The 115040-nt window shown below is 39.8% G+C and overlaps 1 protein-coding gene and 1 long non-coding RNA gene across 2 annotated transcripts; one reads left to right on the top strand and one right to left on the bottom strand.

Annotated features, from left to right (window-relative positions):
* Positions 1 to 8823: 8823 nt before the first annotated feature.
* lgr6 (leucine-rich repeat containing G protein-coupled receptor 6) lies at positions 8824 to 112569 on the top strand. The gene is made up of 18 exons (XM_077204736.1): positions 8824 to 9308; positions 49441 to 49512; positions 77832 to 77903; positions 83281 to 83352; positions 87549 to 87764; positions 89631 to 89702; positions 93748 to 93816; positions 94547 to 94618; positions 97114 to 97185; positions 97747 to 97815; positions 98705 to 98776; positions 100481 to 100546; positions 100908 to 100979; positions 102224 to 102295; positions 104940 to 105065; positions 105896 to 106050; positions 107191 to 107271; positions 109562 to 112569. The coding sequence occupies exons 1-18, from the start codon at positions 9115 to 9117 to the stop codon at positions 110821 to 110823; spliced, it is 2886 nt and encodes a 961-aa protein (XP_077060851.1). The 5' UTR covers positions 8824 to 9114; the 3' UTR covers positions 110824 to 112569.
* Positions 18730 to 112985, bottom strand: LOC143712749 (uncharacterized). Its single transcript, XR_013195064.1, has 3 exons — positions 112836 to 112985; positions 93840 to 93950; positions 18730 to 18878 (listed from the first exon to the last, which is right to left on the bottom strand). It is a non-coding gene; the product is annotated as an uncharacterized LOC143712749 (long non-coding RNA).
* Positions 112986 to 115040: the final 2055 nt, after the last annotated feature.

The raw sequence follows: 115040 nt of genomic DNA, 5'->3' as shown, positions 1-115040 counted from the left end.
AACAGTCTCTGGGTCGGCAGAAGGGACGTGAACAGTCTCTGGGTCGGCAGACGTGACGTGAACAGTCTCTGGGTCGGCAGATGTGACGTGAACAGTCTCTGGGTCGGCAGACGTGACGTGAACAGTCTCTGGGTCGGCAGATGTGACGTGAACAGTCTCTGGTTCGGCAGACGTGACGTGAACAGTCTCTGGGTCGGCAGACGTGACGTGAACAGTCTCTGGGTCGGCAGACGTGACGTGAACAGTCTCTGGGTCGACAGACGTGACGTGAACAATCTCTGGATCGGCAGACGTGACGTGAACATCAGACTGAAGATATACTGTGGGCTTGTGGGGCTCCTCCTCTGCCAAACCCACAGAAAGAGGTGAACCGGCCAGCAAAAGAGCCTGGACAATATATTCTTCAAGACTCCAGCTAGGGTGATGGAGTGACATAAGGGAGCTGAGCGGCTCGGATAGCCCTCCCCGGAAAAATATCATCAGGCACACCTCATCAAAAGGTGATAAAGGTGCCAGTTCAATGAAGTCTGTGATATACTCCCCAATGGGCCTGTCTCCCTGACGGAGACGCATGATCTGTGCTGCTCGATTCATCGTTGGTCGGTCGTTCTGTTACGATGCAGCAAGGAAGAAGAGAGAGAGAATCCAAATGCAAGCACTTTAATAAAACAAACAGGTAATCCAATGGACTCAGGACAGGAACACGGAACAGCTACCAGCAACATCAAAACAACGACCGACAAACAACAACTGAAGCACAGGGGTTTAAATACACAGGCAAACAAGCTAAACAAGATAACAAGGGGGCGGGGCTAATTAGAAACACCTGGAGAGACTAATAAACAAGAAAAACTACAAAGGATTACAAAACATGGCACAGAACAGGAACAAACAAAAGTCCACAAAAGACAAGGAAAACATAAGACAGGAATCGTGACAGCAGGCTAGCAGAGGTAAAGCTTTGCTCTTCGTTTACATCATCATAGATATCAGCAACTAGAAATTGGACCTGTTAATACAAAACACAACTACAAATAATAAGACATATATACAAGTTGGGATACATAAACAAAAGATTGTCCCGACAAAATGAAAATGTGAATGTCTACGTCTTTCAGGAGAAGCTTTTGTGCGTATTGCCTGCATTGTACTCTCTTCTGGAAGCTGTTATTCATAAAATGTGCAGTGCACAGACAAACGTTGAGGTTATAATGTTCAGGAACAGCAGCCCAACATGGCCTCACCCCCTTTTGTTGCGTATTACCGAGGGCAGGGTTTATGTAAATGTTAGAGTTTGTGATGTCACCAACCCGGGAAGAAGCTCGTTGTAGTCCCCACCAGCCGTTTGTTGTAGTCCTCAAAGAGCAACATTACAGACTAACTAAAGTTAAAAAAATGAAATCATAATCAAGGACCCCTTTAAAATATGCCAAACGATAGCAGCCATGAATTTTAGCAGTTCACTCGTCATATTGGAAATGGTCAAGTTGAGTCCATACTACAGAAATAGCATCGAGTACTACAGTAACTATTTTTAATATTTAGTTCCACACTTTGAATGTGATGCAGAGACGTTGGAAGAGTTTAGATTCTAAACCTATAACCAGTCTGACTTGTCCCAAAGTAACACGTGCAACAAGTCTTTGCCTGGAAATAATTGAAGCAATCAAATTTGAGGCGATCGATAATTTATCGTCCTTATTTATTGCCATTTAAATCATGGCTGACTCCCCCCCCTTCTGTTCACCCTGGCAGGCTCTGACTCGTGTGTGTGTTATCATGTATACTAGCTGACTGTATTTTATACTGTCAAATGTGATTCTCACGAGTGAGCCAACATGAATTCAGCTTGCTGTCTTTGGGGGTAGACATTCTGGGACGTGAACCCTTGTACAGGATCACAGGTTAATGTCTGCACCAGCATTCCAAGTCTAATAGAGATGTCTAATAAATGTGTGTCTAATAAAAACTAAACTAAAACCCAAAACATTTTCAACTTTATATTTTATACTCTTCAAATCCTGTGGCTTGTTTGTTTCACTTTTCAGTGGTGGACAAAATGAAAAACGTGTGATAATCCAAAAACTCTTGCAAAAAAATGTATAAACTTTTACATTGAAGGAATGACTAGAATGACCAAATCTACAAACTGGAATGTTGGCTATCCACTTTTGTTTTTCAATGCGGAAGTAAGCTATTTCCTAGGTGCCTAGATTCATAGATTCCTAGATTCATTAGGTGCTATAGGAAAAAGAAAAACTGCAGTAAACAGTAAAACTATTTGCTCGACAAACAAGTGTGTTTATGATTATGATAATGAATTAAAATGTTAAGAAATACCAGCTACCACCATCAAGTAGCGTAACAGAGAGATAAAATACTGTCCTAAAATACTGCAGATTCATTTCGGTGTTGTGTGTTGCCTTGAAAACGCATAAATTCGAGTCACAAACCAATCCAAGTATAACCTCATGGGTTTCCATCTCTTCCTAATTACAGTAGTTATGGCATGAAAACAGCATAAGCTCATAGTTTAGGTTCAGCAGGAACTGTAAAAGGCAGCTGATGAAACGCACTAATGACATGTGATGTCGGCGCGAGAAAGTGTGCGGAGGTATAGAAATACATAAGTTGACAGGCTGAAAAGACATTCGGACCGAATGCAATGATTGGACAAGCATTTTATGGTGTGTATATATGTAAGGGATAATGTAGAGAGAGGCGGTTGACCCCAACAGGCTGATTTAGCGCCGGGGTCTTGAATCAGCCTGAAGGGGTTGTATTCACTATGTATTCACTGTTTGTCGGTCCTTGTTTGATGTTGTGATGTTCCTAGTTCCTTGTTCTGTGTACTGAGTACCTTGTTCTGAGTTTACCCTGGATTACTTGTTTGTTGGATTATTAAAGTGCTTGCGATTGGATTCACTCTCTGCTTCGTCCTTGCCGCATGGTAACAGTACGACCGACCACAAATGAATCCAGCAGCACGGATCTCGTCTGATCTCCCCAGCATGAGCCGGGAGTTCGCTGGACAGATCGCGGCCTTGGCCCTGGATTGCCAAGATTTGTTCAGGTACACCTGGGGATTTGCTTCACTTGCTGCCTCCTGCTCCCTGGGGGACGAGGCGATCAAATTATGTTACCGGCTGGGGGCTAAGGAGGTCAATCCGAGGGAGCTCCCCGATTTATCCGGTCTGAACTGGAGAGAGACACTTTCCGTTTGTGAAGAAAGCTTCATCCCAGAGACCGTCCATCCAGAGCTTCACGTCAGCCACGTCCAGCCAGAGCTTCACGTCAGCCACATCCATCCAGAGCTTCAGGTCAGACGCGTCCAGCCAGAGCTTCACGTCAGCCATGTCCAGCCAGAGCTTCACGTCAGCCACGTCCAGCCAGAGCTTAACGTCAGCCACGTCCAGCCAGAGCTTCACGTCAGCCACGTTCAGCCAGAGCTTCACATCAGCCATGTCCAGCCAGAGCTTCACGTCAGCCATGTCCAGCCAGAGCTTCACGTCAGCCACGTCCAGCCAGAGCTTAACGTCAGCCACGTCCAGCCAGAGCTTCACGTCAGCCACGTCCAGCCAGAGCTTCACGTCAGCCATGTCCAGCTAGAGCTTCACCACGACATGTGTGAGCTTCATGCCGAGCCAGAGACGCTTCACGTCACTTCTGCCGAGCCAGAGATGGTTCACGTCACTTCTGCCGAACCAGAGACGCTTCACGTCACTTCTGCCGAGCCAGAGACGCTTCACGTCACTTCTGCCGAGCCAGAGACGCTTCACATCACTTCCTCCGAGCCAGTGTCTACGGACAAGATGGCACAGAGTGGGTTTTGTTCCATGTTCTTGTCTGTCATGTGTTTCCCTGTCTTTTCATGTTCAGCTGTTCCCCGTTTTGTTGATTATGGCTCCCCATGTGTTTCTGATTAGCCACGCCCCCTCGTTATCTTGTTTAGCTTGTTTGCCTGTGTATTTATACCCATGTTCTTCAGTTGGTGTTTGTCGGTCGTTGTTTGATGTTGTGATGTTCCTAGTTCCTTGTTCTGTGTATTTAGTACCTTGTTCTGAGTTTACCCTGGATTACTTGTTTGTTGGATTATTAAAGTGCTTGTGATTGGATTCACTCTCTGCTTCGTCCTTGCCGCATCGTAACAATAACAACCGCCTGGCTCTACATTATCCCGCTTATTGCATGGCTACCTACCAAATAAATCAATAATTTGACACAAAATATTGATTTAAAAAGGAGGTTATTGATTTAAAAATGATTGTATTGCTTCCGCTAAAGAAAATATTCCGTTCCGTCTCTACGGTTAGAATCCATGGCAACGCTCTGTTTTCCATGGCAACGGTGTGTTATACTTGATCCTATGAAGACATAACAGACCGCATTCTACATTAGAATTCAACCAAGCCATGTAATAAATATATAGTTATATATATATATATATATACATTTAGACCACTTAACTTAGTTATTGCTATCGGGATGTGAAGAGACTTTCAACCTGCATAACCAAAAATGTTTCTGGAACAAATTGCCTACCCTGCTTTTAACTGTTAAAACGGTTGTATAAATGCATCACACTCACATTCGTGCTGTTGCTATTCGGAACAAAATACAGCACTTTGCTCGTGAAGATATTTCTTATATGCAATTGAAACATTTTGTATAAGTAAAAAAAACTAAATTCAAATAATTACTGCCATGAACCGTTTAGGCTGTTTTCCTTTGATATAGGCTTTATCCAGTTTCTGGTTATCATCTAGCTCCCAGGAATGACCTGGCAACATCTCAGAACTCTTTAGAAACCCCCTAGCAACCACCCACAACACCTTTGCAATATCACAAAGAACACTCTGAACTCCGTAGCAAAGGAATGGCAGACACTATTGGAAAATATTGTTCAGGAACAGGGAGCATTTTCAATCTGGGAAGGAAGCCCATTAAAAGCCCTTTTATACTTTAAAATGATATATTGTAACAGTTTGATCGATATTGCAGCATTTTAACCAGAATGTTGCACAACAAGGTCAAGGCTTAGAAGTATTGAGAGTTTTTTTGCTAGCCGAGTGCTTTAATTCTGAGACGTTCCCTCAAGTGAACCGAGCAGGTGGTCATAGCAGCCAGATATGACTGCGTTCACCCGTAATTGTCTGTTCCCAGCCTCTGTAAGTGGGTAGAACCAGGTCTCCAGTTTCTCCCTCTCATCAGGCAGCCACTGAATGGACTTCCGTGCTTGACGGGGCTCGAATAACCTGTGGCAGATTCAGACAGGTGAGAGCCAGGTAACTGCTTCCCTTTTGTGCCTTAAAAGATTGCCGATGCTTGGATAGAGTGTGTGTGGGTGGATATGAGATTGAGAGGGGAGTGTAGGCCTTTGATCTTCAGGGGCAGGGAATGGGGCAAATCTTCCAGCGGTCCCTGTATCTCCAGCCATATAGGTAACCCAACCCTGTTTTGGCCTCCGACTCAGCGAGCAGGTGCCCAGAGGTGGGAATTGTTTGCAGAGCTGTGTTTGGTGACAGCACGTCTAACTTTCAACTTCTCCTTTACTGCCGCCACATTGTTCACAAATCCCTGCTTTTCAGCGTCTGAGCTTTTCAGGATCGCTTGTTCTTTCTGTTTTACTGTTTAGCAGATTTCATTCATGCTGTACGGAAAAAAAAAACACAAGCCTCAGTCTTGCATCACAGCAAAAAAATATTTTCTTAGTATGTTTTTTTTAGTAAGTAAAAATATCCGGTTTTCCAACATTTACTTGACAAGTAAAATGCATAGGCCTAAATAAAAACTTGTTTTTAGAAAACATTTTTTTTTTTTTTGCATAAATGTTACAACATTTTGCACAGTTTATGCTATCGTTAAGAAAAAAATAACATATATAAATGATCATTTTAATATAATTTTAAAATACAATTTCATAAGAAAGATATTTATGCAAGTATAAATATATTGTGCCATTTTATGCATATTGTCTAAAGGATGTTTAGATATTTTTAGTAAAAAAACAAAACAAAATAAAGATTAATACAATTATTTTTGCAGTGAAAAATTAAACTTGGATTTTTACAGATATTGCTCAAATAAAAAATGAGATCTTTAATATTTCAATTGTTTCTTCTAGAGAGCAATGAGATTAAATAAATGAAGACATATACTTAAAGTCCCCCTGTGTTGAAAATCAAGCTTTTAATAATAATATGTCTATGTGGTGTTTTTAATATGCTTTATGACAAACCATGTGCAAATTCATAAGTCAACACCATTGAGTATTTTCTCCTCAAAACTGCAGTGAATCAAAGACAGTTTCAAAAACACGGTTTGAAATTGCTGGTGTTTCTAAGGTCACAAACTACCTTGTAACCAATCAGGTCAACGTGTGATTGTCAACAAGTGCATCTCTGAGCTGGTGTGAGTGAGTGGAGGCGGGGCGAATTTGCATAATCATAGAAACATGTATACTAAATGAGGCAAGGGTGTAGAGTTACATTCAACCTATTTTAAGGCATGAAGAAACTTTTTCAAGGAAAAAACATTCAAATATGTAATTTTGGTGATCAAATATCAAAATAAAAATAAATCAAATATCAAATATATATTTTAAGGGATACAATTATTGACTTCAGGGGGAATTTAAAACTTGCGAAAAAGACCTTTATAATCTCACATTCATCAAATCTAAAGTTTCCAAAGTGATTTCAGTAATCTCACACAAAATACAGTTTGCTTATCAATTAACCCCTTTTTTTTCAATATCTAAACTTGCACATTTCTCATCTGTGTCCTCCATGGCCAAATTATTTGACCTCACATAAATTATACAGCTCATTCATTACTATTTTTATTGATATTAAGAAATGTTAGAGAGAAAACCAGAAACAAAAGCTATGTTACGTCTTCTGAACTACAGAGCATGAGCGATTAAACTTTCCTTAGGGTACAGGCAATCATCATGTTTTATTTATTTTATATTTCGATTGCACTTTATTTTACAGTACGTGCACTTGCAGTGTACTTACCTAAGAAAATACTGGATAATAAAAGGTTACATGGTTTAAGGTTAGGTTTAGGGGTAGGTTTAGAGTTATTACCTAGTTATTACCCAGTAATTGTAATTACATAGTATGTAAATAGGGAATAGGACTGTAAAATAAAGTGCTACCAGTATTTTTTTATTCAGCATCTCTTACATTTCATCACTTCTTGCATGACAAGACTGGCAACTGAACTGACATAAATTAAACCGAGAGAGAGGGGAGTATTGCATGATTGTGGATCTATATTGAGGCTGTCCTCAGGCAAAGCAATTACTGCAATGAATGTTTGCATGAGAATTGGGCTCTTGAAGGTGTTTTGGTGTGTGAGAGTTTTGCTGGTGTGTATGTGTGTGTGTATATAATACAGACATAATGTGCATCAGTGACTACAGTTCTTTCTTTTTTTGAGGGCATGTAACAAAGGCTCCACAGAAAATGGGTTCAGCTGAGGAATTTTAATGAATTAGTGGAATTTATTTGAGCCCATTGTGAATGACTCTAAAACAGATGAATGAGCAGCGCTGGAGATCCTCATGCTGGACTGTAAAGCTGAAAGCATAAAATGCATAGACTCTTAGAAAGAAAGATTTTGAAACAGATGTGATGACTAAGATTAATGTAAAACAACTGAAGCACTCAAACTAATGTTATTTGATTCTCTGAAACTGGCCAGAGTTTCACAAAAAGAAAATGTGTCACGCTAACAATCGAGACCCCCCATGGACATAACAAAAACAAGCTAAAAAAATAATAGAATGAAGCACAACAAGAGAGGACAGTGCTTTGGGCTCTACTAAGCAAGATTTCTACTGGGAACTTTTCCAGAAACCAATGCCAACTTAGCATTGTAGAAGATGATCCAAATTACATAAATATTACAAACAATTCACAACATAAAACATCATGTGCATGATAATACGGCCACAGTGACAGTACTTAAGGAGTTTTGCAGATGTTTAGAGTCACATCTTGAAGGAAGCCTTACACAGCTTCTGGAAATATCCTGGACATTTCCTGGAAACGTGTATGTTGTGGTACATCTTTCTAGTGTTTTTCTGAGATGTTTAGGTAAAATTGAGCTGTTGCCACTCCTAGGACCCTTGATGACAATCGATCAGGAGTTCCCATGATCCTTCGAGACCTAAACAGATAGTATTTATCACCTAGCGATCTGGAAAATTCCATTGTCCACTTTTCCAATTGAATAAACAGCACTATTTATCATCGTTCCTTCCACTAGTTAAAGTGAGACCCACCAAGCAAGCAATGCAAATGTCTCTCGCTCTGTATAGGATATTAATGCCTCTTGCGGTGAAAAGACACCCCGCTGTACAAGCTGAGACAGTGGAGTAGTAAATCTGTAGTTTGTTTGGCTGAGGGGAGCCTGCAGCTTAACTCAATTATTGTTGTTCGGGTTATAAAATACCATGTAAGTGTTGCTCCAAGAGTGTTGCTCCTTGTGATTTATACGAGGAGCAACAGCAGGAGAAGTGGTCAGTGTTTGACGAAAGGTTAAATTTACGCTGCAGGATCTAGAGCAACTCTGGATTTCAGCAGCTGTAGAAAAGTGATTATGAGGGAAGGATTGTGCTACATCTAAAGGTGTGATGAGAAGGCATAGTGAAATTGAGACCTCCGTTCTGTCCGTCAGTTCTCCCCCTCTCAGAGATCGGCTCCCCTGCTTTCTTCCAACCATCCACTCCAGCTGCCCGAGGCAGAAAGAGCACGCTAGAGAAAGTAGGAGGAGTGCTGTGCCGGACGGCTCCGCCCTTCAAAAGCTCCAGCCAATCAGAGGAGGGCTGCAAGCTTCCACTACAATAGGTGAATGTCTCCTAAGTGAGATGAGACGAGAGAGAGAGAGAGAAGACCTGCGTAAGCCCCGACTGACTCATTCACCCATGGGAGTTTGAAGTGACAGAATAAATCTACAGAAACGAGGCTTAGGTTAACTTTTCAGAGAGCTGAGAGAGGACAGACACATACACACAGACAAATAGAGCTACAGCTGAGTGAGACTGCAGAGAGACAGACAGACATACAGCCCATCCACAGAAAGACAAAAGTTGGAGTCATTGTCATGTTGGTGGTGTTACTGATCCTGCATGCCGTCTCGTGTGCCCATTCTCACGGGGCGCCGGGTGCCGCGGTGCCTGTTAAGCAGTGCCCGTCTGCGTGCCAGTGTGAGGAGGATGGCATCCTACTGCTCGTGGACTGCTCCGAACAGGGACTATCCAGTGTGCCAACTGATCTGAGTCCTTTGACATCTTATCTGTGAGTACACCCTCCCTCTTCCTTCACCTGCTTTTGCTGAGACAGTGAGGTGTTGCGAATAGATCTTGAAAGCTCTTTGGTTTGATTACTTTAAATATCTTCAAAAGGAAACTGTCAGATTATTGTTTGATGCCGGGTTTAGGAGATATGAAAGGCTTAATGTTAATAACAGACTCTGACAGCTGGTTTTGCGTCAGGACATCAAGTGGAAACCCAACACAGTACCAATATTATTGGTCATAAGAAGTCAACAAGAGATCATTGATCATACAGATCAACAAGAGTCACATTTTGGTCTTCCATTTATGCTTATTCTAAGTGCACCTGCATTTAATGTCTGTAGAATGTTTTATTTTATCTTAAGTAGTTTTGTTCATGGTTTACGAGGATAAGCTCATGCCTGACATCTGATTTGGCTGCTTCTTCTAAGTGACAGATGAATGTGCACTTAAATTCCATGGTTAAAGTGAAGGCATGACAAAAAACAACATGACTTCTATTTTATAAATAATAAACCGTTTAGATAAACCATTAAATAATGGTTGCACCTTGACATGTACTTACCTAAGAAAGTACTGGGTAATATAAGGTTACTACATGGGTTAAGGTTAGGTTTAGGGGTAGGTTCAGGGTTATTACCTAGTTATTACCCAGTTCTTTTTTATTTATTTTTATTTATTTTATTTATTTAACCTTTATTTATCCAGGTAAACTGTTTGAGAACCACTTCTCATTTACAAACATGACCTGGCCAAGAGGCTACAGGAATAAATAAGAACATACTGTACAGCTGTACATAGTTCTAATAGGTACATAGTATGTACATGGGGAACAGGACTGTAAAATAAAGTGCTTCCTATATAATCATTATAATTTAATTTATTTATGCTATCTTTATTATTATGTGATTAGATGTGGTATATTATTGAAATATATGTTGAAGCACTGTTTTTGTTTTTTCCCTGTGACCTGCAACCAATTTCTGGATCGCGACCCACCAGTTAAGGACGTATGACATACATGTGATCCGTCTTGAGTGATTGGTGCTGACGTGCACCTTCAATCAGAGGGTTAATACAAACTCCGCTCACATTAGCAAAGCTATTTTGCCCCAAACGGGACACTTTCAGCACGAGCGGAACCGCATAGAGCGTGCAATTCGTTACCAAACGGGAAAAGCAATGCTCGTTTCCCATGTGTCCTGTGACAGTTCTCAGTGCAGCGGTATCTGATGGGAACGTGTGTGGAGAGTGATGCAGTGGGGCGCTCCATACAGTATTGGGTTTCTCCATGTCAGCTGGAAGCCTGTTGGGTTTAAGTCCATGCTAATCGCTAAGGCATGCCATATGTCCCCTGATTGTGAATGATGACGCAAAGGAGGACTCAAATGTTCACTCATAAAACGTTGTGCAGCTCACGTGAATCAATAACTGGAGAGAGTTGTGTTTCAGGCTTTGGAGGAAGCATAGCTAATGGTTGGGAATTGGATTGCAAACACATGTACCGCAACCTTTCAAACATATTGAAACGTCTTGAGCGGTGTCTCTAGACATTTGCAAGTGCATGGGATTGTATCTCTTTTAATCCTGCCAAAGTTGTAGGGAATTTTATTGCGTTGTGCAATACATCGCATGACTTCATTTTCATATTTGATATTTGATGTCCATTTCCTACTTGTATTAAACACTGCAGATAATTTGTGTGCTAATCTTATAAATATAATGATCATGAACTAACAATTTTTTTATACAATCTCACTAGCGAATCTTTGTGTTCATTGAATATCGTGGAAATTTTATTGGTCAGATTGAGGTATTTCATACAAATTTTCATAAAGACTTTAGTTTCATTATGAGTCTGTGTAGATCAGACCAGCAGAAGTCTTTCAAATGCAATTCTTTCTTTCGTCACCGGAGGAGAGGAGATTGATGTAAATATTGACTGAGCTTTGATGTGCGTGTCATTGTTGAGATGTCAAAGTGTGTGTTTAAGTACGACGGGGACCGTTCTGCAAGAAAGCTCTGTTATTCTGACGCCGTTTACTGAAAGTGCTCATTCATCTATCGTCTTTTTTCATGTCAAACTTTTAGACAAACCAAGAAAAAGTGTTTGCTTTAGAAAATGCAACTGCTTTCCGGCCTGATATCTTTTGCACTGGCCTGTCATTATGATTTCAATTTGAACAGCTTTAACTTTTAATCCCTTTTCTGAAAACTCGCCAAAATATAAATGCATGAAGGGTCTGTGGCCAATTTGTTGCATTTTTAAAAAAAAAAAAATAGGATATATAGTTGCCTAGCAACCAGTACTTAAATCTTCAATATGTCATCCCAGCTGCCCCGTTTGAGCTTGAGATTTCACATTCGATTTTTGATTTATTTTATTTTCATCCAGTGGATCTGAGATATTATACAATAGCCAGACAATCAAACCTTCATAAACTATCTTGTTAAGAAAATGACATGCAATGAGCAATGTTATCATTTCATTGCTTCTTGTACTCACTAGGTTAATTTAATTTTACTGTATGCTTGTATTGCTTATTTTTCTTTGCACATAACAATCAGATACTCGCCATCATTTTATACATGGCAGGTCTCGCTTAACATTAAATTGATATAAAACAGTTCATAGAGCGAAAAGAAAATCACAAGTAAGAGCTGTGTGAACGCGCTCCTGAGAAAGCAGGCAGCAGCGCTGGACGTTTTGCAAGTATTAAATGCCTGTCCTGTCTCGCTCTGCAGCGATCGCCCATATGGGACAACAGGTGCCCTGGGGCGCGGAAAAAGTCTGTCACAGAGACAGTCTGTTTTTGCACTGGTTTGTGTTTGTTTCTGTTGGTTTTCAACAGGAGTGGACATTGAGGTACATCAGACAAAGAAAAGTTAGAGACTGCTGTTATGTACATTATCATGAAAAACACTTGTATGAACATTCCTAAACATACACACACTAACTGTTGATTGGTTCATATTTTTTGATGTACAATTGTCTAAAAAGCCTACTGTGTTGATGCATTAAGATGCAGCACATCAGATATATTTTGAGTGCATATTATCACAGTAGATCAATGCACTGATATATACAATCATGGCAGAGAGTTTGTGAATATCATACATTTTGACCTAGCTGAGGCTGTTTTGAACCTGTTGTGTATTGTGTATAGCTACATTGTTAATTTTTTTTAACTCACATGTCTTTTTCAAACCGTTTTGACTTACTTTTTTTCTGTAAAACAACATTGGGCCCCATTGACGTTCATTGAATAAACAAAAATGGTTGAAACATTTTTCAAAATATCTTGTTTGTGTTTTATGAGGTTAAGTAAATGATTACAAAGTTTCCATTTTTTTCAGTGACGACGGGCCATTGAATTTTTTCTAATTATCTGATAATTTGATGGACCGGAGTCAATTATTACACTAATACTATATGGTTAACACACCTCAAGACATTGTTCAGATGTCGTAATCCAAACATTTAGGTTTTTATCCCTAATTACTCTTGTATGTGGGACTAATTTCATTCGCATCTAATCCCAAGCCTCCATTGCTAATTCCAAAACGTCATATTAGACCTTGTAACAGAGGCTTGAGCCATTAATAGCAGACTAATGCTGTTATTAATGCAGTTATTAGAGGACAGAGAGAGAGAGAGAGAGAGAGAGAGAGGGGGAGAGAGAGAGAGAGAGAGAGAGAGAGAGAGAGAGAGAGAGAGAGAGAGAGAGAGAGAGAGAGAGAGAGAGAGAGAGAGAGAGTGAGAGTTAACAAGTGTGTGTGAATTACCTGAGTCTGTACGTCTCTCAACAGTGTTCGGCAGCAGTAACTAATAGCGACACTCTAAGTTTATCTGCTTCAAGAACAATGCCGTTATTACCTCGCTAGTGAGAAATGTCATGTAGCTTTTAAGTTGTTAAAATATTTTACTGATAAAATCTTCAGAGCAGCGCTGACAACACGTTTCTGTGTGAGTGTGTGTCCGTACGGTATGTGTGTGCGTTTGAGTGGGAGCGAGAGAGAGAGTATATGCTTTCCTTACATAATAAAACTTGATTTTGTGGCAAAAAACATAGAAATGTTTTTTTTTTTACTATATTTATTTACTTGGTCAGTGTCATTGTGGGTTTTGGTTCTTTTGCTGTTGTCGGCCGTAAAAATAACTGAAATAACTGACCTTTGAAATAACTGAAATCATTTGGCGAAGTGATATGGAACTGTTATGCGGTCAATACCTGCCTGGAACTACTTTAGCCGTGCGTTTCCCTGAAAATAATTGCACACCTTAACGTTTGTCAACCGATCAGATTCAACCATTCAACAGCCCTGTAGTATAACAATAATTAGTATATTTATTTTTAAATATTTAGTTTTGATTAAAATACTTACAAATAATTAATGACATATTTTTAAGCAGAATGTTTGAACTAATAAATCACATTATTAATACTATACTATAAACTATAAATCACATTATTTATGACAGTTGGTTCATGTAAATTTGAAAAGTAGGGGTAATGAACTGTACTCCAAGGCATTATTTGGCAAATCCAGTGTTTTAATAACTAGAGATAAAGATAAAAACATTTCCATTCAAAGAAAACACTGAAAATGTCAACTCTACTGAAATCAGGTTATCTCAGCAGAAGATGAGTACAAGCATCAACCAGCTAAAACATCATCATACAACCAGCTCAAACCTCAAAGCTGTCAACCCATTCCCAGCAGCAAAGGGCCATATATTTTCAGCTCTCTCAGGGCAATTTTATACACAAACACAAATTAATATTAAGTTCGAGCTGAGGGCTACAGACATGTTTTCGCTTACTGGCCCACCTCAACTTCCAGTGCTTTGGCCTTGAAACCTTTTAGTCAGAAACAAGAACAGAGTGAGTGTGTAAAAGATGCCTTCAAGCTCTGAAGTGTGTTGTGTTATCTGATTTTAGGGCCATAAATCTATTTGCAGACCTTTTGACCAGTGATTTATATGTTAAGGGTCATACAGGAAGAGTTAACACCTAAATCATGATGTCAGATATTACATACAGCTGGAACAAATTTAATATACATCTATCAATTATGTCACACAACCATGAAACACATGTGAGTTTAGATCATTCGACATAAAATGCTGTTCGGAACCCATTTTACTTCCATAATTGTATGTGTTTATAAATAAATATTGGTATTCAATGAGGAAAATTATGGAAATTCATTCATTCATTCATTCATTCATTATTTATCCATTTATTCATTTATTTGGTTGGTTGGTTGGTTGGTTGGGACAGGGCAGTAGAGAATTTAAAGGAAGCAAAGTGGGAGACTTTTGGAGCCATGACCTAGTAGTTACTACATGGTGCTCATATTGAGAAGATAAGTAAGGATAGGGCTCACATAGCCTATACTGTTATTTTCCGATCTCTTTCAAGACACTTTGTTGCATCATGTCCTGTCCCTTCTCTGTGCTGTCAATAAAACTGGTAAAAATATTAGTGAAAAGTGAGCACAGAGTTTAGAAGAAGGCCTTTTCAAGATCGTGCCTCAGACCTTAAGGGTTGTTTATGCACTTTTTAATCTGAGCAAGTTCAACTCTGGCAGCTTGCATCATTAAACTGCTCCAAGGGCTCTAATGTTCTCTCAGTTTAACCACCTAAGCTCTACAATGAAACAGGGCGATAATGGTCTTTTCATCCTGGCAGTGGTGAACACTTTGAGCTTTATAATGTGGTAAGTTTTCAGGCTGATCCCTCAGGGGGTGCTAGTAGACAAACTGCACAGACAATCACTCACAGCTTTGATGCTTACGGTACCGCTCCAAAGCAACGCAGCAAGGCACGCGTAGAGCAAAGTGCTGAGGAATAACATCACAGCTGAGGTGCTCCGGTGGATTTATATTGCTGTATGTAAAACCCCAATCAACAGTCCATTGCCAAAACCCATAGTCTCCAATAAGAAATACTCGAAAGTTAACAAATATATGAAACACATGGACAAATTTGGCGTACTCGCAGACTGTTCCTCAGAGAAAGAGAATAAAAAACTTTCTTCAAATGAGGCTCCAAATGTCAACGGGGTATCTGGAATGGTGAGTTTTAATAAAAAACTCCAGCTGACGAAGTCCAGTTTACAGAGACATACGTGTTTGCTGGGGTGAAATTTCGGTATGGGTTCATGACCGAAGCAAGACACAGGTGAAAGTAATGTATTATGTCTGGTAGAAGCGGGAAGAAGGCTTAGACTCTGACCGTAGATCTCAACTCACGGTACCCCAGTGGCCTGTTTACCTGCTTTGTGTGTCAGGACAGGTCATGGGCAAGGCAATAGGGAGGGAGTCTGATCTTTTCAGAGCATTGGACAATTCAAACAGACTTAGGAATCTACCACACTGATGTGCAATGTAGTGAGTGAGTGAGAGGGGTCAGGGTGTACAACATACCCTCCAGGCTGTAAGAGAGACAGAGGTATGTTTACACCTGAGAGTGTTATGACCCTACTTGCCAAACCAAATCACATTAATTAAACATGACAACAAACTTTTTTTCAATGTCTTAAATTTTTAAACTTCACTAGATAATGGTCATTTAAAGTGCATTTAAGCAAGTCATGGAGGAAAAACAACACATTCTTTCATACATTCCTCAGTTCCTCAATTCAAATTCCGGATAGAAAGGCTGAATGGAAAGAAAAACAAATAAACAAAAAACAGGCTGCATTTTTTTTTCTCCACGTAGAATGTCTTGTCATTAACAAACGAATCCATTTGTGTACAAGCTAGTACACATGCGGAGTCACAGACTCAACTTCACCCTCAAACAAACATGGGAGTGATTGTTCATTTCCTTCTCTTCCCGTTACCTAACAGTGAAACGAGAGCAATTAGTGCCCTGTGAAGTCAGCCCGAAAATAGTCAGAGCCCATGCAGGATAAATAAACCCAGTGGACCTACCGCAGACTGCCTCATCTCCAGAACATCTTTAAATAGATCCAGAGCTGGAGGAGAAGACCCGAATTCTTATATTTAGCGCATTGAATAACCAAGCATGAAGAACAAACTCCTTGTGGGACCCCCAAAAATATTGTGTAGGATTGCAGAGATGTAGACCTTGTTCACATCATCAACTACTGTATATATCATAGATTGTACTATCAACAATGTTGGAGACTAACTTCCCTTCTGGAACTTTAAATGATCCATATTTAAATTTAAGACGTGGCATTTCTCCTTCTCTTTTTTTTCTGTAGAAAAGAAGAAATGAAATAAAAGGATTCTCCTAGTTTTAAACTTCAATTTTTATTTTTATTTTTTTTTTTCTGCAATGTATGCATGCACACAAAATTTCAGAAGAGTTTCAAACTATTCACAAATATGATGGGATATTTTGGTATTTTGCCATAAGTACGACATTTCAATATACTCAAACATTCTAATTTTACTGTTTCATGTGACTTTAAACAATGGCCTCATTTGTCTCTAGGGGTACTTTAAGAAGAATACCTGTGAAAAAGTTGATTCTTAAGTGAACCTAAGTGAGAATTCTCCTGAACTATGAAAAAATATTTTTTCCCCCCCTGTGGGTTCTGTTGAGGTAATAACTATCGAATGAGTGGTTAAGTGTGGATTCTGTCCTTTTCAGTGGTAAAGGTTCATAAATCAGCCCCTGGGCAAACTTGACAATCCATCGTAGACCTCTATAGGGGTCTGTGTGGGGGTCTCTTAACCTGTGGTTAAGTCCTTAGCAACATTTCACCATCGGCTCTTTGGATCTGACAGAAGCTATAAACTTTGCTTTTGAGGTGACATGTTCTCACCCCCTCAACACCACTGGAAACCTTAAGGGAGGACAAAGGCTGGGAAAGAAGAGACCCAGAATACTGATCATTAAGTGGAAATGGTTTATACAGAAGTTTAGATTTCAGATTCATGATCTTAACCATAAAGGAGAAACTTCCCATCCAGAGATGCTTGGGATCCACATATGGGAGAAGCTGTCTACTCAAATGAAGGGGCAAATGAAACCTTCTGACTTTCCAAATAGATTACTTTACATGCATACAGCTTACAGCTTACATATCCCCCCTAATGCTTTTTTAATGAGTTTGCTTACATTTGCTGCATTGAGAATATACAACTCATCCCAGATTGCAATACGTGGACCAGGAAGGATCTCTATAGCCAGACAGAGGCAGGCTCAAATCAGGAATTTTAAACTGAGATGTTTCCTTATCTGAACTATTTAGGGCTGTGCCTTGCATCAGAAAAGATTACTGGCTGAATCCTGGTTACTATCTATGTATCAGGCTTATATGAGAAGGTTTCCTCACTAAACTAGGAAAGGGGAATCACGTGACCTGCTTACCTCTCAATATCGGAGAAAGATTTGCGCAGTATGTGGAAACATTTTGTAATGAGACAAAAATGCAAGTTGGAATGACACTTTTTTTAGTGCTTTTTGGAGCGTTAGGACATTTCTAAAGGACGATCTAGTTTTATTCAGGGCATTGTGTCGAGCAGTAAAAGATGGCCGAATCCATGCTTAAAAAGGGAGCTGTGAGGTGTGAATGACGTGCAGGAGTGGCATCACTTCTCTGAAAGAAGCACTGCTACAGTCCAAACAAATCTATTAGAGCCCAAACTAGCCAACTACACTCATACCTCACAGGCAAGTGTCGAAATGCAGGTGGCGTCCTTAACTATGAAAAATCTACACATCAGCAACCTTGTAAATAAGATCTTTGAAAATCACAACTTTGTTTGATGCTACGTTGGGTTGTGCCAAAGAAAACATAGATTGCATTTTAAGAGTAACTAGAAAAACATAATTGAAATCAAAGTCATTATTTTGTAATAAACTTAAAATTACAGCTCAGAATTCCTACCCAGATGAATGGAAGAGGCCTGCTTGGATTTGTGCCGAAAAGTTAAACAAGATTGAGTGCTAGTGTACTATCTGGTTGAAGGTAGCATCTACAAACTGACTAACCAGTAAAGCTGATAAATGAATGCGATCATTTTCCAATAATGCCAATAAGAAACTCTATTCCAGCCAATAACCTTGTGGTCTGTGCAGGTACAATCCTTCATGACAAAAACAACTGCATGTTCTCACTTGCCAAAATGCTGGCGAACATCAAAGGTATAGGCGAAGAGGCATTACAGATGATTTGCCACTTTGAATGTGGACAGTTATTCTGCTTTGAGATTTAAGAAAAGCAAAAGCATTCCCAGCATATCTGATGAAAATTAATGAAAAGAATAAGAGCTGATGTTGAGGTCACCATCTGAAATTTATATTTCAATGTCTTCCATTGGCTTTGACATGCAGATTAGGTTTCCCAGCTCATGCACAGCAGGGAAACAAAAGCAAATGTCAATGGAAAAAAACTTTGAACAATCTTTATCTGTAAGCAGCATGTCAATGTCTTGCAAAGACCAGCAAACCATCTTGTGCATCTTTCTTGGAGGTTGCGGTCTGGACTGGGAGCTCCAGGGACAGGGTGAACTCCAGCCAGTGAAGAGGATAGACAGAGAGGGCGTTTCCTCCACCCGACCTGCAGCTGCCTCAGCTGCTCGCCACTGGGGACAACACGAAATTTATTGCAATAATCATCTCTCTAGGCAACACATTAAATAGCGCACTTCTGCTTTGAAAAGTTTTTGAAAGACGTTCTCTTTGATACTTGATTAGAGAGTGAAGTTTTCAGGAGGTGGCAAATAGTCTTAACATGTAGAGAGATGTTGGATGTTTTGCCTCCTTTGGTGTTAACGCGGTTGATTGATTATTTTACTACATAAAAAGGGAGTAATTGTTTAGTTTGCATATTATTGTTTAAATGAGATGCAATCACTTTTTTTAAACAATTTTACAAGTAGTAATGTTGAAGTACCCAAGACTGTATTATAGATTGGCTTTTACGTGTATGTCGGCATCATGATTCCTTTAGATTCGACCTCCACCTCTCTGTCTCTCTCCCAGAAGCTGGTCAGGGTGGTTTAGTGTAAACTTGTGAGTCAAAATAAAGATTTTTTGTTGGTAAAAGACTGAACAAAACTACAGATTCGGCCTTGTAATGATTTATCAGGCATTCCAGATGAATGGTGAGTGGAACATGTTGAATGCATTGTAAAAATGAAAACGTTTGATTTACTAACCTCTATTTGCAGCACAAAAGTCATATGTAGACTGAAATAAGTTATAGACTATATCTGAAACATGACTTTAAAAGTTATGAACATACATTTGAAGAATTAGGCTTGAGATATTCTAAAGTCCAGGATAGAAATCCATGAAAATTTTGATATTATTGATTACATAGAGTGTCTAAAAAAAAGGGATGTAAAGATGCTGATTGTGTCCCTATAGCACACCTATCTAGCCATGGCATTAATGTGGCTTGAATTCGGCTTTCAGTCCCCCTCTCCACCGTGTTCTCCCTCTCTCTACGTGTAAAAGATCAGAAAAAAGGTCACGTGCATTTACAAACATTCAAAAAAATTTGTTTAAGAAGATATATCTCAAACAGTGACATTGACATTCCCAGTGAGAATCTAGAGCAGGGGTGGACAACTCTAAACTTGGAGGTCCACCGTCCTGAAGAATTTAGCTTCAACCCAAACCAAACACACCTGAACAAGCTAATCAGGGTCTTTAGGACTACTAGACAACAACAGGTAGGTGAGTTTGATCTGGGTTGGACCTAGGCCCTACAGGACAGTGGACTCAAGGGCCCTATTCTAGAGACTAAATGGATTAGAATGAATTTTGCTGTGTGAAAATACCTGCAACATATCAGTTTCAAGTCTTCTCAGAAAGTTATGATGTGGACCAGCATGTTCTGAGACATTTGAGGCCTGATTGAGCTGAACGTCATAAAATGATGCTAAGTTATAGAAAACTATAAATTGTGTGGCTAGTAGCCTCATCTCAGATAGCAGTTTTAAATCATACTGTTCTCTGTGACAGTTTTTGTCAGAATGTGAATCCACACATCGGTCCTGATTTGCAATCTCATGGATATATTTTAATGTCATGTGCAAACGGTGAAACACAGCCACAGATCAGGGGTCTGTCTGTCCTTCCACATATTTTTTTTTACTCTACTCCTCATCCACTTGATTGACTCATGCCTTTACTCTCAGATATTAGTGGCTCTATCTTCCACAAAGGGAGTAAGAAGCTCATGTCTTTCTGTCTTCTTTTCTCGTTTTCTCCCTTTGCGACCGCAAATTGCTGTCATTATGTGACGCATTGCAGTGGTGATGGCTAACCAGAGTCTGGCCTGTGGAGAAAACCACGACAAGCGAATTAAGAGCTGAGGGAAATTGAGGGCCTTTGTGTGTGTGTGTGTGTGTGGACCACCCAGACTCTCGTAACCAGAGGGTGAGACCACATGCAGGAGCGACTCTGTTCTGCCGCCCGCATCTTGTTCCCTCACTTTCTGTCTATATTTAGATCTATTTGTTTCTCCTTTGTCTCCTTCTCAACCACTCTTTCTGCTTCATTCTCTCGGTCTCACTCTCTTATCTTTGCGGCTGTATACATTGAAGCCAAACCCTGAAATCTGAAATCAACATATTGACTGAAACCAACATATTGGGTCTCATACCCAATATGTTAATTTCAGTTGGCACTTCACTGGTATGCTATACCTTTTTATGTGCTGAATCCTTGAAATTACTAAACAGGGCAAATAAGCATCTATTTTAAGACATGCTTTTTTGGGGCATTAAATAATGGTGCAAATACAAATTAATTGACTAGTGCAAACTTTTTTAAATCGCAGAGATTCATTTAAATGCTCTCCTCCTATAAATGTTGCATCTGAAAGGGAAACTCCTACGAATGCATATTCAACAAGGTCAGCCTCAAAAATAATGTCCATGCCTTTTCAGCGCTAATTTCTCACTGCATGTCTTCAGTAAATCCTGACAGTAGTTTTGTAATGCCAAAAGCGCTGGCGCAAACTGTTTGTAAATCTGGCCCGTGGTAGGGTTCTCAGCTGCGTTTCTTCTTCATCTCAGATGTTTCTTCTAAAATAAATAAAAACAGAAATAAATATTTGACACAAATGAGACAATTATTGACATAAAGCAAGTGTATAGTCCCTGAGAGCATAGCAAATCAGTGCTATTGCAAACGCATTCAAATCAAGTGGCAAAGTCGGAAATGTTTGTGTGTGTCTTGGCCCAACACAGTCTCACTACTCTCAAAGACTTCCTCGAAACTTTAATCTCTTCCTCTTAGCTTCCCCCTTATCCGTATTGCATTCCTCTCCATAAGACAAAAATGGTTTCCATGCGGATTGCCCATTATGTCAGTGGAGCGATGGTTATCGGTCCTGACCCAGGTCAAGCCGCACTGTAAACAGGAGTGTGTTCAGATGTGGGCAGCTGAGGAGAGAGGAGCCACGCTGAAGCCAGACGACGGGACAAGTCCACTATCAGCCCCAGCATCAGGCTGCTGGCTCCAGACTGCTCCCTCTCAAACTCCTCGCAGACCTGGAGCCCCCTGCCCCCCATCTTACCAGGGAGGGGTGGGTGTTGGTTTGAGTGTTTGCTTGAGGCTGTAGAATCCACAATGCATGATGGATAAAAAGTAAACATGTAGATGCAAAGACTAACATGTTAATTAGCCCTTTGAAGATAACACTCACCTATGAAAAACAATGCTAATGTTAGTTGTTTTGCATGTTACGTCCTGGTTCTCTACAAGTTAAGCTCTATATAGAGCTAACACAAGCTCAAGACATTTTCACATTTTATTCTGTGACATAAAATGTATTAGTAATACCCCCTTGTGATTTTTAAAGCTTTTACGTTTAAAAGGCTGTTGATAACAAGTGTCTAAATGGAACCACAGAGGTTGTGTGGGACATTACACGTCATCATACTGAACAGGTAAACTCATCTCACTAGCCCACTTTTACAGTCTTTATAATCAAACTCAAACTTTCAAACTTGTAGAATTTAAATAAAGATTGAAAGAGCTGCCAGAAACTTGACGGAAATTTCCGGCTTTCCGTGTTTTCACTGATGGACGGTAGGGGGTGGTATTACACACCTTCTGAAAGAATAAAGAATCTCCTGATCAAAACACTTGCGAAGAAGATGCAGAAACAAACGATAGCATATGTAAGCAGATGCATATATATAATAACGCGGTCATCAACATTTAACAGCATATAAATCAAAACTGCCTAATGTTACTGAATGAAATGTCGACCCAGGACGAGCTACAGGACTGTGAAGCTTTGGGGTGTTGATGGACTCGATCTTTTGTAAAGATTCATTTGTAAATATTATCTTAATGAACAAAATGACATAACATTTTGTTGACCACAGAGTTTAGTTTCTGCAATAATCTTAAAGCAAATGGAAAAATCCTATTGTTTTTTTTTGTTGAATGAACCAGAGTGATGCTAGCTTCCAAGTTGGCCTCTAAAATTATGTCATCCCCTAATACTGTTGACATCTTCTGTGGCTTTTTTCTTCATTATGATATCAGGACAGTTTTTTATTGTATGCCCCTCAAAAAAAATATCTACCCTAAATAAATTTTAATTCAGAGATTAAAAACATACTGATTGTAGAAGAGGCGTATTCAAGTCCTTGTGTGTTATGGTCAATATGGTCATTTCATTGACGCGCATATTGCATAAAATATATTGTTTTTATTTGCTTTATATTGTAATGACAGTTGAAAGATTGGATATAACTTTGACTAGAGCAAGTTTAACACACTAGTCTCAAGTAAACACGTAACAATCATTTTGAGTGTACATTTTAGCATTTATCCCAGTCTTGTCCCATATAATCCATTTTAAGTGCATTCCTTTAAACGTAATGTTTCAGTTGACAAGGTTTAATGATTTTATGTGGACTCTTCATTTTTATTCCACTTTCTTTGTTTTTGAATATCTGTGCATGAGTAAAGTCTTTAGTTTCAAAACACTGAATGGACATAGTGCACTACTGTGCGGTGAGAAGCAGGTACATTCAGAAAGTCACCGATTCTCTCTTTGAAGACTCAAAGGAAATGTGTTGACAGGGAGTCTGTTGAGGAGGACAGGGCGCGGTTTGATGTTGCTCACATTGCTGCCGGCTCAGTGTGTGTTTGGCTGTAGGCCAGGACACAGTTGTTAGAGAACAGCACTGGGTGAAAGATAGATGTCTGTAATTACTCAAGGGCCAGTACATCGAGGAGCCCGCAGAGTTCAGATGACCAGAAAGTCTTTATTAGAACTTATTTTGGTGCCACTAGATGTTATAGTATCCACTGAGCACTATGAGATTTTATTATTTATTTTTTCATTGTTTTACAGAAATTGATATGTTTATTCAGCAAGGATGCATTAAATTGAAAGTAAATATATTCATAATGCTACATTTTAAATGAATGCTGTTCTTTCTACATTTCTGTTTATTAAAGAGTACTGAAAAACAATCCATATTTCATTTCACACTAAATTAAGCTGCAAACAGCCATTTTCAACAATGATAATAATAGGAAATGTTTTATATCAAATCAGCATATTACAATGATTTCTGAAGGATCGTGTGATATTGAAGACTGGAGTAATGATGCTGAAAATTCAGCTTTGATCACTGGAATACATCACATTTTAAAATATATTAAAATCTTACAGATCCAAAACTTTTGAACAGTAGTGTATCCAAATCTAAAACATCCCAGCAACACTATTATAAGAATCCTCTGGAAAACTGTCTTTGATCACAGCTCTCTCTACAAGCCTTCTCAACACAACACGTTTCTCGTTATGCATGATTTATCTCAGCACAACTTTCGCCAAACGGCACCAAAATCACAAGAGAATCTGCCTCTGTCTGTGTGCTGCTGCCTATGAATTTCATTACTCAATTAGGAATGACAACATTAGTGTTGGTTCATAACCTCTGGATTAGTAGATGGCCCTCATCCCAGGACGTTATGGTGACTGCACAGTTCATCAGTGGCTTCTTCCACGTTTCTTAGGCGGATAGGAAAACATGGTTTTGACAGCAACAATGGAGTAGAGAATTTAATAACTTCCTTCTGAATTCTTATTGGGTGCAACAATCCACATTCCTTTCTGATAAATGAAATGGCCAAATAACTGTGGAGGGTTGTACAGATGGCCAAAACCAATAATTTAATATAAATAATAGAGGACAGAATAATGATCATGTGCCAATACTGACAATAAAACAGACGTTTTCCTGGTAATTGCCTAATTTTTAGACATGCCACTTGTTTTGTTCTAGGACAAAATACGTGTATTAACCTGGGACCAGTTGCATAAACTTAGCCACTATGTTACAACTGTTTTAAGATCTCGTTTGACCAATTAGTAGTTAACCAAAATGTTATCAGTCTTACTCATTTTATTTAACTGACTCATTTTATGTTGGGGCCATTCATGATGAAAAGACTGAGATGACTAGCATTTAAGACTAGTCTAAGCTGTATTTTGATGAAAACGTAATGTGATACACTTACTGCCTCAGATGCGGCCGTTCTAATGACGAACAAATATTTGACAATATATAAATCCACAATATCAACTTTGACAACACAGTGTTTAATTTCTTTAAAAAATCAGGTTTTGGAGATACAGGGTTTCTGCCTGACAGGGACAATTCGTTGGTTGATTTCACCAAAAAGTGTTACACTGTAGCTTTGTGGCATTATCAGAACACTGCTGTTTGTTTGAGCATCCCAACCAGGGGTTGGTTTCCCATACACCGACGTAACTCGCTGCTTAACTACCATAGTATGATACATTGTTGAAGAAATCAACTAGTCATGACTGTTTCCTGCAACCATATTGCCGCAAATTGGTCGTTCAACCACGTTGGTTAAGGATGTCACACAGGTGGTGGAGTAGTAACTTCTTTAAGTGAATCTGTTTGAGATTGAATTAATACTAGATGTTTTGCTATAAATTGCGTACATGGCATCTGAGGATTCTGTCAAATTGTTTTCAGTTATTTTGCTTTATCAATCAAAGGCTCGTTCTTACGTACTAGAGCACGTTCGCACATGCGCACTCTTCAAAAACGACGCCTAAAATGTCTCGACAAACTAAAAGATGTAAATGACATTTGTATGTATTCTAAATAAAAGAAATGTCAACTTGCTTATTTTTCTCAAAATAAGGATTTATTAAGTCCACATGTCATGCAAACAAGATACTATGGTTCAAACCACAGGTCGAGAGCTGTCATTCAGACCACACAACTTTGCAATGTTGTTTGCGAATGTATGTTGGAACGATGGTTTCGGGAAACACAGACTCGTTGAACTATAATGATAACGACAGATCTTGCGACATAGTTGGCTAACGATGCTTTTGGGAAATGCACCCCTGACTGACACAACAACAGCTCAACCAATGGTGTGAGTTTGGGGCAGGGCTAGCTGTCTGACTGACCAGTGGTAGATTTGGGGGTGGGGGTAATGTTTGTAAACAGGCATTTAAAAAAAATGGTGCTGCTAGTGCCAAAGAAATTACACTGTTTTCCCAATCTGAACCTTAAAATGACTTTTGTTAGTGTAACAAAATCTTGCGTTGTCATGTTGATTGATTTGAAAACAGCTGAATCTAAACAATTCGATGAAACACATTTGAACGTTACCCAACGCATTATTTACAGGGAGTTTGTAGAGTGACCCTAGGTGCAGTCACTCAATGAAAGCCCCTCAGGAGCTAAACATGCAGTGGCGTTGTGAACAAACAATGTAGCTTCCGCTGAAGACAAAGGCACAGTTATATTCCTGAGGAAGGAGGTGGCAGGCATGAGGTTTCATTCGCCCCACCTTTAAGATGTACATTGCCCTGGGACAGATGCTAGATGTCAGGGTTATTACACCTACAATAGCTGTAGTAAGGGCGGGGGAGAGAGACATAGAAGAGAGTAAGCTGCTCAGTCACAGCGATATTTCCTGTTCCTGTCAAAGGAATAAAGAAAGCTAAGGTGTCAGTGTCAATGTTTGCGCTCACGGTTTGAGCTTGTGGAGTTGATACAAGGTGATGATGGGAAGGAAGGAAGTCGTCCGGTCTGTACTTGCAGGGGTCGCTTTAGAAACAGCCTATTTATCGAAGTTTGTCTGTATATGTTTAAACAAAAACATTCAGTTTTCTCATGTGATTTGCACACTCTATGTGGATTTCAAGTTCATCCAAGTAGCACCGCACAATTGCATGCATGTTTTGCGATCCCTCCCACAGGGTAGGATGTGCACGCTCACATTGCAGAGATTCCTCCTGCGCCATGGAAATCTGCCGGACCCCTGTCCTGTCATCAACCCCCATTCTCTCCTGCCTCAAAGGGTGCATTGTGTTCAGTCCCAGACCCGGGCAGACTGTCCTCAAACCAATCATGTTTGGCAAAGTGAACCTCGTTAGAACTGAAGGATTAACAGGAAGATGAGAGCTAGAGTTGCTGAAAGGATGATGTGTACAGGAACTCCTTTAAAACCTTCAATGAGAAGCGGCCTGATATGCATGTAATATGGACATTATAATATAAAGCATCTCAAAACTTCTTCTCTTTAAATTGGTACTTCTTCCAGAAATTAACATTTTATTATAATCTACTCCCCACCATGGTGCTTCAAACACATAACCTTTTACAAAGGAGACCTTTTGAAGAATGTTCATTCTTCATTCAAATTCTACTTTTGTGTTTCATTAAAAAACAACAGCATACGAGTTTGAGATGACATGAGAGTGAATATAAATAATGTTTAAGGAGAACAACTACTTCAAAGTTTCACAAGACTTGATATTGTAGAACTTCCACCAACAATTCAGCCGCACACATTTTCATTTGTGGTTGAATTTGAATTATCCAGCCTGGTTATAACAGCTACACTACCCGTCAAAAGTTTTAGATCGGTAAGATTTTTAATGTTTTTAAAAGAAGTCTCTTCTACTCACCAAGGCTGCATTTATTTGATTAAAATACAAAAAACAACAACAACAACAAAACAGTTATATAGTGTAATATTATTACAATTTAAAACAGCTGTTTTCTATGTCAATATATAGTAAAGTGTAATTTATTCCTGTGATCAAAGCTGAATTTTCAGCATCATTACTCCAGTCTTCAGTGTCACATGATGCACAAGAAACATTTCTCATTAGTATCAATGTTGAAAACAGTTGTTTTTATTTTTATTTCAAGATTCTTTGATTAATAGAAAGTTATAAAGAACAGATGAAATAAAAAGCTTTTGTAACATTAAACACTACCGTTTAAAGGATTGTGGTCAGTAAGAGTTTTTTATTTTATTTTGGGGGGGAAATAAATAAAATAAATCAATTCTTTTATTCATCATTTCATTCATACATTTATTCATGAGTTAAATTGATCAAAAGTTACAGTAACGACATGTATAATGTTACAAAAAATTCAATTTCAAATAAATGCTGTTTTTTTTAATCATCAAAGAATCCTGAAAAAAAAAACACTGTTACAATATTGATAATAATAATGAATGTGTTTCTGCATATTATAGTAATTTGTAATTTGTAAAGTAATTTTAATAGAGTAATGATGCTAAAAATGCAGCTTTGATCGCAGGAATAAATTACATTTGAAATTATATTAAAATAGGAAAACAGTAATTTTAAATTGTCATAATATTTAACAATATTACTGTTTTTTGCGGGGTACTTTTAATCAAATAAATGCATCCTTGGTGAGCAGAAGAGACTTGTTTTAAAAATATTAAAAATCTAACTGATCCAAAACTTTTGACTGGTAGTGTATACTAACATCACACCATTTCCTAGCTCTCAATGTATTTCCTCAACTCTCTAAGATCAATTGTCTGAACACGGTACATCTCAAACCCAAAAGAAGACTTCGTCAGCGTGCTTTAGCATGACGTGGCAAGCCACAGTCAGCACGTACCGCAGGCCCAGCTCTCCGTAAACTCCCCTCCCACCCATCCAGGGCTCTGATCTTTGGCCAAGTGTGGTGAGTAAAGCCTACTCAAAGCTCTCATCCAGCAGCAGCCAGATCCGCTGGCAGGCAGGTGATAAATAGTCCCAGCGTTAATGACACTTAATGCTTGCCCAAATCCCTGCAGTAGCATCAAAGACGATAAGAGTCCCTGTGCTAATGCCACTCTATGGAAGGAAGGATTACAAGGCAGAGAAAAGGAGAGCGCTGTGACGAGACAACGGAGAGCGGGAAGAAAAGTGCGAGATCACAGCGACACTTAGAGCCAACAAAGGCGGTGGGAGACGTGGAGGAATGCTTTTTTGGTGGAGGACGGGGAGGAGCTGGGTCCAGGGGTCCTGGGATGGAGCACATTGATGGGAATAAGACACTCGAAATGTCTTTATTAAAGGGTTTGTCCACCCGAAAATACTCGCTCATACAGTGTGTCATTCCAAATCTGTATGACTTTCTTTCATGGAAGCATGAAGACTGTGCTAGTTGAGCTTTTTTATGCAATCACTAGGGGCACCGCAATATGCTGATATTGACGATAACCGTGATATTAAACAAAAAGGTAAACAAAATTTTGAGATCACAGGTCAAAGCAATACACACTATACCCACGCTTGAAAAAAGTTCTCACCAGTGTGGGATTTTTTTGGATTGCGTAAAAAAGACGCGATGTTTGACGCAGCAAGTGTCGGTCAACAGTAAATTATTTCTGTACACTTTTGTTAATTTATGGTAGCTCTCCCCGTTTCCCGGCTCTTTTATTTTGAGCGTGATTCATTGGTTAAAAGTATAATGATTCATAAAATTATCATAGAAGTGGTTCAAACAGCTTGTACATTTATTTCAAGGCTTCTGGTTTACATAGAACAACTTTGTGTGAAATTCATTATTTACTGAAATTATTTCCCTCCTGTGGCTCGAGAATCTCATCAGTTTGATTTATGAATGAATCATTGCAACCAGTTTTGTGAATTAAATCAACTAATGTTTTGAGAAGCTCAAAGAAGGATTAATTCATAAATCTGACATCGCCATTCGCTAATAAACGTACCATGTGTGTATGTGTGTTTGTGTGTGTAAATAACAACTTAAGTACATTGTCTGTTCTCACATAAATACAACAGATATGAGGTCAGAAGACTTGAAATATAATGCACAATTTTTTTTTGTATGATACTTTTAAGGTTCTTTTGCATATCCAATTTTTTTTATTTTTTTTATTCAGTTATACTGTAATGAAGAAAAAGGTGGCACTAAAGGTGGTGATGGAGCAGTGGATAAGACACATGCCTTTGGTGTGAGAGACCCGGGTTCGAATCCACTGTGAGACACCAATGTGTCCCTGAGCAAGACACTTAACCCCTAGTTGCTCCAGAGGCGTGCGACCTCTGAAATATAGCAATTGTAAGTCGCTTTGGATAAAAGCGTCAGCTAAATGAATAAATGTAAATGTTAAAAAAAAAAACTGTATTGTGTTCTGCAGACAAAAATAAGTTATATAAGGGTGAGTAATGAACAGTTTGTACATTTTTAAATGAACTATTCCCTTAAAAGAGGCAGTGTCATCCCCATGCTCTTGTAGACGGAAGAAAAATGAGGGAGAGTAACTGATATGGAGATTGTTTGAAAGACATGGGCACTTTAAATAGAGACCTCATGGAGAACACTGGCGGAGGCTTAGGTGTCACACACATTGTCTCCTTTCAGGGAGCCGCAATAAGGCAACAGTGCAACTGGCAAGCGGTTCAGACAGAGTCCAGAAGTTCTTTCTTACCGAATTACAAATCAGTTAGAATCGCACATTAAATAGCAGATGAGATGCTTAAACTGTCATCTTAGATTCCAAAGACTTTGTTTTGTGGGTAAGATGATCTTTAAGAGTTCTTGAAAGAATCAGTGATGGAATTCTGCTAGTAATCCAGGTATTTTCATTCGTTTCTGAGAACAATTGCGAACCTTCCCTCCAACTATATGATTCCAATGACTTTGCATTTACCAGCCTTCAACAGCGGTGGACGCAAAGGACTTCAATAAAAGTACATATAAAATCTGATTTTCAATTTTACTTGAGTAAAAGTACAGAAGTACTTGATTTTTAATTAACTTAAAGAGTTAGTTCACCCAAAAAATGAAAATGAAGTCATCATTTACCCACCCTGGTGTTATCCTAGTGCAGTATGCCCTTCTTTCTTTTTCGGACCACAAAAGGATAATTAAAAAAAAAAAAATTTGTCTCACTCACGCTCGGTCATATAATGGCAATGAATTGCGACCTGCGTCAAGCTTTAAAAAAGACACAAAAGTATCCATGATCCTAGGAACAGGCAAAAACTTTCAATTGGATCATATTAAAGTCTTGGGTTATTCGAATAGAAAGCCTACACCCTAAATCAGACTCTCAACTGATGGGTTGTGAGACAATAAATGCTTATAACAAAATGCAGTTAGACACAATATCGACATGATAATGGGTGCACTTGTGGCTGGACACTAACAAAAGCTACAAAGCCACTGCCATGTATGTGGGTCAAAGGCTGCTGGATATTGTATAGCGTGAACAGGCTTTTTTTGTGACTGTTTCTGTGGCTGTATAGAGGAAGTAGGTCTATCAGTCCACTTCCTACGAGTATTATCCAGAGGTGTGACCTTTGACTCATGCCCCTAGTCCAAACCACATCATCTTTTGTCTATATGCAAAAAGAGGCAGACGGAACAGAACAATGTCTGTTCTGCCTGTGTCCGTGTGGGAGGTAGAGGGAATTCTGGGATAAAGAGAGCCTTCTGTGCAAAAACGCATGTTGTGTAGGCTTACCCTCTGATGCTGGTGTTTGTATCACATTTGAATTTCTCTGAATTAAATTTTCTGTTGGTGCTTTATAGAAGTGCACATAAACGTTCTCTTGGAGCCTAATTCTTCAAGAGATCCGCAAAGCCAAGGCAGATTTTCACAAACTTTGTGCACAACTAAGTGCATTACAGGAAATTCGACAAAGTGATGTAGAACATTTATTAATCTCAGGTGGACTTAAAAAAGGATCAAACTAGATCTCATGATAGGCAGCAAGGCATCAATGAAGATTATGAGCCCTATCAGTGTGTGTGTGTGTGTGTGTGTGTGTGTGTGTGTGTGTGTGTGTGTGTGTGTGTGTGTGTGTGTGTGTGTGTGTGTGTGTGTGTGTGTGTGTGTGTGTGTGTGTGTGTTGTGTGTGTGTGTGTGTGTGTGTGTGTGTGTGTGTGTGTGTGTGTGTGTGCCCTGAGGGAAAGAGAAGTATAAAGCGCAGCTCCCATGATGCATCCACAGACTAAACATCCAATTTAGCCACCCAGACATCTGACTCTCCTTCTCTCTCTCTCTCTCTCTCTGCTTCTTTTTAAACCATTAAGCATTTGTGGTATACAGAAAATAAAGGACATCCAATGAGAATGCGTCTTTCCCTCCTTCATTCTTTCTGTCCTCATTTTCTTCCTCCCTGTTTAGCGCTCGACTTGTGTTTTTTGCTCAGGTAAAAGAGTGTCCTCTTGTTCATTGTGCATGAGTGAAAGGGAGGCCGCTCAGAGCAACAAAAGACAGAATATGGAGCTCAGGAAGCTTGACAGTATGTAAAAGAAAAACATGTCTCTAGGAAAACAGAAGGAGGGGAAGTGAGTATTGTTTCCTCCTTCCTGTGTCATTGTGAATCTGTGTGAGGAGAATGCTAAGCCAGACTGCCTTTTCATGGCTTGACGAAGGGCAAATATTGTTGTTCTTTTCTTTACACCAAATTTCTCTCTCAGTTTTCCGCAGTTTTTTGTCCATTCAAGTTGGGGTATCATATCCCCTTTCATTCTTGAGTTCACCTCAGTCGATTGCATAAGTGACATTTCTAGAGTTTTTCTTTTTGATCACTCTTCAAACATTTTATTTTCAAATCCATCTTGCCACCTATTTCAAAATGCACCTTTAAATGTTCAAAGCAATTTAAGCAAGCTCTCAAAATCTTTCCTGTTCACATTAATATTTTCTTGTATATATTAGCTGTTATTGACGAGAGTGAGTCAAGACTTGTGTGAGAACATTGACTTTTGAATGGAGGGACGTTTAAAGATTTAAAAGAATAGTTCAGACAAAACTGAAAATTGTGTAATTTACTACAGCTCATGTCATTCCCAATCCATATGGTGGTATTTGTTGAAGAAAAAAGGAGAATGTCTTTTGAAGAAATTTTATGTAGCTCTTTTTAATCATTCATAGTTACCACATCGGTTAAGCTCCAAAATTAAAAAAAACAAGCACCATAAAGGTAGTTCACACATCTTCTGCGCTAAATACAAAATCTTAAATTGAAGAACACATCCCACTTCATTTGTCATCCATCAACCAATAAAACGATTTAATACCCACCTCTGGTTCTACTTTCTTGCATCTGAATATACAAGTACACAAGTGAGTTTTGCAACAGGAAAATCACGCTAAGACTTGAAATTGCACTGCAAGATATGAGAGGTTGTAAGTGAAACTGAAGTGCAAAAGTAAATATATAATAAATATCACATTATCTGTCTTTTTTTAATTTTAATGTCATTTTGCATCTTTAATTATTTTTCTGATACGTCTGATTGTCTGTGTGTATACAAATCAAAACATTCAGCTATTCACATTAAAGCTGTGAGAGTAAATTGAACTTACAAATACAAATATTAATGGTACAAGTTCTCAAATTCAATTCAATAAGCTCTTGAGTTTTGATACTCTTTTACCCTGATACTGAAGCCACACAAACCATTTTTTTCTGAGCAACAAACTGAAATTTAAGAGCTGCCGATTGAATCATTGAGTCAGTTGTACTAATTTGTTCACTAATTTTAGTTAAATTGTGGCCATGTTTTATTAATTTCCTCCCCTTTTTTAGTTAAATCGTGGCCACGAGTCAATGAGTTGAGTCACTGAGTTGAGTCTCTGAGTTGAGTTGAGCCACTACATTGAGTCACTGAGTTGAGATGAGCCACTGAGTTGAGTTGTGACACTGAGTTCAGTTGAGCCACTGAGTTGAGCCACTGAGTTGATTTGAGTCACTGAGTTGATTCACTGAGTTGAGCCATTGAGTAAATTCGTGTCACTGAGTTGAGTCACTGAGTTGAGCCACTGAGTTGAGCCACTGAGTTGAGCCACTGAGTTTAGTTGAGCCACTGAGTTGAGCCACTGAGTTGAGCCACTGAGTTGAGTTGAGCCACTGAGTTGAGTTGAGCCACTGAACTGAGCCACTGAGTTGAGTTGAGCCAATGAGTTGAGTTGAGCCAATGAGTTGAGCCACTGAGTTGAGTTGAGTCAATGAGTTGAGTTGAGCCACTGAGTTGATCCACTGAGTTGAGTTGAGTCACTGAGTTGAGTCACGGAGTTGAGCCACTGAGTTGAGCCACTGAGTTGAGCCACTGAGTTGAGCCACTGAGTTGATTTGAGCCACTGAGTTGAGTTGAGTCAATGAGTTGAGTTGAGCCACTGAGTTGATCCACTGAGTTGAGTTGAGTCACTGAGTTGAGTCACTGAGTTGAGTCACTGAGTTGAGCCATTGAGTTGAGTTGAGCCACTTAGTTGAGCCATTGAGTTGAGTTGAGCCACTGAGTTGAGTTGAGCCACTGAGTTGAGCCACTGAGTTGAGCCACTGAGTTGAGTTGAGCCACTGAGTTGAGTTGAGCCACTGAGTTGAGTCACTGAGTTGAGTCACTGTGTTGAGCCATTGAGTTCAGTTGAGCCACTGAGTTGAGTTGAGCCACTGAGTTGAGTTGAGCCACTGAACTGAGCCACTGAGTTGAGTTGAGCCACTGAGTTGAGTTGAGCCACTGAACTGAGCCACTGAGTTGAGTTGAGCCAATGAGTTGAGTTGAGCCAATGAGTTGAGCCACTGAGTTGAGTTGAGTCAATGAGTTGAGTTGAGCCACTGAGTTGATCCACTGAGTTGAGTTGAGTCACTGAGTTGAGCCACTGAGATGAGCCACTGAGTTGAGCCACTGAGTTGATTTGAGCCACTGAGTTGAGTTGAGCCACTGAGTTGAGTTGAGCCACTGAACTGAGCCACTGAGTTGAGTTGAGCCAATGAGTTGAGTTGAGCCAATGAGTTGAGCCACTGAGTTGAGTTGAGTCAATGAGTTGAGTTGAGCCACTGAGTTGATCCACTGAGTTGAGTTGAGTCACTGAGTTGAGCCACTGAGTTGAGTTGAGCCATTGAGTTGAGTAATTGAGTTGAGCCACTGAGTTGAGCCACTGAGTTGAGTTGATCCACTGAGTTGAGTTGAGCCACTGAGTTGAGTTGAGCCACTGAGTTGAGTTGAGCCACTGAGTTGAGTCACTGAGTTGAGTCACTGTGTTGAGCCATTGAGTTGAGTTGAGCCACTGAGTTGAGCCACTGAGTTGAGTTGAGCCACTGAACTGAGCCACTGAGATGAGTTGAGCCACTGAGTTGAGTTGAGCCACTGAACTGAGCCACTGAGTTGAGTTGAGCCAATGAGTTCAGTTGAGCCAATGAGTTGAGCCACTGAGTTGAGTTGAGTCAATGAGTTGAGTTGAGCCACTGAGTTGATCCACTGAGTTGAGTTGAGTCACTGAGTTGAGCCACTGAGTTGAGCCACTGAGTTGAGCCACTGAGTTGAGCCACTGAGTTGATTTGAGCCACTGAGTTGAGTTGAGCCACTGAGTTGAGTTGAGCCACTGAACTGAGCCACTGAGTTGAGTTGAGCCAATGAGTTGAGTTGAGCCAATGAGTTGAGCCACTGAGTTGAGTTGAGTCAATGAGTTGAGTTGAGCCACTGAGTTGATCCACTGAGTTGAGTTGAGCCACTGAGTTGATCCACGAGTTGAGCCATTGAGTTGAGTTGAGTCACTGAGTTGAGTCACTGAGTTGAGCCACTGAGTTGAGTTGAGCCACTGAGTTGAGCCATTGAGTTGAGTTGAGCCATTAAGTTGAGTTGAGCCACTGAGTTGAGTTATTGAGTTGAGCTGAGTTGAGTCATTGAGTAACTTGTGAAGCTAATTATTTTCAATGAACCATACATTGGAACTAATAGTTCATATTTGGATTACTTGTATGGTGCTTTGGTGTTTTTTTGTTTGTTTATTTTTTTCTTAACATTATACAGAGCCCTGCACATGACATGTGGAAGAAAGAATAGATATTGTGTTTATTGAGAATTTGTTCCCATGATTTATTAAATCATGGCTAGGTTTTACAAATTTTGTTCAGTCATTTTAGTTAAATTGTGGCCATGTTTAATTAATTTGTTCCCTTTTTTCTGTCAAATCGTGGCCACGTTGTACTAATTAATTCCCTCATTTTAATTTATGTTATAAATAACAGCCAGCTCCTTACAACAGTCACGATCACTAACTGTTGCTTTTTGGAAAATACCTTTTTTTTCCCACATAATAAAGTAAGTCATACAAGTATGGCTTGACATGGGGTTGAGTAAATGATTTTTGTTTTAGAATAGTTTAGGAAGAAAAAGAAGAAGAATAAATTACATGAGAAGATAAAGCAACAACCAGGAGAAAAAGCGAGAGAGCATGAGAGAGAGAAGGATATGTCTGGAGGGCCTACTTTTCTCTTTCTGGGTGCATGTGTGGGTTTAACCGAAGAACAGCAGGACTAGAGCAGCAGTGTTAATGACAGAGAGCTGTTGAATGAGATCCAGAGCTTTGAAGAGGACAGCAGCACCTGAGGACGGCCTGTTTGTCTTGTGGCTTTCCACCACTGGCTCAGGATTCACAGGACTGTGTAATGTTTACCCAAACATGTCAGCATTTAATGTTGGAGGGTGATGAAGGGGAGGATTAGGTCTGCCAGTCTAACGGAGGACGAGAGTATGAATGGAACAGAAAATGCTGTAAGACAGAGAGAAAGACAGATATTGAGGAGTTGTAGTAGCTTAGTGGGTGGGACTGGATGCAAGTAGTTAGGAAGAGAAAGAGGTCAACCAGTCTGGAGTTGACAGGGACCACCAGACAAAGATCATTTATATCCTCTGTTTGAGTGAAGAGAATGCATATCACATATAGTGGTAAATGTAACTTCTCTCACCAGCAAATGCCTACTCTTCATTTAGCTTTGCGAATAAATCTCAGATTTGAAGGTGCGCACCATTTCGCATGCTTCTGCTCTATTCTACGGCATTTTATAGTATAAAAAGTGCCTTCTCAAAATTCACTGTTGAATTATTATTATTAACTATATAGCAGAATGGTACACTGATACACAGGCAAGTTATCAAATATTAGTGCTGCAGTGCTTTTGCGGGAACACAAGCCTAAGGGTACATTCGCACGTCAACTAAAAGCGGTAAATAAAATTTTTCCTTTGCGTTTTTCACGTACAGACGACAACACGTACAAAACGATACCCATTCACACAGATCAGCGAAAATGAATAAAAAGGCTGTTATTCATGCCAGGCCAGTAGTTGGCGATGTCACTTTGTAAAGAAACATTACACACCTATAGACTGAACACGTAATACACGTGCATGACGTCACCGTTTTCACAAATTAACGTTTTTATAGTTTACACAGAGACTTTCCGTTTTCAAAAATTCACATTTTCAGGCTACCAAAATGCATAAAAAGTTTTCTGTATTTAGTTGAAAATGCTGTCGTGTTAACGACCCCTCAGTCTAGCTTGTATCATGATCCCATTCAAATAAAATTAAATAAAGTAATAAAATAACATTAAAAAATGTCTCAGGTTCCAACTATAACCATTGTTCCGGGATTGAGACTCCCAAAGCATTATCGATGCAGCACGAACTCCCTCAAAAGGGAACCTTGGTCATTGGTTGAGAAAAGTAAAAAAAAATATATATATATATCTTTTTTTTTTATTAAGTAAAACAATAAAATAAAATAACCATTGGTTGTGATGTGATAGAAGTTTAATAAAATAAAATAAAAATAAAATAGTAGACCTTGGTTATCAAGTAAAAAAAAGTTTTTAAAAGCTAATAAAAATAAAATAAAATCTTTAAATACACCTTGGTCATGAAGTATTAGAAGTTAAAAAAGCAAATAAACTGAAATAAAATGAATGTGATAGAAATTGAATAAAAAGATGTCATAAATTGATGTAATAAATATGAATTAAATTAAATAAACCTTGGCCATGAAGTGAGAGAAGCAAACAAGTAATACAATAAAAGATACAATAAAAATAAATAAATACATACTACTATAATTACATTTGTCATGTAGTCAGAGGAGTTAACAAAATAAAATAAATGTGATAAAAATGTAATAATATAATGTAATAAAACTGACTAAATAAAAAAAAGAATCTTGGTCATTAGTTGAGAGAAGATAAAAAAAAGAAACTAAAATGTATTTAAAAAAAAAAAATAACTCTAGGTCATGAAGTTTAACTTTAATCTTGTTCATGATTTGATAGAAATTTGCTCAAATAAAAAGTAATGTAAAGCAATCAAATTCAAACCCCTTTGCCATGAAGCAAGAGCGATGTGCTGTACTGAAAGCTCATTGTGCACTCAGGCGTCTCTATGGCCTGCTGTTCCATTGAACAAAGAGGAACCCCGATCCTCATTCTATCTTTTAAAGGGCAACTATGATTTTTCCCTTATCGCATGTTATTTTGTTAAGCTTAACTTCAATCCCTCCTTCCTCTCCAGGGTGGTCTCCTCTGAAGCTAGTGTAAAGACACTTTGAGAAGCTTTGGCCCCTGACCTACAGAAAAGAGTTGGTGAGTTAGTGAGCGTCCATGCAAGGGAGACAAAAAACAGGAAACGTGCCAAACAATGCTCAGATTGTTCCAGTAGTGCTGATAAATGGGTCGCTGTCATCAAGGGGGTGAGAAAGACATAGAATATCTCTAATGAACACTCAAATAACACTCGCATTGGCCTTATCAACAAACAAAGTGGCACAAACTAGAGCGTTAGCTTATCACTTTACTGTCCTTTGTGTGTGAGGTGGGAACTGTTCGCAGAAAACAATTTCTGAGCCGAGTTTAAGACTGTTGTTTTGGGTCCCTGGGTCTCTCTGATATGCCATTACGTCAACTTGCACGGAGTGAATGATGAATTGAAGCATGGCTCCGACCTCCACACTTAGTTTCACCCGAAAAGGGCTTGAGGTTTCTCACCATGGAGACTGTATCAACTTGTCCCAAACAGCCTCTTAATCTATGCATTCGTCTCACCCAATTTTCCCCTTTTCCTTTCGTCCTTAAAAATATTCTTATGCTCCTCGGCAGGAATTTTTGCATTTGTCAAATAAAATTCACAGAAGTTTCCTTGCTGTTCACAGTGAACTCGCCCCAAAGGTTTCTTACTAATGCGGTATGTCTGACTCAGAGATTGAAGTCATCATCATCATCATCATCATCCAATTCATCTTCATCATCATCATCATTGTCAACTTCTGACACACCTTAACGTTTTTTTCGAAACTGGAAAGTGCTGAGTGCACTTGTGACTTAGGTTTCCATGTAACGTTTTAGCTTCTGCAGTGGAGATGGTGTTTTCTCAAATTAGTTCTAGGCAGACTGTATACAGTAAATGCAGTTATTGTAATGGGTGATGAGGTGGCGTGAGGCAGTAGAGATTAAAGCATACCTTTGCCAGGGTTTGGCGGAAGGAGCAAGCCCTTGAGAGCCACTTCAAAGATGGCTATTACATCTCCTCTCTGTAGCTGTGCCTCGACACGACCGGCAGAGCAGTCCAGTCATGTCTCCAGTGCTGGATTCCTGCAGCTCCTGCTTTGGTCTTTGTCCACCTCCTATATGCACTTGATGTGAATGATGTGAAATCTATTTGTGTAGGCCTAGATTAAATAAGGTCACCTTGATTTTGCCTGATTTAGACATGTTCCTGGATCAACTTATTTTGTTGATCCTGGAACAACATTCTTGTCTGAAAAAGTAATTCTCGCCCTATCCCTTCCTCTAAACCTAAACCTACCCATACCTTACCGCTAAAATCAGAGGGAAATGATAGATAGATGATGTAGAAGCACCGAACGCTGTCTGTAAGCCTAAACTTGACATAAACAGTAAACCTCAAATCTGATTGGTTGATTGGAAAGTTGTTCCAGGATCAACAAATATGATGATCCAGGAACATGTTGTACTTGGTAAAATCAGGTTAACCTTTAAAAAAAGCCACAAAAAAAACATAGAAAGTAAAATATACTTTGATTATGAAGTGGGATAAATAATATAAAAAAAGAAAAGAAAAGAAAATATTTTTGTAAGACTCAAAGTCAAAAAGTAAAAATAAAAACTGAAAAAAACAGAAAGTCTATTTAAAATATGATTTTTTGTTTTCCATGGAAAAGTTTGTTCAGCTTGTCACCCAGTCTTTTTTTTTCCACGTTGTTGCACAAAAGGTTTTTCTTTTCATCATCTTGGACATCTTGATGTTTCATTGATCCGATATGCAAAGGCATAAGCGTACTGTAAATTTAGCAGAAAAACTAACATTATAAATGCATATTCTACTAAATAGTTACATTATTGTACTTTTCAAGTATTACACTAAAAATAAAGGTTCTTCAGTGGCATTGATGGTTCCATGAAGAACCTTTGAAATCCATTAAACTTTCCCAGGCCACAAAAGGTACTTCGTAGTGAAAAGCGATCTTAATTTTATAAAAAATGTTCTTCACGCTAAGAAGAAAAAAAGTTATTTTAAGAACTATTCACTAAAAGGTTCTCTGGGAAACCCAGAATGGTTTTTCTATGGCATTGCTGTGAAAAAAATCCCTTTTGGAGATGTTGTTTTAACTTGTCTTCTAGTATAGCAGAGATTCCTGACTATAATTCCTCAGTAAGTGAGAAACATCTTTATTTTTTTTAAGGGGTAAAAGTGAGACAAATGTTTCTTCTTTTTGGACATCAACCCAATGGCATTGGGTGTGTGTCATTGACCCAATATGAAATGGTATGAGACTATATTTAGCAAAAAAAAAAAAACAATTGTTATCACTGCATATTCTATTAAATGTAACTATGATATGTCTGCTAGTACAGTAAATACTCTTGACTATCATTTCTCTGTAAATGATAAACATCTTAAACCTTTATGGGATCGGAGCGACACTGTGCTGGTAGAGTCAACACATGGCGTCTTTCTCTCTCGAGCCAGGCTTATGTCATCATGCGTCCTTAGAGGGCTAAAAATGCTTTTCTAACCTACACTTCACCTCTATCCAGAGCGTTAAAGTCACGAAAACATGGACCGCTGGTCCTATTTCACTTAATCATCCACTATATATAAAGGAGTCATTCTACAGTTGCAGTGGCAGATGCTGTCACTCACTTTAAGATCAAACAGCACTGTTCCTATACAGTGTAAAACATTATATGATCAATACGTTATGACAACATATGTTTTTGCATTGCTTTAACTCATCAAAAATAAGTTAAAGGGGACCTATTACACAAAATTCACTTTTGCATGGTGTTTGGACATAAATATGTGATGGCAGTGTGTGTACACAACCACTCTGCAGTGATAAAAATCCACCCACTCCTTTTTTAAATCCCCATAAATCATAAGCAGTTTCTCCCAACGACCTGTTTTCAGAATGCGGCTTTAGTGACGTCGCTAAAGCCACAGGCCCCGCCCACGAGTGTTGACAGACACTGGCCCCGCCCACGAGTGTTGACAGACACTGGCCCCGCCCACGAGTGTTGACAGACACTGGCCCCGCCCACGAGTGTTGACAGACACTGCCGTTTTAACATAGAACCGCCCTGATCGAGTTCACAGCGAGTTGAGAGTTGTACATATCCGCCATTGCTGCACTGACGAGAATGTCTCCCAAGCGTTGACGGTGTTGTGTAGCTGGATGTATTAATCCACATAGCTCTATTTATGGAGCGATAGGCCTAACGTTACTGATCATGGCAGTAATGAAAGTGAGAGCGCGCACTTTATTACAGTTCATAGGATTTGTTTTACGGATGTACAGTTTACCAGTTTATTAAGCACCCCCTGAAAAGGTGTGTTTATATTTGTTTACTGTTAGTTGTAACGAGTGTTTTTTGTACTTCGCTGTGTATGATGATAATAATGAAAGGGAGAGGGAGAGGGTTTATGGATAAGACTTTAAGGCGGACTTCTTATACAGTGTTTATTCAGCTCTTACAGTGATTTTCTAGAGTGAAAAAGCTTCATCTTTTTTGTGTGATGAACAATAAACTTCATTGAACTCATCAGTATATTTTTACAACATTCGGACGCGGTCCGCTACAACAGGCTTGTACTAATAGTGGATAAAAGAAAGATGGAAAAACAAGTTATAACCGTAATTAAACTAGACTATACCTGTTCAATCTCCATACAGCATATATTATCTGGCTCTGTGGGCATCGAAATGAACACGGTTACTGAGAGTTTATGTTTTGATATTATCATTCCGTGAGATGAGAGATTGTCCTGACACTGACCGCGAGCTCATGAGGCTCCGCCCTCTGGGCCGGCAGCAGCAGCAAATTTGCATTTAAAGGGATACACACTAAAACGGTGCGTTTTTCTGATCCTCAAAAAGTGACCATTTAAACATGCTGTAAAAATTTATCTGTTGGGTATTTTGAGCTAAAACTTCACATACAGACTCTGGGGACATCAGAGACTTATTTTACATCTTGTGAAAAGGGGCATAATAGGTCCCCTTTAAGCAATTGTCAACGTTTTTACAAGTTATACAAGATTCAACTAATTGTTTAAGTCAGTTTAATGTAATTTAGGTTGAAATGACTTAAACGTCCAAGTTGATTGTACTTAAAAAATGTAAGGCAGCAACTTGTTTTTAAAAAAACCAAATACTTGTTCCTATAAATGGAAAATGTATAATAACAATAATATAGTTATTCGCTATTATTGTCTATTATGCGGTAACCAATTAATAAAAGCAATAAGACACTAAGGCCATGTTGTAGTCATATCAAGACATCTCCTCAACGTGAAAGTTTAATTTTACACATTTTTCCAATGAAAATGCAGAGGCAGCTGTAGAATGAAGTTGAAGACAAAGGCCAGAATAACATGTAAATGTATCATGAAGGGGGGAGGGCAGTAAAGAGAGGCAGCAGCTGTTTGAAACTAGTAAAGTCTTCATTGCATGTGTTGACTTTTACGAGTATCATCTTTCCGATAGTCGTGCATCAAAACCCCTACATGTGCAAACGGTGGGGGTAGAGATTGCGACACAGCCTCGATATATAACGCCTCCCGCAAGGCATACTTGACGCCTTGCCTGAACACACTAAGTAATAACTGAAATAATCATCAGGAACCATGTGTTCAGCGCCTAAACATGGCAGCCAGATATTTCCTTTAGTCTCAAAACATTGTGCTAATGACCTCTTGTGAACCGGGACTGCGCCTATCACATCTGCCTTGCTTTAATTAAAATAGAAAAAAAAATAATAAAATAAAGAAAAGCAATATCTTCTTGATTGCAGTGGTTGCAATAAGAAGCTGCGTGTGGAGTGTGAAGAACTCGACTTTCTCAGTAAAGGCAGCAGGAGATCGGTTACACGTCTTAATGTCTTAAATAAACATTGCCCTTTTGGCTGAAAAACAAAAGTCGTTTTTCATTAATTGTAATTATTGCAGTAAAAAGCAGCATGTGTTTGTTGAGTGTAGAAAAAACAAAGGATTACCATATGAGGGAGCGGTTTTATATTGGAAAGGAACTGTCAACAGCAGGGTTATTATTATCATACACTAAAACTGAAAACATAAGCTATTGAGTTTTCCGTAAATTAAAAAAACAAAATGAACTACAGATAAGATGAAAGATAGAGGTTGAGAGTAACAAAATAAAAAAATTATAGCCGAAATTAATAATCGTTTTCATAGACCGCATTTACACAGAAGGTCTTGTTGCCCAGTTCCGATTGGTTGACTCTATCCAATCTTTTTGACGACCAGCTTTCATTTTCTTTCAAAAGTGACCCATATCCGATATCTGCGTTTACACTTGGCAAAACAACCAAAGGTAGATGTACTAACCAGGAAAAGCTCAGGCTGCAATTGTGCCTTTGAAAAGAGTCATGTGATTGGTTGGTGTCCTCCTGAGATGACGTCATTTGCCTACGTCGCTTTTTCAATGACGTACGACTCACATTGACTGGGGAAAATCCGATCTGTCAGCTTACATGGCAGACGCAAACGCATGTATCTGATTCATATCAGATTTATTTCCACACATGAACGAGACCTGAAACTAATCTGAGAATATCTGAATCCATGTGCTTTTTTACTGCTTACACGATCATGGGTCATATCTGATCTGTGCCACATGGGAGGAAAAAATTTGGAATTAGGTCACTTCAGTCTAATCTGTTTAGAAGACAGTCCACCTGCAAATGGCGATATAGTCTGTGATGCAAGTAAGGTTGCTAAGTAGCTAGTACATTATTGCTGAATAATTTTTAGTTTATTTTTTTACACAAACCCTGGACCAAACCAATAAAATGGAGCAGTTGATAAATTCTGATGGGAGCTTGTTTCCGACACAGAATAAAACATTTGAAAGATAATTGTGACTTTTTATCTCACAATTGCGTGTTTAAAGTCGCAATTGCATTTAAAAAAAATGTTGACCTTTATAACACGCAATTGCGAGTTTATATCTCGAGTTTAAACATCTTTTCCCAGAATTGTGAGATATAAACTTCTAAGTTCTAAGTAAAAAAAAAAAAAACGGACTTTTTTTTCTCAGAATTGCATATTTATATCTCACAATTCTGACTTTATAACACACAATTGAGACTTTATATCATGCTATTCTAACTTCATATCTCCCAATTGCGGTTATAAAGTCAGAATTGTGAGAAATAAACATGCAATTCTAAGAAAAAAAGTCAGATATTTGAGTTTATTTCTCGCAATTCTGACTTTATAACACGCAATTGCAACTTTATATAATGCAATTCTGACTTTATAACTCGTAAATGCGACTTTATATCAGATGTAATGTACGTACATGCGAGATGTAAACTCGCAATTGTGAGAAAAAAAGCTCAATTCCCTTTTTATTTCTTCATTCTGTGGCGGAAACAAGCTTCCATAAATCCTTGATCAACTTGTCTTACATTAAGTTGTTATATCCCATTATCCTCAGTTGTGACTTACTGATATTGATTTTAGCGTACAGGTTATGCTGTGGTTTGCGGCCTGTTTTACAAAGCGATAAATCCTTTTTTTCTGATATGGATTTAATATTCTGGTTAGTTCTCTCTAGCTGCTGTAGGCTAGCCATCAACACCTTGATGGCAAATGCTCATTAAGTCATAAATACCAGCTCATGTGTGCGATATTGGGAGCAGTTCAAGACCCAAATATTCCCTCCAGTTTAACAGGTTTGTGTTGACTGCATTCCATGCCACCATGTCAGTGGAAAACAGTGGTGGTCAGGTCAACTCATTTCTGTGAGTGAAGTTTTCCAGGCCCCATCTACAGCAAATTAGCTTTTCACCTTGTCATGGTTGACACACTGACAAAACAAATAAACAGAAAAGTATCAAAGTCTCTGTGATGAATATTTTCAGACTTTTTCAGTTTATCTTCTCAAGCCTGGTGGTCTAACAGTTCTGAGAAGCTGCCCTTTTTTTGGCTGTTCCAGACCTCTAGGGACAACAAATGAAGTAATGTTGCAGTTTGGTTGCATCAATGTCGACTCGACATTGCCTAAATGAAAACCTCCGTTCAAGCTCAGATGTTCAAGGTCTTCCCAGGAAAATCACTCCAGACGATTCCTGATTCTTCTTAGCGCTTCACCAACACTGCAGCACTGTTACACTTCTGGAGAGGCTCAACCTTCGGCTTGAATAATTTATTGCACCCATAGGTTGAGTAACACCATTGAGATCCCCCAGACTGTGTCTAAAAAAAAAAAAATGCTGCCTGCCTATGGTGTCGCTCAATTGTGTGTGTGCGCGGTTGTTTGAAAGAATAGCGATGGCATCTTACAGAGCAGTTAAAAGAATTCAATAACTTCATTGATTTAAACTCTTTCATTTTCTTCCACTGAGAAATAAGCTTTTTAGTTACTAAATATGTGTTCAGTTATGTCTAAAGCTCATGAGAATGTTCTAGATCATCAAATATGGAATTAAGGTATTAATGTGCACCCTTTAGAGTTAGAAAATGTACAATGGGTACAGTCCCAGTGACAAGCTAAACTAGGATGTTGAAGGCAGCAGACTAGGAGTAATAGTCCTGATATAAGGTCATTTCACTTGTTTGACTCTTTCCCCACTTGAATGTGGGTAAGTTTAATAAAAAAAAAGAAGCAACATTTTGAACAAAAAGCTGAGGAATTCATGTTTTTGTCAAAGACTTCATTTGGATGGGATTCAGAACAATGGTCAAAACATAGATAGAGTAGATCGAGTCCATCAACACCCCCAAAAAGTTTCACAGTCCTGTAGCTCGTCCTGGGACGACATTTCATTCTGTAACATTAGGCAGTTTTGATTTATATGCTGTTAAATGTTGATGATTGTGTTATTTTACATGTACGTAGGCAATGTTTCTATTGCTTGTTTCTGTTTCTTCGCATGTGTTTTGAGCAGGAGATTCAGTACTCTTTCAGAAGATGCTTAATAGCGCCCTCTACCGTATAACAGTAAAAACATGGATTCGTGGAATATCCTGGCTCTTCACAGTTTTGTAACGGTATTGAATACTGTTTTTGAAGCTCCAAAAACACATCCATCCATCATAAAAGTAATCCAAATGACTCCAGTGGGGTTAATAAAGGCCTTCTGAAGCGAAGCCATAGGTTTTTGTAAGAAAAATATCCATATTTAAAACTTTATAAACTATATTCACTGGCTGCCGGCAACGACTGTACGTGCGTGCAGGAAAGAGTCGAGTTCCGGCGGAAGGGTGACCTCTGACCCAACATATGACGCAGTTATTCTTCTCCTATATCGAAATCCTCTAACATTTTTCTTTAAAACTTCTTGGGCCCTATTTTAACGATATGAAACGCAAGTGTCAAAGCGCAAAGCGCAAGTAACTTTGTGGGCGGATCCCGGCGCTGTTGCTATTTTCCCGGCGGGATAAATGCCTCTTGCGCCTGGCGCAAATCTAAAAGGGGTCGGTCTGAAGTAGCTTCATTATTCATAGGTGTGGTTTGGGCGTAACGGTAAACAAACCAATAAGAGCTTGATATCACATTCCCTTTAAGAGCATGATGAACGAGGTGCGCTTGTTCAATGGCGCAATACTATTATAACGGCGCATTTACCAGGCGCGCTTCAGAATCGGTTCACAGCCGAGGAGATCGATGTTCTCGTCAGGGCCGTAAAAGAAAGAGAAGTGACATTGGTGATGGGACAAACCCACCCAAATTAACTTCGGTTAAACATGCATATAATCATTTGGGTAAATGTGTAAGTTTTATGCCTATTTTCCCCATCGTCATGGACACAACAATGATTTCCCTCGTGTTTTAATATTTTTCCTCATAATAATGTATCATTTGCAAAAAGTTAAATGCATCTGTGTAGATGAGAGAATCATCTACAGTGTATGCGCGTTGTTCACACTCTGTATTATGGCCAAGCATGCGCGCTTAAAATAGCATCTGAATGTACGCGCAACGCGCCATTGACTTTAGACTAGTTTTTTTTCTGGTCAGTGGCGCAATTGTTTTATAGAACAGCCAAATAGCATGAGGGAAAGTTTGCGCCGGAACACGCCTCCTCTTTGCGCTGAACCGCCCCGGGGATCGCAAGTGTATTTCTTAGTTAACCGACGTGTGTCTGTGGAGGGAAAGTCCGCTTTGCGCGGGTGCAAAATAGGAATGATACATGCGTCAGTGTACAAAGTCATTTGCGCCGGGTGCAAGATAGGGCCCCTTGTTTTAGACTTCTAATTCATGACCGGTGTTTTATTTTGTCCTCTGAACTTCCACGTTCATCAATACGTCATGCGTCGGGTCAGAGGTCACTCTTCTGTCTGAACTAGACTTGTGTACGACCGTTATCGGAAGCCAGTGATTATGGTTTATAAAGTTATAAATGGATATTTTTCTTACAAAAACGCATCGCTTCGCTTCAGAAGCTCTTTATTAACCCACTGGAGCTGTACGAATCACTTTTATGATGGAGAGTTGTGCTTTTTGGAGCTTCAAAAACTGTATTCAATGCCATTATAAAGCTGGGAAGAGCCAGGATATCATTTAATATAACTCTGATTGTGTTTGGTTGGAGGAATAAAGTAATATACACCTACTGTATGATGGCTTGAGTGTGAGTAAATTATGGGATAATTCTAATTTTTGGGTGAACTAACCCTTTATGATTTCAGAAAACACTGTGATGGGTAAAGTATGAGGGTAAACATCAAAATATATATAGGCTTACCTGACTCCAAAATGTCTTTTGATGGAGTAGGTCAAATTTAAAAGAAAAAAAATACGAGATGATCAGGATGGTCTGATTACTGTAGTTTGAAGGCAGAAAACATCTGGAGCACAACTACTCGCACACACTTACTGCAAACCAGAGAGGAAATTACACCCGGTGAACAATAATTCAGAGTGGAACGTTTTTCTCTCTCTCCACTCTTCCTCTCTGATGGATGGTAAAACGTGCAGGTGTGGGTTTTCTTTGATATGAGAGTCCACATGTTTCATTCGGAAAGGGTCTTGGCTGCGTTTGGAAGAAATCGTCAAAGCCAGAGCCTCTCATCAGCTGACCCAGAGATTGTCCAGGTCTCGGACTGAAGCTGTTGTCTAGATCAGGCAAGGTCTATAATCAACTAATTGTAATTGGCACAGTTGATAAAGACATCAGATCAGTCTGCTCTCATTGGGTTCGGGCAGTGCACAACATCACCACACTAACTCTGGCTCTGGACTCCATTAATTAATTAAACGGGAAATTGAGAGAGGCATCTGTAATAATAATAATAATAATAGAAAGAAAAAATAACACAAAGCCAGATTTCACATGTTGTAATCAAGGATTGTATTGTTGCTCTGTTTTTAAAGCCAGCCAACTGATGTAGGCGGTATTTTGAAATGTGAGATCTACTGTGTTGGATTACTCATAATTACTCTAGGAGCACAATCAATATTGTGTCGTTTTTCATCTTGATTGCGCTTAATGCTTAATGAATATCGCAAGAATGGAAATCAATGATCACGATGAAGCTCCAGTTATGGCCAAGAAGTTAAATATGCGGCCATGGAGCCTATGATGTTACATTAATGAACTCATAAACTAATCAAGCATAAACTCATAAACTAAATATCAGTATTTCTCTGACACACATAGACCTAGATTAAACAAATGAGTAGTTCTTGACTGGTGGGGTCATTATCCAAAATGAGTCACAGTTCTCTTCTGATACAGCAGGAAAAAACAATGAATAACTTAAATAATACATAATGGTGGTTGGTTGAGGAGAGACCCCTGACATGATTGCAAAGCGCTTTAGGTGTACAGCAGTACATTTGTAAGCGCTATATAAATGCCTCATTCATTCATTCATTCATTCATTCATTCATTCATTCATTCATTCATTCATTCATTCATTCATTCATTCATTCATTCATTCAATCATTCATTCATTCATTCATTCATAATCATGCATAGTTTAGTTATAATACACTTATAAAAAGGAGGAGAAAACAAATTCACAAAATTCATATATGTTTCTTGAGTATTGGTCTTTATTGACGGTTTTCCTATTTTGTTACATATTGCTATAGATCTATGCAGTTCCTGATTATATTTATAAGTTTCATGGTTTGATTATGAAGACATTTTTATACAGTGTGTTTCTATATAAAAAAAAACGTTATATGTACTTTCATGATATGATATACAATAGTATGAGGTTTGGGGTCAGTAAGAATTTAAAAAAAAGAAATGAATACTTTTATTTATAACTATAATAATACTAGTACTCTGCAGTTACGCAATCAATGGATCAAAAGGGACAGTAAATACATTTACAATATAACAAAAGATGTATATTTCAAATAAATGCTTTGAACTTTCTTTTCATCAAAGAATGCTGAAAAAAAGTATCACGGTTTCCACAAATTCAACATTGATAATAATAAGAAGAAATGTTTCATGTGACTCTGAAGACTGGAGTAATGATGCTGAAAACTGCATAACTGTTATCATTGCCATTGACCCTCCGTTTCTCTCTCTTTTTTATTTTAGGGATCTCAGTATGAACAACATCAGTGAGATTCAGCCCAACGCTTTCCACAACCTGCACTTCCTCAGTGAACTGTAAGTACATATATGGCATATGAACTGTAGCTTATTTCAGCTGCGTTCACCTCTATGGTGTGACAAAACGGTGTAGGCTACAAAAAAAATCCCGCTGATGAGTGGTTATTTATGTGAAGTGCTTCAGTGAAGGTTAAATTGGAGAATGACGCAATTCCAGATGTGTTTTACAAGACCTAGATACCATAAAACCACGAATAAATAAATAAATGAAATCATCAGCTTGGGTGATAATGACCTTTAGCATGCATTGTGTATTTGGATAGTTGACGTATAACATGTTGATTAACTTTATATCTATTTTTTATTTCTACATGAATTCTATTTCTAAGTTTATTCATATTATTGTATTACCCTATATATTTTTACCAACATTAAAATGAATATAAGGGATGGACTATTTCAATTCACTTGTATTTTATACTTGGAAAATCTCTATATACTGGTACTGTTAATCCTACAAGAAAAATAAAGGTTAGTTATGATTAATTAAAAAGGTCCATCACATTGTGTGTGTATATATATATATATATATATATATATATATATATATATATATATATATATACACACATAATGTGATGGACTTTTTTAATTAATCATAACTAACCTTTATTTTTCTTGTAGGATTAACAATTATGATTTTGAAATTATATTTATATTATTATATATTAACATATGATTGTTAATCCTGCAAGAAAAAAATAAATGTTAGTTATAATTAATTAAAAAAATCTCAATATATACTGTATATATATATATATATATATATATATATATATATATATATATATATATATATATTTTTTTTTTTTTTTTTTTTGTAAAAACAGCTAACAGCTTAAAATATATATATATATTTTTTATTATTATTTCTAGTTTGAAGCATTAAACCTCACTATATTTTGTTGAATTCATACTTTTTTTTTTATTTTTTATTTTTATTTTGTGAAAAAAATAATTATAGCAAGTTACACCGCAGGGCGTCAACTACCATTTTATATTAGGTCTTCATCGCACCAATTTTGATTAAAATTTTTTGGCAAAAATGTCATGGCATTTTTCATCATTTCCTATGTCAGACACATTTAACGCTGCATGTGTCAGAAAGAAATGCTCTCTTCAAAGCTCAAAGATGCTACAGTACTTCCTTCAGTATTTCATCAGAGCGACATACAAGATCAAACATATTTTATACCAACATCTAGCATGAACATGCTCTGTCTAGACCTTTACTTGTCAGGCATCAGTCAAAATAAGTTGAAGGCTAAAGCCAATATAGCATGTCTGCTCACACTTTTCCCCCTGAAGGACCAATTAGCTCAGGTGAGCCCTAGCGTAACCCCTGTGAGAGTCTCTGGAGAGCGTTAACACTGAAATGAAAAGCACCTGGCCGTCGTGGCAGCTCGCACATGTTATGGTCAGCAGGAGCAGGAGCAGGTCTGCGGAGCAGCTGGGAGTCGGGACACCTGACTGACACTAACAGGATGGATTGGGAATGCCCAGAGCTGTCAGAAAGTGTTGGGGAACATGCAAGATGGCAGGAGGCCTGCAGGAAATGTAACATTTTTCTAGGAGTCAATATTTATGCCGTGGCTGTCAAAGCAAACGGCAATTCCTCATTCCACTTCACTAAATTAGTCCTTACTTCCCTGGGAATAGCGTGCTGTTGCTACATTTCAAACAAACAGGTTGATGTAGAGGAAGATGTCGAAGCTTCAACAAAATAGCAAACCTGAAACCATTCTGTCTGAAACCCTTGAGTCCTAGCCCCTGTGTTCAACTAACTAACTAACTAACTAACTAACTAACTAACTAACTAACTAACTAACTAACTAACTAACTAACTAACTATCTAACTAACTAACTAACTAACTAACTAACTAACTAACTAACTAACTAACTAACTAACTAACTAACTGAGGCTAGGTGCTGCCAATTACTTCCTGATACACATCGTAATATGTCATCATGAGCCAATACATCAAGATGCATCACCATTATATTGTGACTGAAACTGCACTTCTCTTTTTTCCCCGTGTCTCACAGAAGAGGTATATTCATATATTTATATATCTTCCTGATTCTGTGTTAATTGAACTTCAGGAAATTCTACGAATTCACACATAAATGTAATTAATCAATAATAAAAATAATAAATAAATAAACAAACAAACAAACAAACAAACAAATAAAGCATTTAAAATATAATTACAAGGATCTTGTTATATAACGATATATTATAATATAAGGATTTTATTAATACATATAATACTACTACTAATAATAATAATAATATTAATTCAGTAAGTAACAAATAAATGAATAAACAAAGAATGCATTTAGAATATCAATACAAGCATCTTATTATATAACTATATATTAGAATACAAGGATTTTATTAATGCTTACAAATAATAATAATAATAATAATAATAATAACAATAATAATATAATTCAGTAATAAATAAATAAAAATGTAATATTGCATTTAAATATCAATAAAATGATCTTATTATATAACAATATATATGGATATAAGGATTTTATTAATAAATATAAAATAATAATAATAACAATAATAATACAATTCAATAATAATACATGCATGTAATAATGGATTTAAAATAGGATCTTATTCTATGACAATATATTTGTATATAAGGATTGTATTAATAAATAGAAAATGAATGAATGAATGAATTAATTAATGAACGAACGAACGCAAGAAAAAATTGATTGATTGTAATATTGTATCACAATTAATACGTTTTATAGAAGGTTTTATTGAGATAAAATCTCTCTTTTACCAGGGAGTCCAAAAACAAAAACAAACGAAAAGAAATGAATATACAAACACCACGATAAACAAACACAAAAAACATACTACAGTAGTATCAAGGAATAAAAAACAAATGCAGACACACCTACACATAATACATAATTAAAAGTTATATATCAATATCTAAAGTGTTGATGCAATATTGTGAGAAAAATAATTGTGATATAATGATATACGACTGTAACGCCTCAAGCGCTGCTTGGCTGATGCTGGAACCGTATTAACATTGTACACCTTATTAAAATCTTATCATTTTTATTTTGACTGTATTTATTGTTAAGGAATATAATAGACTCCTTTGTTTCTATTCAATAACTGCTCTATGAACAGCAAGAAACTCCCAGAGACAGTTTGACTGAAAACACATTACAGTGGTATTAGCGTGAGATAAATTTCAAGCTTAGCTCTCTTTGATGTGCTGCTGGGAATGATGAATTTGTGTGTTTTTACCCTTTCTAGTACTCATTTACACCCCTAGGCACCGCACTTTGCAGAGTCATTTCACGAGTCTAAATTACAATTCTGAGGATCATCTGTAAAGTTCTTTATGCCCCGGGGATGACGGCGGGCTCTTTGGGAGTTCACGCTTTTTCTTTTAGTCTATGTGACACCTTAAGCTGCCCACAAAGAATCGAATGATTAATTGGAACAATCATATGTGATAAAATGCATATGATGATAGAATACAGACAATTCTTTATGTTTATGGTCCAGAGCGGCGGATCTGACCCGACCCAAACACTATCCCTCCACATCCTGTGTTTGATTTATGCAGTTTGTGTCTACTTCAATCAGAGCTCAGACTGAGCCATCAATATCTACTTGTTCACTTTTGTAACACTATAACCCACCAAAGTCCCTCAGCATTACATAAACTTCTCCCATGACCTGCGGCTGTCAGATTCTGGCTGCTGTCCTATCAATTGCAAGGTCATCTGCGAGTGTGGAAGGGGGAAGAGGAAGTCTTGTTGTGCGCCTTTGGGACAGATGAAATGCAATCTGAGCCGAGCATGTCCTTTTTACTTCCTAAACCCCACCTTTTGACTTCTGCTCTACCTCACCTTCTTTAGAGTTGATGATTTTCTGAGTTACCTTCCAAAAGCTAGTGAGCATTGTATACTGTCAACATGCTGTAGCAAATATTGGCCCAGATTTTCTAACATCTCGCACCAGAGCAAACCCTCTTTTTGGGTTAAAGAACTACTGTCAGGAATTACTAAAGACACAGAGTGAAAAATGAGCACTGAAAAAGTGTAGACAGTGTTATTTTTGTGGCTCAACTTATTGCATATGGTCTTATAGATATGGCGGAATAAATCTGCTACATGTAAGGTGGTGAGTGACCCGAGGCATGTAGCTATAAATATATTTTTTTCTGCACCACAATAATTGAATTTTTGATGACTGATTAAGTGCAATTTACCTTTATTCCATAAGGTGCCAATGTCTGATACACAATGATAAAGTGACATTTCCCTCATAGTTACTGCAGGCAGAAAACAAAAGAATAGGAAGAATCATCAGAAAAACATGAAATGGCTCAGTGATTTCCTGCAGAGCAAGTACTGAACGCAATCAAATATTAGTGTCACTGTCACTTGATGAAGGATCCGGTGAAGAAGCTGTCAGCGATCAAAATATTGATTTTGAAGATGTTGAAAATGATATGTTGAATATGAGCCAGATGTTGAATGTAATTTGAAATGAGCTCTGACGAGGACAGTGATGATGGTATAAATCATCTGCTCAAACTGAACCCTTCCAAGCTCCGAAAGGTAACAAAATACGCTTAATTGTATCCTTCTATAATGGTTACTCTAATTTCAGGAGAGTTTCATATTATCACGACAGGTAGTGATCCATCCGTGGTAGATATAGATCCGGGCCGCTAAAGACCTGAATACTTAATATTGATCGGCGAAACATTCATGCATGCATTTAAAGGTTAAATATATTTTAAAGATTTGAAGTACACTACAAGTGCAAATTGATTACTATTGAGTGTACTTTTTTCACAAGAGACCTCACTAGATTTCCAGAAAAGACAAGAGAAAAGTTTAAATTGTTTGTATAAAGTAGCACAAAGATTAGAAGGCTTAAGAAAAGGAAGATGGGTGTGAGACAGGAATTCCAGTCCTTTAGTATTAAGTAAAAAGTAGAAAAAGTATAACCTTGATTACAGAAATACCTCGTACCTATTTCATAAACAGCTGACAAAAATGCAATTTAAACCAGCCTAAAGTGGTTTATCTGGCCTTAGTCGTTTAGCTGCTTTCCCAACCTGATAAGTGTCCAAAACCCCTCTAAACAATTAAAACAGACCAGCATAACCAGTTGGAAAACCAGCTAAATTTCATATGCTGTTAGCACTGAAGCACAAGCTTCTTTCTCAGTTTTCAGCTGTGACTGACATGTCAGCAATGTTAAGAAGAGAGCACTCCGATGCTAAAGACCTGGAATTCCTGTCCCACACCCATCCTCCTGTTTTCTTAAGTTTCCTCATCCTGTGTGAGACTCAAGGCCATGGTCAGCTCCCCTCTCCAACCTTTCGTTCTGTGTCTGTAATGGCTCTCAGCTGAAATCACAGTTCATGGCTCCTTCGTCATCAACCAAACAAACCCTGGCCAGATTGCTCTGTTGCCTTATTATTGCAAGCTGATGCTGAGCCATTAGAGGGCTAAATGTATCTCCATCTCACTGGAGTCCACAGGACACTGCTGATGGGGTTTAATGGGTGCATTGTTGCCCGATTTGAGAACGGTTAATCCCTCATGCGAAGGCCATTAATCAGCATCTCTGACGGCATTACGGCTGGCTGGAAATTCTGCTGGTGTTTGCTTTACTAATTGCGATTTGTAGCGAGAGGGAAGCTCTCACGTTCTCTCGAGTGAAGGTTAACTGGACACACTGTCAGAAAATCCATGAGAACTGTTTCCTGGTAGGTTCAAGAGGAGGAACGGGAAAGCAAATGGAAGTATTTGATTGTGCACAGAAATTCTTATGACTATTAGGCCGTGTTTCCACCAAAGCATTTTTTAACCATTTTTTAAACCGCCATGAACGAGGCGGTTTAACCAGTCGAGAGTTTAAGAATGTTCAACTTTGGGTAAACCTCAGCGGTCATCACTGTCACATTTTACCCAGCCGTCCAATCACAGTGGAGTAGGGCCGGGACAATTACCACACCGACCAAACATGGACATTCTGCTTGTTCATCGTCAACAGATGACAACAAGGAGCATAATAACAGAACAAAATAATGAGAAAACAGCAGTTAAGAAAGCATCAGATCATAGAGATGTGGATCTTTGCACCAGCTCTGCAATTCAGCATTTAAGTCACGTTTCTTTTATATAGCACTTTCTAAAATATTTAGCTTTAAAGCAAGCAGCTTTACAGTATTAAACATGAGAAAAGTGTCAGTGTTGCTTCCACTTAGAATTACAAGTTAATGTTCTACTATAATGCACTTCCCAAATGCACTTCCCACATCTTTTTTCAAAAATGTGTTACACAGCTTAGAAGCAGATCTCCTAGAAGTGGTAAATGCCTCATTTCTCTCTGGGAGTTTTCCGACCTCCCTGAAAACTGCTGTTGTCAAGCCCCTCCTGAAAAAGAGCAATCTGGATAAGACCATATTAAACAACTATAGACCGATCTCAAATCTTCCTTTCATAGGCAAGATCATTGAAAAAGTTGTCTTCAATCAGCTGAACAAATTCTTAAGCTCGAATGGATACTTTGACCATTTTCAATCTGGTTTCCGACCGCACCACAGTACAGAGACCGCGCTCATAAAGATAATAAATGATATTCGCTTAAATACTGATACAGGCAAATTATCAGTGCTGGTACTACTCGACCTCAGTGCTGCATTTGACACTGTCGATCACAAAATACTTCTTGACAGGCTGGAAAACTGGGTCGGGCTTTCTGGGATAGTCCTAAAATGGTTCAGGTCATACTTAGGAGGCAGAGGTTATTATGTGAGTATAGGAGACCATAAGTCTGAGTGGACATCCATGACATGCGGAGTCCCTCAAGGCTCAATTCTTGCGCCACTCCTATTCAACCTGTACATGCTCCCAATGAGCCAAATAATGAGAAAGAACCAAATCGCTTACCACAGCTATGCAGACGATACACAGCTCTACTTATCCCTATCGCCTAACGATTACAGCCCCATTGACTCCCTTTGCCAATGCATTGATGAAGTAAACAATTGGATGTGCCAAAACTTTCTTCAGTTAAACAAAGACAAAACTGAAGTCATTGCGTTTGGAAACAAAGATGAAGTTCTCAAGGTGAAGGCATACCTTCAGTCTAGGGGTCAAACAACTAAGAATCAAGTCAGGAATCTGGGTGTGTCTCTGGAGTCAGACCTTAGTTTCAGTAGTCATGTCAAAGCAATAACTAAATCAGCATATTATCACCTGAAAAATATTGCAAGAATTAGATGCTTTGTTTCCAGTCAAGACTTAGAAAAACTTGTGCATGCTTTCATCACCAGTAGGGTGGATTATTGTAATGGACTTCTCACTGGCCTTCCCAAAAAGACCATAAGACAGTTGCAGCTCATACAGAACGCTGCTGCTAGGATTCTGAGCAGAACCAGAAAATATGAACACATCACACCAGTCCTCAGGTCTTTACACTGGCTGCCAGTTACATTTAGGATTGATTTTAAAGTATTATTACTGGTATATAAATCATTCAATGGCCTAGGACCTCAATACATTGCAGATATGCTCACTGAATATAAACCCAACAGATCACTTAGATCATTAGGATCACATCGGCTAGAAATACCAAGGGTTCACTCTAAGCATGGCGAGTCTGCTTTTAGCTACTATGCCAGCCGCAGCTGGAACCAGCTTCCAGAAGAGATCAGATGTGCTCCTACAGTAGTCACATTCAAATCCAGACTCAAAACACATCTGTTTAACTGTGCATTTACTGAATGAGCACTGTGCCACTGTTAGTCCGACTGTTTGCACTGTATTTTATTTTATGTTTTAATTATTCTGATTTCTGTATTTTATCTTTTATTCTAAACTGTTTTAATTATTCTGATTTCTTTTGATTATTTTAATTTCTTCTATGTAAAGCACTTTGAATTACCATTGTGTATGAAATGTGCTATATAAATAAACTTGCCTTGCCTTGCCTTGCCTATAAAGCAGCTCTCCGGTGTGTTCCTGTTTTCACTTGCGGACGTCAGACCTCGAGGGACTGAAGTCAAGTGAAGTCTCCTTCATTTATATAGCGCTTTTAACAATACAGATTGTTTCAAAGCAGCTTTACAGTGATAATAGGAAATTAAAGCAACAGAGATTGTTTTGGCTTTACAGCAGCTCTAGAATAAAATTATTATCCAGCTAAAATTAGTTTTGATTGATTCACTTCCGTCGCAATGATCATTAGTTATTAACTTAGGGGCCCGCTAACACAACACCTTTCTAACAGAAAACCCTTAATGCGATCCGGCCGCTCATTTCCAAAAACAGTGCCTGGTGGCTAGTGAGCGCAAACCATGAAATAGGCTCCAAGGTACAAGCCTTGAAAAATGTACAATACAGAATTTTGTATCTCTTCCACATAGCCACGCGAACCGGAATAATTCTGACAACGTTTTATCTGTTCAGAGGTAAAGGGAAGGAGCCATTCACAGTGAAGAGACTAGTTGACACATCAGGACTGCGTTGTCGTCATGTCCAGGTGCAGGTCCTTCATCTGATCCGGATACAGCCTGGATCCGGCGGTCTGCAGAAAAACCTCAGGATAGACTGAGAGACTAATATTAGCATAGACGAAATCCTTATTATGATGTAACAAGTACACCAGGATTATGGGAAGTGTTCTCGGTTCCGGCTGACCTAATCTATGCAGCCTAACATTGAATTATAGAGTCTATAATGTGTATACTAGGTCAAAGAGATGTGTTTTTAGTCTAGATTTCAACTAACAGACTGTGTCTGCTTCCTGGACAATGTTAGGAAGACTGTTCCAAAGTTTTGGTGCTAAATAGGAGAAGGATCTACCGCCAGCAGTTGATTTTGATATTGAAGGTATTATCAACTGGCCGGAATTTTGAGATCGCAATAGACATTAATGCGTTAAGAGCTTGCGCAAGTACTGGGAAGCTAAACCATTTAGTGCTTTGTAAGTAATCAGCAATATTTTAAAATGTATACGCTGTTTAATAGGGTGCCAATGCAGTGTTGACAGAACCGGGCTAATATGGTCATACTTCCTGGTTCTGGTAAGAACTCTAGCTGCTGCGTTTTGGACCAGCTGTAGTTTGTTTATTAAGCGTGCAGGGCAACCACCCATAATAGCATTACAATCTAGCCTTGATGAACTAACTGTTCCGCATTTGTCATTGAGAGCATATGACGTAATTTTGATATATTTTTAAGAGGGGAAAATGCAGTTTTACAGATACTATACTTGTGACTTTCAAATTAAAGATTGGTATCAAAGAGCGCACCCAGGTTCTTAACCAATGACGAAGACTTGACAGAGCAGCCATCAAGTGTTAGACAGTATTCTAGGTTAGTACGTGAGGAAGTTCTTTGTCCAATAATTAGAAAACTGTTTTTTTTCTAATTGTTTTTTGTAGTACGACATTTTTTTTTTCTGAAAAGAAGAAAGGAACCGGATAAGATTTCGAAGGTGGAGCCTCAGTGCACATCTACCTATTATGCAATCGCCACGGACCAATGGTAGTTTGAAGGTGTTTAACAACCGGAGCAAAAGTTCGCTTTGGGGTGTTCTTTTTCCAGTTGGACCCCTGAAATAAATTTTGTTTTGACCAGATTTTGTTCGAAATTATGTCATACCAGTTTGTTCTTCGCTTGGGGTATGTCAGAGCCTTAAAAGTGGATACCTGGCCCTTAGTGGCACCCTAGTGAAGCAAGACCCTCGGAGCCTAATCCAGCATAGGACTTCAATGATGAAATGACGCTGGAGTGCACCAGGTTGTGATGACCCATAAGCCCCTCTCTCACAGGCCCTCTCTGACATGTACCCAACTAAGCCTCAGCATCTGATGTTTTCTTTACAAATGCTTGTTCAAATCACTGAAAATGTGATGAATACGGCTCTTTCTCTCTACCTCTCCTCTGTTCTCTGGGGCCAAATTTCGAGATGAAAGCCTTGAAAGGTATCAAATGAGGAAAAAGACCAGCTGCGATTTTAATGTAACCCCCTCAATAGACATAACCCTGCTTTGGTCCCCATCTCCGATTTTATGACAAGAAGCCAAAAAAACAATATATAGAGCTCAGGTCTCTGGCAGACTTCAGCCTTGGAGAAGTGCAAAAGGTTTTGTTGGTCTCTACTGTCCACTTTCTTGTCGTAACATTTTATGAGACATACTTGTTGCTTTGTGTTGCTTCCAGTGAGGACCTGACTGCCATGGAGAGGATTTTAATGGTGTTTTGACCCTTTTGAGGACAGAATAACAATGAAAAATGAATGAAAACACTAACACATGGACACAGACAGACAGAGATAAAAACAACAGATGGACAGAGATAGATAGATAGATAGATAGATAGATAGATAGATAGATAGATAGATAGATAGATAGATAAAGAAAGAACAATTAATTTAAAGTGTTTTGTTTTGAATTTTGATGATTTTCATGTGGAACAGCAATAAACACAAAGGCCTAAACTTGGCTTCATTAATTAGTGAACAACCTTCGTGAGGACACAAACAGTAGTGCAACTGTGATCCAAGTGCAGAAATCATTGGTACATCATAGTTTATGAATACAAGGGGAGGTAAATGACAGTGTAGCGTAATTGTCCAATAAATACTGAGGGGTCCTCAGCAAATTTACTAAACACAAACCACAGCAAAAACACACAAATCACGTCTTGACAATGTTTGGAATTCACATCTGTTTGGTGTATGTTTATACATGTAATTTGTGTATTTTCACACAAAAAATTGTGTTTACATTTGAGCTGCAGCGAAAATCTAGGTAACGAGAAACAGTTTGAGACGGATAAATCTTTTTCAGAACTGTGGTATGTGTGGAGAGGACGGTAGGTTTGATTTTAAAGGGATAGTTAATCCAAAAAAATACAATTCTGTCATTATTCGCTCACCATCATGTCACTTAAACCTGTATGACTTTCTTCCTTCTGTGTCAATGGTCACCAAAACCAACATTCTTCAACGTATCTTCTTTTGGGTTCCACAGAAGAAATAAGGTCATACTGTCACGGAACACACACTGGAGGCAGAAAATCCAAAAGCAGTAATTTAATATAAAAGGGCAATCCAAACTCTTAGTCATCCAGGCAGGGGTCAAAAGTCCAATAAGGCAATCCAAAACATAAAATACAAACGAGAACCAGTCTGATACAAATAACGGAAGTGTGGGGACATAATACAAGGACTCCGTGACACATACTGAAACAGACAGGGTTATATACACAGGGAATCGACAATGATAATGGGGAATTGGCTGAGTGCAATGATCAGTGATAAGAAACAGCTGAGTGCAATGATGAGACAAAGGATCGTGGGAAATGTAGTTCATAAGTGAAGGACACCGTGGGAAAGGAGGACATCTAGTGGACATCAGGGGAACACAAACCCAACACTGTGACATAACCCCCCCTCTACGGAGCGGCTACCAGACGCTCCATGACAACAACAAGAAACACAGAAAACACAACACAATATAATACAAGAGGTTCAGGAGGGAGGTGGAACGGTGGAGGATCAGGGGGAGGGAAGGTGGGCCAGGTCCATGAAGGGAGACAGGAACAAGGAGTGAGGGTTTAACCGGGGACCGGGGCAAAACAAAAAATCTATCGGGCATCCAGGGGTAAACACAAAGTCTATCGGGATGCCAGGGCGAAACGCACAGTTCATCGGGAGGCCAGGGCGAGACGCAAAGTCCATCGGGCGGCCAGGGCGAGACGTAAAGTCCATCGGGCGGCCAGGGCGAAGAAGACCTCTCGGGCGGCCAGGGCGGCAAAGACCCCTCGGGCGGCCAGGGCGGCCCCTCGGGCGGCCAGGGCGGCGAAGACCCCTCGGGCGGCCAGGGCGGCGAAGACCCCTCGGGCGGCCAGGGCGGCGAAGACCCCTCGGGCGGCCAGGGCGGCGAAGACCCCTCGGGCGGCCAGGGCGGCGAAGACCCCTCGGGCGGCCAGGGCGGCGAAGACCCCTCGGGCGGCCAGGGCGGCGAAGACCCCTCGGGCGGCCAGGGCGGCGAAGACCCCTCGGGCGGCCAGGGCGGCGAAGACCCCTCGGGCGGCCAGGGCGGCGAAGACCCCTCGGGCGGCCAGGGCGGCGAAGACCCCTCGGGCGGCCAGGGCGGCGAAGACCCCTCGGGCGGCCAGGGCGGCGAAGACCCCTCGGGCGGCCAGGGCGGCGAAGACCCCTCGGGCGGCCAGGGCGGCGAAGACCCCTCGGGCGGCCAGGGCGGCGAAGACCCCTCGGGCGGCCAGGGCGGCGAAGACCCCTCGGGCGGCCAGGGCGGCGAAGACCCCTCGGGCGGCCAGGGCGGCGAAGACCCCTCGGGCGGCCAGGGCGGCGAAGACCCCTCGGGCGGCCAGGGCGGCGAAGACCCCTCGGGCGGCCAGGGCGGCGAAGACCCCTCGGGCGGCCAGGGCGGCGAAGACCCCTCGGGCGGCCAGGGCGGAGCAGACACCGGCTCAGGAACAGCAGACACCGGCTCAGGAACAGCAGACACCGGCTCAGGAACAGCAGACACCGGCTCAGGAACAGCAGACACCGGCTCAGGAACAGCAGACACCGGCTCAGGAACAGCAGACACCGGCTCAGGAACAGCAGACACCGGCTCAGGAACAGCAGACACCGGCTCAGGAACAGCAGACACCGGCTCAGGAACAGCAGACACCGGCTCAGGAACAGCAGACACCGGCTCAGGAACAGCAGACACCGGCTCAGGAACAGCAGACACCGGCTCAGGAACAGCAGACACCGGCTCAGGAACAGCAGACACCGGCTCAGGAACAGCAGACACCGGCTCAGGAACAGCAGACACCGGCTCAGGAACAGCAGACACCGGCTCAGGAACAGCAGACACCGGCTCAGGAACAGCAGACACCGGCTCAGGAACAGCAGACACCGGCTCAGGAACAGCAGACACCGGCTCAGGAACAGCAGACACCGGCTCAGGAACAGCCGACACCGGCTCAGGAACAGCAGACACCGGCTCAGGAACAGCCACAAGAACTGTAATAGTCACAAAAACAGACACACACACAGAAACAAACACTGGCTCTGGAACAGGCACTGGCTCTGGAACAGGCACTGGCTCTGGAACAGGCACTGGCTCTGGAACAGGCACTGGCTCTGGAACAGGCACTGGCTCTGGAACAGGCACTGGCTCTGGAACAGGCACTGGCTCTGGAACAGGCACTGGCTCTGGAACAGGCACTGGCTCTGGAACAGGCACTGGCTCTGGAACAGGCACTGGCTCTGGAACAGGCACTGGCTCTGGAACAGGCACTGGCTCTGGAACAGACACTGGCTCTGGAACAGACACGGGCTCTGGAACAGACACGGGCTCTGGAACAGACACAGGCTCTGGAACAGACACAGGCTCTGGAACAGGCATTGGCTCAGCCTCCGGCTCTGGAACAGGCATTGGCTCAGCCTCCGGCTCTGGAACAGGCATTGGCTCAGCCTTCGGCTCTGGAACAGGCATTGGCTCAGTCTCCGGCTCTGGAACAGGCATAGGCTCTGGAACAGGCATTGGCTCTGCCTCCGGCTCTGGAACAGGCATAGGCTCTGGAACAAGCATTGGCTCTGCCTCCGGATCTGGAACGGGCAATGGCTCTGGAACAGACACTGGCTCTGGAACAGACACAGGCTCTGGAACAGACACTGGCTCTGGAACAGACACAGGCTCTGGAACAGGCATTGGCTCAGCCTCCGGCTCTGGAACAGGCATTGGCTCAGCCTCCGGCTCTGGAACGGGCAATGGCTCTGCCTCCAGCTCTGGAACAGCAGACACTAGCTCCGGCTCTGGAACAGCAGACATGGGCATGTCCAGGATCCGAACCAGACGCTCCAGATAGTCCAGATCCAAGAAGGCAGATGGCACTGGCTCTGCCTCCGGCGCTGGAACGGATACTGGCTCTGCCTCCGGCTCTGGAACAGGCATTGGCTCTGCCTCCGGCTCTGGAACCGGCAATGGCTCTGCCTCCGGCTCTGGAACCGGCAATGGCTCTGCCTCCGGCTCTGGAATGGGCACTGGCTCTGCCTCCGGCTCTGGAACGGCCATTGGCTCTGCCTCCGGCTCCGGCTCTGGAACAGCAGACACTGGTTCCGGCTCTGGAACAGCAGACACGGGCATGTCCAGGATCCGAGCCAGACGCTCCAGATAGTCCCGGCCCAGGAAGGCGGACGGAACGTGAACAGTCTCTCGCTGGGCAGACGTGACGTGAACAGTCTCTCGCTGGGCAGACGTGACGTGAACAGTCTCTCGCTGGGCAGACGTGACGTGAACAGACTCTCGCTGGGCAGACGTGACGTGAACAGTCTCTCGCTGGGCAGACGTGACGTGAACAGTCTCTCGCTGGGCAGACGTGACGTGAACAGTCTCTCGCTGGGCAGACGTGACGTGAACAGTCTCTCGCTGGGCAGACGTGACGTGAACAGTCTCTCGCTGGGCAGACGTGACGTGAACAGTCTCTCGCTGGGCAGACGGAACGTGAACAGTCTCTCGCTGGGCAGACGGAACGTGAAGATTCTCTGACTGGGCAGACGGGACGTGAACAGTCTCTGACTGGGTAGACGGGACGTGAACAGTCTCTGACTGGGCAGACGGGACGTGAACAGGCTCTCGACCACCTCCTCCACTGCGACCTCCACGGGTTCCACGAAACTTAACTAATCGGGTCCCCTTAAAAAACTCCATTCTCTCCCGCTCGGTGGCTGGGGAAGAGATATTGAGAAACATACCGCTGGATCTTGTGTGACGGAGTCCTTCTGTCACGGAACACACACTGGAGGCAGAAAATCCAAAAGCAGTAATTTAATATAAAAGGGCAATCCAAACTCTTAGTCATCCAGGCAGGGGTCAAAAGTCCAATAAGGCAATCCAAAACATAAAATACAAACGAGAACCAGTCTGATACAAATAACGGAAGTGTGGGGACATAATACAAGGACTCCGTGACACATACTGAAACAGACAGGGTTATATACACAGGGAATCGACAATGATAATGGGGAATTGGCTGAGTGCAATGATCAGTGATAAGAAACAGCTGAGTGCAATGATGAGACAAAGGATCGTGGGAAATGTAGTTCATAAGTGAAGGACACCGTGGGAAAGGAGGACATCTAGTGGACATCAGGGGAACACAAACCCAACACTGTGACACATACAGGCTGGAAACAAAGAGAACAGAACAAAGTTAAAATTTTAAACATTACTTTTAAGCTCTAAATATATTTCCATGCTATGATTTACTCTACATTTACGAAAAATAATATAATTCCAAATTCAGATACACTGTAAAAAAAAAAAAAGTCCCTGGTTTAAATTTTTTAATACAAACAACTTGGATGTTTAAGTCATTTCAACTTAAATTACATTAAACTGACTTAAAAATGTTGTTGAATCTTGTATAACTTATATAAAAATTTCTTAACTTATTTTGATGAGTTAAAGCAATGTAAAAACATATTTTGTCATAACTTATTGATCATATAATTTTTACAGAAAGATACTGTAGACATACAGATATACAGAGAGACAGACAGACTCTAAATTCAATATTTCCATGCCACGCTTTCCTATAATGCAAAACAAGTCTCTGATGTCCCCAGGGTGTGTATGTGAAGTTTTAGCTAAAAATCCCCCACAGAAATTTTTTATAGCATGTTAAAATTGTCACTTTTTGAGGGTGAGCAAAAACATGTTTGTGTGTGTGTCCCTTTAAATGCAAATGAGCTGCTGCTCCCTGCAAAGGGGGCGGGGCTTCAAGAGCTCCTGCATCTTCAATTTCCTCGCACAGACACACACTGAAAATTTCAAAAACTGTTTAGGCTTTTATGTTCAAACCGGAGTCAAACAGAGATGGAGAGACTTGAGAAGAAGTGACAACATGTAGAATGCAACAGGACATTTCTGAATGATTAGTTGATGAATTTATGTAGCTGATGTGGACTAAACTATCTTCTAGTCATTGATTAGCATATTCTGTCATGATAATCTATAAATCGCAATTAATTCCCGGGGCGGGGTTTATGTAAATTTTAGGGTTAGTGATGTCACTAAACCGGGAGGAAGCTTGTGTAGTCCCTGCGAGCTGTTTGTAGTCCTTAAACAGTGATTTCTGTAAAAGAATATCTCCATTTACTTTGAACTTTGAGCGTCGTAACTTTGCAGATGTTGTTTATGCTCAAACAGCAACATTACACACTAACTAAAGTTAATAAAGTGAAATCATAATCAACCACCCTGTTAATCTACATTTACAAAATAACATAATTCCAAATACAGCTTAGTTAGAAAACTCATAAAGCTACAAAACTGTCAAAATCTACCAAACAAAATTGTGATCTTCATTAAAGCTGTTTAAATTACACACTTTTACAAATTGGCTATGTGGGAGAACAAAATCACCCCTCTCTCTTTAAGGATGCAGTCATGTGACCTGAAGGAGGTGGTAGTGGATCATTTTGATTGACAGCTGTCAGAGCAGGTGACAGCACTGGAGTCACCTACCGCAGAGTTCTGGATGCTTTTCCCACACTGTCCTGCCATAATAAACCGGCAGCCCAACTCATATGGAGCAAATTACACAGCCCGTGTTGCTATATCCATCAAACACAACCCCCAACACACACACGCACATGAACACATGCATGGACTCAGCGAGGTAATTTGTAACATGTCTTGTTCAATGTGATGGTCGTCAGATCAATGTGAAGTGATCATAGAGATGAGCTGTACACTCCACACAGACACGCACTTATGAAAAGAGAGAACCACACACAGAGAAATGTGCTGCTGTCTTCAGATCAGAGGAAGCTTCTGCCGAGCAGATGAGCAAATACAGACGCTCGATCATATATATTCAGCACGAAGGACGATGACATGCATTTAAAATAACACCTTGCGCAAAACGTAAAAAAATGACACTGTCTGCTTTACACAGCAGTAAGATAAACAGCAAGCTGCCAGAAAATAAATCAAAGTCCTGCTATTAACTAGAAAGTATAACTTCAGCGAATGTCGATCTCCTTACACACATCAAAGGAAAACTTCTTGTGAATATAAATAGGTCCTTTAAAAACACACCTAGCAGATACGCAATACGAAACATGTTGTGGCAGAGCTCGGCGCACAGCCCAAACTGCCACTACTGTATTTAGAGATCTTACCACCTAGATTTCATTTGTTTCCTTTGAAACATTTAATTCCATTTTTTCTTCTTCTTCTTCGTTTAAAATCTTTTTATGAAGAATCATTGTTTATGGCCACATAAATAGAGAAGGTGGAACAGGTTTCCTCAAATTTCATATAATATAACGTTTTACTGGAGCCAAATTATTACATTTACACATTTGGAAGATGCTTATCCTAAGAGACGTTGCTATTTTGAGGCAACTGAAATAGACTGAGCCATTGACCAACTGAAACCTGGTCTAAAATCAATGGCAAAATACTTTTTTTCTTTTTCTTTTGTTATTTAAAGAGCACGATAGTAATGTGCGCCTATAGGCGGGTCCACAACGTGTGTTCACTTCGTCCCGTAGATGGTTTGCTTGCGCGCTTTAACCTCGCACAAGAGCAGATCCGTTTCCTCGCTAGAGAAGCTTTCAGTTTTTCCACTTGCAAATCCCGCCTTGTAAATAGCAAACCCACCATGGCGCGAGCGTATGGCTTTTAAAGGGAATGGGCGATGAGACTCGGATTGGTTTATTGCACATTACGCCAAAACACACCCATTACTCATTAAGAGAATAGGGACAACCGTTTTAGACCGTGCCCCGGGTGCATTTTTCATTTTTTTGAATCTGGCAATGATTTACATTGATCCTAATTGAAAAGATGAAGAGGTTACTGCTCTTTTGAAAATAATAAATCACGTTTGAAAACAACTGAACCCTAGATGATATTGTTAACAAAAGCAAATGTGACATATGCCACTTTAGCTGCTTCTACAAGTCTTTGAGCTCTTTTATCGTGACTTATGTTTCACCGGACTTGTACCCGACCAGGTGAGCTACTGAGCAAGTTTACCATACCAGAAAAGCCACACATATGGAGCTGATGGAGTGATGCAAATGTACAAATATATTAGTTTATAAATTATCCACTAGGGAAATAGTGTTTTGAGGTTATATCATAGTATTTTGCAAGGAAATGCTTGAAAATGTCTTAATTAATCGATATTCTTCCCCTGTAAAGTTGGTGTTGGTGTTTTACTGCCTCTAGTATTATCTTCAGCTGGAAAGTGAATTGTATGTATAGGTACGTTTGGGGCATTATATAGGTAGAGGCACGATTTCCAAATGAGCCTAGATTGATATTTTATCAATTTGTGCATTCCTAGTGATTTAAAACACACAATTGGTATCTGCTAGCATCTTGCGCTAATGTTTGAGCTTCATGGTGAAATATACAGAATTCATGGTGAAATATACAGAATCAGTCAGACGTTTGGACACACCTTTAGTACTAATGTTAGGTCTCTGACACAGTAATGGCAAGAAACGCATTATCTTTAATAAGATATTTACCCCGAGGATTGTTACTAATCATATTGAGGAGTGTTTAAACGCATCTCTATGGTCACTGTGCAGATCAAGCTAAATAAATAACTTGACTGGAGGTTTCCACCCACCTGCTTTTTGCAGTTGATCTCCTGGGGCGCACCACTCCCCTTTTTTTTGTAATGCCCTTCTTTTCGATTTCTCATTGATCTTTAATCCCTGTCATTAAGCATTCATTTAACACTTGTGAGTGAAACGCGATTAAAGCATCTTTAGAGTTCTGGGTTTGTCTTATATCCTGTAATTAATGAAGGATAATTGGAGTGAGTGCAGACCGGAGGACAGAGAAGCTTCATCAAAACAAAAAAGCTTCCTCATGAGCATTATAGCACATCTGCTTTAATAACTGATCTTAATATCAGACTGTACTGTATCCTATCCTTTATTTGGAGCCTTTCCACAATACTGTGATGACATGACCTAATTTTCATTACACACTTTATAATGACTTTAAAGGCCAGATTTACAATTTTTTTTACCGTGAGATAAATAAAAGCGCAGATGGGAGTGGAAAGTTCTGAGCTTGATCTACTGACAACACGCAAATTAAAGAAAACAGACGCAGCCGGATCATTTCCATAATTACCAATGCAATCAAACAAGAAGCGCAAATTAGCATCTGGTTTAAGGGTACGTTTATACGACAACGATAGGCTTAAAACGGAGAAGTTTTTCCTTTGAGTTTTTCCGCGTACAGACGACACCATTGTCAAAACGAATCCCCATTCACACGGATCCGCGAAAATGAATAAAAACACCTGTATTCTGTTGCCAGGCCATTAGATGGCGATGAAATACAGTAGACTGAACATGTAATATACATGTGCATGATGTCAAAAATACGTTTTTAGTTGAAATTGGTGTCATGTAAACATCCTCTAAGACGTGCTATTTTGGGCGGTAAATAATGGCGCAAATACCAGTAAATTGACCAGCGCAAACCTTAGTAAATCACCGTGATTCATTTAAATACTCTCCTCCCATACATTTTGCGTCTGAAAGGGAAACTCCTACAAATGCATATGCAATAAGGTCAGATGCAAAAATAACCCTGTCCACGCTAATATTTTACTACGTGTCTTTAATAAATCCTGACAGTAGTTTATTAACGCCAAAAGAGGGTTTGCGCTGGCGCAAGCTGTTAGTAAATCTGAAAAATATGGCTGTGCAAAAACATTTTCAAGAGTTTTACTTGAGCAGGCAGATCAAAAGGGCTTATGTTTGAGTTTGTCATGCTTTAATTTTTGATGAACTGAAATCGTTTGGGAAAGAGTATGGAAATCTGGCTTGTTGCGAGATAAAAATCTTACTTTTATTTCCACGGTCCAGCTGTAAGCCAATGGTAGCTTTTAAATCATGCACTGTTTGCAACACTTGCCTATGAAGTAACACGCCTCTCAACCTTAAAGGGGTCGTATCATGTGTAATCACATTTTACTTGATCTTTTGAGATAAAAGTGCTTGTACTATGAAAATGTACTGTAACTTTCAAAATGTCTATGATGTCAGATGCTCAACACACGACAGTCCACGTAGACGCATCAGTGGCGCCTATGGGATGATCAGAAACTTAAGCCACTCGGTCAGACCGAGGGAAAAGTAGGGAGAAGGTTTCTCAACAACAGAAGGACACTGTGCCTGAAAACGAATACCTCATTCAAATAAGCATGGATAAGGACCTAAAAATGTGTAATTAATTCTACCAAATATTAGGAAAGATATGTGTTAGACCCATCCATTAGACACCCATCCATTAGACAAACACAAAGTTAAAGTGATATTTTAATCAACATATTTTCTATCCTAATTCAGATACAGAAACCCAATTTTGTCAAGAGATACATAAAATACTACTAATATATGACTAATATATACTTTTTTGACAAAAAAAACAAACAATGTACTAATAATTCAAGCTTAAACTATTAAAACAAAATAATGATAGTAAAAGAGTGGCCCAAAGGCAACCATTTTCATCTGTATTTTATTTTAGATATAATCTTCTTTCTTTCGTAGATATTCACAGAACAAAATATCGTCACATCGAGAGCTCAGTGCAGATGTCTTTCATCAGACATTTGATATTTGATATTACAGTCACAATGTCAGACACAGATAAACACATTTAGATTAGCGTAGAAAACCCACACCCTGCCCGTGTGTTTGCAGATAACCTCTCCTCCTTTCTCTTCTCTCCTCTCATCTTTTCTACTTCAGAGATAATGCCACCTGGAAAGATTAGCTATCGAAATGCCTTTCACATGCGGCCACTACATTTTCACCTCACCGCAGCTACCCTCATTTTGATTCTCTTTAGTAACCAAAACATGGTATCGCACTGCATTTACCCGAGCAGATTTTCATTGAACTATGACTCAAACTGTCTGGGTATCTTTGACACTTTATTTTTGATTAGTCTGAATGTTTTTTGATCTCCTTTCGGATTCTTTTAGATATTAGATAAGGCTTACGTGTGAATATGTCTTATATTATAACATATTTATTTATATATAATACATATTATATATATATATATATATATATATATATATATATATTTTTTTTTTTTTTTTTTTTTTTTATTATGAAAGCTATAATGCTACATGTTTATAGTATTTCACCACTAGTCTAGTCACTACATTTGGACACACTGGGTTTAATTTTATTTATATGGTCCACTTTAGACTTTCTACTAACTATAAGAGACTTTGCAACTGCATGTCAACTAACTCTCATTACAGTTTCAGTAAACTAGCAGACTGTTAGTAGACTGTTGTAGACCGTTAGGTTAGGGTCAGTAGAATAAGTTGACATGTAGTTGCAAAGTTACTTATAGTCTGTAGAATGTCTGTTGGAAGAGCATCAAAATAAAGAGTTAGCAGATATTAAGCACACAGTCTACTAATACTCCAATGACTGCTAGTTGACATGTAGTTGTTACTTATAGTTAGCAGAATGTCTATAGTGGATCATTGAAATAAAGTGTGTAAAAACTAGTGTATCTTTACTGCAATTCAACTACGTTTAATTATGTATAGCTTGCAGTTTGGAATCTACAGTTTCAAAATAGCTTCAACAACACTGGCTTGTGAAATCAAAGTCAGGAAATTTGGTATGGTAAGTCTGTCTTAAGTCTTATCTGTTCTTTTGAAATGTTGAATTTTTGTTGCTCTATGTATGATAGAATATGCATATTACAGGATTTTTTTGTTATCTTCCTTCCCACATGCAGAGCAAGAATCCTGTGATAAAGATTTGTGTAAATGTCAATCCAATTTTTTACAAGAGAATCAAAAGTGGCCGTGCGCAGACTCTTTCTGCATAGGTCAGAGTTTATAGTGATGATGAATACATATTTGAGGAGAAGACAAGGTCAGTTTCAGGGAGCTGGCGAGTTTGAATTTCAAAGCCAGAGGGAGTACAGTCACAATGTGTACATTTTTCCATTTGCAGATCCTCCTCAGGCCAGGATCCAATCGAAAATGATTTAGCTATAGAAACGTTTTCCATCATGCTATGAAACTGATATCATAGGAAACTGCGTTGCAAATAATATGACCCGGTTAGGGTTTTAAAACCAGTGATATTTTCACCAGTCAGAGAATTCATCCGATTCAGTTGTTCAAAAATGCAATACATATGTGGTTTGAGTAATTAAAGAAATCACTATTTGCGCAGGTTTATTCTTGCCATTGTCTTGCAGCACGCTTGAGGTAATTGCAAAAATAAATAATGCAATAGGTAGACAATGAAACTGAGATATTTTAAAACTGCCTGAAGGGCATAGCATTCATTTATCTCTATGAAAGTAATCATTCATGTAGGCCTCATTCCAGAAAAGGACCAAAGGGGGGGGGGGGGGGGGGGGGGTTACTATTTGGAAGGTGTAATGCAATGTGTCAATAAATTCTGTCCAGTTTGATTATGGATGAGCAGGGCCAGAAGGAATGGATGTTTTTATGCACTGATTGAGAGGCGAAATCTGCAGAATGGATTTCATCATGGCAGAATATGTTCAACCGACTTCAGAGCATGACACTCTTATTGAGTGCAACCATGATCACATTAGCAAAAAAGTTTAAATCTAAAGTGTCATTTTTGTGTGTTAAAATACTATAAGCAAGACATTCATAAGTTAAGCTTCCTGACCAGCCTAACATAGCAATATTGTTTCAACCAGTGGGATGTGTTTTGAGGCAGGGGTATTTTTACAAATTGACTCAAATCTGAAAAGCTTTCTACCTAGTTCTGCCGGTGTAGATTCCATGTGGATGAGGAAAACATTTCTCAATTCAATTTACTCACTGATACATCCAAGGGATGAGGGCAAAGGAGAGTATATCAATAGTCCCATCAAGGCCTTATTTTTTCTTTTATTGCTAACAATTCTTCCCTAAAACTCAACTGAAATTACTTCTCCATGAACAAAGCAAAATTAAAAAAAAGACAAATATGATTAAAGTAAAGTTTTATGGCATTTCGGCTCCCAATGAGGCATCTAACAGAAGACAGATGTGCTGCAGGGGACCTAACACTAACCAGCCATCCCAAAGTTATTTGCCCCTGACTTGTTGTCAACACAGCTTTCAGTGGTCTAATGACAATGGCGAGCCTCCACCTTTTAACACACACTATCTGAGAGGCAGCCGATTCTCGTAAACTACTCCCAATAAACATGCGGTTGCCACTTTATGAGGTCGCAATTGATGCTAAAAACAGACTGGAACTGCAACAATGGAGCTGTTAGTAGGTTGTGATTATGCTTTTTGACAACCAAATGTGCCCTTGCACTTAATTTCAACAAACAATCTGTAGTAAAAGTTGCAGTATGAAAAGGCTCAGCTCACACTTCATCTGATGGAGGCTTTTATTGTTTGGTCTGACTTGGACAGATGCTGGAGATATCACACTACAGCAAGTACATATGCATTGTGTAACTTGCATCCATCAAAATACATTAATTCTGTTCTGAAAAACTGTTTTTGAGTTTTACACCATTTGGTCTTAGCATCAGTTCAGAGTATTTTTCTCATTCACACCTTCCTTAATCTCACCATTCAATGATTCTTTGTAAGGGAGTGGAGTGTTAAGGGCAGTTTGGACAATTTTGGACTGAGAACAAAGACTAGTGGGCTGGCATGGGTTATTCGGGAAGGGTTCAAAGAGGTTCTGTTTAACACGTTGTCTCTTAGGCTGTTTTCACACTTGGTTTGATTGCTTGGTCTGAACCTGAGTTTGATTCCTTTCCCCTCCTTCTGCTTCCAATAGTTTTTTTTTTTTTCAAACTGTACTTGCTTGGAATTGTTGTAGTATGTGTAGTACTAGATCTCCGGCATCTTTTCAAATCATCAATGTGAGTACCACCTTGAGCACTATTGCCTGATGACTAAGTACAAGAAGTGAATTTGTAGATTTTATCGTGATTTGTTTGTGCACAAAATGATCAGAATACCACTTTCGAACCAACCAAATGAGGGGACCTATTTTGAATAAGCAATTACTTCACAACTGCTAAAAAGTATGTTCTATATAGTATGAATGTGAGTTGTATGAATGTAATCTGGACATACTACATCCACCATGTTGTCATTATCATGTGACCTACCAAAGTCAGTCACTTCACCTCATCTGACACTTCAGAATCTCCCCGGAAGAAATGTCCGGGTACTCTTTTAGGAGTACTGTGAATTTGAACATACTTCATACTTCTTTTTCACCTACTGTATAGTAGGGAAGAATGCAATTTCAGATGCAGACAAAATGTGCATCTAGTGTAGATGTGTTCAATCCTACTCCTGGTGGGCCACTGTCCGGCAGACTAAGTTTAGCTCCAGCCCCAATGAAACACACCTCATCATGTTAATTACGATATTTAGTATTACTAGAAAGTTCTAAATTCCAGATATCTGTGTTGGGCAAGTTGAAGGTAAAATCTGCAGGACATTGGCCCTTCGTGAGCAGGATCTGACACCCCTGCTCTAGTGGGAAAGTGTTGCCTAACTCAGTGGTTCCCAACCCTGGTCCTGGATTATCCCTAAAAATACACATTTTGTATGTCTTTATAATCTGACACAACCATTTCAGGTCTTGGAGTCTCTACTAATGAACTGATGAGTTGAATCAGGTGTGTTTAATTAGGGAGTAACATCACACAAAATACAGTATATCATGACAAAATACAGTTACACTTTAATGCATTTCATAGACAGAAAGACAAAGGCCAGTTACATTTTGTCAATTTAAATGTTAAGTCAGCACTTCCACAGAGGTATGAAATGCTACTGGCTTTTTTCTTTTTGTGTTTAAAATGCATCAGAGTCTATCTGAGTTTAGATACTAAAGAAATCTGATTTGTAATTTCCGTTTCTATGGCCAGATTCAATTTTGTATAAGATTTTACGGTTTAGGGTTCATTATTTAAGACACATATCCCATTCTCACTATTAACTAGTTGCTTATTAGCAGGCACGTTACTAGGATATTAGCTGTATGTTAGCTACTTATAAAGCACATATTAATGCCTCATTCAGCATGACCATGTTCTACTTCCCTTAATCCACCCAATACCTAAACTTAACAACTACCCTACAAACTATTAATAAGCAGTAATTAGGACTTTATTGAGGCTAATTATGAAAATTGGACCCTAATCTAAATTGTGACTGATTTTACAAACATCTTAATATTCATAATGACACAGTCATCATTCCAGATATTTCTCAGAAGAATATACAACATGTTGACACAAGTGACTTTGGAAAATTAGCATTAAAGCCATGTTTGTCTGTAATGTGAGAGAATACAAAGCCGAGAGCTCCAGTGTTTAGATACATGACTGAATTATAACAAGGGATAACAGTTGACCGCAGAACTGGCACAAGCTTTCAGCAAAACAGCTTGCTGTGGTACGTGGCTGAAACCTCATCCGACACGCATGTGAAACCATCACTGGCCTATTTACGTGGGGTGAACCGCTAAGCTTCACAGCCTCCAAATCTAACACTTTTATTTTTGCCTTCCCCAGCCCCTCTATCTCCTTCATTTACCTCTGTCTTTCGCCTTACGCAAAACAAATGTTTGTTAAAGAGAGGCGGCACACGGTCTTACCAGAAATAGAGTCTACGGATGGGAGTCTGGTCTGGCACAACATGAAGTGATAGCCATTAAAAACTTCAGAGACGGCATGGCTCAATTGTGGAAGATGGTAGTGTGTGTGTGAGCACATAAGGGAGTGTGTGAAGATCTGTCAGACCTTGTCATGGACCAAGTTCTGTTCCCGTTCTGTTTTCTGTGCTCATGTCACTCTTGATGTGTCTGTATACAACACGGTTGTTGCTTTGCCAGAGTTGTCGCACCCATCACGTTAGCTAAGCTGACTTACATGCTAAACATTGGCTGCAATTTTCAAAAATGTCATCTTGTCATACAAAAGAACCATTTGGCGTACAAGAGGAGACTGAGGCTACTCCGGCAGGATGGAGCGATTTTGAGGCAAAGCAGTTTGGAGGTATGGGTGGTCCTGTTTAGGCTGTCATGACTCCTTGTGAGGCTTCGACAGACTTTCCTCAAACTCTGCCACCCAGGAAAAAACAGGCACGGACGCTTATTAAGTGATTTGTTTGATAAACAAATTGATTAATCCGGATGGGTGAGCCTACAGCTGGTTGATATTTGCTCTGACTCTCTCTGGGAATGTCTTTCCCATGTCTCTAGTAATTTCAGAGGTATCAGCCACGATGTTCTACTTGGCTGTGGCTGCATGCGATTATATGCTGATTTTCTGACGGGTCATCTTTTGTAATTTTGAAAGAAAATTTAAGGGATGATTTGTTGAAATTCGTCCTGCACAACTAAAATTGGATTTTGGCAACAATAGCCCACCTATGGCACTGAACACGTAATGTTGCTATGATTATAATCTCACGTAGCCAGACCTTCAGACTGACGGCAGAAGGTCTGGACCCTATCGCAGCTTTCATTGGCCAAGGGCCCATGAAAACCGCCCAAAAGGGTGTCTGTCCGAAATGTGAAGCAACCAATCACAGTTTTGCGTCATGTTTAGGCGCATGAAAATGTAAAGTCGACGTCCCAACGATAACAGACCGGCGTGCAATCCGTGCATCTAATAAATTATTCATTCAAGAATGTTGTGCAAGTTTACTGCAACAATGGAGCCACAAACTTTTGAAAATCCAGGGTTTAGTTGAAAACATCAATAGAGTCTGAGGTTTTCTCAGAGAGGAGAGCTACGGTACAAATGTGTCCATTTTTTAACATAATCAGAATTATCAGCTAATAAGGGTAAATCAACATACTCTGGTAGACTGGAGGGAGCATGAGCATTTTCCAAATAGTCTGATTTGGGTTTCCACAGAGTTGTACCTTCACCAGATCTTTTATCGGATCACATTCTTTTCTGTTCGTTATGTTCTGAAATCAAAGACAAGTGACATCCAACTTGTATGAAGTTATTAACGGGATAACATTTAAATTGCGTTTGCAACAATTGAAGCTGTAATATTTTTTATATTTGACAGTTTTCACATGATATTAAATAATTGTACACATTGGTTTGTTAAATACACACACAGTATGACCGTGTTAGGTCCCACTTTATATTAAGTGGCTTTAAGTACAATGTACTTACATTGAAATGAATAATTTGATACAATAGATTTATTGTGTACATACATGTTTTTACATTGTACTTGTAAATGCATGTAATTACAGCTGTAATTACACTATCCCTTAGACCTTAAATCACCCTTAAACCTACACATACCACCACACCAGCGCCTAACCTTACCCATATCACACCTCAATAGCAGCAAAAGTGTTTTACAATACAACATCCACAAAATAAGTACATTGTACTTGTTTTTCGATGTAAGTGCACAGTACTTAAAGCCACTTAATATAAAGTGGGACCCTGTGGGTCATTACTGTTTTATGTTTAATACTGTATCCCTTCAGTTAAAAACAAAAAGTCAAGTGGCCATCTGAAAATTTCTTTCAAAAATATGTGTAAAAAAATAAATCTTCCAATCTTGTTTTTCATGCCCTCAGAACATTAAATACAAATCCTGACTAAGGTTGTCACCTTTCATGCATGAAAGGGTTAAGATTGTCTGTTTGGCATCATGTGACCTTATGAGCTCTGTCTACATTATATTCTTGTTTGAAAACACTCTTTTGTGTGTTTTGGTTTACACCACACTTCCATAATTTGCACCCTGACTGTAGTGTGAGGCCCTAAAACAATAACAAGGTCTAACAACATACCGTAGAGTGGATTTTCCACCTCAATAGCAATTCTATCCATTTTATCTTTGGCCATTGTAGATAAATTCAGCCGTACTATGACGTGTTTGTTACCACAAGAGGCAAAAGGAGTTTAGAGCGCATTCATATCTTGGCTCCTTTCAAAATGCGTTGACGTATTTTAGAGACAATACAAAAGAGAGATTTCTGTACGTGAGCGGTAAAGACCAGCGGCCAGAGAGATCTGAACCAGTGCTGCTGTGGTTCGTGTGTCCAAGGAGATCTCTCACTTTTGTTTTCACCGTGTGCTCCTGAACGCACACACATGCACCCTTGCCTTTATGATTTCACCAGATTCTCATTTCTCTGTTAAAGTCATCAATGTGTTGGACTGCAAATGAACCAAAGCACTTCTTTTGTCTTTCCACAGGAGACTCTCGGGCAACCACCTGAGACACATCCCTGGCCCTGTGCTCCAAGGACTCTACAACCTCAAAGTCCTGTGAGTAACGAAAGACAGAAAGAGTGAGAGCGTTTTTGTTTCAGTTAATGCTTCTATGGAAAATAACATTCAGGGTGATTCATTCTGAAAAAGACTTGTAGCAGTGTCATTCATTGCAAAATTAGAAACAGAACCGCTGACAGGTGATGATTCAGGTTTTGCTCTCTGGTGAATGTTCAGTTAGCTGTTCCTTATGCCCTGGGTGTCTGTTGATGTTTTATTGAGAGCTTGTAATTTTATTGACTGACTTAAAACCAGTTGATGGAGTAGAAAAGGACAGACAAAGGCCAGGCATGAAACACATTCACGCCAACATACATCTCAAATTTTCCACATAGGATTCCATGCTCCTTTCCATGCTGTCCTGGATGATTCAGTAAATTTTCCCTGTATTGTCATTCAACAATTCAACACATTTTTCTACTTTTTATATTGCACATATCAAGAAAATTGCCCTGCCAAATCAAATCCTTTCATTACCCCATAAAGTGCAATAAAAACTTTGTGTGCCAATACCTTTTCAGTAATTGTACCTTATTAAAAAAAACTTTTTCTTTAACCATTACTAGTTAAATTTTAGTAGGTTAATGAGAATGTTAATTAGAACCCTAATTCCCTGAAAGAGGGAATGGAGACGTAGTTGACATGTCGACTGATTGGGATCACGCTTAGGGAGCCTGTCATCTTTAAGTACTGTTAAAACGAGCCAATGCACATTGGCGTGTGTGAAATGCATCTCACACTCCGCGCCGCGGCGCGGGTATAAATACGGAAGTGGATGCACACACTAGTTGTTTTTCGCTGAGGAGCTGAGCGTAACTCTGAGTTAGCGGTGGTCCAGCAATAGTGGCAACGGGACTACATCTCCGTTCCCTCCTTCAGGGAACGAGAGTTACACTGTTACATAACCAAGACGTTCCCTTTCAGTCATCATGTTCGACGTAGTCTATGACAGGGGGAAGACTCAACCGGACAGTGAAGGCAGAGGGAAGACATGGGCTCGCTGCAGGGAGCCGTACTGTGGAAGAATACACATAGGGGATCGCCGTAGGGATCACAACATATGGACCCAGCCTAACACAGGTTTCACCAATGCATACGAGTGATAGGCCTGGCTTCGGACCTTCCGTCACGTCCGTTGCCAAAGGGTATGGAGGAACTCGACAGGGTTCGGCTAATAAGGGGAACTCACTGGAGCAAGAATTGCGCACGTATCAAGTCCATAGGAGGGGAATGGCGCAGCAAGCTGACACTTCAAACCGGGTTTACAGTGAAACTAGCTTCATGTGAAGGTAGCCTACGGAAGGAAGCAGTGGCTCGACACATAGGCTAGTTCTCTAGCGAACGTGATATGTGTCGGCAAGCCCCCAACTCTATTAACAAATGTTCAGTGAGGCACTCTGTGTCAACGCTTAGGAGGGAGCAATACTCTCACTTAGGATGAGCTCACCACCCAGGTGGGCATGTGGATCTTGGGAAATCACCAACCTCTGATTGAAAACAGCCCTCCCTTCTGCTGGTCTCCGTAATAGACAAGAGCTGGTCTGAGGTCCAGGCTTTGCATTCTGAGCACGTATAACCACAATGGATCGGACGGAGAGAGAAAAGCCAGGGCTGGGTCTGCTTCCTCTGGGGCAGCGCTTGCAGGCTCACCACCTGATCCCGTAGGAGAGGTAGGAACCTTGGCCACATATCCAGGCTGGGGTCTCAGATATCTTGAGAGTTACCCGTAAGTAATCAAACACCTTCAGGATCTCCTCACAGAGAGAAGACTCATTTCAACTAATAGGTTCGACTTCTAAAGGGGAGCATGCCTCATTTTGAGAGTGGGCTCTCACAGAAGTGATGGTGTCTTACGGCATAAAAAGTATTGCGGTAGTAACCAAAACCTCCGCGTCTCGTTCTTTTTAGAATCAGACCTGGAACTCTCCAAGGTCTAAATGCGGGTGCCATCATGCCCCATCCCTGCGAATGTACTCAGAGGAAGGAGTCAGGAAGGGTTGTCGAGAGGAGAGCTCTGGTTGGGCCAATAATGAGCAACTAACAAGACGTGCTCCATCTCTTCTCTGACTTTAGCACATTTGTGTGCAAGAAGGCCCACTGGGGAATGCATTTCTGCGGGGGCCCAGGGGCCATCAGTGGCCAGATTCTTTCTGTGTCGAGGGATGTCCACTCAGACAGAAGAAAAACAACTGGCGGAGGGACGAGTCCGGAGGGGCAACAGATGCAACTGTGCGGCCCCGGTGTTGTCCCAAACAAGCTGGACCAGTCTCCACTCTCTCTTTTTTTTCCAGAGGCTGTCGTGCAGCTTGTCAGTGGCACAATTGAGCAGGACAGAAGTAATAAGTGGAATGAAGCGACCTCAGAAGCTTATGACACCAAGGAGGAGGTGGCGAGCGAGTTGCAACATGCGAGGGGAGCATAGCTCAATGGTCGCCATGTTGTCTTTTCAGACCAGTACATGCTCGCTGAGCAGCAGTGTCTCAAAGCAAGGTGAACTGCAAGCAACTCGAGGCAATGGATGCCAATGCAGTCGGAGGCCCGACCAGATGACCCCTCAGCCAATATTGATGGACACTCATTCTATGGACCATTGGCCCAGAGAAACAAAAGGTCTGTTATGGACTGAGGGTTTGGCTGCAGGCCAGGGTGCTTTCACACGGAGTGTGCCACTCTGCCATGGCCAATTTGAGATTCGACCGTAAAGTCAGCGCTGAAGCGGTCTTCATATGGAGGAAGCCAAGCGGCTGCGTCTACCATATGCCCCAGGAGTCTCTGAAGAGTTTCAGTGGGACCCTTTCTCACTTCTATACAGCACTAACCATCCACATACACTTTTCAGAGATGCGGAGGACCGAATCCATCTCCAAACTAGAAAAGAGATCCTCAGCCCGTGGACGAGTTTACTCTTTCCCAGTTGACCTGAGGACCCAACTGGCTATGACCACTTGAATGGTGGGACTTTGTACTGATACTGCACACCTTTCGAACACACAAACACAGGATGGCCTGTGGTGCAGAAGGATAGAGATCTAAAGTACATGTCTCTCAGGTCGAAAGCTGCAGACCAATCTTGGGGACGGAGCATTTGGAAATGCATCCCTGTGTAACAAATTGAACGGAGGCTTTTGAAAAAGGGCCCGTCTCAATAAACACAAAAGCAAGATGGTCGTGACCCACCTCTATGGGGTACAATGAAGTTGACTAATAGAAGCCGGCCTTCAAATCGGCTGGAGGGAGCGGCTGCATCGTGTCATTCGCCAGTAGACTGCGAAGTGCGCACACAATTCAGGAGCACTGGTCAACACTTAGGTGTGACTAAAGTCACAAATTTTAGGAGTATATTTGCTCAACACATAAGTGTGATGAATATCACTGAGCTAGGGCGGAAGCTGGGCGAAAAGGAATCGCAAGCCGAGTCTGATGGTATAGTTTGGGGCCATCTGGACTGGTTGGGAAGCTTTTCGGCTTCCACGAACCGGGCCAGGGGTACACAGACGTACCTGAGGTGGGGCAGCAAGGTGGAGGACAGGGACCTGGCTTGGAAGGCCCGAAGCCAACCCGAAGCAGGGTCTGAGTGTGGTGTACAACACTTACCCATCTCCACAAGACGGCCAGGAATGCGTGAGAAGACGGATGACCGGGTCCTTGAACCGCACCGAACTGCCGTGCTGGTGAACAAGAGGGGGCTGAGGGGTGCAAGGCTTTACTGGGTCGCACACCGCCAGTCAGGCCCTCTTGGGACCCAGAAACAAAGGAATTTGCTCCTTATTTTGAGTCAGGTACCGCTGGATTCCGGGGAGCCAGCGGCAGGACAGTAATCATCTGAAGAGCTCGTTCCCCCATCCCTGGGTGGCCTGTGTGTGGCTGGTTCCACGCTGAGGCCTGGATGGAGGCTGCTGCAGAGGCCCAGCAGGAGCAGGAGCGGCGGCAGGGGGACGCCCTCTGTGACAAGCCGGCTTAGGAACTGCCACTGGCATCAGTGTGGAGGCAGCAGCGGGCGCCGGGGCAGGATGTGCCGGATGGACTCATTCTGCGCTTGGATGGCAGAGAACTGTTGGGCACAGTTCTCCACCGCGTCGCACAACAGTCCAACCTGGGAAATTGGGGGGGTCCAGGAACCGAACCTTGGAACATTAGTTCAGTTTAATATTTTAATGCCCTTTCGTTTTCGAAAACAAGATAATGTCTGTCATTGTCAGATATCTTATTTCTGTGGTCAATGTAGACAAAAGGGGATTGGGTTGGGTTTTACAATAGTTACAAATCTTTCTCTGTTTGCGCTCTGTGCTCTATTGTGCTTTGTACTATCATATTCAACAACCTAACTTGTCTGAGGCACGAGTACCTGACCTGATGTTTTTGAACTAATTTTCAGCTTTCAATGAGCTAGTCAGAATCACATGTAAATTTGAAAACATATTAACCAAATCTTCAAGAAAAACATGGTGAGAATGCCACATCAAGAATAATTGGTGAAAATATGACAATGTCACACAAAACTGAAAGTGCAGGGGGGATGAATACACACTTTGTGGATTTTGAATGACTAAATAATAGAGGCTTGTTCACAATGTCATATCAAGACTGCTGGCCATTTTAAGTCTAGATTCACAATGGCTATGGTGGCACCATGATTTCCTTGATAAGGACATCCTGCCCACAAAGGAGTATTTATTCCTCCTAACACTGGCTGTGTGGTCAAATGTCAGGAGTTTCATTTGATTGGACATGATAAAGCTGTCTGCCTTGTAATTAAAGCTCAACGTCTGTGGCCTCATGCTCTCACTTTGGAATAATTTGCTTTGTTCAAACAGCTTGGTGTCATTGTTCTACCACTTCCTGTTTCTTTCGTTCTTTTATTCGATGAGTCCTGTGAGCATGACCTCAATGGCCCACCCAGGTAGTTTCTCCCCCTCATTTTGTTTCGTCTTGTTCAGTCTCTCTGCCCCTCCCATGTTCTGGTTTTGTCCACTGAAAAGTGCACCACACAGTACCTGAAATCATATCTTTTGACTGATTGATGTGAGTGACAGGTAACCTCATCAGCAGTAAGCTGGAAAACTCTTGTGCCCAGGAGCCATACTGTCATTCTCAATTCGAAAATGTCTCTAGAGTCTGTTTTTTGACAAGCGTTAACATTTAAAATACACCACCCAGCAAATTACACATATGGAACTAGTGGTCACTTTTTTATATTTCCTTAATACAAATAGAAGGCAACCGAATGCCACTTAATGCTAAATAATACTAGATTTCATTTTTAAATGTATTAAAATCACATTTAGTGTTTTAAAATATTTACTATGATTTAATATTCACCAGAGCAGAATTAATTACCTGTCTAATTTTATTTTCTTTTATGGTATCTTTGCAGGATGTTGCAGAATAATCAGTTAGAGAGATTGCCCAGTGAAGACCCATGGGAATTACCCAATTTGCTGTCTCTGTAAGTACCACATACTTCAAGTGATCAAAAGCAAACGTAGGCTGTAAGAGATTTACATGGAACAATGGTGTATGCTTGACAGCTGGAATAAAACAGATTCAATTGATTCAAAGATTGGTCTCATGTGAAATGTTATTCTGCTTAGAAGATGCTCCCCGTCATAGAACAAAAGAAGTCTAAGTGGAGTTGTTCGTCCAGAAATCATGATGAATAATTATGTATCAAATATTACGAGTAACAAAATGAATGATTTAGCACCTCTCTATGAGATAAAGTCTCTGGGAGTAAGGTTACTTGGTCTACACTGCAATCTAGCCATGAGGTAACTCTTGACATTTCTCTCTAATAGAGTTGATGCAGGAAAGCCCAGTTATGTATATGCCCATTAGGACCATTAGGCCCTTAATTAAAGAACTCCCCACCAGGGAGGATCCAGTTTTCAATTTAGGAGACACATGGAAGTGGTAAAACAGGTGTTCTTTGGCTGTGTAATATTGAGACGCATAGATTGTTGGTAATAGATTTCCTTCTATTTTGGATTTTCATTTGCAAACAATACCATGCAGTTCTTCACAAAGGAAGAACAAATAATGAACAGAGAAAGAGTAACAAAAGTCATAGTAGTTATTGTGTGGTCTGTATAATTCTGGATTTTAAAGTAATACAATTTGAAAATGAATTCAGTGTATCTGGGTTTATATTTTCTCTATAAGAGCAATTACCTTAATGCTAATTCGCAACAGAGACAAATATGATATTCCAGTGGTCAGTGTTTTTGAGGAAGACTACGTCACATTTAATATCAGAACGGTGAAAAAGAGGGACCTTTACATGGCTGTTGGCGCATCTGGAACCCATGAGGAAACCGCCAGACACTGCACACTGGCTTCTGAGCGAGGGCTGGGAGATTCAATGAGCTGTGAAGAGCCCAATTTTCCATCAGTTACTCTTCCCTTAGGTCCAAAGTTTTCCTCCTAATCGGAATCACGCCCCCTATTCCTAACTGGTTCCCCACGAAAAGGTCAGAATCTAAATATTGTCTGGGATTTTGTCTGGCCTTGTCCATCTGCTCGACTCACATCCACCCCACGACTCCTTTCAATTATTCCAGTTTCCCGATGCCAGTCAGCATCCCGGTGCGGAGCCGCACACCCACTTTTTCCAAATGAATAATTCCATGTAAATATCCATGCGCTCATTTCCTTCTACCTTTGCAAGGATGTTTTCATTAGAGTCATGGCGTACAAATTTAATTCCTTCGCCACCAACAGAGTTTTTTACCGCATGGAAGACGTGCCTGGTTCCAGAAGAGGCTCCAGACGTGCATAGACTGTGTCCAGGCCCTCCCTGTAGTGAGACAGAGCTCTGGCATTCATCCAGCCAACTTACGCTCACTTTCAATCCCCCATAACAAAGAATATGCAGTGATTCAGCTAGGTGCTCTATCCTGAGTTCCCACAAGAGTAGAAAGGCATTTAGTTCTCAACAAACATGTAATTTAGGGTAATGATAAGATGGGGATCGGTTAACCACTGGGGGGGCTATAAGGTTTGAAGTCCACTGGCGCCCGATGTAGACAGAGGGAAGATGAGTTGGGGCAGGATAGAGGATTGGTGATGAAACTCATCTTTGTTTCTTTACTAAAGTCTATGCTTGCTACACTCAGCACAGAGCATCCTTTGATGTCAAGACCATCCTTCCAGGATTTAGTCTATGAAAGAAAGATCTGATAAAGGTGCAGTCAGAGCTGAGCAACAATAAAACTTACCTTCCTTAAATCAGAGGCAATACAACACCTCTTGATCACATGTTGTTGACCAATGAGATTCCACACAAAATAGATGACTAAAGCAATGTTTACACATATAATTTCAAGTCTTAAACCTATCAAGCCAGAGGATTGAGATGTCATCAGCAAGAAAGTGTTTAGTTTGAATCACTGCTACCTAGCAGGTTTGCAAAGCATGGAGAACGTAGTCTGGGAATATGGGGAGTTCTTCAAGCCAAATAGCATTGTACTTTGGGTTCAAGTTCCTTTATTATTGATGCTCATCGTGCATTACCTTGAGCTGAAGGACTCGAGGGTTGAAGAGGCCAGAGGGGAGGTGAGGAGAGGCCAGTGCAAATTAATGTGTGTGAAAGGTCATGGGGAAAAAATGCAGAGGAAGTGCTTGCGGCTAACTCCACGTGTCCTGCTGCTATCATACATCACGATTCGCTGATCGCTGAGGTTCAACACCCCCACCCCCCATCCAATGAATCCAGGGGGCAACATTTATTATATCAAAGGCTTAACTTGTTGACACAGGGAGGACATTCATCTCGGATGTGGAGATGTCATGGTTTGTGAACAACAGCCTTGCAAAGAAATGGGGGGTGTTTCACTCAGGTCTTCGATTTGTAAGAGAATCCAAACGTCTGCACTTTCAATTATCTCAAGCAACCTCTGATTTTTTTCACAGCTTTTGTCTTTAGCTCAGTTTCTTTGTTTTATTTCCAAAAATCAGAGAGAAAAACTGTTAATTCAATGGTGACTTAAAGCCTTCCAGTCAGTATGGAGCAACAATTGATTGGTGGCTTTAACCAAATCAGCTCTCCATGCCACAAAGCCATCAAATTATCAATCGGTGCTTTATTACACCATATGAGCGCAAGCGAAATGAAAGAGGAATGGCCAATTTACTAAATGCCTTCATGTGGTTGGATCGAGAGTGGAATCTTTGCCTCGGCAGCCCTTGTATGCCTGGTTTGTGATTGCACAACTTTTCATTGTATCATCTGAAACACACTTGCTGTGATTTAGCACCCTTTCTTTCTTCAAAAGCTTTAAATTAAAAAAAAAAAAGTGAAAATCCACAAAGCAGAGCACATTTCACCTGTGGGATCCCAATGCTTCTTTATCAAACGTTTAGAGGAGCAACTGTGCCAAAACTCTCGTTAAACAAGTCCATGCTGGAGCTACTAAAGGGGGGAGGGGGAGGGAGGAGGAGGAGGGGGGGGGGGGTACTATAGTGCTTAGGTAGTGGTGCCAATCCTTACACCAGAATAACAAAAGATTGAAACAAAAAGGCAACAAAATTATCCTTTAATTATGATACTGTCAAAGCAGAAATGTTGTGAGCGCAGACCACAGCATGGTATCTCTTTCTATTTAACCACAATTTATGGCTCCTTTGTTCATCTGTGTTGATATACCTCTGCAAGGCTTGGCAGTGTAATGAATGAAATGAAAGAGGTAGATTCCATGTCAGGACACTGCACGGACAAGGATTGTTAACGCTGACTGGGTCACAAATACTGGGCTGGAGTCATGCCAGGTCAGGCCTCATTATCAAAAAAGTCTACAGTTAGTGGAAGACCCTACTATGGGCCAGATTTACCAGCAGCTTGCGCCAGCGCAAACCCTCCTTTTGGCGTTTTTTTTACTGTCAAGATTTACTAAAAAATGTACTGTCAGGGTTTACTAAAGACACACATTAAAAAAAAAATAAGCACTGAAAAGGCGTGGACAGTGTTACTTTGCAGCTGACCTTATTGCATATGATTTTGTAGGAGTTTCCCTTTCGGACACAACATTTATGGGAGGAGAGTATTTAGAAGAACCACGTGATTTACTAAGGTTAGCGCTCGTCAAATCACTGGTATTTGCACCATTATTTACCGCCAAAAAAAGCATGTCTTAAACCAGATGCTAATTTACACAGCTCTTGGTAGATTGCGTTGGTCATTATGGAAATGATCCGACTGCGTCTTTGTTCTTTAATTTGTGTGTAGTCAGTAGATCACATGCAGAACTTTCCACTCCCATCGCGCTTTTTTGGAATTGCGCTCTTGCGCTAATTTGCCCTGTTTGATAAATCTGGCCTTAAGTATATTTTTATGGACGGTGGGTTGCGTATAGTGTCTTGCTTACACAGGTTCAGAAACTTCCTTTAGTTATTCATCTGTAGGGAAAGGCATATAACACCAGTCCTGTAAAGCCTAATGGCTTTCATCTCTTAATTCTTGCCAAAAGTAATTGCTCATATTAACTAATGTCTGCTGTTGATGTGAAATGAAATAAATGACATTTTTTGAGGTGAAAGTTTAACCAACTAGTGACTGTTAAACATGACTGACTGCATTATAATTTCTGCATACTCCATAACCTTTGTACAGGAATAAACATCTGCTTGTGTTCATTCAAATAAAAACAGGCGTCTGGATGCCAACCTGATTATGGAGGTCCCAGCAAGGACCCTCTTGGGTATGCGGTCACTGAGGCACTTGTGGCTTGATGACAATGCCCTGACAGAGATCCCAATAAGCGCCCTCAATGACCTTTCCTCACTCCAGGCTATGACCCTTGCCCTAAACCGCATCACCCACATCCCTGACTATGCCTTCAGGAACCTCTCCAACCTGGTTGTCCTGTACGTATCTACTTCCACACATATTTTAAAGGGGTGGTTGAATATGATTTCACTTTTCTAACTTTAGCTAGTGTGTATTGTTGCTGTTTGAGCATAAACAGCATCTGCAAAGTTACAACGCTCAAAGTTCAAAGCAAAGGAAGTTATTTTCTTTAAAATAAATCATTTTTTTAAGGACTACAACAAACAGCTAGTGGGGACTACATGACATTCCTCCCGGGTTAGTGACATCACGAACCCTAGAATTTGCATAAACCCAGCCCCTGGGAGTGTGATTTATAGATTATCATGACAGAATATGCTAATCAATGACTAAAAGATAGTTATCTTCACATCAGCATTATAAATTCATCAACGTCACTTCTTCGTGAGTCTCTCCATCATTGTCTGACTCCGGTTTGAACATAAAAAGGCTAAAAGTTTTTGAATTTTTCAGTGTGTCTGTGTGAGGTAATTAGAGCTGCTATCACACACACACACATACCCCTTTTCCACCAACAAGAACCAGGTGCTGGTTCAGAGTCAGAGCTAGTGCCAGTTCGGAGTTGGTTCGTCTGATGAGCTTTCAAAGAACCGGTTTGCCTTTCCACAGGGCTGGAGAGCCATCGCAGAGCCAGATCTTACGTCATCTCATGTTTCCCAGCAACGCTAGCGCGGCAGCGCCAAACACAAACACACCAGGCTTGTTCGAGATGGTTCGGCTTCGGAACGATCGGCGCAAGACATTGAAGCACTGCGAGAGCGATCCAAAAGCAGGAGTCGTATGCTCTCCAAACACTCCCGCAGCTCCGATCAGTCCATGCCGCTCTGATGCATCTCGAACAAGCCTTCCATCAACAATGGCGGTCGTTGCGTTACTTTTTATGCTCATGGCTTTGCAAACCTACATCGGTGTCCAAACACGGCGAATCCAGCACGTTTGTGCAGCTCGCCGTAACTTGCATTAACGGAGATTACAAACGAGCTGCTATTAGCACGATTAGCTGCTATTTAAAAAATGGCGGTCACAAGTTTCTGTTCGTCTTGTTGGTCACGGTAACCCCGCCCCCAGCCACTGATGTAAGCGGTTCTTACTTCTAGACCAGCAATGATATGGTGCTACTTAAGAACCACTTTTACTGGTCCGGAGCTGGTGCTTTGGTGGTCGAAAAACAAAGAACCGATTTGAAACTAGGCTCTGGCTCCGAACCAGCACCAGCTCTGCCTTGGTGGAAAAGGGGTAACACATGAGCTCTTGAAGCTCCGCTCTCTGTAATGGGAGCACCAGGCCATTTGCATTTAAAGGTACAGACATAAAAAAGTGTGTTTTTGCTTACCCTCAAAAGTGACAATTTTAACATCCTATATACAACATATCTGTTGGGCATGTTAAGCAAAAACTTCACATACAAATTCTGGGGAAATCAGAATCTTATTTTACATCTTATGAAAAGGGCATCATACCACCCCTTTAAACTGGTTGGATGTATTCCTGGATCAGCATGCATAGTATCTTACCCCAACTCCAACATACCCCAACATAGTATCTTATCCAATCTCTACAATCAGAAAAATGTTAAATATTAACATGGCTTAGAAATGCCCTTGAATCTGAGTACATCACACTAATCATTGTGCATGTATTGGTGTGAGGGATGGAAACCAGGAAATCAGAAGAAGTTTGAACACATGCCTTGGTTTGATAGGAAACTGGAATAATCCTAAATTCTTTCAATTGCAAAGCAGTGAAATGATAGTGTGGTTTAAGTTTGTATATCATCCACCACATTCACGTTTATTTGAACCAATGTGCACAGCCTAACAGGTGTCATTCCTGAGGTTTGTTTTGATATTTACTATAACGCTAATGAATGTTTTCATGTTTAGACATCTTCATAACAACATGATCCGGACCCTCGGACAGAACTGCTTTGAGGGACTGCACAGTCTCGAGACTCTGTAAGTAAGATCGTCCCTTAATGAAAGATTAAAAACATGAAAGCATTTCCTGTTTGTAATGCAAACAGACCCTGATCTGTTATTTGATTTTGGCATCCTCGTGTTATCATTATGGAAAAGTCTGTGGCTATAAATATGAATCAAAATTACTAGCAAACTAGCCTGACTCTACTTACTGTATGTTCAGAGGTTCAGCTTTGTATGAACTATAAACATATCGTTCTTTACACAATACTTGTGCTGTTGAGATATGAACATGTTAATTGCAGTACCTTGTTTTTAAGAAACATAAAAACTCTTACCTCTTATTAAAATCTAAGAATTTATGGCAGACTTTCAATTTCTGTAATAGAAGCAGCAATGATTCCCTGACAATGACTTCAGTGTTGGATTATGTCTTTAGTGCTCCATACGAACATAGTCATACATGTAAGCAGTAAGCAAACTATACAGTGATTTTTAGGGGGCCCTTTGTGGTTATCAGGCTGATGTCTTATGCTGGTATTACAGGCAATACATTTATTTTTTATGCTTTATTGTGTGCTTCCCTTTTCCTTTTAGCTTCATAAATTCAGCAATACAGTAAATAAGGTAACTGAATTGAGTGGTAAATGTCATGGGAAATAATTTCTTTCATAATGTGGATTTTTATGTGTTCTATCACTACACCTGTGCATTTATATTGGACTATTCAATATATTGGCAATGTCAATAGCAAGACCCATTTGAGGTGGTTGAAATTATGTTACACTGGATCAAGTTTTAATTGACAGTCATAATAAAATTCATACAAATATATGAGAATGAATAAATTAATAAACAATCATTTTATGGCTAGTGGCTAAAATTTTCATAATCACACCTGGAAAATAGCACACATTCTCTGCCAGATTCATGCTATATAGCTTATTATACATTACCAAACATGGTAGATTGAAATCAAATGTTAAACAGGCCCAATAAATGCATGAGAAAAGCTTTTAAAATTCATGAGAAATGTTGAAAGGGCCTATGAACCAAAGCCAACACATATTTGTAATGTAATGTATGAAAGACATTACATAGACCATGCTAAGAAAGTTTGGCTTTAAAGGATTACGCATATGCTAAAGTCATGGTGGTCTCCAGGATACCGAGAGGTTCACACCTGCTTTTTAACAGCCTGCTGAAGTGCTAAAGATGACGTTTTCCTCTTTACGAGAAGATTTCAGCCTTGAGAATTGTACACACTGAACTGAACACTTCATTTGAGAGCAATCACCGAAGGAACCGTGTGCTGAAACTCTCCCGTGAAAAATCTGCGGCTTGATAAATTTGCTGTTTGGAAGGAGATAATATTTATTGCACTAGACTTAAGCACTTGAAAATGACAAAAATTATAAAAATGTTATTATTATTAAAGGCCAGGGTGCTAGGAGAATCAGTTATGATACTGTAGGGCAGTGTTTCTCAATCAGGATAGATACAGTGGATATATATATATATATATATATATATATATATATATATATATATATCTTGGACAGTATAACAGTTTGGAATGTGTCTGTAGTGGATAAAGTTACAAGTATTAAAACTTGAATGCATTGCAATTAAAATGTCATAGTAGTAAAAGAAAAAGTCCCAGAAACCGTAATAGTCATGTTGTATACTTAATGACATTGTAATCACCGCTATAGTGATGGCTAAGCAAGAAACTAATCTTCCTGAGGCAAATATTCTTATATGTAACATGACACACTGTAAGAAATCTTGCCAGCTGTCTCCGTTCAGTTGCACATGTGTGTTTGGAAAGTGCTGAGCTTCCTTAAACAACGGAGGGAAACATATTAGCTTTCTTTAAAGGGTCTCAGACATCTTTTCGTGGGATAATGTGCATCTTTTTATTGATGCTGCTGTAATCCCCATCACTATAATTATCTCTGAAAACGCATTCATAATCATCAGACTTAGTGGCCACCGCCGTGTTGGTTTGTTATGATGCCTGATGATTTAGCTTTCAAACAGACTTCTGCGTGGTTTGACGAATTGTAAATCAAGGTAACTGACAGCTCCCGTTCTAAACAATGAGGTCTTCCCAGGAAATGAAAGGCATTCCTCTTCTCTGCCATATCAAAGTAATGTCTCCAAACAAGACTGACGGATGTTCTAAACAAAACCAGGATGTAGACATGGCAGAGCCACGCGACACGGCTCGCCCACAGCACTCCGTTCCCGGTCTCTCCACATGCAGCCCATTTTATAGGCCGAAAATGCGAGTGAATTTTCATGCAATGTTTGAAGAAAATTACTTAAACATTTACATGACTCACTAGAAGTGAGATAGCTAATGAATAAAACAGATTCACATTCATATAAATCTAAATTGCTCATACACTGGTTATGCAATCCTTTTGAAATTGCTCATGCACTGGTTATGCAATCCTTTTGATTCTCTTGTTTAGTATATTTGTTTAGTATACAATGTTATTTTTGTCATCTACAAGTAAGCCATTCGTAGATCGATGCCCCTGAAACTTGTTTGAGTCTCCTGGCACGTCCTGATTTTACAGAGTTAGATGCGTTGATGGGTCAATTTGTTCAATTTAGTTGATTCTGGAACAACATTCCTGCTGACAAATTTAGTCCTAACCATATACCTACCCATAAACCTACCCCTACCCAAACGATTTAAAGGGAAATTATGGTAAATAATATTGATGTAAAAGCACCTAACCCTGGTTGTAAGCCAAAACTTGACATAAACTGTAAACATGTCCCTCAAATCTGATTGGTTGATTGGAATGTTGTTCCAGGATCAACACAGAACATTTTGCACTTGGTGAAATCATGTTCTGCAGCATCCTGACCAGCCTGCCGACATTGTTTCAACCAATGGCATGAGTTTTGGGCGGGACTAACTGTGACTCAGACTGTAATTGAAAATGTATTATTTTTGCAATTTCATTGTTGATGCTAATGGCTAATGATAATTTGTCATGTATCAAGAATTTCCATGTATATATTCACCTTAAATAGGCCAAGGTCAGATCGCTTTTAAGACTGTTTTGCAACACAGACACACTCACGCACATATAGACAAACACATGTACACCCACGCAAACAGGAATAAAGCAAGTGTTTTGCCCTTTCTGGATGGTGTCCAACACGGGTCCACCCCTATTCACCAAGTTCACTTCAAACACACTGGCCACCTGCCAGAAACGTTTTTCCCCTTAAAGAAAAAAAAAATAAAAAAATATCTAAACATTTAGACTGTTTTGAAAGCGTACACTTAACACTAAGGGATAAGACATATAATTATGGGTATGAAGAGACACATTCAGCATTAGGTATTGTAACTGCGGGAAGCGGATGATATGACTAAGACCTGGACCTTCATGAGGGGATACAGGGCCAAAAGGCACCTATTAATGCCGCCCAGTCGCCTTTACTGGGCAAAAGGTTTGTGGAGGGAAAAAAAGCTCCTGTTCAATTATAGGATTTTCCCAATAATTATTCTCTGAAAAACTGAAAGAATCAGAGATGAAAAGGAGCGCTGAGATCCAAGGAAAACAACATGCAAACTGTGGCCATAAACACATTGTTCTTGCACCTGCGTGTAAGGCCGCTCGCCCTTAGCAACCGCCCGTGTTTTGGTTCAAGCGGGTTTCCTAGAAGGCTAATGAAACGCATACAACAAAAATAATGTATGCAGAGGAGAGGTCACGTCATGTCAGATTAGCTTAGAACAGCTGTCTAGTTCTCCAAGGACGACCAACACGAAAAACCCGTAAGGTCACAGGGAAAGATTTTGACTGATTGGAACCACAGTTCTTAAGTGTTTGCTTATGCTACAGACACGTAGGATGAAAGATCAAATAAAAACGTCAAAACAGTTTGGCTAATATGTGACGAGCTAGCTAATTGTGGTTCCAAAGGTGGTCTTATGGAAGACAAAACTTTAAAAAAGGACGTAGTTTTGCATATTAAAAAATGAATCCCTTTCTCTTAGCTTGTGTTCCTGAGAGTTCTTCTGCTCTTATGGTTGGTCTCCTTTCTCTAGGGAATTGAACTTCAATGACCTTCAAGAGTTCCCCGTGGCCATTCGCACACTGGCCAAGCTTCAGGAACTGTAAGTAACCGAGACTAACTTACCCAGCATACATGTGTCAGCGTGCTTCCTTTAAAGTGGACCGCTTGGCCTGGCCTCGTGCTCCTTGTAAATCCCGGTTAGTCCCTAGAATGTGGTTCTCAAGCACAAGTTTCCTGCAAAAATGCAGATGCTTAGAGATGAGCGCTTAAGTCCTTCCTTCTCAAGTATCCTAAAGTGTTTTTTGCCTGCGGGACTGCCTCCCGACAGGTGTTTCTGTAAGATACAAAGGATGTTTACATGGGCAGATTTGAATTGACGCAACCAAATGGTTTACACGTGTGCTTATGGGAGAGTTCTGCACTTTATAAAAAGTTAAAATGCTATTGGACTCGATTATCCAAGGTGATGAATTAATTTTCGGCACCCAAAAAAGCCTTTTAACCTTGTTTATTTAAAACTTGTAATTATTTTAGACTGTTTAGAATTTTCGGATTACAATTTGCTGGCAAAATGTGTGCCATAAATTAACTTTAGCATGTTATATTCATAGTGACGGCAGATGATGATGAATTATAAGCTGTTGCAGTGGTTGAATGTGTGGCCACTCTGAATAGCACGTCAGCGCTACAATTTATAGCCTATACGGAACAGATGCAGTTAGCAAAAGCACTCCACAAAGCGGGTCTTGATCGCTGGATTTCCTCATCCTATAGTAGACTGTGTTTAAGTGTGCAGATGGTCATATTCTCACTCTCCATGCGTTTTGCAGGGGTTTCCACAACAACAACATTAAGGCCATTCCCGAGAGAGCGTTTGTGGGGAACCCACTTCTGCAGACCATGTGAGTATCTCATCTCGCTTTTTTCTGTTGACTAAACATGTCTCACTGTGTAACAGACAGAACATGTTATAGAAGTTTGTTTACCTCAGCCAACGGAGCAGGAAATATGTGACAAATATTTGGGTCGTTTTACAAAACGGGTGCCTTTTGTATCCCTTTTTAACATTTTAACATTGTGGAAATAACTCAAAAATACAGTACCTTTATTTTTAATTCATTGAATTGCTTTCTCCTACCCGTATTAGCAAAAATATCGATTTTTATTGAAAAAAAATAAGGTTTTATCTGTTTACATTAGTTAACTACTTTAGTTAATGTAAACTAAGAATTAGCAATACTTCTGCAGCATTTATTAATCTTAGTTTATGTTAATTTCAACAATTACTAATACATTATTAAAATCAAATGTTGTATTTGTTAACATTATTTAATGCACAGTGCACTAACATGAACAATCAATGTACAGCTGGATTTTTATTTACTAACATTAACAAAGATTAATAAATACTGTACAAAATGTATTGTTGATTGTTAGTTCATGTTAGTTATTAACTAATGCTAACAAATGATGTTATTCATCATTACTATATTATTGTAATTATTATAAAACCTTGTTCAAAGGATGTCATTTTATCTCTTGAATAGTACTATATTTTATAATAAGCTAAAGTTATGATGTTAACAGGGTTGGCATAAAAAGATAAAAATGGACAGAGATAAAATAAAAGCTAAATTATCTTTATTTTGTCTATAAAGAGGCCAGCTAGTAAGAGCTGTGCGAGTAAAAACCTCACTCTCCTGATCTCAAGAGGCGCTCTAGCGACTAACGCTAGAGACTGCGATCTTTAGCCTCCATGTTAGAGCGCCCCCATCCCATGCCAGAGACCCGGGCTTGAGGCCCGCACACAGCAGCCCGGTTACCATTTTCTTTACATCTCAATTCTGTTACCAATTACTTTTACATCTCAACTCTGTTACCACTTCTTTTTACATCTCAATCATGTTGCTACTTTTTTAACATCTCAATCCTGTTACCACTTCTTTACATCTCAACCCTGTTACCAAGAACAACTGATTTTTTGGTCCCACTTTATATTAAGTGGCTTAGTACAATGTACTTATTTTGTTCATGCTGTATTGTAAAACACGTTAGCTGCTATTGAGGAGTAATACTGGTAAGGTTAGGGTCAGGTGTGGTGGTATGGGTCGGTTTAAGGGTAGGTTAAGGTGTAAGGGAAGGGTCAACAGTGTAATCACAAATGTAATTAAATAAATTAATTACTGCTGTAATTGCATGCAGGTATTTTCCAATTATAAGTACAATGTAAAAGCATGTATGTACACAATAAGTCCATTATATCAAATTATTAATTTCAATGCAAGTACATAGTACTTAAAGCCACTTAATATAAAGTGAGACCGATTTTTTTTGTTAAAGGTATAGCAGAGGATCTTTCGGAATTTTAGAGAAGACCCGCCCTCTCCAATTTTTTTAAAAATGCACATGCGCAACACTCTATTTGCTCCCGAGAGGGAACGCCTATTAAACGTGTTGAGTGACCGAGGACTCAAGACATGATATGCAATGGAGAAGTAGCTTGTTGCATTTGTGTAATAAATACTATGGTGAACACATTGTAATTATCGTAAATGAACACACAAGGTTTTAGAATATATCAGCGTGACACCATTTACCATTTGGTCATAAGGCTACTTTAGACAAATTGAGATGTTTACCGTGTCTACGCGGTGCATGACTTGTGCCAGGGCTAGCATCGCTAATCATAGCTTACATTAACTTTTACTAGCAGTGATTTTAAACGTATTTCTCCAAATAGCATGACAAACTTTACCTGTCTAGTAGAATCTTCGCGACTGCGGCATCAGTGGGAAGCCCAGCCTGTGCTTTTAGCGCACGCCAGCGTGTGAAATATTCACCCAAAATCACTCTGGTCTTGTTTCTATATTCTGCAGCCTTTCTCTTCTTATCATACATTTCGTATACATTTTTTCTCTTTCGACCCTCAGCCATTTTCAAAGGAATGGCTGAAACTGTAACTCATCACACATAATACACCTGAAAGTGCGCATGCGCAGAAAGCGAAAACTACATAGGGACGAGCACGTACCGTATCACCACAATGATTGACACTTAGGTGGACCAATAGTATAGGCTACCCACCCGGAAAAAGAAAATCCTCTGCTATACCTTTAAAGTTTTTTTTAAAGTTTTTAATCCTTAAACAAAACATTTGTGTTGATGGCTAAATTAAATGTCAACTCTGTTACAATATAGTACAAGAAATAATTCTGTTATTTCTCAGCATATGTTAAGCTTTATTCATTTAGCTGGATATGGCACGTTGTACTTTATTAATGCTTAAAGACATTCTTTCCTGAAAGGATATACATGTATCCTTGTCAAAAAAGAACAGGCACCCGTTTAGAATGATCCATTAAATTTCTAACAAAAACTAATGTCTTTCTCTGTTCAGTCATTTCTACGAGAATCCCATTCAGTTTGTTGGAAGATCGGCATTTCAGTTCTTGCCAAAGCTGCACACACTGTAAGTACACGTCTATGTGTGAAATTATCACATACACATGATTAAACAGAACAGTTTGGCTTCCGATAATGCACCCCTAAAGTACCAGTTGGCAAATGTGTATAATTTCCATTTCATAATCGCTTTCATTTTGATGAATACTGTAATCTTGCTCACCTCTTGCCATCACCTCTCTCATAAGTAAACATTAAACTAGTAATTTGTCTCCAAAAAACAGCACGTTTCAATTATAACCTCATAAATACCAGAATATGACATTTAGCTTTTCATAAAACCAGTAAAAAAATGATTTACCTCTCTCCAATTACAGAGATAATGCATAAGAATGCTGTGAGTGTCTATTCAGCATTCATTATTTTGATACAAAGCCTACCGTCTTCCATTGTTGGTTTTGGTTAGCGTTGCAAGTGTAATCAAAATGATGGAATCAAGTGGAATAATATTCCTGGATGATGGAGAGCTAAGTGTGTACGGTAACAGTAGACATCCCTGTGGTTTTGCTGGACGACATCTTCATTAGCAGAACGATCCTCACTAATGAGTTATCTAATCTCGTTTTAGCTCTTTGAACGGGGCCACTGAGATCCGAGAGTTTCCAGATTTGAAAGGAACCACCAGCCTGCAAGTTCTGTGAGTCTGAGATCAAATGTCCCCATTTCACGCAGGATCGGTTTCACTTAAGAGACTTCCAGAAGTTCTTCCCACCGTCGAGGACAATGGAATAACCGTTGACAAAATAGAGATGCTTTTACTGATCTCTCAGCATGTCAGCAGGTTTCGTACAAATGATGCTTAGGCAAAGGCCTGCTGAACCGAGCCCTTCAATGTTTACTGGTGAAGCATCTGTTAATATGAAGTATATAGTTACTGATCCTAAAAGCCACGGAGCATTAAACCACTCATTAGAGTTAAGGGGGAAGGGTTTTCAAACAGCTTTTGGTCGCACCCCAATATTATACAATTGTTTGAGTCAAAGTTGCTGTGTTGGGCTGGTCGGGTTCCTCAAACTAAGCAACATTTTGATAGCACCACAGTGCTTACAATTTTTACACAAAATATTGCTTAGTTTGAGGAACCCGACCAGCCCACACTGCGACAGTGTTTACAATTGTAACACTGTAAAAAAAAGTTGGTGCTTCAAATTTTAAGCACAATCAACTTGGATGTTTAAAATTAAATTAATCTAAAATTATTAATATTTAATTTATTATAATTAATCAATTTGAATGATTTTTGTCTTGGTTCCAGTAAAAAAAAAAAATTATTATTAGCATAGAATTAGCATAATTCTTGCTGTAGGATAAATCTCAGTTTCTTTATTTTTAAGTCATCTTTTTCAGTGCATTCACATTCATTTATTTGCCTGTTTTTCACTCACTGTTTCTCTCTCCTGGTTCTCGCATACACACACACACACACACACACACACACACACACACACACACACACACACACACACACACACACACACACACACGAACACACACAGTGTAAACTTTCCTCTTTGATTTTCTCTCAGTACGTTGACCCGAGCTGGACTGACCGGCCTGCCATACGATCTCTGCCACCTGCTGCCTAAATTACGAGTGCTGTGAGTTTCCAAACACAAATATGCACCTGCAACACACAAACACATTCAAAAGCTCAGATCTAAAAGATTCCAAAAAATACGAACTGGCAAAGGGAGTTGAAATTTCCCCTGAGGGATTTGATGTAACCAAACAATTAAGGAGTTCCTAAAAGCCTCCCTTAACATGAACTTTAAAACATCAGCAGGTGGTTATTTTTAGCCATCTTTACTTTTTATTTTTCATCATTTGCGCAAGCCTGTGCAAACAATTTTTGAATCTCAACATTTTTCTTTGCATTTAATCACTCTTTTTAACATGTTTAGGAGCAACCACTTTCAGGTGAACAAGTTGAGTTAGAGAAACCCCTGCAGGAAAAGTGAGACTTTTTGTACACTAAAAATTATGAACGCAACACTTTTGTTTTTGCCGCCATTTTTCATGAGCTGAACTCAAAGATCTAAAACTTTTTCTATGTACACAAAAGGCCTATTTCTCACAAATATTGTTCGCAAATCTGTCTAAATGTTAGTGAGCACTTCTCCTTAGCCGAGATAATCCATCCACCTCACAGATGTGGCATATCAAGTTGCTGATTAGACAGCATGATTATTGCACAGGTGTGCCTTAGGCTGGCCACAATAAAAGGCCACTCTAAAATGTGCAGTTTTATCACACAGCACAATGCCATAGATGTCGCAAGTTTTGAGAGAGCGTGCAATTGGCATGCTGACTGCAATAATGTCCACCAGAGCTGTTGCCTGTGAATTGAATGTTAATTTCTCTACCATAAGCCGTCTCCAAAGGCATTTCAGAGAATTTTCAGCACATTCAACCGGCCTCACAACCGCAGACCACGTGTAACCACACCAGCCCAGGACCTCCACATCCAGCATCTTCACCTCCAACATCGTCTGAGACCAACAACCCAGACAGCTGCTGCAACAATCGGTTTCGCATAACTAAAGAATTTCTGCACAAACTGTCAGAAACCGTCTCAGGGAAGCTCATCTGCATGCTCGTCGTCCTCATCGGGGTCTCGACCTGACTGCAGTTCGTCATCGTAACCGACTTGAGTGGGTAAATGCTCACATTCGATGGCGTCTGGCACTTTGGAGAGGTGTTCTCTTCATGGATGAATCCCGGTTTTCACTGTACAGGGCAGATGGCAGACAGCGTGTATGACGTCGTGTGGGTGAGCGTTTTGCTGATGTCAACGTTGTGGATCGAGTGGCCCATGGTGGCGGTGGGGTTATGGTATGGGCATACGTATGTTATGGACAACGAACACAGGTGCATTTTATTTATGGCATTTTGAATGCACAGAGATCCCGTGACGAGATCCTGAGGCCCATTGTTGTGCCATTCATCCACAACCATCACCTCATGTTGCAGCATGATAATGCACAGCCCCATGTTGCAAGGATCTGTACCCCCGGACCCCCCTCCAATACAGAAAAACTGCACATTTTAGAGTGGCCTTTTATTGTGGCCAGCCTAAGGCACACCTGTGCAATAATCATGCCTGTATATTTTTATTCATGTTTTTGTATTCATTTGATATTAAACTACTGATATGTTATGTTATGAATATGAATTTTGTGAAATTATTGTGAATTGTTACCAGTCAACCTCTGTAATTATTCGTGAGCTACAGTAAGAAATGCTTTTTGAGATAAAGAAGTCTCATGTGAAGACATTTCTAATCTATATTTGTTTGATTTCAGGGAGCTGTCTCACAATGTCATAGAAGAGCTGCCGAGTTTCTGCCACTGTGCCTCGCTTCAAGAGATGTGAGTTCAGGCATCTCTCTCTAGTGTAATAGAGTAACATTGCCAATATATCTAAGATAACTCTAAGAGCCCTAAATAACCCACATAGTATTTGACAAATGACAAATGAACGTCATTACAGTAGCAATCCATCATTGTCCATATTTTGGAGGCTCTCAAGTGTGTCCTTGGTCGCTGTGTATGATGTCTGGCGTAGAGAGAGAGAGAGTGTGTGTGTGTGTGTGTGTGTGTGTGTGTGTGTGTGTGTGTGTGTGTGTGTGTGTGTGTGTGTGTGTGTGTGTGTGTGTGTGTGTGTGTGTGTGTGTGTGTGTGTCAGAGAGAGATATGCAATAATACCAGATGTTTTGTTTTGACTCGGCAGAGGCCTGCAGCACAATCTGATCAAACAGATTGAGATGAACACATTCCAACAACTCAGCTCTCTGCGCTCACTGTGAGTACTGTACACACACGCACACATCTTCTGATGGCCTCAAGTGTAACAGTACAATATGAAAGCACAGGTGAAAATACTTCCGATTTGCATTTTTCTAATTTAAAGGTACACTATGTACATTTTTTTGTTCAAAATTGACAAAGTTTTAATATTGAGTCGATACATCATCAATCTTTTTGTCTTAATATGATTCACTGGTTAGCTTGTTTTCATAGGAAATTCGCATCATGTCACTCGCCCGTGCGTGTCTCATCATATCCATAAATACAGTAAAGTTTCTCCAGCTACTTTTATGCGTTTCTTGTGTGTGAGTGGCTTCTGGGGAACCACCCGTTTTAAACAAACATGAACAGAGGAGAGTCTGCTGGCAAAAAGAGAATGCATCAGAGATCGTAATAAAACAAAAAATCAACATTAGTTTGACTTTTCAGAGATGGTGAGAACTGAGGGATTTGAAATGTTGTAAAAGGAGATGGCGATTTTATTACTCAACAGGCGAGTAAGGTATTTTATTGAACAGATAAATTGCAATATGTAGCGTTCTAACAGAGTTCATTGTATAGCATTATCTGTTGTGAAGGGTCATTTCATTATAGTTGTTGTCGCGTTGTGAAGATGTGTAAGATATTCATCCGCACAGTCAAGCAGAGCCGAAGCACAACCAAAACAATGTTCTTCTGTAAAATGCATGCACTTTTGTTTTTTTTTAACCGCAACTGTTACAAAAGTTACAGTGTACCTTTAATACACATTTTACATTACAAATTGAAAAATAATGATGGATAAAAAAATTAGAAATACTTAATTGTCCCCCTTTTTGTGTAGAGGCACTCAGACTGCATGATTGATTTGAGAGAGAATTTAAAATCAAGTTAATGCGTCTTAAATATTCCTTATTAATGTCCACATTTTTCAGCATTAAAACATTAATCAGATTTTTTGAGAACATTGATATTGTGTCAAGAAAGAATTGATAGAAAGAATTCATATAAATAATTGGTAAAGCTCACCAACACTTCCACCTAGAGGCCAAGACAAGTTAACCAATTAACAGTTGGCAACCAAAAGCCAGAAAATTCTATACAAAACTATGATTATTGTTAAAAGAATATGAGAGCAAGACAGATATCTGATACGGATAGAAACTGTTGGCTGTCAAATTCTGAACAAAAGCATTTCTATTTTTATGAGAAAAGGAGAAATGACAGGTGTATGGATGAGTAAATAATGTTTCATTACAGGGATCTTAGCTGGAACCGGATCAACACCATCCACCCTGACGCCTTTTCCTCTCTTCAGTCTCTCATTAAACTGTAAGTATACTATATGCAAAACACTGCCATTGTATGTCATTGGATTTTCTACAGAAGATAAAGCTCACACAGCCAAGATGCCTGTATAGATGTAGAAAACTGTTATTAAACTGCGACTTTGCACAACCATCCCATTTGCACAAACAGAGATCCCATGATGCACACTTGAGTTTCTGTCATTCGTGCAATGCTTTCTTTGGCTCAAAGTGAAAAGACTGTGCTTGTAATCATGGTTAAAAGCTCTGTGCAGTGTTGAAGACGTGGATCGTCAGTCACAGGCAATTAAATGCAAGCAGCATTAGGTGAAGAATGTGATGAATGAATGAGGGAGAGTGATAAAGTGTGACAGAGTGAGGCTGATAAATGTGTGCAGCAGTGAATGACAGTGTTATACACAAAAAGATATCGCAATAGTTATAGACCTCGTATAAACCTCTAAGTAATTACTCTGGGGCGAATTCACTACCAAACAAAGTACATGGAAAAGGCAAATCACTGTTCTAGGCTCAATACAAGTACAACTCCTTTGACAGTATCTACTGTATGGCATGCTATTGATTACCACAAAAAATAATTTTGACTCGTCCTTCACTTTGTAAAAACAAGCAAAAATAATTTTCTGTGGTAATTAACAGCATGCCAGTGTTGAGTGTTGAACCTGGAACATGCAAAGTTTTATTTAAACCGATGCATTTCAGATCCCATCAGGGTTAAAAGTTTGAGGCCTGTGGGCCAAAACATGTCGGTTTGAATAAAACTTTCTCTATATCGGATTTAGAAAACTTCACAGCCTCTTCACTGCAGAATACTGATATTTAACACACACACACACACACACACACACACACACACACACACACACACACACACACACACACACACACACGTGTGTGCAAGCAGTCGACTGATCAGAACAGACTGAGCCATCTGACCAATCAGAGCAGAGTAGACCAATCACAACAGACTGGACCATCTGACCAATCAGAGCAGAGTAGACCAATCACAAAAGACTGGACCATCTGACCAATCACACACACACACACACACACACACACACACACACACACACACACACACACACACACACACACACACACACACACATGTAGTGTTTCCATGTTTTATGAGGACTTTCCATAGACATAATGATTTTTATACTGTACAAACTGTATATTCTATTCCCTTACACTAACCCTACCCCTAAACCTACCCATCACAGAAAACTTTCTGCATTTTTACATTTTCAAAAAACATCACTTAGTATGATTTATAAGCTGTTTTCCTCATGGGGACCAAAAAATGTCCACACACGAACAAGGATTTCAGATATTGCCATCCTTATGGGGACATTTTGTCCCCATAATCTAGGGTTTACCAGGCCACACACACACACACACACACACACACACACACATTGGTGTGTGATTGGTCAGATGATCCAGTCTTTTGTGATTGGTCTACTCTGCTCTGATTGGTCAGATGGCCCAGTCTTTTGTGATTGGTCTACTCTGCTCTGATTGGTCAGATGGCTCAGTCTGTTCTGATCAGTCGACTGCTTGCAGTGCATTTCGGAAATGAAATGCCCATTACTATATCTAAATTTCAACTGTTCCTCAGCACTTGATACACAGAGATACGAACAGTAATGATGCCGTCGGTTTTACTGTATGAATTCGAGCCTGAGTCTGATATTGAAACATTGGAAGAAGTAGTTGATCAACCCGTGTCACCATCGTAAGCATGGCTTTGGCAGGCTGTTTCTACGTTTATATTTAGTTTGATGTACACTGTAGATGACTCTTCACGTCCTCATCCGTTTGGAAGTGCATGCAAAGTGGATTTGCTTTCACAGCACAGAAAATGTCAGACATGTCTTCTTGACATGTCGACAACACAAACCAAACTCTTCCAGTCTCAGCTACAGCTACAGTGATTGAGGGTCAAAGTAGACATTGTTCACAGTCAGCCAATGAAGACCATAGGCTACCATTATGCACATTAGTAACAAATCTATGTAGTTTTGAGCAGGCATTAAGTCTGGAATTACTGACGACTCCTTTCAGGCAGTTCAGAATCGATTTGTTAGTTTGGGAGACAATAACTCCATTTATCTGCACGTTTACCTTAAAAAAAATTTCAGACAGACTGTTTATATTCACAAACATCTTTTACACTACATGAAAGGTAAAATCATAAAAAGCATAATCAGGGCACTTATTGGTTGCAAGATATTAGTGGATCATGTTTATGTACATATAGTTAATGCGATGAACCTGTGGTTACTCTGCAAGGATATCTATGTGAACTTGAGGAAAACTGGAATAAAATAACTAACACACTAACTAACTGCATAAATGCAAACTGTCCAAAACTTCAATGTGATGGTTGCCTTTTTAACCGCATCACGCATTACTGAAGGTAACACATTTAACTTCAATAGCTGCTAAAACCTCATGACTCTAATTTCAATATTTCCAACAGAAGATCTCCAAGGAACAATGTTGACAAACGTTCACACAAAATTATCTTATAGTATAATATGGGACATTTTAAGTAGGTACTTCAAGTGTAGCACCACTTTAGCTCCATCTGCAATTTTTTTTTTACACATGATGATCCATCTATATCTCCTCTCTCCATCCAGAGATCTCACTGGGAACAGATTGAGCAGTCTCCCACTAGTTGGGCTAACAAGTCTTACTCATCTTAAACTGAAAGGCAACATGGCACTCTCACGATCTTTCAGAGAGGAGGACTTCCCCAACATAAGGTACATTTGTGATAACCAATAATCCAAATAAACTCTGCTATCCCGCACAACAACATATTTGTTAGACTTAAAAAACTTTCATGTTAAACCATCAAAGAAAATTCACAAGTGTATGCGGTTATTAAGTCCCACAACACAAATGCCTCGAGTAGCTCAAAAACACATGAAGGTTTTACTCTGTTTTCGGAGAAACATTCAACCGTTTATAGATTTGACAGTTTCAAGATACTAACAATCTGGAACAGGCTGTGCCCCAAGGAACATTCTGTTCATTTGTACGAGTAAACGATTTCTGTTAGCTTCCCTAGAATATCTGGTTTGATGCAAGTCATCTGACCGGCGGAAAGATTATTTAAAGATACCTTATTCTCAATACAAGAGAGGCTGTTATAAATAACATATCCCGATTCATCAACAGCACAGGGTTTTGGAAGCGCTCCAAGAATTCAGCCTTAAGTGCTGCCGTAATTTGATTAGCACTTCAAGAAATTAGAGATTTCAAGTATTAACATTTCCAAAAATTTCCAAACTGATTACAATTAAAGAGAAGTCACGGTTTCAGTCGTGACCCAATTACATTTAAAATAGCCCTCGCAGTTAGATGTATTGCTAGATTACTTCATGCATTATTTGCAGATTGATGAATCATTTTTTCCTCTGAAATGGGATCTTTTATAGTTTTCATGTTTCCTTAAACTGATGCAATATGTCCTTATTTTTAATGTTAAAACTCCATTTGGCACATAATAATAAAACTATTTGTGGTATAAAAATATTTGATGGAACATATCAAATCATTTTTAATTTTATACATCACTTTGTTGAAACAGGGTAATTGAGATGCCATATGCCTATCAGTGCTGTGTATTTGGAGCCTGTAACAGCTACAAAGCAGCCAGCCAGTGGGAAGAACAGATGGGCAGTGAAGAGGAAGATCTCCAGAAGAAAGCGCTGTCCCTGTTCCCCATTCACACTGACAACAACTGTAAGTCCCACAACTAGGCCATCTCCCAAATCTGTCAAACATTGTACAGCATTGTGACTAGAAAGTGGTAGCAAGCACCATTTGCAAAACAGTACCTTTTTTTTACTTAGTACAATGGTAATAACATGGTATTCTTTGAAGTACCACCAGCCACCACCACTACCTGTCAAAAATGTAGACACCTCCTCATTATTTATTACTATTTTCCACATTGTACAACAATAATTAAGTCACTGAAACTATGATATAACACAAACAGAAGTGTGGGAATCACATAGTGACCATCCACAAGTGAAGATGATTTCAAGCATTTAAGCTTAAGCATTTAGATAAAAATGGTTTTAGACTTTCTGAGGTGGTCTCTTCACCTTCTTAATAGACATGCAAATGGCTAGAATAAACCAGCGGGTTAAGTTTAAATTATCTGAACTTGTGAAGTTTCCCAACTCCAAAACTATATCGTGTCAAGTCACTCAAGTTTGTACAGTAAACCTTATATCAAAGTCCCTGTAGCCAAAAATGAAAACATTGACATTACACAAACACGTTACTCATATGAAAGGAACATAAAAGCACCACTTGTAGCGGTTTTCCACAGTGTGTGTGTGTGCGAGACTATTTTTATTTGCTCTCTTCTATCTGCCAGTCTCTTCATCTTTAATTAGCACAGTAGAAACATGTCAGGGCCTTACAGTAACCGCAGGTATTTGACAGATGAAATAAAATGTGTCTTTTCTCCATGCATTCCTCCATGCGATCTGATCAGGTTTCAGACTTGAAAGCAGCCCTCCGTAATTACACTCCATGGGAAATTAGATAAACATTAACAATTCAAGGTCCAAAACATACCATTTGGCTTATCGGAAAATAACAAAACCAGAGCGTGAACAAAGCCTGATGATTGATTGCACACTGAAGGAGAAATGGAAAGTTGCAACTGAGATGTTTTCGGTGTTGAGTGGTGCTAAAGCCCTTAGATAAATTAATCCGTTCCAGCAGACTTGATGTCCGTAGCATGGTGATTAATCTTCTGCCAGACTGAGTGCATCATGGCATCTTGAACACTGAAGACTATTTCATCATACTGTCATAAATGCACAAACCAAAGGTGCCTCATGGTTTTCATGTGTTCACTTGCAGATGACCTTGACTTAGAGGAATTCCAGTTAGCTATTGAAGAGTCCAAACTACAAACCAGCATACAGTGTACCCCCATCCCAGGTAAATTCAATCAGAAACACATCTCAACTCTAGGTCACATATATGCCACCAAGACTGTGTTCATATCGAGTACAAACAAACTAAACAAGACGCAGGTTGAAGAAAAAAAAAAACGTTTTTTCAAAGAATTTTTACACCAAATCTATGCACACCACCAACACTTCAGCTTAGCATGATTTGATAACCATGTGAAGAAATTTCAAGTGTTGCCACTTTCAGAAATGGTGCTGATATAAAAAAAGAAAGAAAGATGGTTTCAGCTATGACCCAGTAATCTATAAAACAGCTATTGTTGTTATATTTTATTTTGCATTTTTATAAGATTTGATAAATATTAATAAACGTGCTTCAGTCTATTCGAAACGAACATTTATATACAGGGCCTAAAACTAACATTTTGCCACATCTGGCGAATGGGCGGTGACTTAAACTGCCATTAAACTGTTTTTTGCAAAAACAGCCAGTTATGACACCAAAATATTAGATACCAGGGAAAATTCACAGTTCTCTATTCCAATTTCTATACCACAGTTATAACTACATGCCTAGCTCATATAAATTTAAAACATGAATAAAGACAAGTAACAGACATTTTCAGAGACACTATATAAAGTAATCAAATGTAAAAGTCTTCACTGTATACATGAAACAGATTAATCCTTATTAAAGTTTCAAAAGTTATTCAGTCAAGAGCAGTGAGTAATTTTTTCTTTGTCCTTTTGTTATTTGATTAACATTGAAAACACAGAGAGCAACATAAATATTAGGCTGCGGTCACAAGACCTAATGAACGGATCCAATACTGAAAATGATACACGTGTTGTCTTTCTGGACTGTTTACGTTCACTCAAGCCATAACCGAATGTGGTCGGATACACGCAAAGACGGTAGGGTACTTGTCGAAGTGGGCATTTTTTTTATATATGTCCGTTCAAAAGCAAAAAGATGTGAAAGATGTTCAGTATTCGCGTGCTGTCTGAGACTCTTTTTTCTGGGTGCGTATTTCAGATCTTTGGGCACTCTAAACTTTTAACACAGCGCATGAGTAACGAATTGAGTTCCCTTTGTGTCTTCTTGCACTTGAATATTTAAATTTGGCAAGGCTTAAATATTTGTGACAATGCAGCACTTGCCCATCAACTGTCCTGAGCATCACATTTCACATTTGTTCACGTTTATGTTCTCACAATATTGCATTGTTAGAATTCATAAAAAAGTTACCAGCTAACTGACGATTGACACCGATTCGTATTCTCGCCAACACCAATTTCTACTTGCATTTGGTGCTCTGCGAGTGTAAATGACCATAGAGCGTAATACTGAAGAAGGTAAAATGTGGCCAACTATTATTCTCTTTTTTATATTTTAATTTTACAAGCAATTGTATTAAAACCATTCACACATGTCTACCATATTCTCTGAAAACTTCACAAACTATTTTGAATTATAGGGGAAAGAATCTACACTGAACAAAATTATAAACGCACCACTTTTGTTTTTGCAAGACTTTTTCTGTGTACAAAAAAGGCCTATTTCTCTCAAATACTGTTCACAAATCTGTCTAAATCTGTGTAAGTGAGCACTTCTCCTTTGCCGAGAATAATCCATCCACCTCACAGAAGTGGCATATCAAGATGCTGATTAGACAGTATGATTATTGCACAGGTGTGCCTTAGGCTGGCCACAATAAAAGGGCAGTCTAAAATGTGCAGTTTTACTGTATTAGGGTTAGGTCGAGTATTTAGTGTGACCAGTCAGTATCTAACCAATCAGTATCTAGTGTGACCACCATTTGCCTCACACATTGGACCAACATTCCACAGGCCACAATCAACAACCTGATCAACCCTATTCAAAGGAGATGTGTTGCACTGCGTGAGGCAAATGGTTCTTTGTTTAAATTAGATCTTTGAGTTCATGATAAAATCGGGTAAAAACAAAAGTGTTGTGTTTATAATTTTGTTCAGTGTAGTTAGATTCTTGCAGTACTATATTTCTGACTGTGTGAAGATGCTAATAAAGATGCATTGGGTCTCATGAAACAAGCACAAAAACTTGTGTACTTAATTTGAAAAAAAACTTTTCTTACATAAAATGTTGCACTTTTTCAAAGCAACAATTGATGCAATAACTATTTTAAGAAAGATTTATTACTAAATATTGTGTGAATTATTTTGTTGTGTATTTGATCCGTAGTAAAAAAAATGCAGTCTTGTGTGAATAAGCCTCAAATGAATGTGTTCTTTCTGATATAATGCTCAAATTCTAATTGATCATTTCACCCCTTCAGGTCCATTTAAACCATGTGATAACCTGTTTGACAGTTGGGTGGTACGGCTTGGCATGTGGCTCATCTCTTTGGTCTCGCTGACAGGAAACAGCCTTCTCCTCTTGACTGTCTTTGCATCCCCCAGCTATCTCTCCCCTGTTAAGTTCATCATCGGCACCATCAGTGGCGCCAACCTGCTTACGGGCCTGTGTACCGGCACCTTGGCACTGGTCGATGCCCGGACATTTGGAGAGTTCGCCCTTCATGGAGCTCAATGGGAAATGGGTGCTGGTTGCCAAACAACAGGCTTTCTTTCAGTATTAGCTTCAGAGGGGTCCATACTCCTCCTGACTTTGGCTGCAGTGCAGTGCAGTGTGTCCGTGTCTTGTGCTCGCGCCTATGGAAAGTCGCCGTCCCTGGGAAGCGTGCGAGCCGCCTCTGTGGTGTGCTTGGCACTTTCATTGGCAGTCGCCGCTTTGCCGCTAATTGGGGTCGGGGAGTACGGGGCAACTCCACTCTGCACGCCTTCACCACTGCCGGATGGCGAACCCTCCACGTTGGGTTTTATGGTCGCTTTGATAATGATGAACTCCCTGTGTTTCCTGGTGATCACCGGAACTTACATCAAACTGTACTGGGACCTGATGAAGGGTGACTTCGACAGCATTTGGGATTGTGCCATGATAAAGCATGTGGCCTGGCTCATCTTCACTAACTGCCTGCTCTACTGCCCCGTAGCTTTCCTCACCTTCTCCTCCCTTCTGGGACTCTTTCCTGTGAGCGAGGAGGTTGTCAAATCAGTCGTCCTGGTACTTCTGCCTCTTCCTGCAAGCATTAACCCCTTGCTCTACCTCCTCTTCAATCCACACTTCCGTGAAGACGCACGTCTCCTTTTTAGAAGAGCTCACCACCATCATGACCACAACTTGGATTCCTTCGTCTCGGTTGACACGGAGAAAAGCTCATATGACTCCACTCAAGCTCTGGTGTCCTTTACCGCTGAGGCGGATGCAGTGTTCGAGAGTTCATCAGCACCAAACCCAGACACAGTCGCACGGTTTTCTTGCCCACCCTCAGTGCCTCTCATCCCATGCCAGATGCAGATGAAACCCTCAACAGAGAGGGAGAGCGTTGGAGAGAACCTGGTCAGGTCAACACCAGAACACATTGCCAAAGAGCAGGAGTATTTCAGGAGCAGTGGACTGGAAACTCATAATGGCACCTTCTTTTCTGGAGTCTACCACTCCCCGATTCTCTCAGCTCAGTCTTCTCCTAAACTCTAAAGCTTTCAAGGACCCAAGGAGTTTGAGAAGTTGTGAGCCTACACATGAACTGACCCCTAAAACCTTCAGAGCTAATGAACAATGTACTGTTTTAATTTGGGACTATGTACAACTATACTGTCCCAACTGCTCCATGGCATAAAAAAAGCTTAATCAAGACACAATCTTGTGGGCCATTCAGTTATTTAAGCAATGTTCAAAAACAAATCCGCATTTATTTTTTTGTAACTTTGTTTTTTGTAATGTGTTTGTGTAATTAGGCTTAAAGGAATGTTCTGGGTTCAGTATCATCATCATCTAGGGAATACTGAGGATTTTCAAATAAAATAATTTCCCGTTCAACTCCTTCCATAAAAACAATCGAAACAATACAAGCACGTACAATGGAAGTCTATGTGACAATGTACTGCACGGGTATAAATCTTAAAATTCACACTGTATCAACAAAACAGTGTTTCATAATAACAAATCCACCATGTATTTGGTAATGCATAACCAGAAAAGAAGCTAATACGATTTACAGCTTTACAGCTCCAAAGTCTTCTATTTTTATTTTTTTATTATTTTTTTTGCTTTACCAAACACATTTAATTGTTTTGAATCTGGAACATTCCTTTAATTAGAAAAATATCACAGGGATGTTTGCTGGTGTAAAAGGAGTGATGTATCTAAATATGTCAATGTGAAAAAGGTCTCTGCATAAAGCTCAGTTCTAATGTCATGTCTCTCAAAGCATTATGCATTAATTTCCAAGTGTGTATATATCCTTGTTAATTATTTGCAAGTAGTAACTTGCTAATGTGCACCTAGTGAATTAAAAAAAAATATGGGAAGGTAAATATCTATGTATATTGTCAAATAATATTTAGTGAAAATACATCATGCCAAGTGATGCTAGAACATAAGGCCAGAAACATACTCTCTGCAAGTACACAAAAGGCTTGGCCAATGAACTGCAAGCTCCCAGTCCCACTGTACATATTAACATAAAAAGTGGTAAGAAACCTTGAGAGAACAGTCACCTTCAAAGGTCTGTGCCATAAATTCAGGTATCTAGCTATATACATGTTGACAACTTATTTTAAATGATTGACTTTCTTCAAACCAATGCTCCAACACAACATAAGTTTAATGCAATATGCATTAAAATTAGTTAATTCGCAATGCAACATTTCAGAAGCATGAACATCCAGCTTAAGTAATTTGAAGCATTGTGTTCATGTACTTGCATAGACTATGTCTGAGCCTCACAGCATCTATTTTCAGAGTTGCATTTCATTTTTTTTACGTCAAGGCCACATGATTAAGGAAGAGCAAAAAGTGAAATGAACATGTCAGTGCTATAAACTGAAGATATAAAAATAACTATGCGTGATTTGATTAGGTCGTAATAACGCTTGGTCGGGATCTTTTACAGATTGTAAAGTAGGCTAGCTATTGTATTGTAAAATATAACTACCTCTGATCTAGCATGCTATACCTTTTTTATCATCATTGATTTCTATTCTTTTTATATTAAATGTATATTAAAATGTAATTTTTATATTGAAATTCTAAGATCTTTGTACAACAGACACTATTCTGGATGTAAATATTTTCGTATTTCTGTACACATGTGATAAAGAATGATTTAATAAAGTTACTAGTTTCATAAATGTATGTCTTGAGGACTACTGAACAATTCAGAGAGATGTGAATGTAGTGCACCTTTGAAATTTTAACAACAATAAACCCAGATATAAGAAACTGTGTAGAAATGAGATTCAATTAATATAATTCAGATGTTTGTCAAATATAAGCTACCTGCACATTTTCTTGGGTTGCTTTAAAGTGCTTCTCTCTTGTGTGCAGTTTTCTTATTTGTATTCTCAGTAGAAGGGGAACAGTGCAATCAGACTGAAGAATAATATAACAATGGCTCCTACCAGTGGCTCATGTGTGTAATGACAGGAGCTCAGCCTTGGCAAGAAAAGTTAACATATAATAGCCATAAAAAAATACACAAATCCTACTTTGTTCATCTGGATTGCATGTTCAGCCGTTCATTTATTTGCCTTCTCTAGATTAAGTGGTTTGTTGTATTTATATTCTGAGTACTGGAAAGTAAGTATGTAAGACACTCCATTAATTTCCATGAAGAAAATTAAAACAATAACAGTCAGAAAACTTGCTGCATCAGAAAATATGACTAAAGAAGTATCTTCTTCTTCTTTTTATTGGCGACTTGCAACCACATGGAGCATTATCGCCACCTACTGTATCTTAAAGGTGGGGTATGTGGTTCTCTTTTTTGTCCATTTTTTCAAAATAACTTGAAATCCTATTCCTAACCCACTTACAGCCACTGAGTTAGAAGCACTGAAATGAAAATTAAGCAATTGAATCATCTGTGGAACGGGCAGGACTCGAAAAACTCCAGCCAATCATTTCCAAGACCAGCTAGAATCATTGGACAGTAAGTTCGTCAATCAAACGGTCGCACCATACCCCCCTCCCCCCAGCACGCGTGACCCCCTTCGTGCGCATACTCAAAGCTCGTGACGCATGCGCATCTCGTCAGTAAAGCCGGTTCCATGATTAGTAGTAAATAGGGCTGGGAAAAAAATCGATTTGAAATAAAAATCGAGTTGGTAGGTCAAATCGATTCACATTTTCAAAAAATCGATTTTTTAGATTTTTTTTCTCTCCCTCATCAGTATAGCATATACATTTTGCATTCGCCAAATCTTCCTTCAGAGTTTCCGTAGCACGCTCCCTACGGCGCAACCCTCTGCCACTCCCCCGACGGCAGCGTATTCATATACAAACAACAACATGGCAGAAAGAGAGCAGCTCCTTCCGAAGAAATGCTCATCGACGTCAGTAGTGTGGAGTTGGTATGGATTTACAGAATCTGATGAGGAACAGAAAATACCTCGATGCAAACTTTGTCTAAAGGCTGTTGTTGTTGCTGGTAGCAGTACGACAAATCTGTTTCAGCATTTACAGCGAAAACATGCGGCTGAGTGGGAGAAGTGTCGCCGCCTTCGATCAGAAAACGACTCTAGTGGCGTTAGCGCTAGCACCCCGTTAGCAAAGCAAACAACTCTTCAACAAAGCTTTTCAAGCAGTGTACCGTATGAGAAGAGCGGGGCAAGGTGGAAAGCCATAACGGAGGCAATTACCCTCTACATAGCTACGGATATGCTGCCAGTTTACTCTGTTGAGAAGAGAGGGTTTAACAACTTGCTGAAAGTTTTGGACGCTCGATATACAGTACCCAGCCGCAAGTATTTCTCTGATGTTGCTCTTCCTCAGCTGTATAACAACACTCGGCAAAAGATAATAAGCGAGTTGAAGGGAATTGACTTTTACGCTGCCACTACTGACCTGTGGTCGAGCCGAACCATGCAGCCTTACATGTGTCTTACGGTTCATTATGTCAGCGAGAGCTGGGAGATGCGAAGCGTCTGTCTCCAAACGTCATATTTCCCTCAGGACCATACGGGCCAAACTATTGCACAAGAGTTAAAGGATGCTCTGAATTCCTGGGGCCTTTCAGAGGAGCGCCTTTCCTGTATGACGACCGACAGTGGCTCCAATGTAATCAGGGCTATGAAGGACAATAATTGGCCAAACCTCAAGTGCTTTGGACATCGACTGCACAATGCTGTCAGTAAGTTTGTGTGAAAATAAGTTTATATTTTTTCAACTCAACATTGTTATATGCATTTCCCCTGACTATTTTAAAAGGTAGTTTTTTGGTCAATACTACTAGTACTACACTGATTTATCTATTACCATTTAAGACTATATGGTATAAGTATGGTGTTACAATAAATATGGGAAAAATACATTTCTAAAATAAAGATAAAAATAATTTGTATTTTGTACCTTAGCTGTGTGTGTAGGGAATGTTTAAAAAATGTACACTTACTAAAACTAAATATTGTTTTTGTTTTTTTGTTCTTTTTTTATTATAGTGAATGGTGTGAAAGATGAACGGATTGACCGTGCCATTGGAGTGTGTAAAAAGGCAGTTTCTGCTTTTTCATACAGTTGGAAAAAAAGACGGGACATGGCAGAGGTTCAGGCAGAGCTGGGTCTTCCTCCTCATCAACTGGTAACCGAGTCACTGACAAGATGGGGTTCGCGCCAAAAAATGATTGATCGTCTTCTCGAACAAGAGAGAGCCATCGTCCGTGTTCTGGGTGCTGATAAAAAGACCCGCCATCTTG

The sequence above is a fragment of the Siphateles boraxobius genome, unplaced genomic scaffold (genome assembly GCF_051911475.1).
Source record: "Siphateles boraxobius isolate OS27281-9 unplaced genomic scaffold, OSU_SipBor_1 50, whole genome shotgun sequence".
Classification (NCBI taxonomy): Eukaryota; Metazoa; Chordata; class Actinopteri; order Cypriniformes; family Leuciscidae; genus Siphateles; species Siphateles boraxobius.
This window is presented reverse-complemented; position numbering and strand designations above follow the sequence as displayed.

What these genes read in the sequence shown, in the direction of transcription:
- lgr6 (XM_077204736.1), top strand. Translation starts at nt 9,115, where the DNA reads ATGTTGGTGGTGTTACTGATCCTGCATGCCGTCTCGTGTGCCCATTCT. An exon ending in TTACCCAATTTGCTGTCTCT is followed by an intron (nt 83,353 to 87,548) that starts GTAAGTACCACA and finishes AAATAAAAACAG; the next exon opens with GCGTCTGGATGCCAACCTGA. An exon ending in CTGGCCAAGCTTCAGGAACT is followed by an intron (nt 93,817 to 94,546) that starts GTAAGTAACCGA and finishes TGCGTTTTGCAG; the next exon opens with GGGTTTCCACAACAACAACA.